This window comes from Hyla sarda, chromosome 7, assembly GCF_029499605.1.
Source record: "Hyla sarda isolate aHylSar1 chromosome 7, aHylSar1.hap1, whole genome shotgun sequence".
Lineage (NCBI taxonomy): Eukaryota > Metazoa > Chordata > Amphibia > Anura > Hylidae > Hyla > Hyla sarda.
The window spans coordinates 88,834,268-88,978,446 of NC_079195.1; the positions used below are offsets into that span (position 1 = coordinate 88,834,268).

The window sequence follows — 144,179 nt, forward strand, 5'->3', positions numbered from 1 at the left end:
CGGGGCTGCACGCACGCTACACTGAAGGGACCAGCGTGTGTCTGTCTTTCACCTACGCGATAGGGATCAGGGATTGCAATTATTTGCCAGGAAAGAAGAATCACAACTAAGCGCCGGTCATAAGCTCGGGTTCATTAAGTCCCTGCACTTTGTACACACCGCAAGTTTCTACTACTGATTGAATGGTTTAGTGAGGTCCTCAAATCGGCCCCGGCGAGGTAGGAGAAGACCCTAGCAGAGCGCCGAGAATTTAAAGATCATTGTTGAAATTAGCATTAAGCATGTATTAGCTACTGCTAAACTTCCAAAAATGTAAGGCCCAAGGCCTGAGGCATCAGGGAGGCAATTATTTCCTGAAAGACACAGAATGAGTCAGGAGCAGTCAGGAGCAGTACCCAAGAGGGTTTCATAACCAACCCCTTACATTCAAAGATGAATGTTGAAATGTGCATTAAGCATGTATTTAGCTACTGTAAAACATCCAAAAATTGAAGGCCCAAGGCCTGAGGGCAGAGAGGCAAGTAGTTCCTGAAAGACACAGAATGAGTATGGAGCAGGCATTCGCAGTACCCAAGAGGGTTTCATAACCCCTTACATTTAAAGATCAATGTTGACATTTGCATTAAGCATATATTTAGCTACTGCTAAACATCCAAAAATTAAAGGCCCAAGGTCAGAAGCATCAGTGAGGCAAGTAGTTCCTGAAAGACACAGGATGAGCCAGGAGCAGGCACTCGCAGTACCAAAGAGGATTTCATAACCCTAATTGATAACCCAAGAGGGTTTCATAACCAATCATAATTGGGAAATGTTGGTGTAGCAGCATGGTCAATCTACTCTAAGGCATCTGGCATTGGTGGCTGGAAATCATGGCTGATCCATCCCTGATTCATCTTTACAAACGTCAGTCTCTCCACAATTTTGGTGGACAGACGAGTTCGCCTTGGGGTGACTATGGCCACGGCCGCACTAAACACCCGCTCTGATGGCACACTACTGGCCAGGCAGAACAGCTTTTCCAGGGCAAACTCTGTTAGTTGTGGCCATAAATCAAGTTTGGCTGCCGAGAAGTCCAGCGGATCTTCGATGGTTGTTGGCATGGCCCTGTCAAGGTATGCCACCACCTGCTGGTTCAGGTCCTGCTCCATGTCTACCTGCTGCTGATGAGTTGCTTCACTGTGCGGGTGAAGAAAGCTACTCATCAGTGACTGTGGACTCAGGCTGCTGCTGATTGAGCTGGTACTGCTCCTGCCACCCCTCCCCTCCCCAGCAGCCATGGCAGTGGAAGGTGAGCGCAGAGGGCCCCCCAAGTCAGACCTGCGAGTTAATGGACCATGTGGCCAATAGGCATCAGCCAACTGACTACGCAGAATCTCTCTGTAGTAGGTCAGTTTGTCCTGCCTCTCAGTGGGTGTATAAAAGGCCCCCATTTTGGGACGGTAGCAAGGGTCTAATAAGGTGGAGATCCAGAAGTCATCCCGCTGCCGAATTTTGACAATTCGGGGGTCACTACGCAAGCAACTGAGCATGCATCGTGCCATTTGCGCCAGTGACTCGGAGGGACTACCTGCCTCCATCTCCACTGCATACTGCCACGGTGTGTCTGGGTCCTCTGTCTCAACTTCTTCATCACCCTCCAGCTACTCTGGCTGCTCCTGCTCCTCCTCTCCTGTCCGAATACTAGAAACACCGGCCATCTCATCCAACCTAAACTGTGCTCCGCTCTGCCCCTCATCATCCTCCTCCTCCAGTTTAGCCCCCACAGGGCTCATGTAGCCTTGAGATGTAGGCGCAACATCTCCATTGCGGTGACCAGCCATGGTTTCAATAATTTGTTGTAGGAAATGTAGGAGTGGAATTACGTTGTTCATGGCGTAATCCAGGCGACTCACAAATAATGTGGCTTCCTCAAAGGGCCTCAACAAACGGCAGGTGTCACGTATGAGCTGCCACTGGTTCACATTGAAGTTACACAGGGGAGTACTCCTATCTGCTTGGATCATCAAGAAATCGGTGATGGCTTTTCTTTGTTCGTATAGTCTGTCCAAATTATGGAAGGTGGAATTCCAACGTGTGGCAACGTCACAAATAAGACTATGTTGTGGGATATCGTTGTGACGCTGCCGCTCAAGGAAGGTGTGCTTGGCAATGTACAAGGGGCTGAAGTGCATGCACAGTTTCCTTGCCATTTTCAGGATGTTTTGCAAATGGGGTGAAGACTTGAGGAAGTGCTTGACAACCAGATTCAACACGTGTGCCATGCAAGGCGCATGTTTCACACTTCCTTGTCGCAGCGGGGACACGATGTTCTTCCCGTTGTCGGTCACTATGGTTCCCATTTCCAGATTTCGTGGAGTAGGCCATACTCGGATTTCTTTACGAATGAACTTTAGCAGTTCCTCCCCTGTGTGACTCCATTCGCCAAGGCAAACCATGTGAAGAACAGCTTGACACCGCCGTGCCCTACACACATGGTACGATGAAGGGCCACCGAGATTTGGACGTGCAGTGGAGGCCGAGGACACGGTGGAGGATGAGGAGGCGACGTCGCACACTGTAACAGGACCAACTGCCTGTGAGCGAGAGCGTGAAGGAGGAAGCTGTGTGACCTTTCCAAGTTGCTGTTGTGGCTTTGCAGGAACCACATTTACCCAGTGGGCTGTAAAAGACAGTGGGCTGCCCGTAGTTACAGCTCCACACGTCGGCACTGCTGTGCACTTTTGAACAGACCGACAGGCTCAAGGACTGGCCCACCTTCTCTTGTACAAACTTATGCAGGGCTGGTACTGCCTTCTTCGCAAAGAAATTACGGCTTGGGACTCTCCACCTTGGCTAGGCACAAGACATCAATTCTCTGAAAGGTGCAGAGTCCACCACTTGAAAAGGGAGGGACTGAAACAGCAGCAACTTGGACAGGAGCACATTCAACTTCTGCGCCATTGGATGAGTGGGCGCATACTGTTGTCTCCTTGACATGGCTTTGCCGACGGATTGTTGGCGGAATGGCTGACTAAAAGCGGGAGAAGCAGGAGCGACAGAAGGAGGGTTTGACACACAGCTCCCTTCGGCTGAGGTGGTGTAGCCTTGGCTGGATGAAGGAGGGATCGGATGGCCACTGAGTGATGCAGCAGGCTGGACCACTACATCGGAGCCACGGTTCTCCCAGGCCTCTTTATGGTGGCGAAGCATGTGTTGACGCAGGGCCGTGGTGCCGACATTGCGACCCTGGCCACGCTTCACCTTCTGCCGACAGATCTTGCATGTGGCTACGTGAACCTCCTCCGGATGCCTTATGAAAAACTCCCACACCGCCGAGTAGCTGATTTTCCCACCCGCAGTCTGCACTAATTGACTGCTACTGGCGCCGTCTCCAGGAACCCCTCTTCCACTACCTCCCGGAAAGGTAGGCTGCGGCGAAGCAGGTGGTCTCCCCCGGGCACGTTTGGCTCCTGAATTTCCACTTCTGCCACCACGCTGACTGCCAACCGTGCTACCACCTTGCTGCCTCAAGGGCAACCTGCAACTCTCTTCTCCTGATGATGATGAAGCCTTTCTGCACCCGACTCCCAATTGCGATCGGCTTCATCATCATCAACAGTTGTGTGCACATCACTGATGTCCTCCTCAGGTTCCCCAACAGTGTCTGCTCCAGGACCCTGAACACTTGCAACACCGCCTCCCACGTCATTCTCCGCATCATTACTTGGCCACCTAGCGGAGCAAGCGGTGCATGTCTCCTCCCCTTCTTGGCTGTCCAGTAGCTGCTGAATTTTCTATATTAGATCGTCCTCAGTAAATAGTGGAGCTGAACCCACAGCATAAGATACTTCTTTAGGAGAGGGAACAGCATAGGATAAACGCAATGGGAGGACACAGACTGCTCCCGGGCCATGCCAACTGAGGGTTGAGAATGAGGAACCCACCGACTGTTGACTGGGGGTGTCAGATGTCACTTGTGATGATGTGGATGAGCGTGTTAACCAATTCACAATGGCAGATGGGTTGCTGGTGGAGACACGACAGCGGGCTGATAACGGGAGCTCAGGCCTCTCGCTGCGACTCCTGCTGCCACTCGCCCCAAGTCTGCTGCCAACTCTGCCTGAAGTATTTAGACCTCTGCCACTCCTCTGTGCATGTCCTGGCACTTCTCTGCCTGACATACTTAGTGTGTTTATGAGGGTATTACAATACGCTACACTACTCTTTAAACAGTATTTGTCTAGAACAGCAGCAGGTGATTGCTTACGGCTGTCCTTTCACAGTATGTAGGCCCTTGACAGATTAACAGGTACTAGATGGTACAATTCTTGGATGTACCTATGCGGTATGCACTGAGGAGGGCAGTAATATGCCTAACTATTAGCAGAAAAAACTCTGTATTTTTGTAAAACACCAGCCGGTGGATACTATTATTTGGACTTTGACGATATGGAGCACCTTGACAGCTTAACAGGTACTAAATGGTACAATACTTGGATGTAACTATGCAGTATGCACTGATGAGGGCAGTTATATATGCGTAACTATACGCAGAAAAAAACTATTTAAAAAAAATAAAAAAAACTGTTGGTGAATAGTATTGTTTGGACTTGCACAGTATGTAGCCAGCCCCTTGACAGATTAACAGGTACAAAACGGTACAAATGCACTACAGTCCACTGAACAATCACATATTTCTGAACAGCAGCAGGACCCAACAGTGCAGCACCACAAAAAAAAAAAAAAAATCCAGGGATTAAACCCTAAATTGCACTCTGTCACACAATTCTGAGCAGCAGAAGATTTGTGGAGCAAATAAAAATAAACTCAATTGGGCTGAAAAATGAGGAGATAAGATGCTTCAGAAAGTTCAGGCAGCTTGGAGATCTGTATGAGGCAGCTGACAGCTATCTGCCCCTCTCTGCTGCAATGCTCAATAACGTGAATAGGAGGTTTAGCAATCAATGATCCTTCTCAGTGTAACAGCACAGCACTATGCACTCCTGTCTTTCCCTAATGCTGATGTGACTAGCAGTTGCAGTGTAACGCTGTGGTATGAGCTATTCACACACACACGCAGTCCCATCCTCTCCATCTGAGTGCATAGATGAAATGAAGAGAGGCAAGATGGCCACCGATTATATAGGGCCTGTGACATCACAGGGGTCAGTGAACACTGATAGGCTGCATCTCACATGTGATTCAGGGTCAGTCCGCCTACCTTCATTCCTGCTTCTGTTTCCCGCCCTCCCATAATCCCCATGTACTCACACGTGGATCCGCCATCTTAGGTCTCCAATAGCCTGGAACGCTGTAAAATGGAGTTTAATGAAGCGATTTGCGCGATATTCGTATTCGTTGCAAATCAAATTTTTCATGAAATTCGTAACGAATTCGGGTTCGTCAACTTCGATTTGCTCATCTCTAGTCAGAATGCCAAGCCAAGAAGTCAAAAATACCAAATGATCAAGATTACAGATACAAATGCTATCTACTGGAGAAACTCTTACGCAGGCGAGGAATGAGAGCACACTGCAGGCTTGTATAGCCAGCCAGACAGGTGCTCTCATCAAGGGTGAGCTGACCAGCCGAGAAAGCAAGGTGTAGCTTAGCAACAAAAATAAACAAGAGAAACCTCAGAACCAATTAATCCTTCAAATTCTGACACAGTCTCATTGGAGAAAGACCATGAGGACTAGATAATAAAAAAAAGAGGGAAAAAAAGTGGAAAAAGTGTCTCTTGTAGAACAGAAAAAGAGAAAGCCAGAGTCAGCTAGAAGAAAAATAAAAACGTGTTGCTCAGAGTTTTTTTTTCCTATAATTTTTATTTTACATAGAAAAAAATTACAAAACTTCTTTGTTACAATATAAACATACAATTATAACCCTACCCCTACCCAACCCTATCCCATCAGCCTGGCAGTCTAAATACATCCTCCATTCCTGACCAATCCTCATCTATTTTCTTACTCTTTTTTGAATTTTTATAATAGATTTTTTCATACATTCTTACTTTCCTAGAGAGCTCAAACCACTCTTGTTTATTTGGAGCTTTGGGGGAAATCCACTTTCTGAGAATTATGATTTTTGCTAGTCCGAACAGTTTTAATATAATTTTTTTGTATTTACATCCATCCAAATTTAAACCTAGCATCACTGTTCTCAGTTCATACCCTATCTTTGCTTGGAATCTATCATTAACAGTGTCTACCACCTCTCGCCAAAATTCTCGAACTTTACAGCAGTTCCATGCCATATGGAGCCAATAAGCGTTGTCACTATTACATTTGGGACAATTTGAATCTTCCCTAAATTTTATCCTGTGCATATGTCTTGGAGTATATTGTGTACGATGTAACATCATAAAATGTGATATTCTATGATTCCCACTAATTGAAGCTAACTTTCAATTATTAAAAATGATTCCCCACTCTTCTTCATTAATATCCCCTGTGTCTTTTTCTCATTTTTTTCTACAGTGTGCTATCTCATGTTTACCATTAACCAGGTGATTATAAATTTTACTCATTACATTTTTTTCACTACCACTTGAAATTCTCATTAATTCAATCAGTGCGTGAACCTGTATTATAAATCTCCCTTTATCTACCTCTTTCCTAAAAGATTCTCTAACTTGAATATACCGTATATACTCGAGTATAAGCCGAGTTTTTCAGCACGATTTTTCGTGCTGAAAAAACCCCCCTCGGCTTATACTCGAGTGAACTCTCCGCCCTCAGTGGTCTTCAACCTGCGGACCTCCAGATGTTTCAAAACTATAACTCCCAGCAAGCCCGGGCAGCCATCGGCTGTCCGGGCTTGCTGGGAGTTGTAGTTTTGAAACCTCTACAGGTCCGCAGGTTGAAGACCACTGCGTCCTTCGACATCATCCAGACCCCCCACCCCATTTAGTTTTGTACTCACCTCCGCTCGGTGGAACGTTAGGGTGCGCTGGTGGGATGATGACAAGGGGATGATGAAGGGGGGGTGTGGGATGATGACAAGTGGATGATGACAGGCGGTGATGATGAAGGGGGGATGATGACAGGCGGTGATGATGAAGGGGGGATGATGACAGGGTGATGATGATGAGGGTGATGATGATGAGGGTGTTAATGACGGGGGTCTGGATGATGACAGAGGGGATGATGTATTTCCCACCCTAGGCTTATACTCGAGTCAATACATTTTCCTGGGATTTTGGGGTGAAATTAGGGGCCTCGGCTTATATTCGGGTCTGCTTATACTTGAGTATATATTACCTAAAAATATTATTAGAGTCTAACTTTAATATTTTTCCATTATCTCAACCCAATCTAATAGTTTACCCTGTGCAAAGATGTGATTTAGTACAGATATCCCTTTAATTTCCCAATCTGTGAAACTAGACATTTTTTTTTGTTCGGGAAAGTGTTCATTATGCCACAAAGGCGTACACCAGATACTTCCATTTATCCCAATTATCTTCTTAATTATTCCCATACCTTACTAATTTTAATAGAAAGAGCATAAGTTCTTTCCTCTAACCATTTTAATCTGCCACTTTCTAATAACTCCCATATTGATTTACTTTTAATCCCCAGTTTCAAAAAGAACTTCTTTATTACTTCCTGTTCCTGTATCAAAAACAATGTTTGTGACGCTAAAAAATAATTAAAAAAAATTGTGAATTTTAAGTCCTCCACTTTTCAAAGGGGGAGTCAAAAATTTTAATTTAATTCTCACACGTTTCCGTCCCCAAATTAATTAATTTAACTTTTTCCCTAGTAAGCCAAAAATACTTTCTTTAATCCATATAGGGGAGACTCTCAAAAAATGAAGGGTCATGGGAAACAGTACCATCTTAATTAAAGTTATCCTATCTGCCATATTTAATCGCAATTTTATCCATATATTAATTTTTATTTTTTCCAACAAAGGTACTAGATTAAGTTTATAAAACTCCTCTACATTTTTTGAGATTTTTATACCCAGGTATTCCAAGTTATCTGTTGTTTTTAATATTTTTATATTTCCTATAGGCAAACTAATTTCCTCATCCAGCAGAAGCAGCCCTGATCTTCTCTTTACCCCCTTGAGAACAAAACCCATTAAAAGCTTCTGATTCCCGAATGTTAATAGCTAATGGTTCCATAATGGTTCCATAAACAGTGTGAAAAGCAATGGCGAGAGGGGGCAGCCCTGCCTTGTTCCTCTTTCCAAGTGTATCCTTTCAGAGAGTACACCGTTAATATTTATTCTTGCCGTAGGCGATGAATAAATTGTCCTAATTACTTTTGGGAACACTTCTCCCATATCAAAGTAATCCAGTACCTTTAAAAGAAAACCCCACTCCACCCTGTCAAATGCTTTATTTGCATCAAGCGACAGGATGGAGCGGGGTTCACCCCCCCCCCCCTTAAACTGAATGTTCGAAAAAACTCTATGTAAATTTATTGCCATGTACCTTCCTGCTACGAATCCTCTCTGTTCTTCACCTATAATTTTAAATAATATTTTATTAAGTCTATTAGCCCATAGCTTCGTGAGTAATTTGTAATCTGTACTGAGCAATGAAATCGGGCGAAAATTTTCTATTTGGTCACTAATCCCACCTTTCTTTGGAATTAAAATAATTATTGCTTCCAGCATTGTGGGAGTTGAACTCCCCATTCTCAAGGATTCATAATAGACTTCCATTAAGCAGGGTAGTAAAACCTTACCAAACTTCCTATATATTTCAAAGCATAGGTCTGAGTCTTTAGTTAAATGGGATTCAATAATACAAATAATAGCAGTAAGATAATTACTAATTCTATCAAAGATGGCTAATCTTTTTTTCCTGTCTTTCATGCCCCTAATATTCCAAACAATTAATTTACTGGTTTTCATACCACTCATACTAAACCAAAAAATGTCCTCCTCTCTATACTCTCCTTTCCAATCTTATTGTGCACGACACCAGATGATGGTTTCAGTGTTGGGTTGTAAGGTCCCTCCTAGCAGAGACATGAAAATTTCTACTCTCTGAACTTCAGTGCTAGCTGACTGGGGTCTTAAGCAAAAATACAGTTTACAACTCTCCCAGAACACAACAAATTTCTTTCTGTCACAGAAATGCGGTCAGGAAGATTTATTTTTGGTTCACTAGAAACAGCTGGAGGACAAATCACTGCCTGAACATTAGCTGAATCCTGGGCTTGAACCCATAAGGCCAGAGATTGAACCACATGTTTGAGATCCTGCATTTGCTTCACTAGTGCCGTCATAGCCTCCATAATAGCAAATGCAGATATTTGGCCTGCAAAAATGTCACATATGGGCAGGGAAGGAGTTCAGCCCTGATCTCACCCACTCCCCCTGACCCTGCCTACTCTCCTATCTGCCCTAGCAGATAGGACAAGCATGGTGACGGCCCTTCCTAAGTAAGTGACAAAAACAGACACGGGTCAGGATACAGTCAGGAAGCACTCAAACTAACAGAAATAATACTAACAAACACACACAATTTGTCAAAGTCAACTAGCCGAGTCTGTACCAGGAAATGGTGCTAAGGTGCCATGTCGCAAAAACAGGAGAAAGGTCAGAATGCCAAGCCAAGAAGTCAAAAATACCAAATGATCAAGATTACAGATACAAATGCTATCTACTAGAGAAACTCTTACGCAGGCGAGGAATGAGAGCACACTGCAGGCTTGTATAGCCAGCCAGACAGGTGCTCTTATCAAGGGTCAGCTGACCAGCCCAGAGAGCAAGGCGTACCTTGGCAACAAAAATAAACAAGAGAAACCTCAGAACCAATTAATCCTTCAAATTCTGACACCGTCTCATTGGAGAAAGACCATGAGGACTAGAGAATAAAAAAGAGGGAAAAAAGTGGAAAAAGTGTCTCTTGTAGAACGGAAAAAGAAAAGAGATAGCCAGAGTCAGCTAGAAGAAAAATAAAAATGTGTTGCTCAGAGTTTAGGTAAAGAGAAAACAAGACAAAGAACGTAACATTTAAAACCAAAGCTTAAAATTGCCATCTTGGGATGGCAGCAAAAAAAGCACTGTGCCTGGGGGTCTTTAGGGCACACAATATAGTATCATAGGCAAAACCTGTAAGGGAAAAAAAGAACAGCATGGACATCACCAACTAGTTAAGTCTGTTCAGTCCCATAATTATCAGCTGTAGTGTTTTTGTTGGTACATCTTCTTTTTTGCTGAGCTCTGGTAGAAACCTCCGTATCTTCCATTGAATAAAGAATGACTGCTGCAGCCTCTGGAGTCACCATCCAGGTGGAAGATGCGCAAGGTCACTGGGTATGGAGCGCAGAACAAACCTGCTTAATGACAAGTGTTATGCATACAGTGGCAATTGATTGTAGAGACCTCAATGGAGAAATCTCCAAAATGTAGAACTTTATAGCCTTGAGAGATCCCCGGTAAGCAGAAGGAGCTCCTTATCAGCAATATTTAGATAATGCACAATGACAGTGTACTTTAGTGGCTTGATTGGGTCACTGATTATCTTTTTGGGGTGGTGGTCCTAACCTGTGGACATGCTCCACTGCATATCTCCCATTCTAACCTAGCACTTTCAATATTTCTGAGGAGCACAATGCTGTCAATTGTGAGTGTGTGTAAGAGTGTAATTCTGCACTATCCTTTTTAAATTGTCCTGTACTATTTTTACCTATTATAAATTATTATTTAGACTGAATGTAAATATGTGTAATATACTGGCAGAATAAATATAGGTTACAATCTACTAGGTACTAGTTCACATATACAGTATATATATATATATATATATATATATATATATATATATATATATATATATATTTAGTATAATTTCTGAATTTAAGGGTCTGACAATGAATTGTACTTTTTAAGAGATTTCAACTATGTAGCATTTTTACATATGAATATAAAGAATAGTTGGTCTTTACTTTACATAGTTATAGTCTTTAATAATAAAATATGAAGAGAGTCACAGTTTCAGAGCTGTTCAGAAATGGATTAGAATTCAATGTAACAAAAGGCTATGATTTATGCAGACCTTCTATCTTCACAATGCAGGGTTCTTAGCATTGGCAATGGCCATTATCCATTCAGAAGAGGCACAACATACTTTTAGGCTGCCCAGAAAAATGATGCTCATTGTTTTGAGGTGTTATGGTATTTAAAGCTTGAAGTGAATAATAAATCAAGTACATTACTTTGCTGTGAATCATAGAACATGGTAACTGTTAAGTATACAATCCTTTCCAATGCAGTTTTCACTTTGGCTGAAAGCACTTTACATCAGATGTAATCCAAATTGACAAGGGTACATGTTCTTAGTTGACAAGTTTAGATTCAGCTTAAAATTCTGAATTGTTTATGTGTAATGGTGACATGGTGTTTATTCATAAGGTATTTTATCTGCATTTGCACTACCATGTCACTGGTGATGCCATATATTATTGGGTTGCATTTTTATTTTTTTCCCCTGTTACTCCTATAGCAGCTTAAGTGACAAACAATCCCTTGGGCAAATTTTTTCCCAGTGTAAAATATTTATTTACATAGTATACTACATCAAGTAAGACAATGCTTCCCTCACAGTTTCTAAGGCTATGTAAAATTACACATTTCTAAGATGTTAAAAACAGTTCCCATTTTAAGTTTTGAAATGTATTGCTTTAAGTTTCTTTTTATTACTGTGACTGATAATTAAAATGATTGAAAAATTAAGAAAAATGTCAAGTTTGTGGATGAAATCTCCCAACCAACATTTGGTAGGTAAATCATTTTGACTAATAAAAATGTGTTTTATGGTGAAACTGATTCTTTCTTTAGGCACAGTCAATTGTTCATTAAGGATTTGTGCTTGCCTAAGCCTAACTAAACTCATGCACCACCATAATCCAAATTTGCCCAACTTTCCTTTCTCTTTTAGTCCCAACTTCCCTCTTCATGTTCCAGCCTTTAATCTTTGGGTTCTATCCTTATTTGTGCATTAAACATGCATATGGAGTGTCTATTTGTATATTTTGATGTTTGTATACCGTTTCAGATGTATTATCTATTTTAAGATATAATGAGCTTTACATAAAATAAAAAGTATAAGGTTAAACATATTTAGCAAGATCAGTGATGCATGTCAGGGTTAGTGATGAGTCAGATTTGGGACATGCCTGTCTACTCATTGGATCACTACCCTTTCCAATCTTGATGACTACCGTATTTATCGGCGTATAACACGCACTTTTTAGGCTAACATTTTTTGCCTAAAGTCTATGTGCGTGTTATACGCCGATCCACCCCCAGGAAAGGCAGGGGGAGAGAGGCCGTCGCTGCCGGCCCTTCTCTCCCCCTGGCTATCGGCGCCACTGCCCGTTCTGTCCCCCGACAGCCAGGGGGAGAGAAGAGGCGTTGCTATGCTCTGCACGGCGTGGCGCATGACGTCAGTGCACCGTGCAGTGCATAGCAACAACGCAGGAGGCCAGAAGCAGCGCGGACCCGACCCCGGCAACAGGTAATTATGCAACTGGGGATGGGGGGAGGCAACGGGGCAGCGGCGCCGGCAATGGGTGCTGCTGCCCCTTCTCTCCCCCTGGCTGTCGGCGCTGCTTCTCTCCCCCTGGTAGCCAGGGGGAGAGAAGGGCCGGCAGCAGGGCTCTATACCCCAGGCAAGGCAGGGGGAGAGAAGCGGGCAGCGACGGCCTCTCTCCCCCTGCCTTTCCTGGGGGTGTATCGGGGTATACACGCGCACACACGCACCCTCATTTTACCATGGATATTTGGGTAAAAACATTTTTTTACCCAAATATCCTTGGTAAAATGAGGGTGCGTGTTATAGGCCGGTGCGTGGTATACCCAGATAAATACGGTATATAGAACAATAGGTTAGTTAAAAAAAATTCACAAAAGAAATCTCTAACACCAATAAACAAAAATGCCTACTGATTTGCTAAGTGTTTCAAATATTAATGTATTTTTTTTATTAATTAATGATCAGTAGACAATACATTTTTGACAAAAGTAATGTTCTGAAGTTTAGTTATCATCCCATCATGTATAATGTGTAAGTTGATTTACTATGTACTTTTTACCATTGTGATCATCTTAACCCCTTAAGGACCCAGCCCGTTTATACCTTAAAGGGGTACTCCGCCCCTGGCATCTTATCCACTATCCAAATGATAGGGGATAAGATGTCAGATCGCCGCGGTCTCGCTGCTGGGGACCCCGGGGATCGCCGCTGCGGCATCCTGCCATCATTACTGCACAGAGCGAGTTCGCTCTGTGCGTAATGATGGGCGATACAGGGGACAGAGCAGCATGACGTCATGGCTACGCCCCTCATGACATCACTGCGCATCCCCTTAATGCAAGTCTATGGCAGGGGGCGTGACGCCCCCTCCCATAGACTTGTATTGACGGGGGCGGGCCGTGACGTCACGAGGGGCGTAGCCATGATGTAACGATGCTCCGGCCCCTGTATTGCCCGTCATTATGTGCAGAGCGATCTCGCTCTGCACAGTAATGATAGCAGGGTGCTGCAGCGGCGATCCCCGGGGTCCCCAGCAGCGGGACCCCGGCGATCTGACATCTTATCCCCTATCCTTTGGATAGGGGATAAGATGTCTAGGGGCGGAGTACCCCTTTAAGGACCCGGCCATTTTTTGAACATCCGACCACTGTCACTTTAAGCATTAATAACTGTGATGCTTTTACCTTTCATTCTGATTCCAAGATTTTTTTTTGCGTGACATATTCTACTCTATGTTAATGGTAAATTTTCGCCAATACTTGAATAATTTCTTGGGGAAAAATTCCAAAATGTTATGAAAAAATTGAAAATTAGCATTTTTCTAAATTTGAAGCTCTCTGCTTGAAAGGAAAACAGACATTCCAAATAAATGATATTTTGATTCACGTATACAATATATCTACTTTATATTTTCATCATAAAGTTGACATGTTTTTACTTTTGGAAGACATCAGAGGGCTTCAAAGTTCAGCAGCAATTTTCCAATTTTTCACAAAATTTTCAAACTCACTATTTTTCAGGGACCAGTTCAGGTTTGAAGTGGATTTGAAGGGCTTTCTTATAAAAAAAAATACCCCATAAATAACCCCATTATAAAAACTGCACCCCTCAAAGTATTCAAAATGACTTTCAGAAAGTTGTTAACCCTTTAGGTGTTTCACAGGAATAGCAGCAAAGTGAAGGAGAAAATAAATCTTCATTTTTTACAGACGCATGTTCTTGTAGACCCAGTTTTTGAATTTTTACAAGGGGTAATAGAAGAATAAGCCCCCCAAAATGTGTAACCCAATTTCTCTTGAGTAAGGAAATACCTCATATGTGGATGTCAAGTGTTCGGCAGGCATAGTAGAGGGCTCAGAAGGGAAGGAGCGACAATGGGATTTTGGAGAGTGAATTTTGCGGAAATAGTTTTTTGGGGTGTGTGTCCCATTTAGGAAACCCCTATGGTGCCAGAAAGAGCAGGAAACCCCCACATTGGACACCATTTTGGAAACTACACCCCTCAAGACACGTAACAAGGGGTCCAGTGAACCTTAACACCCCACAGGTGTTTGACGACTTTTCGTTAAAGTCGGATGTGTAGATGAAAAAAAAATGTCACTAAAGTGCAGATTTTTCCCCAAATTTCCCCCCCAAAATTTTACATTTTTACAAGGGGTAGTAGGAGAAATGACCCCCAAAATTTGTAAGAGTATGGAGATACCCCATGTGTGGACGTCAAGTGCTCTGCTGGCACACTACAATGCTCAGAAGAATTTGTTTGGAATGGAAGTTGGAGGCCATGTGCATTTACAAAGCCCCCATGCTGCCAGAACAGTGGACCCCCCCCACATGTGACGCCATTTTGGAAACTACACCTCGATCAGAAATTAATAAGGGGTGCAGTGAGATCTTTGGAACAGTGGGCTGTGCAAATGAAAAATAAAATTTTTGGGGCGTAAATGTTCATTGTACCCCTTATTACATTCTGTGAGGGTTGTAGTTTCCAAAATTGGGTCACATGTGGGGGGGTCCATTGGGGTGTTACAAATTTTGGGGGGGCTTTTTTCCTATTTTCCCTTGTGAAAATGAAAAATTTAGGGTAACACCAGCATTTTAGTGAAAACATTTTTTTTTTTTCATTTTCCCATCCAACTTTAATGAAAATTCGTCAAACACCTTGTGGGGTGTTAAGGTTCACTATACCCCTTGTTATGTTCCGAGAGGGGTGTAGTTTCCAAAATGGGGGTCACATGTGGATATTAATTTTTTTGCGTTTATGTCATAACCGCTGGAAAATCAGCCACAAATGTACAATTTATGCCTCAAATGTACATAGTGCTCTCACTCCTGAACCTTGTTGTGCGTCCGCAGAACATTTTACGCCCACATATGGGGTATTTCTGTACTCAGGAGAAATTGCGTTACAAATTTTCTTTTTTTTTGTTTTCTTTTACCGCTTGTGAAAATAAAAAGTATGGGGCAACATCAGCATGTTAGTGTAAAAAAATTAAAAAAATTTACACTAACAGGCTGTGTAGCCCCAACTTTTCCATTTCATAAGGGTTAAAAGAAAAAAAAGCACCCAAAATTTGAAGTGCAATTTCTCCCGAGTACGGAAATACCCCATATGTGGCCCTAAACTGTTTCCTTTAAATACGACAGGGCTCCGTAGTGAGAGAGCGCCATGCGCATTTGAGGACTAAATTAGGGATTGCATAGGGGTGGACATAGGAGTATTCTATGCCAGTGATTCCCAAACAGGATGCCTCCAGCTGTTGCTAAACTCCCAGCATGCCTGGACAGTCAGTGGTTGTCCGGAAATGCTGGGAGTTGTTGTTTTGCAACAGCTGGAGACTCTCTTTAGGAAACACTGCTGTACAATACGTTTTTCATTTTTATTGGGGGGGACAGTGTAAGGGGGTGTATATGTAGTGTTTTACCCTTTATTATGTGTTAGTGTAGTGTAGTCTTTTTAGGGTACATTCACACTGGTGGGCGTTTACAGTGATTTTCCCGCTAGAAGTTTGCGCTGCAGCAAAAAATTTGCCGCAGCCCAAACTTGAAGCAGAAAATTTATTGTAAACCCGCTAGTGTGAATGTACCCTGTACATGCACATGGGGGGGCAAACCTCCAGCTGTTTCAAAACTACAACTTGCGGCATTACTGACAGACCATGCATGCTGGGAGTTGTACTTTTGCAATAGCTGGAGGCACACTGGTTGGAAAATCTTCAGTTATCTAACTCAGTATTTTCCAACCAGTGTGCCTCCAGCCGTTGCAAAGCTTCAACTTCCAGCATGTACTGATCGCCGAATGGCATGCTGGGATTTGCAGTTATGCAAAATCCGGAGGGCTACAGTTAGAGACCACCGAACAGTGATCTCTAAACTGTGGTCCTCCAGATGTTGCACAACTACAAATCCCAGCATGCCCACACAGCAATCTATGTGATCTACAAACTGTGACCCTCCAGCTGTTGCAAAACTACAACTCCCAGCATGCCCAAACAGCTGTCTGGGCATGCTGGGAGTTGTAGTTTTGCCACATCTGGAGGGCTACAGTATAGATGACGTCTGTATAGTATTCTCAGACTGTAGCCCTCCAGATGTTGCTAGGCAACTCACCGGCTTCCATAGGATCCAGGGAGTCGCATCGCCGTCCTCCTCTTCCGACGATCCCCGTCCCGATCGCAGCCCGCAGCCGTCGCCGATGGGTAAGTGGACTTTGGCACCCGGTCCTCTGTCTTTTCCCCATCCTGCCCCGCCTATTGTCGGTGGGCAGAATGGGGAAAACGAAAGTTAAGCCCCCGCCCCCCGATCTGCTATTGGTTGTCGCTTTTGACAACCAATAGCAGGCATAGGAGGGGTGGCATCCCTGCCACCTCACTCCTATCCCTTCAGGGGGATCATAGGTGTCTTGGACAACCGCAATCCCACTTATATTCCGGGTCACCGGGTCACCATAGACCCATAGGACCTGAAATAGGCGCAAATCGCAAGTGTGAATTTACTTGCAATTTGCGCCGATCGCCAACATGGGGGGGGGGTCTGATGAACCCCTGGGCATTTGCGTGAGGTGCCTGCTGATCGATATCAGCAGTCACCCCATTCCGGTCCCCACCCGGCGCGCAGCGGGGACCAAAATTCCCACGGGCATACAGGTACACCCTGGGTCCTTAAGTACCAGGGACTGAAGGCGTACCTGTATGCCCTGGGTCCCTATGTGGTTAAAGGGGTACTCCGGTGGAAAATTTTTATTTTTTTTAATCAACTGGTGCCAGAAAGTTAATCAGTTTTGTAAATTACTTCCATTAAAAAATCTTAATCCTTCTAGTACTTATTAGCTGCTGAATACTACAGAGGAAATTCTTTTATTTTTGGAACACATAGCTCTCTTCTATCATCATGACTACAGTGCCCTCTGCTGACATCTCTGTCCATTTTAAGAAATGTCCAGAGTAGAAGAAAATCCCCATAGCAAACATAAGCTATTCTGGACAGTTCCTAAAATGGACAGAGATGTCAGCAGATAGCACAGTGGTCATGATGTCAGCAGAGAGCTCTGTGTTTCAAAAAGAAAATAATTTCCTCTGTATTATTCAGCAGCTAATAAGTACTAGAAGGATCAAGATTTTTTAATTGAAGTAATTCACAAATCTGTTTAACTTTCTGGCACCAGTTGATAAAAAAAAAAAGTTTTCCACAGAAGTACCCCTTTAACCTCTTCAGGACATGGGGCATATACATATGCCCTGCATCCCGAGTCCTTAAGGACGTAGGGCGTATGCATACGCCCGTGGGAATTCCGGTCGCCGCCACTAGCCGGTTGGGGAACGGAATGCCTGCTGAAATCATTCAGCAGTTATCCCAGCACATCGCCGAGGGGGGTCCTGAGACCCCACCATGTCGGCGATCACAGAAAATCGCAAGTCAATTCAGACATGAGATTTTCTGCTATTCCGGGCTGATCGGGTCTCTGTTGACCCGATCGCACGAAAAATAGAGATGATCGGAGCTGTCAGTGAAAGCCCTGATCATCCTGAGTGATAGGAGCGAAATTGCAGAGCTGTGATCTCCTCCTATCCCCTCCCCTTGGTCAGAAATGAATTCTGACCAATGGCAGCGCATGACAGGGGGTTGCCATGGAAACCCCCCGCTCTGTCCACCCCTGGATATCGAGCAGAACGGAGGAAGAAGATGGAGGCCGGTACCTGAAAAGAAGATGGCGTGGGGAACGGCGACCATCGGAGACATCCAGCAGAGATCACGGCGCAAGTAGGGAAGAGACTTGGGGGGGGGGGGGGAGTTAGGTGGCAGTAAAGCGATCTTTACTGCTGCATTCCTAATGGTTGCCAAACTACAACTCCCAGCATGCCCAGACAGCCAAAGGCTGTCTGGGCATGCTGGGAGTTGTAGTTTGGCAACATCTGTAGGGTCACAGTTTGGTGACCACTGTTACAGTGGTGCCCAAACAGTAGCCCTCCAGATGTTGCCAAACTACAACTCTCAGCATGCCTAGACTGCCCAGGCATGCTGGGAGTTGTAGTTCTGTAACATCCGTCCCTTCAGATTTTGCAATTTTCATGAAAATTTTGAAAATTGCTGCTCTACTTTGAAGCCCTCTAATTTGGTGGACATATTGTATTTGTGAATCAATATAAAATGTATTTGGAATATCCATTTTCCTTACAAGCAGAGAGCTTCAAAGCTATAAAAATCCAAAATTATCTACATTTTCATGAAATTTTGGGATTTTTCACCAAGAAAGGACGCAAGTAACGACGAAAATTTTCCACTAAAATAAAGTAGATATGTCACGAAAAAACAGTCTCACAATCAGAATATTCGGTAAAAGCATCTTAGAGTTATTAATGCGTAAAGTGATGGTGGTCAGAATTGCGAAAAAGGGCTCAGTTCTTAAGGTGAAAAAGGGCTGCGTCCTTAAGGGGTTAAGTTACAAGCAACCAAACAATGCATTTTTAAATTAGTTATAAATCAAACATGTTTGAAGCTTTTACTCTGTTTTAAAAAGAAGTGTGTGGAGGTGATATAGTCGACTTTCCTAAAATTCCTAGGATGAGTTTAGTTACTCTTTCCTTTAGCATGCACAGGCACTTACAATGTAATGGGTTCTTTCTCCTCAGAAGTGAGAAAACTCATTTTGTCTCAGGACTGAATAGACAACGTAGTAATCTAAATGTAATAGAAATATTATGCTCTACCTTTTTCTAATTTGAAGGTCATCTGGAAGGTCATCATGTTCCAGTAAGTGACCTTCATTCATTTTTAAAGAAGACCGGTATTTGTTCAGCTGGAATATGCAATAATGGGACCATCTGCAAAGTGCTAAATAAGAAACTGAATGCAATCTCTTGTTTTTATTACCTGTTATAAAAAGTAGTTTTGCAAGTACATTTGTGATTTTCAAGTAAGTTAAAATCTATTTTATCATGTGCAAAATCGTGGAGAAATTGCGTCTGCATTTTTACAATTAGTATGCTTCTATGTAAGTCTATGGGAAAGTGGTTATCTGTATACACAATGGGGTTTATTTTCTAACGTGATCCCAACTCTTTTTCTCCCTGGTTTTGCGCCAAAATTGGGTTGCACGTTCGACACAATTTGCAACCAAAAAAAACATAACCCTCCAAAAAGGGGGCATGACCATGGGGGAAAGGGGCGTGTCCCTAATAGTTTTGAAAGAGGTGTGTCCCAGACAGTTTGAAAAAATCCCAACATATTTACTAAGGTTTCCACAGAAAATGTGGTGGATTTGAGCTGAGGAAAACCAGACAGATCACAACAGCTATAAAGAAAAAAAAGAAAAAGGTAGGGAAACATTAGTAAATACCTTGGGAAAATACCTGTCGGCAATCAAAACCCACAAAGAAAACTATACTCCAATATGTAAAAATATGGACACATTTTCATGCAATTTTTACAAGTAAAATACATCTGAAAAGATACTGTGTGAACTTAGTCTTTGGTTGAAACAATAAATGCAAAAATTTACAGAAGTAATATTAAAATTATGTATATCTGTATTAGAATTTCAATAGAAATATATGATGTGAGGCTTAATCATAGGACTAAAAAATTTGGTATATTAGAATATTATTGGATTCCTCCATATTGAATTTCCTTGCTCTGACAAGTGTTTCAAAGCTAGAAGATTCTAGTTTGTGTTGTAATGTTGACATAACTCTTCTGCGCTCTTCAAAGTTAGACAGATACTAAAATTTGTTTACAGGGAAGTAAAATACAATGGAAGTGTATTAAAGGGGTACTCCCATGGAAAACTTTTTTTTTTTTTTTTTTAATCAACTGGTGCCAGAAAGTTAAACAGATTTGTAAATCACTTCTATATAAAAAAAAATATATATGTTAATCCTTCCAGTACTTTTTAGGGGCTGTATACTAAAGAGAAATCCAAAAAAGAAATGCATTTCCTCTGATGTCATGACCACAGTGCTCTCTGCTGACCTCTGCTGTCCATTTTAGGAACTGTCCAGAGCAGCATATGTTTGCTATGGGGATTTTCTTCTGCTCTGGACAGTTCCTAAAATGGACAGCAGAGGTCAGCAGATAGCACTGTGGTCATGACATCAGAGGAAATGCATTTCTTTTTTGGATTTCTCTATAGTATACAGCCCCTAAAAAGTACTGGAAGGATTAACATTTTTTAATAGAAGTGATTTACAAATCTGTTTAACTTTCTTGCACCAGTTGATTTAAAAAAAATAAAAAGTTTTCCACGAGAGTACCCCTTTAAGTCCAAAACCCAAATTTGAGACAATGGTCTATCCAGTGTTTTTACCAAACAATGACAGTCTTGAGATAATGAAATACTAGTGGATCTCTCAATCTCAACACAATAGCCCTGAATTTACCAACCATGAGATACAAGGAAGTTTATATGATCCCATTGTCCCTGAAAGTGTTAACACCAATCTAATGTGCAAATGTGGCAGAGGGGAAATACATGTTCATACAAGTATTTCTATAAAACCATTCCCATATATGATCATATAATATGATGTCTGCAGCATTAATATGCTACTTTGCCCTATTCTAATGATGTTGATGTATATATATATATATATATATATATATATATATCAGGAACAAAGTGTGAGGCGCTCACCACATGCACTCCCTCCTCACCACCTGTGCCGTGGACTGGCTGGTGCCGCCTCCAGCCTATTATTAGACGAGAAAAATGACGTCCAGCACCAGGAAGGTGGCAGATAAAAGCTTGCGTTACTTTATTGAAGATATCGTAGTACAAGGCAGGACATCTGACGCGTTTTGCACATAATCGTAGACTCTACCATAATCGTAGACTCTACGATTAAGCACCATTACGTGCAAAACGCGTCAGACGTCCTGCCTTGTACTACGATATCTTCAATAAAGTAACACAAGCTTTTATCTGCAACCTTCCTGGTGCCGGACCTCGTTTTTCTCATACATATATATATATATATATATATATATATATATATATCTATATATATATATATATATATATATATATATATATATATATATATAAAACTAGATAACAAGGAAGGCTGCAGCACACCAAAATGGACGGTGAAGAAACAAGGTGTTTATTCCATCACAACAGATGCGACGTTTCGGTCGCCCAATGCAGCCATTTTCAAGCATGAAAATGGCCGCATTGGGGACCGAAACGTTGCATCTGTTGTAATGGAATAAACACCTTGTTTCTTCACTGTCCATTTTGGTGTGCTGCAGCCTTCCTTGTTATCAAGTTCCCTGATGCCTGGGACCCGGCTACACTACTGCGTGCACCCACCACAAATTTTTCTGAGGAGTGCTGCCCTATTTCTACTTTCTATATATATATATATATATATATATATCTGACAGATTGTTATGGCATTATAAGGATTATTCTTGTTATGTATAGCTATGTAGCTAAACGCTGTGTTAAATTGTCTAAATAATGTTTGGTGTGTCCAATAAGGAATAATATTATCTTAGGTTAGATGGGCAAGGACATCATATTATAATATGTATAGTAAATTTGAGTAGCCGTATTAGACCAGTGATGCAGGTGCAAATTTTTTTGATCGAAGAGTGGCAAAAACCACGAAACAGCTGTCTGCAGATGGGTAGAAACTTCACTTTTGGGGAGTAGTCTGGCTTGGCATAAAATCCCGATCAGCTTTTTCTATTCCTTAACAGGAACTAAGCTGATACCAGGGAACATTGCCTGAAAAGGTGATGTAATGAGCTGCTTTGCATAATCCTATATATATATATATATATATATATATATATATATATATATATTCATCTCTTTCCAGTCATCTATTATTTGATATTTAGATCTCTGGATATTATTCTGATCTAATGGGACAGGAACATCAAATAGTTATATTAAATAGATTAATAAATATTATGGTCACATGACATACCTATACCACAATTATAGAAATATGGCTGTTCTTAAAGTCAATACCTTGTTACAGACTGCCCCATATAGTTAACCCTAGAAATAGCATAAGTGAAACTCTAAGGTTAATTAAAGAGATAAGCGAATCGAAGCAGACAAACCCAATTTCATTACGAATTTCAGGATTTATTCGATTCGCAATGAATGCGAATATCACCGGGATTCTATCACGCAAATCGCTTCATTAAACTCCATTTTAAAGCGTTCCAGGCTCCAGGACACCTAAAATGGTGGATCCACATGTCAGTGCATGGGGCAGGGGATGCTTGGAAGGCGAGAAGGCAAGGTGGGATTACCCTGAATCACATGCAGGATGCAGCCTATCAGAATTCATTGACCCCTGTGATGTCACAGCCCTCTATAATCGGCAGCCATCTTGTGGCTGCTCATTTCATGCTATACATTGCAGAGATAGGACGGCTGCATGTCTGTGTGTGTTACACAGAGACGCTGAATTGATCATAACGCAGCATTCCACTGCCAATTGCAAGTTACATCAGCGTTGTGGACAGAGAGAAGTTCAGTGTTTGTTCTCACTGGGGAGGATTTTGACGCCAGACATTAACCTCCCAGTCACTTTATTAAGCATTTTATCAGAGAGGGGCAGATAGCTTTTCGTTGCCTCATACATTTCAACAAGCTGCCTTAACTTCAGGAACCTTATCACAGGAGGCAGGAATGATTTTTCAGCGCAATTCTGTGTATTTTTTACACAAGAAATCATCTGCTGCTTATACTAGTCTGTAGACGGTGTAACAACCAGCAGTTCACACACATTCTTAATACTTTGTGACAGAGTGCAATTTTGGGTTTAATACACTTTTTTTTTTTGTGTGGTGCTGCACTGTTGTGTCCTGCTGCTGGGCAAAAATAAGATTTTTTAGCGGACTGTAGTGCATTTTTCTGCCGTCATACGTGCATATCACACACCTACATCAAAGCAGTATACTATTTTGTATCAGTAAATCTGTAACAAGTCTAGATACTGGGTAAGTACAGGCAAAAGTAATCATTGGCTGCTGTTTTATGAAAATATGTTTTACAAATGTATTGTAGCGCATTTTTTTTTACCCTCATACGTGCATACCACATACCTACATCTAAGTAGTGTACCATTTTTGTCACGATTCGGCTAGCTGGATGTGGATCCTCTGTGTCAGCGAGGGATTAGTGTGGACCGTGTCGGTGGACCGGTTCTAAGATGCTACTGGTATTCACCAGAGCCCGCCGCAAAGCGGGATGGTCTTGCTGCGGCGGTAGCAACCAGGTCGTATCCACTGGCAACGGCTCAACCTCGCTGACTGCTGAGAAGGCGTGGGACAGAAGGATTAGGCAGAGGCAAGGTCAGACGTAGCAGAAGGTCGGGGCAGGCGGCAAGGTTCGTAGTCAATGTGGATAGCAGAAGATCTGGAACACAGGCTTTGGACAACACTAAACGCTTTCACTGGCACAAGGCAACAAGATCCAGCAAGGGAGTGCAGGGGAAGTGAGGTAATATAGCCAGGGAGCAGGTGGAAGCTAATTAGGCTGATTGGGTCAGGTACCAATCATTGGTGCACTGGCCCTTTAATTTTAGAGAGCTGGCACGCGCGTGCCCTAAGGAGCGGAGCCGCGCGCGCCAGGAAATGGCAGCCGGGGGCCGGGACAGGTGAGTGACTTGGGATGCGATTCGCGAGCGGGCGCGTCCCGCTATGCGAATCGCATCCCCGCCGGCAGTGTCAGTGCAGCGCTCCCGGTCAGCGGGTCTGACCGGGGCGCTGCAGAGAGAGAGACGCCGCGAGCGCTCCGGGGAGGAGCAGGGACCCGGAGCGCTCGGCGTAACAATTTTGTACCTGTTAATCTGTCAAGGGCCTACATACTGTGAAAGTCCAAGCAAAATGTAATCACCAGCTGGTGTTTTATGAAGATACGTTTTTCAAGTGTTCTTTTTTTGCCCTCATACGTGCATAACACATACCTACATCAATGTAGAGCACTTTTTTGTACCTGATAATCTGCAACAAGCCTACAGAGAGTGAAAGGCCTGGTAAAACTAATCAGTGGCTGCTGTTTCATGAAAATATGTTTTCAAAGTGTACTGTAGCGCTTTTTTCCCCCTCATATATGCAAACCACGTACCTACATTTAAGTAGTGCACTTTTTTGTACCTGTTAATCTGTAACAAGTAGAGATGAGCGAACTTTCACAATCCCTAAGATTAAAAGATGAATTTAGAAATTTTAACCGAAGAAAATTTGAAATTCCCTGACCCAGGCCCAGCAACGCCATCAGTAAAACCATATATGGCCTGAATGACACAGCCTGGAGTTGGCTGATGCATGAGTACACTCCAGGACTTCACAATCCCCCCATAAAAACACAACAATTTTTGACATTTTTTAAAAAGATTTTGGACAGCGGGTGCTACTTATGAGAAAATTTTAAATTCCCAGACCCAGGCCCTGCAGCAGCATCAGTAAACCATATATTGCCTGGATAACACATCCTGGAGTTGGCTGATGCATGAGGAGACCATTGAAATATCAGATTTTTTTATTTTTTATTTAAATCAAACTTTGAGTGTCCCCCCAGGGTATGACGGACCAAATATAACAAGCCCCCACAGCAGCATCAGTAAACCATATATTGCCTGAATGACACAGCCTGGAGTTGGCTGATGCACGAGTGCACACCAGGGCTTCACAATGCCCCCAAAAAACACAACAATTTTTGAAATTGCTGAAGAAGATTTTGGATAGCGGTTGCTATTAGAGATGAACGAATCGAAGTTAATGAACCCGAATTCGTTACGAATTTCATGAAAAATTTGATTCGCAACGAATATCGCTGCAATTCTATTGCACGATTCGCTTCATTAAATTCCATTTTACAGCGTTCCAGGCTATTGGGGACCTAAGATGACGGATCCACATGTGAGTACATGTGGCAGGGGATTATGGGAGGGCGGGAAACAGTCGCGGGAATGAAGGTAGGCCGGCTGACCCTGAATCACATGTGAGATGCAGCCTATCAGTGTTCACTGACCCCTGTGATGTCACAGCCCCTATATAATCGTCAGCCATCTTGCCTCTCTTCATTTCATCTATGCACTCAGATAGAGAGGACGGGACTGCGTGTGTGTGAATAGCTCATACCACAGCGTTACACTGCAACTGCTAGTCACATCAGCATTAGGGAAAGGCAGGAGTGCAGAGTGCTTTTCTGTTACACTGAAAAGGATCATTGATTGCTAAAACTCCTATTCACGTTATTGAGCATTGCAGCAGAGAGGGGCAGATAGCTGTCAGCTGCCTCATACAGATCTCCAAGCTGCCTGAACTTTCTGAAGCATCTTATCTCCTCATTGTTCAGCCCAATTTAGTTTATTTTTATATGCTCCACAAAACTTCTGCTGCTCAGAATTGTGTGACAGAGTGCAATTTAGGGTTTAATCCCTGGATTTTTTTTTTTGCGGTGCTGCACTGTTGGGTCCTGCTGCTGTTCAGAAATACGTGATTGTTCAGTTGGCTGTAGTGCATTTGCACCATTTTGTACCTGTTAATCTGTAAAGGGGCTGGCTACATACTGTGCAAGTCCAAACAATACTATTCACCGGCTGTTTTTTTTTTTTCAAACTGTTTTTTCTGCGTATAGTTACGCATATCTAACTGCCCTCGTCAGTGCATACTGCATAGGTACATGCAAGTATTGTACCATTTAGTACCTGTTAAGCTGTCAAGGTGCTCCATACCGTCAAAGTCCAAACAATAGTATCCACCGGCTGGTGTTTTACAAAAATATAGAGTTTTTTCTGCAAATAGGCCCTCATCAGTGCATACCGCATAGGTACATCCAAGTATTGTACCATTTAGTACCTGTTAAGCTGTCAAGGTGCTCCATACTGTCAAAGTCCAAACAATAGTATCCACCGGCTGGTGTTTTACAAAAATACAGAGTTTTTTCTGCTAATAGGCCCTCCTCAGTGCATATCGCATAGGTACATCCAAGTATTGTACCATTTTGTACCTGTTAAGCTGTCATGGTGCTTCATACCGTCAAAGTCCAAACAATAGTATTCTCCGGCTGGTGTTTTACAAAAATATAGAGTTTTTTCTGCTAATAGGCATATTACTGCCCTCATCAGTGCATACCGTATAGGTACATCCAAGTATTGTACCATTTAGTACCTGTTAAGCTGTCAAGGTGCTCCATACTGTCAAAGTCCAAACAATAGTATCCACCGGCTGGTGTATTACAAAAACACTGATTTTTTTTCTGCTAATAGTTAGGCATATTACTGCCCTCATCAGTGCATACCGCATAGGTACATCCAAGTATTGGACCATTTAGTACCTGTTAAGCTGTCAAGGTGCTCCATATCGTCAAAGTCCAAACAATAGTATCCACCAGCTGGTGTTTTACAAAAATACAGAGTTTTTTCTGCTAATAGGCATATTACTGCCCTCATCAGTGCCTACCGTATAGGTACATGCAAGTATTGTACCATTTAGTACCTGTTAAGCTGTCAAGGTGATCCATACCGTCAAAGTCCAAACAATAGTATCCACCGGCTGGTGTATTACAAAAATACTGAGTTTTTTCTGCTAATAGGCCCTCATCAGTGCATACCGCATAGGTACATCCAAGTATTGTACCATTTAGTACCTGTTAAGCTGTCAAGGTGCTCCATATCATCAAAGTCCAAACAATAGTATCCACCGGCTGGTGTTTTACAAAAAGACAGATTTTTTTTCTGCTAATAGTTAGGCATATTACTGCCCTCATCAGTGCATACCGCATAGGTATATCCAAGTATTGTACCATTTAGTACCTGTTAAGCTGTCAAGGTGCTCCATACCATCAAAGTCCAAAAAATAGAATCCACCGGCTGTTGTATTACAAAAATACTGAGATTTTTCTGCTAATAGGCCCTCATCAGTGCATATCGCATAGGTACATCCAAGTATTGTACCATTAAGTACCTGTTAAGCTGTCAAGGTGCTCCATACCTTCAAAGTCCAAACAATAGTATCCACCGGCTGGTGTTTTACAAAAATACTGAGTTTTTTCGGCTAATAGTTAGGCATATTACTGCCCTCATCAGTGCATACCGAATTCGTACATCCAAGTATTGTACCATTTAGTACCTGCTAATCTGTCAAGGTGCTCCAAACCGTTAAAGTCCAAACAATAGTATCCACCGGCTGGTGTTTTACAAAAATACAGAGTATTTTATGCTGATAGTTAGGCATATTACTGCCCTCATCAGTGCATACCGCATAAGTACATCCAAGTATTGTACCATTTAGTACCTGTTAATCTGTCAAGGGCCTACATACTGTTCAAGGACAGCCGTAAGTAATCACCTGCTGCTGTTCTAGACAAATACTGTTTAAAGAGTAGTGTAGCGTATTGTAATACCCTCATAAACACACTAAGTATGTCAGGCAGAGACATACCCTCATAAACACACTAAGTATGCCAGGACATTCACAGAGGAGTGGCAGAGGCCTAAATACTTCAGGTTGAGTTGGCAGCAGACTTGGGGCGAGTGGCAGCAGGAGTTGCAGTTAGAGGCCTGAGCTCCCGTTATCAGCCAGTGGTCGTGTCTCCGCCAGCAACCTATCTGCCGTCGTAGATTGGTTAACACGCTCATCCACATCATCACAAGTGACATCTGACACCCCCAGTCAACATTCCGTGGGTTCCTCAGACACAACCCTCAGTTGGCATGGCCCGGGAGCAGTCCGTGTCCTCCCATTGCCTTTGCTGTTCCCTCTCTTAAAGAAGTATCTTATGCTGTGGGCTCAGCTCCACTATTTACTGAGGACGATCCAATAGAGGACAGTCAGCAGCTACTGGACAGCAGAGAAGGGGAGTAGATATGCGCAGCTTGCTCCGCTAGGCGGCCATGTAGTGATGCGGAGAGTGACGTGGGAGGCGGTGTTGCAAGTGTTCAGGGTCCAGAAGCAGACACTGTTGGGGAACCTGAGGAGGACATTAGTGACGTGCACACAACTGTTGATGACGATGAAGCCGATCGCAATTGGGAGCCGGGTGCAGAAGGGGCTTCATCATCATCATCATCATCAGGAGAAGAGAGTTGCAGGTTGCCCTTGAGGCAGAAAGGCAGTAGCACGGTTGACAGTAAGCCTGGTGGCAGTAGTGGAAATTCAGGATCCAAACTTGCCCGTGGGAGACCACCTGCTTTGCGGCAGCCTACCTTTCCGGGAGGTATAGGAACAGGGGTTCCTGGAGACGGCGCCAGTAGCAGTCAATTAGTGCGGACTGCGGGTGGGAAAATCAGCTACTCGGCGGTGTGGAAGTTTTTCATAAGGCATCCGGAGGAGGTTCACGTAGCCACATGCAAGATCTGTCGGCAGAAGGTGAAGCGTGGCCATGGTCCCAATGTCGGCACCACGGCCCTGCCTCAACACATGCTTCCCACCATAAAGCGGCCTGGGAGAACCGTGGCTCCGATGTAGTGGTCCAGCCTGCTGCATCACCCAGTGGCCATCCACTCCTTCCTTCATCCAGCCAAGGCTCCACCACCTCAGCCGAAGGGAGCTGTGTGTCAAACCCCCCTTTTGTCGCTCCTGCTTCTCCCCCTTTTAGTCAGTCATTCCGCCAACAATCCATCGGCGAAGCCTTGTCCAAGAGATAACAGTATGCGCCCACTCATCCAACGGCGCAGAAGTTGAATGTGCTCCTGTCCAAGTTGCTGCTGTTTCAGTCCCTCCCTTTTCAAATGGTGGACTCTGCACCTTTCAGAGAATTGATGGCTTGTGGCTAGCCGTGGTGGAGATTCCCAAGCCGTAATTTTTTCGCGAAGAAGGCAGTACCAGCCCTGCATAAATTTGTACAAGAGAAGGTGGGCCAGTCCTTGACCCTGTCGGTGTGTTCAAAATTGCACGGCAGCGCCGACGTGTGGAGCTGTAACTACGGGCAGGGACAATACTTGTCTTTTACGGCTCACTGGGTAAATGTGGTTCCTGCACAGCCACAACAGCAACTTGGACTGGTCACACCGCTTCCTCCTCCACGCTCTTGCTCCCAGGCAGTTGGTCCTGTTACAGTGTGCGACGCCGCCTCCTCATGCTCCACCATGTCCTCGGCCTCCACTGCATGTCCAAATCTCGGTGGCCCTTCATCGTACCATGTGTGTAGGGCACGGCGGTGTCAAGCTGTTCTTCACATGGTTTGCCTTGGCGAACGGAGTCACACAGGGGAGGAACTGCTAAAGTTCATTCGTAAAGAAATCCGAGTATGGCTTACTCCACAAAATCTGGAAATGGGAACCATGGTGACAGGCAACGGGAAGAACATCGTGTCCGCGCTGCAACAAGGAAGTGTGAAACATGCGCCCTGCATGGCACACGTGTTGAATCTGGTTGTCAAGCACTTCCTCAAGTCTTCACCCCATTTGCAAAACATCCTGAAAATGGCAAGGAAACTGTGCATGCACTTCAGCCACTCGTACACCACCAAGCAAACCTTCCTTGAGCTGCAGCGTCAGAACGGTATCCCACAACATAGTCTTATTTGTGACGTTGCCACACGTTGGAAATCCACCCTCCATATGTTGGACAGACTATACGAACAAAGAAAAGCCATCACTGTTTTCTTGATGATCCAAGCAGATAGGAGTACTCCCCTGTGTAACTTCAATGTGAACCAGTGGCAGCTCATACGTGACACCTGCCGTTTGCTGAGGCCCTTTGAAGCCACATTATTTGTGAGTCATCTGGATTACGCCATGAACGACGTAATTCCACTCCTACATTTCCTACAACAAATGATTGAAACCATGGCTGGTCACGTCAATGGAGACGTTGCGCCTACATCTCAAGGCTACATGAGCCCTGTGGGGGCTGAACTGGAGGAGGAGGATGATGAGGGGCAGAGCAGAGCACAGTTTAGGTTTGATGAGATGGCCGGTGTTTCTAGTCTTTCGGACAGGAAAGGAGGAGCAGGAGCAGCCAGAGGAGCTGGAGGGTCATGAGGAAGTTGAGACAGAGGACCCAGACACACCGTGGCAGTATGCAGTGGAGATGGAGGCAGGTAGTCCCTCCGAGTCACTGGCGCAAATGGCACGATGCATGCTCAGTTGCTTGCATAGTGACCCCCGAATTGTCAAAATTCGTCAGCGGGATGACTTCTGGATCTCCACCTTATTAGACCCTCGCTACCGTCCCAAAATGGGGGCCTTTTTTACACCCACTGAGAGGGAGGACAAACTGACCTACTACAGAGAGATTCTACGTAGTCAGTTGGCTGATGCCTATCGGCCACAGGGTCCATCCACTCTCAGGTCTGACTCGGGGGGCCCTCTGCGCTCACCTTCCACTGCCATGGCTGCTGGGGAGGGGAGGGGTGGCAGGAGCAGTACCAGCTCAATCAGCAGCAGCCTGAGTCTTCAGTCGCTGATGAGTAGCTTTCTTCACCCGCATAGTGAAGCAACTCATCAGCAGCAGGTAGACATGGAGCAGGACCTGAACCAGCAGGTGGTGGCATACCTTGACATGACCATGCCAACAACCTTTGAAGATCCGCTGGACTTCTGGGCAGCCAAACTTGATTTATGGCCACAACTAGCAGATTTTGCCCTGGAAAAGCTGTCCTGCCCGGCCAGTGGTTTGCCATCAGAGCGGGTGTTTAGTGCGGCGGGGGCCATAGTCACCCCAAGGCGAACTCGTCTGTCCACTAAAAATGCTGAGAGACTGACGTTTGTCAAGAGGAATCAGGGATGGATCAGCCAGGATTTCCAGCCACCAATGCCAGATGCCTCAGAGTAGATTGACCAAGCTGCTACACCAACATTTCCCAATTATGGTTGGTTATGAAACCCTCTTGGGTTATCAATTAGGGTTATGGAACCCTCTTTGGTACTGCGATTGCCTGCTCCTGGCTCATCCTGTGTCTTTCAGGAACTACTTGCCTCACTGATGCTTCTGGCCTTGGGCCTTTAATTTTTGGATGTTTAGCAGTAGCTAAATACATGCTTAATGCAAATTTCAACATTCATCTTTAAATGTAAGAGGTTGGTTATGAAACCCTCTTGGGTACTGCTATTGCCTGCTCCTGGCTCATCCTGTGTCTTTCAGGAACTACTTGCCTCACTGATGCTTCTGGCCTTGGGCCTTTAATTTTTGAATGTTTAGCAGTAGCTAAATATATGCTTAATGCATATGTCAACATTGATCTTTGAATGTAAGGGGTTATGAAACCCTCTTGGGTACTGGGAATGCCTGCTCCATACTCATTCTGTGTCTTTCAGGAACTACTTGCTTCCCTGCCCTCAGGCCTTGGGCCTTCAATTTTTGGATGTTTAGCAGTAGCTAAATACATGCTTAATGCAAATTTCAACATTGACTTTTAAATGTAAGGGGATGGTTATGAAACCCTCTTGGGTACTGCGAATTACTGCTCCTGAATCGTTCTGTGTCTTTCGGGAACTACTTGCCTTCCTGATGCCTCAGGCCTTGGGCCTTCAATTTTTGGATGTTTTGCAGTAGCTAAATACATGCTTAATGCAAATTTCAACATTGATCTTTAAATGTAAGGGGTTGGTTATGAAACCCTCTTGGGTACTGCGAATGACTGCTCCTGACTCATTCTGTGTCTTTCAGGAAATAATTGCCTCCTTGATGCCTCAGGCCTTGGGCCTTAAATTTTTTGGAAGTTTAGCAGTAGCTAATACATGCTTAATTCTAATTTCAACAATGATCTTTAAATTCTCGGCGCTCTGCTAGGGCCTTCTCCTACTTCTCCTAACCATCCAATTGGTAGTAGAGACATGCGGTGTGTACAAAGGGCAGGTACTTAATGAACCCGAGCTTATGAACGGCGCTTAGTTGTGATTCTTCTTTCCTGGCAAATAATTGCAATCCCTGATCCCTATCGTGAAGGGGGTTCAGCGGGTTACTCGCACCTGTTGGTGAAAGATAGACACACGCTGGTCCGTTCAGTGTAGCGCGCGTGCAGCCCCGGACATCTGAGGGCATAACACACCTGTTATTGCTCGATCTCGCGAGTGATCGTGCAATGTAAGGGGTTATTAAAGCCTCTTGGGTACTGCTGATGCCTACTCCTGACTGCTGTGTCTTTCAGGAACTACTTGACTTCATGATGCTTCTGGGCTTGGGCCTTTCATTTTAGGATTTTTGAAATACATACATACATGCTTAATTTAAATTTCAACATTTATGGTGCAATGTATGGGTTTATTAAACACTCTTGGGTAGTGTTTTTTTTTTTCCCTGATAATTATCACAGTAATAAACTTGAATTTTCCACAATAATAACCATTACACCATTGAACAATTGTTGCGTGTGATTTTTTAAGTAAAATTTTCAAAAAGGGATGAACTCTGCTTTTTTATTTCATAAAAAATTCTTTTACAGAAGAATGTCTTTTAGTGGTCCACCGTCCTGCATTATAGAGTCTTCTGGACTCTTGGATATGCGCTTGTTCTTAAACAAAGGTACAAAAACCAAAAATGGCCGGTCAGGGCTATGGAGACGTTGCGCCTACATCTTATGGCCACATGAGCCCTGTGGGTGCTTGTGAGATCAGGTCCTTTGTACCCACACGGCTGGGTCCGGGACACAAATTTTGATTTAAATTTAAATTAATGAATCACACATTTCAATTGGCTACTCATGCTGCAGCCAACTCCAGGCTGCGTCATTCTGGTAATAGATAGAGAGCACTCGCTGTCCTAAATTTTTGGTAAAATTTTTCGTCAAAAATGTTTGTCTTTTTTATTAGGGATTGTGAAGCTTTGGTGCATACTCATGCATCAGTCAACTCCAGCCTGTGTCATTCAGGCAATATATGGTTTACTGATGGCACTGCTGGGCCTGGGTCTGGGAATTTCAAATTTTCTCATAGGTAGCACCCGCTATCCATAAGTCTTCTTCATAAATTTCTACAATTGTGGTTTTATTGAGGGATTGTGAAGCCCTAGTGTGTACTCATGCATCAGCCAACTATAGGGTGTGTCATTCATGTAACATATAGGTAGCACCCGCTGTCCTAAATATTCTTAAAATTATTTTAAAAATTGTTGTTTTTTCTTTGGGATTCTGAAGCCCTGGTGTGTACTCAATGCTGCTTCCTGCTACACTCTGTCAGCCCGTTGGTCCTGCGACAGTGTGCTACTCCGCCTCCACATCCTCCTCTGTGTCTTAAGCCTCCACTGCCCGGACAAGTCTCAGTGGCCCTTCCATGTGTGCAGGTCACGGCGGTGTCACGCTGTTCTTCACATGGTTTGCCTTGGCTAGAAGTCTTGGAAACAATGGTCAGGGCAAGGGAGACGTTTCACCTAAATCTCACAGCCACATGAGCCCTGTGGGGGCTTGTTGGATTTGGTCCTTCGTACCCACACGCTGGGGTCCGGCACACGCAAAGGTTGTTTTAAATTTCAAATAAAAAAATGATGGCGCTGCTGGGCCTGGGTCTGTTAATTTCAAATTTTCTCATGGGTAGCACCCGCTATCCAAAATCTTTTTCAAAAATTTCTAAAATTGTGGTGTTTTTTGGGATGGATTGTGAAGCCCTGATGTGAACTTGTGCCTCAGCCAACTCCAGGATGTGTCATTTAGGCAATATATGGGTTACTGATGCCGCTGTGGGGCCTGGATCTGTTCATTTCAAATGTTCTCATAGGTAGCACCCGCTATCCAAAATCTTTTCCAAAAATTTCTAAAATTGTGGTGTTTTTGGGGGGGGATTGTGAAGCCCTGGTGTGAACTCTTGCATCAGCCAACTCCAGGTGGTGTCATTCAGGCAATATATGGGTTGCTGATGCGGCTGTGGGGCCTGGGTCTGGTAAAAATGTTCTCATAGGTAGCACCCGCTATCCAAAATCTTTGGTTTAAATTTCTTAATTCATCTTTTAATCTTAGGGATTGTAAAGGCCTAGTGCCATTCATCCACTATATGGTCTCCTCATGCTGCCAACACCTCCATGCTGTGTCATTCAGCCACTATATGGTGTCCTCATGCTGCCAACATGTCCATGCTGTGTCATTAAGCCACTATATGGTCTCCTCATGCGGACAACATCTCCATGCTGTGTCAATCAGCCACTATATGGTGTCCTCATGCTGCCAACACCTCCACGCTGTGCCATTCAGCCACAATATGGTGTCCTCATGCTGCCAACACCTCCACACTGTGCCATTCAGCCACTATATGGTGTCCTCATGCTGCCAACACCTCCATTCTGTGTCATTGAGCCACTATATGGTGTCCTCATGCTGCCAACACCTCCACACTGTGCCATTCAGCCACTATATGGTGTCCTCATGCCGCCAACTCCTCCATTCTGTGTCATTGAGCCACTATATGGTGTCCTCATGCTTCAGCCTCATCCAAGCTGTGTCATTCAGCCACTATAGGGTGTCCTCATGCTGCCAACACCTCAACGCTGTGCCATTCAGCCACTAAATGGTCTCCTCATGCTGCCAACTCCTCCACGCTGTCATTCAGTCACTATATGGTCTCCTGACACTGATGCCACCACCAGGCTCTGTCATTGTGCTGCTGTGCGGCAGTGATTCTAAAAGCGATGTCGGTAATCTGCACGTTATTCTGAATAATAGTATTATTTCACTAACCCAGCACACTCCATATGCGTTTTAGAACACAGCAAAGTGTTCTATACCCCTATAGAGGCTGTATGTAGGCTAGAAATAGCCTTTTTTAATATAGATTAGCCCCGAAAAAATTCTGATCAAAGCGAACTTTTCCGGAAAATTCGGCGAATCGGCCGAGTAGAATTTTTGAAAAGTTCGCTCATCTCTAGTTGCTACCTAAGAGAAAATGTGAAATTCCCAAACCCAGGCCCAGCAGCGACATCAGTAAACCATTTATTGTTTGAATGACACAGCCTGGATTTGTCTGATGCACAAGTACACAGCAGGGCTTCACAATCCCCCCATAAAAACACTGAAATTTTAGGAATTTTTGAAAAAGATTTTGGATAGCGGGTGCTACCTATGAGAAAATTTGAAATTCCCAGACTCAGGCCAGCAGCGCCATCAGTAAACCATATATTGCCTGAATGACACAGCCTGGAGTTGGCTGATGCATGAGGAGACCATTGAAATGTCTGATTCTTTCATTTGAAATTTAAACCAAACTTTGAGTGTCCAGGACCACAGTGTGTGGGTACAAAGATCCAAATTTAACAAGCCCCCACAGGGCTCATGTGGCCGTGAGATGTAGGCGCAACATCTCCATTGCCCTGACCGGCCATTGTTTCCAAGACTTTTTGCCAAGGCAAACCATGTGAAGAACCACGTGACACCGCCGTGCCCTGCACACATGGTATGCTGAAGGGCCACTGAGACTTGTCCGGGCATTTGAGGCTTAGGACACAGTGGAGGAAGTGGAGGCGGAGTAGCACACTGTCACAGGACCAACGGGCTGACAGAGTGTAAGAAGAAGCTGCATGAGTACACTCCAGGGCTTCACAATCCCTAAGAAAAAACAATGATTTTCTAAATTTTTGAAGAAGATTTAGGACAGCGGGTGGTACCTATAAATTGCCTGAATGAATGACACAGCCTGGATTTGTCTGATGCATGAGTACACACCAGGGCTTCACAATCCCTAAGAAAAAAACAACCATTTTTGAAATTTTTGAAGAAGATTTTGGATAGCGGGTGCTACCTATGAGAAAATGTGAAATTCCCAGACCCAGTCCCAGCAGCGGCATCAGTAAACCATATATTGCCTGAATGACACAGCCTGGAGTTGGCTGATGCACGAGTACACAGCAAGGCTTCACAATCCCTCAAAAAAAATCACAACAATTTTAGAAATTTTGGAAAAAGATTTTGGATAGCGGGTGCCACCTATCAGAAAATTTTCAATTCCCAGACCCAGTCCCAGCAGCACCATCAGTAAACCATATATTGACTGAATGACACAGCCTGGAGTTGGCTGAGGAGACTATTGAAATGTCTGATTTTTTACTATGAGATTTAAATCAAAGTTTGAGTGACCCAGACCCCAGCGTGTGGGTAAAAAGTACCAAATCCAACAAGCCCCCACAGGGCTCATGTGGCCGTGAGATGTAGGCGCAACGTCTCAATTGCCCTGACTTGCCTTTTTTTTTTTTTTTTTAACCTTTGTTTAAGAACAAGCACATATCCAAGAGTCCAGAAGACTCTATAATGCAGGACGGTGGACCACAAAAAGACATTCTTCTCTAAAGTAATGTTTTCTGAAATAAATAAGCAGAGTTCATCCATGTAATGTAATGGTTATTGGAAAATTCAAGTTTATTACTGAGAAAATTATCAGAAAACTTGAAAAAAACTGTACCCAAGAGGGTTTAATAACCCCATCCATTGCACCATAAATGTTGAAATTAAATTAAGCATGGATGTGTCTATTTAAAAATCCTAAAATTAAAGGCCCAAGCTCAGAAGCGTCATAAAGGCAAGTAGTTCCTGAAAGACACAGGATGAGTCAGGATCAGACATTGGCAGTACCCAAGAGGGTTTCATAACCCCTTACATTTAAAGGGGTATTCCAGGCCCAAACTTTTTTTTATATATCAACTGGCTCCGAAAAGTTAAACAGATTTTTAAATTACTTCTATTAAAAAATCTTAATCCTTCCAATAGTTATTAGCTTCTGAAGTTTTCTGTCTAACTGCTCAAGGATGATGTCACGTCCCTGGAGCTGTGCATGATGGGAAAATATCCCCATAGGAGCTGCACAGCTCCTGGGACATCAGTCATCAGAAAGCAGTTAGACAGAAAACAGCAACTCAACTTCAGAAGCTAATAACTATTGGAAGGATTAAGAGTTTTTAATAGAAGTAATTTACAAATCTGTTTAACTTTCCGGAGCCAGTTGATATATAAAAAAAATGTTTTGGCCTGGTATACCCCTTTAAAGATCAATGTTGAAATTTGCATTAAGCTTGTATTTAGCTACTGCTAAACATGCAAAAATGAAAGGCCCAAGGCCAGAAGCTTCTGTGAGGCAAGTAGTTCCTGAAAGAAACATGATGAGTCAGGAGCAGACATTGGCAGTACCCAAGAGGGTTTCATAACCCCTTACATTTAAAGATCAATGTTGAAATTTGCATTACGCTTGTATTTAGCTACTGCTAAACATCCAAAAATTAAAGGCCCAAGGCCAGAAGCGTTGGTGAGGCAAGTAGTTCCTGAAAGACACAGGATGAGTCAGGAGCAGGCATTCGCAGTACCAAAGAGGGTTTCATAACCCTAATTGATAACTCAAGAGGGTTTCATAACCATAATTGGGAAATGTTGGTGTAGCAGCATTTTCAATCTTCTTTGAGGTATCTGGCATTGGTGGCTGGAAATCCTGGCTGATCCATCCCTGATTCATCTTAACAAATGTCAGCCTCTCCACATTTTTCGTGGATAGACGAGTTCGCCTTGGGGTGACTATGGCCCCGGCCGCACTAAACACCCGCTCTGATGGCACACTACTGGCCGGGCAGGACAGCTTTTCCAGGACAAACTCTGCTAATTGTGGCCATATATCAAATTTGTCTGCCAGAAGTCCAGCGGATCATCAATGTTTGTTGGCATAGACATGTGAAGGTATGCCACCACCTGCTGGTTCAGGTCCTGCTCCATGTCTACCTGCTGCTTCACTATGCGGGTGAAGAAAGCTACTCATCAGCGACTGTAGCCTCAGGCTACTGCTGATTGAGCTGGTACTACTTCTGTCACCCCTCCCACCCAGCAGCCATGGCAGTGGAAGGTGAGCGCAGAGTGCCCCCCGAGTCAGACCTGCGAGTGGATAGATCATGTTGCCGATAGGCATCGGCTAACTGACTACATAGGATCTCTCTGTAGTAGGTCAGTTTGTCCTCCCTCTCAGTGGGTGTAAAAAAGGCCCCCATTTTGGGACGGTAGCGAGGGTCTAATAAGGTGGAGATCCAGAAGTCATCCCGCTGACGAATTTTGGCAATTCGGGGGTCACTACGCAAGCAACTGAGCATGCATCGTGCCATTTGCGCCAGTGACTCGGAGGGACTACCTTCCTCCATCTCCACTGCATACTGCCACGGTGTGTCTTGGTCCTCTGTCTCAACTTCCTCATAACCCTCCAGCTCCTCTGGCTGCTCCTGCTCCTCCTCTCCTGTCCGAAGACTAGAAACACCAGCCATCTCATCCAACCTAAACTGTGCTCCGCTCTGCCCCTCATCATCCTCCTCCTCCAGTTCAGCCCCCACAGGGCTCATGTAGCCTTGAGATGTAGACGCAATGTCTCCATTGCTGTGACCAGCCATGGTTTCAATCATTTGTTGTAGGAAATGTAGGAGTGGAATTACGTCGTTCATGGCGTAATCCAGGCGACTCACAAATAATGTGGCTTCCTCTCAGGGCCTCAGCAAACGGCAGGTGTCAAGTATGAGCTGCCACTGCTTCACATTGAAGTTACACAGGGGAGTACTCGTATCTGCTTGGATCATCAAGAAATCGGTGATGGCTTTTCTTTGTTCGTATAGTCTGTCCAACATATGGAGGGTGGATTTCCAACGTGTGGCAACGTCACAAATAAGACTATGTTGTGGGATACCGTTCTGACGCTGCAGCTCAAGGAAGGTTTGCTTGGCGGTGTACGAGTGGCTGAAGTGCATGCACAGTTTCCTTGCCATTTTCAGGATGTTTTGCAAATGGGGTGAAGACTTGAGGAAGTGCTTGACAACCAGATTCAACACGTGTGCCATGCAGGGCTCATGTTTCACACTTCCTTGTTGCAGCGCGGACACGATGTTCTTCCCGTTGTCGGTCACCATGTTTCCCATTTCCAGATTTTGTGGAGTAAGCCATACTTGGATTTCTTTACGAATGAACTTTAGCAGTTCCTCCCCTGTGTGACTCCGTTCGCCAAGGCAAACCATGTGAAGAACAGCTTGACACCGCCGTGCCCTACACACATGGTACGATGAAGGGCCACCGAGATTTGGACATGCAGTGGAGGCCGAGGACATGGTGGAGCATGAGGAGGCGGCGTCGCACACTGTAACAGGACCAACTGCCTGGGAGCGAGAGCGTGGAGGAGGAAGCGGTGTGACCAGTCCAAGTTGCTGTTGTGGCTGTGCAGGAACCACATTTACCCAGTGAGCCGTAAAAGACAAGTATTGTCCCTGCCCGTAGTTACAGCTCCGCACGTCGGCGCTGCCATGCAATTTTGAACACACTGACAGGCTCAAGGACTGGCCCACCTTCTCTTGTACAAACTTATGCAGGGCTGGTACTGCATTCTTCGCAAAGAAATTACCGCTTGGGACTCTCCACCTCGGCTAGGCACAAGCCATCAATTCTCTGAAAGGTGCAGAGTCCACCATTTGAAAAGGGAGGGACTGAAACAGCAGCAACTTGGACAGGAGCCGTTGGATGAGTGGGCGCATACTGTTGTCTCTTGGACATGGCTTCGCCGATGGATTGTTGGCGGAATGACTGACTAAAAGGGGGAGAAGCAGGAGCGACAAAAGGGGGGTTTGACACACAGCTGAGGTGGTGGAGCCTTGGCTGGATGAAGGAAGGAGTGGATGGCCACTGGGTGATGCAGCAGGCTGGACCACTACATCGGAGCCACGGTTCTCCCAGGCCGCTTTATGGTGGGAAGCATGTGTTGACGCAGGGCCGTGGTGCCGACATTGGGACCATGGCCACGCTTCACCTTCTGCCGACAGATCTTGCATGTGGCTACGTGAACCTCCTCCGGATGCCTTATGAAAAACTTCCACACCGCCGAGTAGCTGATTTTCCCACCCGCAGTCCGCACTAATTGACTGCTACTGGCGCCGTCTCCAGGAACCCCTGTTCCTATACCTCCCGGAAAGGTAGGCTGCTGCAAAGCAGGTGGTCTCCCCCGGGCAAGTTTGGATCCTGAATTTCCACTACTGCCACCAGGCTTACTGCCAACCGTGCTACTGCCTTTCTGCCTCAAGGGCAACCTGCAACTCTCTTCTCCTGATGATGATGATGAAGCCCCTTCTGCACCCGGCTCCCAATTGCGATCGGCTTCATCATCATCAACAGTTGTGTGCACGTCATTGATGTCCTCCTCAGGTTCCCCAACAGTGTCTGTTTCAGGGCCCTGAACACTTGCAACACCGCCTCCCACGTCACACTCTGCATCACTACTTGGCCGCCTAGCGGAGCAAGCGGCACATGTCTCCTCCCCTTCTTGGCTGTCCATTAGCTGCTGACTGTCCTCTATTAGATCGTCCTCAGTAAATAGTGGAGCTGAACCCACAGCACAATATACTTCTTTAGGAGAGGGAACAGCATAGGACAAAGGCAATAGGAGGACAAGGACTGCTCCCGGGCCTTGCCAACTGAGGGTTGTGTCTGAGGAACCCTCCGACTGGTGGTGTCAGATGTCACCTGTGATGATGTGGATTAGCGTGTTAACCAATCGACGACGGCAGATGGTTTGCTGGTGGAGACATGACCGCTGGCTGATAACGGGAGCTCAGGCCTCTCGCTGCAACTCCTGCTGCCGCTCGTCCCAAGTCTGCTGCCAACTTTGCCTGAAGTATTTAGGCCTCTGCCACTCCTCTGTGCACGTCCTGGCACTTCTCTGCCTGACATACTTAGTGCGTTTATGAGGGTATTACAATACGCTACACTACTCTTTAAACAGTATTTGTCTAGAACAGCAGCAGGTGATTACTTACGGCTGTCCTTTCACATTATGTAGGCCCTTGACAGATTAACAGGTACTAGATGGTACAATACTTGGGTGTACTTATGCGGTATGCACTGATGAGGGCAGTAATATGCCTAACTATACGAAGAAAAAAACCTGTATTTTTGTAAAACACCAGCCGGTGAATGCTATTGTTTGGACTTTGATGGTTTGGAGCACCTTGACAGCTTAACAGGTACTAAATGCTACAATACTTGGATGTACCTATGCGGTATGCACTGATGAGGGCAGTAATATGCCTAACTATTAGCAGAAACAAATCTGTATTTTTGTAAAACACATGCCGGTGGATGCTATTGTTTGGACTTTGACGGTATGGAGCACCTTGACAACTTAACAGGTACTAAATGGTACAATACTTGGATGTACCTATGCGGTATGCACTGATGAGGGCAGTAATATGCCTAACAATACGCAGAAAAAAATTTGTATTTTTGTAAAACACCAGCTGGTGGATACTATTGTTTTGATTTTGACGGTTTGGAGCACCTTGACAGTTTAACAGTTACTAAATGGTACAATACTTGGATGTACGTATGTGGTATGCACTGATGAGGGCAGTAATATGCCTAACTATTAGCAGAAAAAAATCTGTACTTTTGTAAAACACCAGCCGGTGGATACTATTGTTTGGACTTTGACGGTATGGAGCACCTTGACAGCTTAACAGGTACTAAATGCTACAATACTTGGATGTACCTATGCGGTATGCACTGATGAGGGCAGTAATATGCCTAACTATTAGCAGAAAAATATCTGTATTTTTGTAAAACATCAGCCGGTGGATACTATTGTTTGGACTTTGACGATATGGAGCACCTTGGCAGCTTAACAGGTACTAAATGTTACAATACTTGGATGTAACTATGCAGTATGCACTGATGAGGGCAGTAATATGCCTAACTATGCGCTAAAAAATAAATCTGTATTTTTGTAAAACACCAGCCAGTGAATACTATTGTTTGGACTTTTACGGCATGGAGCACCTTGACAGATTAACAGGTAGTTAATGGTACAATACTTGGATGTACCTATGCGGTATGCACTGATGAGGGCAGTAATATGCCTAACAATACGCAGAAAAAAATCTGTATTTTTGTAAAACACCAGCTGGTGGATACTATTGTTTGGACTTTGACGGTATGGAGCACCTTGACAGCTTAACAGGTACTAAATGGTACAATACTTGGATGTAACTATGCGGTATGCACTGATGAGGGCAGTAATATGCCTAACTATACGCTGAAAAAAATCTGTATTTTTGTAAAACACCAGCTGGTGGATACTATTGTTTGGACTTTGACGGCATGGAGCACCTTGACAGATTAACAGGTAGTAAATGGTACAATACTTGGATGTACATATGCTGTATGCACTGATGAGGGCAGTAATATGCCTAACTATACGCAGAAAAAAATCTGTATTTTTGTAAAACACCAGCCGGTGGATACTATTGTTTGGACTTTGACGGTACTGAGCACCTTGATAACGTAACAGGTACTAAATGGTACAATACTTTGATGTACCTATGCGGTATGCACTGATGAGGGCAGTAATATGCCTAACTATACGCAGAAAAAACTCTGTATTTTTGTAAAACACCAGCCGGTGAATACTATTGTTTGGACTTTGACGGTTTGGAGCACCTTGACAGATTAACAGGTACTAAATGTTACAATACTTGGATGTACCTATGCGGTATGCACGGATGAGGGCAGTAATATGCCTAACTATACGCAGAAAAAAATCTATATTTTTGTAAAACACCAGCCAGTGAATGCTGTTGTTTGGACTTTGACGGTATGGAGCACATTGACAGCTTAACAGGTACTAAATGGTACAATACTTGGATGTACCTATGTGGTATGCACTGATGAGGGCAGTAATATAAAAAAAAACATTAAAAAAAAAACAGCCTGTGAATACTATTGTTTGGACTTGCACAGTATGTACCCCTTGACTGATTAACAGGTACAAAATGGTGCAAATGCACTACAGTCCACTGAACAATCACGTATTTCTGAACAGCAGCAGGACCCAACAGTGCAGCACCACAAAAATAAATAAATAAAAAAATACAGGGATTAAACCCTAAATTGCATTCTGTCACACAATTCTGAGCAGCAGAAGATTTGTGGAGCAAAAAAAATAAACTCAATTGGGCTGAACAATGAGGAGATAAGATGCTTCAGAAAGTTCAGGCAGCTTGGAGATCTGTATGAGGCAGCTGACAGCTATCTGCCCCTCTCTGCTGCAATGCTCAATAACATGAATAGGAGATTTAGCTATCAATAATTCTTCTCAGTGTAACAGCAAAGCACTCTGCACTCCTGTCTTTCCCTAATGCTGATGTGACTAGCAGTTGCAGTGTAACGCTGTGGTATGAGCTAATCACACACACGCAGTCCCATCCTCTCCATCTGAGTGCATAGATTAAATGAAGAGAGGCAAGATGGCCACCGATTATATAGGGCCTGTGACATCACAGGGGTCAGTGAACACTGGCAGGCTGCATCTCACATGTGATTCAGGGTCAGCCCGCCTACCTTCATTCCCGCCGCTGTTTAGTGCCCTCCCATAATCCCCTGCCCCATGTACTCACATGTGGATCCACCATCTTAGTTCTCCAATAGACTGGAACGCTGTAAAATGGAGTTTAATTAAGTGATTCGCGCTATCGAATCGTGGCAATATTCAAATTCATTGCAAATTGAATTTTTCATGAAATTCGTAGCAAATTCGGGTTCGTCAACTTCGATTCGCTCATCTCTACTCTTCACATCACTACTTGGCCGCCTAGCGGAGCAAGCGGCTCATGTCTCCTCCCCTTCTTGGCTGGGCAGTAGCTGCTGACTGTCCTCTATTAAATCGTCCTCAGTGAATAGTGGAGCTGAACCCACAGCATATGATACTTCTCTATTAGAGGGAACAGCATAGGAGAAAGGCAATGGGAGGACAGGGACTGCTCCCGGGCCATGCCAATTGAGGGTTGTGTCTGAGGTACCCACCGACTGTTGACTGGGGGGTGTCAGATGTCACTTGTGATGATGTGGATGAGCATGTTAACCAATTGATGATGGCAGATGGGTTGCTGGTCGAGACACGACCGCTGTCTGATTGCGGGAGCTCAGGCCTCTCGCTGCGACTCCTGCTGCCACTCCCCCTAGTCTGCTGCCAACTCTGCTTGAATTATTTAGGTCTCTGCCACTCCTCTGTGTATGTCCTGGCACTTCTCTGCCTGACATACTTAGTGCGTATATGAGGGTATTACAATACGCTACACTACTCTTTAAACAGTATTTGTCTAGAACAGCAGCAGGTGATTAAATATGGCTGTCCTTTCACAGTATGTAGGCCCTTGACAGATTAACAGGTACAAAATGGTACACTACTTGGATGTATGTATGCGGTAGGCACTGATGAGGGCAGAAATATGCGCAACAATACGCAGGAAAAAAATCTGTAATTTTGTAAAACACCAGACGGTGAATACTATTGTTTGGACTTTCACAGTATGTAGGCCCTTGACAGATTAACAGGTACAAAATGGTACAATACTTGGATGTACGTATCCGGTATGCACCGATGAGGGCAGAAATATACGCAACAATACGCAGTAAAAAAATCTGTAATTTTGTAAAACACCAGCCGGTGAATACTATTGTTTGGAATTTCACAGTATGTAGGCCCTTGACAGATTAACAGGTACAAAATGTTACACTACTAGGAGGTACGTATGCGGTATGCACTGATGAGGGCAGAAATATGCGCAACAATACGCAGAAAAAAAATCAGTATTTTTGTAAAACACCAGACGGTGAATACTATTGCTTGGGCTTTCACAGTATGTAGTCCCTTGACAGATTAACAGGTACAAAATGGTACACTACTTGGATGTACGCATGCGGTATGCACTGATGAGGCCAGAAATATGCGCTACAATACGCAGTAAAAAAAATCTGTATTTGTAAAACACAAGCTCACGAAGTTCTTCTCTGTGCAGCGCCCCGGTCAGACCCGCTGACCTGGAGCTCTGCACTGGTGTCATCGGCGGGGATGTGATCCGCGCCCGCCCGCGGGTCACATCCCAATCTGCTCACCTGCCCCGTCCTCTTGCTGTTCTGTCCTGGCGCACGCGGCCCACTCTCTAGGGCGCGGGCGCGCAGGCTCTCTGAAATTTAAAGGGCCAGTGCACCATTAATTGGTGCCTGGCCCAATCAGTACCTGCACCTGCGCTATGTGTATATAAACCCACTTCCCCTTCCTGTCCATGCCGGATCTTGTTGCCTTGTGCCCTGTGAAAGAGTTTAGTGTGTTCCCAAGCCTGTGTACCCAGACCTTCTGCTGTTGCCCCTGACTACGACTCTTGCTGCCTGCCCTGACCTTCTCTAACGTCCGACCTTGCTCTTGCCTTGTCCCTGTGTACCGCGCCTGTCTCAGCTGTCAGCTGGGGTTGAGTCGCTATCGGGTGGAATGACCTGGGGGTTACCTGCCGCTGCAAGTCCATCCTGCTCTGCGGCGGGCTCTGGTGAAAACCAGTAACCCCTTAGACTCCGTTCCCCTGGTACGGCCCACGCCATCACCCCACTGACACAGAGGATCCACCACCAGTGTCCTCGCTGCATACCAGTCCGGATCCTGACAGTAGATCCGGCCATGGATCCCACTGAGGTCCCGCTGCCTATTGTCGCTGACCTAACCACGGTGGTCGCCCAGCAATCACAACAGATCGCGCAACAAGGACAGCAGCTGACTCAACTGACCGTCATGCTGCAACAGCTTCTGCCGCAACTTCAGCAATCATCTCCTTCGCCAGCTCCTGCATCTCCTCCGCAGCGAGTGGCTGCTCCCAGCTTCCGCCTGTCTCTACCGAACAAGTTTGATGGGGACTCTAAACAATGCCGTGGATTCCTGTCACAGTGTTCCCTACACTTGGAGATGATGTCGGACCAATTCCCCACTGAACAGTCAAAGGTGGCTTTCGTGGTCAGTCTCCTGTCTGGAAAGGCCTTGTCATGGGCCACACCGATCTGGGACCGCAACGATCCCGCCACCGCTACAATCCAGTCCTTCTTCTCTGAAGTACGTAGTGTCTTTGAGGAGCCAGCCCGGGCCTCCTCAGCCGAGACTGCTTTGATGAACCTCGTCCAAGGGAGTTCTTCTGTAGGCAAATACGCCTTCCAGTTTCGTACCCTCGCCTCTGAGCTATCCTGGAACAATGAGGCCCTCTGCGCGACCTTCAAGAAAGGCTTATCCAGTAACATCAAAGATGTCCTGGACGCACGAGAAATTCCTGCAAATTTGTCTGAACTTATCCATTTGGCCACCCGCATTGACATGCGTTTCTCTGAAAGACGCAAGGAACTTCGACAGGAAAATGATCTTGTTCGCACCAGGCGATTTCTCTCCCCGGCTTCTCTCTTCCAAAGTCCATTGCAATCTGTTCCTGTGCCTTCCGCCGAGGAGGCTATGCAAGTGGATCGGTCCCGCCTGATCTTACAAGAGAGGACTCGCCGCCGTAACGAGAATCTGTGCCTGTACTGTGCTAGTACCGAACATTTTCTAAAAGACTCTCCTATCCGCCCTCCGCGTCAGGAGAGACGCACTCTATTACCTCAAAAAGGTGAGATGACTCTCGGTGTGAATTCTGCTTCTCCACGTCTGACTGTACCTGTGCTGTTTTCTCCTTCCGACAGTCTTCCTTTCCTAGGTTACCTCGTCTCTGGCCAAGGGCTTCAAATGGATCCAGATAAACTGTCAGCGGTTTTGGATTGGCCACGCCCTTCCGGACTCCGCGCTATCCAACGCTTCCTGGGATTTGCCAACTATTACCGACAGTTTATTCCCCACTTCTCCACCACTGTGGCCCCTATTGTGGCCCTGACCAGGAAGAATGCTAATCCTAAATCATGGCCTCCTCAAGCAGATGAGGCCTTCAATCATCTCAAAACTGCCTTTGCTTCTGCACCAGTGCTGTCCAGACCTGATCCATTGAAGCCATTCTTCCTGGAAGTTGACGCTTCCTCAGTCGGAGCCGGAGCAAGACTTCTTCAAAAAAACGCTACCGGACGTAACATTACTTGCGTTCTTTTCTCTAAAACTTTCTCTCTGGCAAAAAAGTATTACTCCATTGGAGATCGTGAACTTCTGGCCATCAAGTTAGCACTCAAGGAGTGGAGGCATCTATTGGAGGGTTCCAAACACCCCATTGTCTTTTACACTAGAGATGAGCAAACTTACAATAAATTTGATTTGTTACGAACTTCTCGGCTCGGCAGTTGATGTCTTTTCCTGCATAAATTAGTTCAGCTTTCAGGTGCTCCCGTGGGCTGGAAAAGGTGGATACAGTCCTAGGAGACTCTTTCCTAGGACTGTATCCACCTTTTCCAGCCCACCGGAGCACCGGAAAGCTGAACTAATTTATGCAGGAAAAGTCAGCAACTGCCGAGCCGAGAAGTTCATGACGAATCGATTTTACTGTAAGTTCGCTCATCTCTAATTTACACTGACCACAAGAATCTCTCGTACCTCCAGTCTGCTCAGCGTCTGAATCCTCGCCAGGCTAGATGGTCGTTGTTTTTTGCCTGCTTTAACTGCGAGATACACTTCCGTCCCTCAGACAAAAATGTCAGAGCTGACGCCCTTTCTCGTTCCTCTGATGCCACCAAATCTGAAACTCCTCTGCAGCATATCGTACCGCCTGAGTGCCTGGTCTCCTCTGCTCCAGCCTCACTGGGTCAAACCCCCCCATGAAAGACTTTTGTTCCTCCACGCCTTCGCCTCAAGATCCCCAAATGGGGGCATTCCTCTCACCTAGCTGGCCATGCTGGCATTAAAAAGTCCATCCAGCTCATTTCTATTTGTGCCTGTACTATTTGTGCCCGGGATAAAACACCTCGCCAGAAGCCTGCTGGACTCCTCCTTCCTTTGCCCGTCCCTGAGCAACCATGGTCCCAAATTGCCATGGATTTCATTACTGATCTGCCCGTATCCCATGGCAACACCGTCATCTGGGTGGTCATTGATTGTTTTTCCAAAATGGCTCACTTCATTCCGCTTCCAGGTCTTCCTTCTGCGCCACAGTTGGCGAACCAAATTTTTTTTGCATATTTTGCGCCCTCACGGGCTTCCCACGCATATCATCTCAGATAGAGGGGTTCAATTTGTGTCAAAATTTTGGAGAGCTCTCTGTAACCAATTAAAAATCAAATTAAATTTCTTGTCCTCCTATCACCCCCAATCCAATGTACAAGTAAAGAGAGTAAACAAGATTCTTGGTGACTACTTGCAACATTTTGTCTCCTCCCGCCAAGATGATTGGGTCGACCTTCTGCCCTGGGCTGAATTCTTGTACAATTTAAAAAATTCGGAATCCTCTGCCAAATCCCCATTCTTTGTGGTGTACGGCCGTCACCCTCTGCCCCCCCTCCCCATTCCCACTTCTTCTGGACTTCCTGCTGTAGATGAAGTAACCCGGGATTTCTCTGTTATCTGGAAGGAGACTCAAAAGTCGCTCCTACTGGCCTCGTCCCGTATGAAGAGACATGCAGATAAGAGAAGAACTCCTCCTGTCAAATATATCCGGTCTCGTGTTCCTAGCTACAAGCTGGGTCCACGTTACCTTGGTCCATTTAAAGTCAAAAGTCAAATCAATTCTGTCTCCTACAAACTTCATCTTCCTCCTTCTCTTTGTATTCCTAACTTCTTTCATGTTTCCCTTCTCAAACCTCTCGTTCTTAACCTCTTTTCCCCCAAGGTCATCGCTCCTGCTCCTGTCTCTGGCTCCTCTGATGTCTTCACGATAAAAGAAATCCGCTGTGGCCCCGAAGAGAGGTCTTGGGAGCCCGAGGACAATATCCTTGACAAGGAACTCATCCATAGGTTCCTGGGCTCCAAAAAGAGGGGGAGACCAAAGGGGGGGGGGGTACTGTTACGCCAAGCGCTCCAGGTCCCTGCTCCTCCCCGGAGCGCTCGCGGCGTTCTTCTCTGTGCAGCGCCCCGGTCAGACCCGCTGACCGGGAGCGCTGCACTGGTGTCACCGGCGGGGATGCGATCTGCGTAGCTGGACGCGCCCGCCCGCGGGTCACATCCCAATCTCCTCACCTGCCCCGTCCTCTTGATGTTATGTCGCCGCGCGCACGGCCCGCTCTCTAAGGCGCATGCTCGCCGGCTCTCTCAAATTTAAAGGGCCAGTGCACCATTAATTGGTGCCTGGCCCAATCAGTACCTGCACTTGCGCTATGTGTATATAAACCCACTTCCCCTTCCTGTCATTGCCGGGTCTTGTTGCCTTGTGCCCTGTGAAAGCGTTTAGTGTGTTCCCAAGCCTGTGTACCCAGACCTTCTTCTGTTGCCCCTGACTACGACTCTTATGCATGTATGAGGGCAGACAAATGCACTACAGTCCGCTGAAAAATAACTTATTTGTGAACAGCAGCAGGACCCAACAGTGCAGCAACCACAAAAAGAAAACAGGGATTAAACCCTAAATTGCACTCTGTCACACAATTCTGAGCCGTAGATAATTTGTGGAGCAAAAAAAAAAACACTGAATTGCGCTAAAAAATGAGGAGAAAAGATGGTTCATAAAGTTCAGGCAGCTTGTTGATCTGTATGAGGCAGCTGACAGCTATCTGCCCCTCTCTGATGCAATGCTCAATAACGTGAATAGGAGGTTTATATATCAAAGATCCTTCTCTGTGAGAACACCAAAGCACTGCACTCCTGTCTTTCCCCAATGCTTATGTGACTAGCAATTGCAGTGGTATGCTGTGGTATAAGCAATTCACACACACACGCAGTCCCGTCCACTCTATCTCTGAGTGCATGGATGAAATGAAGAGAGGCAAGATGGCTGCCGATTATATAGGGCTGTGACATCACAGGGGTCAATTAATGCTAATTGGCTGCATGTCACATCTGATTCAGGGTCATCCCGCCTACCTTCTTTCCCACCGCAGTTTCCTGGCCTCCCATAATCCCCTGCCCCATGTACTGACATGTGAATCTGCCATTTTCGGTCTCCAATAGCCTGGAACGCTGTAAAATGGAGTTTAATGAAGCGATTTACGCGATAGAATCGCGGCAATATTAGCATTCGTTGCAAATCGAATTTTTCATGAAATTCGTAGCGAATTCGGGTTCGTCAGCTTTGATTCGCTCATCTCTAGTAACAAGCCTACATACAGTGAAAGGGTCCCGTCACTCCAAGTTTTATTGAATCTTATTGATTTATTTGCAATTTAGCATACTATACAGACAGTACGCGTTACGGCTCAGCAGCCTTTTTCAACTGTGTGTGGGTATCAGTTTAGATACATTTTATACATTGCATCCGAATCACTGACACCGCGTCATCCCAATTAGCATAGTCATTAGGAACACATGTACTGGGAAAGAATCATGATAGAAAGCTATACAACAACAATTTACTTAATATAGTTATAACAGGAAAATCTTCTGCCGGTGAATCTTGATGTGCAATGATTCCTTTCCCCCTCTGTAAAAAATCAGCATAGAATCTAATTTAACCCATGCATTGTCAGAAAGTACAGATAAATTAATATAACAACTGTGATAATTCATAATCGCGGTTCATGCCGCGCGGTTCCAGGGTACCCAAATGGTGAATCCAATAAGCCTCTTTCTGAATGAGAAGTTTTTTAATGTCACCTCCCCTCCATGGCTGTGTCACTTCGTCTATCACCTGATATTGTAATTGTGCTACAGTGTGATTTTTATTTTTGAAATGTGACAGAATGGGAAGGAGAATTCTACCGCATACCGCATACATACATCTAAGTAGTGTACCATTTTGTACCACCTGTCAATCTGTCAAGGGCCTACATTCTGTGAAAGTCCAAGCAATAGTACTCACCGGCTGGTGTTTTACAAAAATGCAGAGTTTTTTGGCAGTATTGTAGTGCATTTTTCTGTCCTAATCAGTGCATACCACATTCCTACATCTAAGTAGTGTACCATCTTGTACCTGTTAATCTGTCAAGGGCCTACATACTGTGAAAGACCAAGCAATAGTACTCACCAGCTGGTGTTTTAAGAAAATACGTTTTCCAAGTGTACTGTAGCGCATTTTTTTGCCCTCATACGTGCATACCACATACCTACATCTAAGTAGTGTACCGTATTGTACCTGATTATCTGTCAAGTGCCTACATACTGTGAAAGTCCAAGCAAAAGTATTCACCGGCATGTGTTTTACAAAAATATTGAGTTTTTTGGCAGTATTGTAGTGCATTTTTCTGCCCTCATCAGTGCATACCGCATACGTACATCTAAGTAGTGTATCATTTTGTACCTGTTAATCTGTCAAGGGCCTACATTCTGTGAAAGTCCAAGCAATAGTACTCACCGGCTGGTGTTTTACAAATATAAAGAGTTTTTGGGCAGTATTGTAGTGCATTTTTCAGTCCTCATCAGTGCATACCGCATACGTACATCTAAGTAGTGTACCATTTTGTACCTGGTAATCTGTCAAGAGCATACATTCGGTGAAAGTCAAAGCAAAAGTACACATCAGCTGGTGTTCTAGACAAATACTGTTTTAAGAGTAGTGAAGCATATTGTACTCCCCTCATATACACATTAAGTATGGCATGCCGAGAAGTGCTAGAACGTGCTCAGAGGAGTGGCAGAGGCCTAAATCCTTCAGGCAAAGGTCGCATCAGACTAGGGGCGAGTGGCAGCGAGAGGCCTGAGATCCCGTTATCAGCTAGCGGTCATGTCTTGACCAGCAACCCATCTGCCGTCGTCAATTGGTTAACATGGTCCTCCACTTCATCACAAGTGACATCTGACACCCCCAGTCACCAGTCGGTGGGTTCCTCAGAAACAACCCTCAGTTGACATGGCCCGAAAGCAGTCTCTGTCCTCCCATTGCCTCTGTTGTATGCTGTTCCCTCTCCTACAGAAGTATCTTATGCTGTGGGTTCAGCTCCACTATTCACTGAGGACGATCTAATAGAGGACAGCTACTGCCCAGCCAAGAAGTGGAGGAGAATTGCGCTGCTTCCTCCGCTAGGTGGGCAAGTAATGATTAGGAGAGTGACATGGGAGGAGGTGTTGCCAGGTTTCAGAGTCGTGAAGCAGACACTGTTGAGGAACCTGAGGAGGACACCAGTGACGTGCAGACACAACTCAATGATGATGAAGCCGATCGCATCTTGGAGCCGGGTGCAGAAGGGGCTTCATCATCATCAGAAGAGAGTTGCAGGTTTGCCTTGAGGCAGCAGCTGAGCCAGCAAGGCGGTAGCATGGTTGGCAGTCAGCGTGGTGGCAGAAGTGGAAATTCTGGAGCCAAACGTGCCCGGGGGAGATGACCTGCTTCGCGGCAGCCTACCTTACCGGGAGGTACTGGAACAGGGGTTCCTGGAGACGGCGGCAGTTGCAGTCAATTAGTGTGGACTGTTGGTGGGAAAATCAGCTACTCGGTGGTGTGGCAGTTTTTCATCAAGCATCCGGAGGAGGTTCACATAGCCGCATGCAAGATATGTCAGCAGAAGGTAAAGCGTGGCAAGGGTCCCAATGTTGGCAATACGGCCCTGCATCAACACATGCTTCGCCACCATAAAGCGGCCTGGGAGAACCGTGACATCACCCAGTGCCCAGCTACTCCATCCTTCAGCCAGCCAAGGCTCCACCACCTCAGCCGAAGGGAGCTGTGTGTCATACCCTCCTTCTGTCTTCAGATGCTCCTGCTACTCCCACTTATAGTCAGCCATTCTGCCAAAAATCCATCGGAAAAGCCATGTCCAAGAGACAACAGTATGCGCCCACTCATCCAACGGCGCAGAAGCTGAATGTGCTCTTGTCTAAGTTGCTGGTGCTGCAGTCCCTCCCTTTTCAAGTGGTGGACTCTGCACCTTTCGGAGAACTGATGGCTTGTGCCAACCCGAGGTGTGGAGTTCCAAGCTGTCATTTCTTTGCGAAAAAGGCAGCACCAGCCCTGCACAATTTTGTGGAAGACAAGGTGGGCCAGTCCTTGAGCCTGTCAGTATGTACCAAAGTGCACGGCAGCGACGACATCTGGAGCTGTAACTACGGTCAGGGACAATACATGTCCTTTATGGCTCACTGGGTGAATGTGGTTCCTGCACAGCCACAACCCCAACTTGGACAAGTCACAATGCTGTCAGCCCGTTGGTCCTGTGACAGTGTGCGACTCTGCCTCCTCATCCTCCACCGTGTCCTCAGACTCCACTGCCCAGAAAAGTCTCAGTGGCCCTACAGCATACCATGTGTGCGGGGCACGGCAGTGTCACGCTGTTCTTCACATGCTTTGCCTTGGCGAAAAGAGTCACACAGGGGATGAACTGCTAAAAGTAATTAGTAAAGAAATCGGAGCATGGCTTACTCCACAAAAACTGGAAATGGGAACCATGGTGACCGACAACGGGAAGAACATCTTGGTCGTGCTACGACAAGGAAGGGTGACCCATGCGCCCTGCATGGCACAAGTGTTAAATCTGGTTGTCAAGCAGTTCCTGAAGTGTTCCCCCCCATTTGCAAGACATCCTAAGAATGGTAAGGGAACTTTGCAAGCCCTTCAGCCACTCGTACACCGCAAAGCACACCCTCCTTGAGCTGCAGCATCAGAATGGTATCCCTCAACATATTCTGATTTGTGACGTTGCCACACGTTGGAATTCCACCCTGCATATGTTGGACCAACTGTACAAACAGAGAAAAGCCATCACCGATTTCTTGAAGATCCAAGTGGATAGGGGTAATCTTGTGTGTAACTTCAATGTGAACCAGTGGTAGCTCATACGTGACACCTGCCGTTTGCTCAGGCCCTTTGAGGAACCCACATTATACGTAAGTGGCCAGGAATATGGGATGAACAACGTCATTCCACTGCTTCATATCCTACAACAAGAGTTGGAAACGATGGCTGGTCAGGGCAATGGAGATGTTGCGCCTACATCTCATGTTCACATGAGCCCTGTGGGAGCTGAACTGGAGGAGGAGGAGGAGAGGCACAGTGGAGCACAGTTTAGGTTTGATGAGATGGGCAATGTTTCTAGTCTTCTGACAGGAGAGGAGGAGCATGATGAACTAGAGAAGCTAGAGGATTATGAGGAAGGCGAGACAAACGACTCAGACACACAGTGGCAGTATGCAGTGGAGATGGAGGCAGGGAGTCCCTCCGAGTCACTGGCACAAATGGCACGATGCATGCTCACTTGCTTGCGTAGTGACAGACGGATTGTCACCATTCGGCAGCAGGATGACTTCTGGGTCTCCACCTTATTCGACCCTCGTTACCGGCACAAAATGGGTGCCTTTTTTACACCCACTGAGAGGGAGGACAAACTGACCTACTACAGAGAGATCCTACGTAGTCAGTTGGCTAATGCCTATCGGCGCCATCCTCCATCTACATGCAGATTTTACTCGGGGGGCCCTCTGTGCTCACCTTCCACTGCCATGGCTGCTGGCAAGGTTTGGGGTGGCAGGAGCAGTACTAGCTCCATCAGCAGCAGCCTGAGTCTACAGTCTTTGATGAGTAGCTTTCTTCACCTGCATAGTGAAGCAACTCATCATCAGCAGGTACACATGGAGCAGGACCTGAACCCACTGGTGGTGGCATACCTTGATATGCCCATGCCAACACACCTTGAAGATCCACAGGACTTCTGAGCAGCCAAACGTGATTTGTGGCCGCAAATTGCAGAGTTTGCCCTGGAAAAGCTGTCCTGCCCAGACATTAGTGTGGCATCAGAATGGGTGTTTAGTGTGGTGGGGGCCATAGTCACCCCAAGGAGAACTCGTCTGTCCACGAAAAATGTGGAGAGACTGACCTTTGTGAAGATGAATCAGGCATGGATCACCAAGGATTTCCACCCACCAATGCCAGATGCATCCATACTATATGGATAGTGCCAAACAGATTTAAGGCACTGCTCCAAAGTTACAAACATTCCAGCCACCTTCATCACCGGGTACTGGTATTGCCACCCACCGCATCACTCTGTCACCTTGTCACTTTCAGGACTCCTGATGCTGCTGCTGCCACCTCCAGGCTGTTTCATTCAGCCACTATTTTGTCTCCTTAAGCTTCTGCCAACTCCAGGCTGTGCCATTCAGCCACTATATGGTCTCCTCATGCTTCAGCCAACTACAGGCTGTATCATTCAGACACTATATGGGCTCCTTATGATTTCCCCACCACCAGGCTGTGTCATTCAGCCGATATATTGTTTTCTGATGCTGCTGGGACTGTCTTGAATATTAATTTTTTTTTTATGTTAGCTCTAGCAAGCATACATGCTCAATCGAGATTTCAACATTGATCTTTTAATGTTTGGGGTTGTGAAGCCCTTTTATGTACGCATCATGCTGCCTGCTCCAGGCTGTGTGTTTCAGCAACTATATGTTTTTGTGATGCTGCTGGTCTTGTGCCTAAAATTTTTGAGGTTAGCACTTGTTAACATACATCTTGTATACAGATTTCAACATTAACATTTTAATGTAAGGGGTTATGAAGCCCTCTTGTAAACTCATGCTGATGCCACCTCCAGGCTCTGTCATTGTGCTTCCATTTGACTCCTTGTTAGATTTGGCCCTTTGTACCCACACGCCGGGGCTGGGGACACTAAAACTTGGGAGTTAAAAGTTCAATTTCAAAATCCTTAATTTAAATTTCAAAATCTTAAATTTAAATTAAAAAAAATCACACATTTCAATGGTCTCCTCATGCTTCTGCAAACTCCCAGCTGTGCAATTCAGACACCATATGGTCTCCTCATACATCAGCCACCTACAGGCTGTGCCATTCAGCCACTATATGGTCTCTTCTCAGGCTTTAGCCAACTCCAGGTTGTGCCATTCAGCCACTATATGGTCTCCTCCTACTGATGCCATCTCCAGGCTCTGTAATTGTACTTCCAGGTAACTTGTGACTCCTTGTTAGCTTTGGCCATTTGTATCCACACGCCGGGGCCCGGGACACTAAAACTTGGGAGTTAAAAGTTCAACTTCAAAATCCTTAATTTAAATTTCAAAATCTTACATAAAAAAAAAAATAAATCATACATTTCAATGGTCTCCTCGTGCTTATGCCAACCCCAGGCTGTGTCATTCAGGCAATAAATGGTTTATTGATACTGCTGCTGGGCCTGGATCGAGGAATACAAATTTTGTTATGATAGCACTAGCTATCCAAAATCTCTATTTAAATTTCAAAAATGTTTCAGTTTTTTCTTTGGGATTGTGAAGCCCTGGTGTGTACATTTCATACAAATCATACATTTCAATGGTCTCCTCGTGCTTCAGACAACTCCAGGCTGTGTCATTCAGGCAGTATATGGTTTACTGATACTGTTGCTGGTCCTGGGTCTGGGAATAAACATTTTGTTATGGTAGCAATAGCTACCCAAAATCTTTGGTTTACATTTCTGAATTCATCTTTTAATCTTAGGGATTGTGAAGGCCTAGTTTCTACTCATGCTGCTGCCAACTCCTGGCTGTGCTGTTCAGCCACTATATGGTCTCCTCATGCTGCCAACACCTTCACGCTGTGTCATTCAGCCACTATATGGTCTCCTCATGCTTCAGCCACCTTCAGGCTGTACCATTCAGAGCACCTTATACTTTCCCCACATCCAAGCTGTGTCATTAAGCCAATATATAATTTTCTGATGCTGCTGGGACTGGGATATTAACTCCAAATTTGTTATGGTAGCACTAGCTAACACAAATGCTTAATTGAGATTTCAACATTGATCATTTAATGTAAGGGGTTATGAAACCCTCTTGGGTACTACTGATGCCTGCTAATTACTGTGTTTCAGGAACTACTTGGCTTACTGATGTTTCTGGCCTTAGGCCTCAAATTTTTGGATGTTTAGCACTAGCTAAATACATGCTTAATAGAAATTTCAGCATTGATCTTTCAATGTAAGGGGTTATGAAACCCACGGGTGTACTGATGATGCCTGCGCCCGACTGCTCCTGTTTCTTTCAGGAACTACTTGGCTTACTGATGCTTTTGGGCTTGGACCTTAAATTAATGGATGGTAACACTAGCTAACATGCATCTTCAATAGAGATTTCAACATTCACCTTTTAATGTTAAGGGTTGTGAATCTGCTCCACTCTGTGTGTTTAAGGAACTACTTGGCATACTGTTGCTGCTGGGCCTGGGCTAAAATAAATTTGACGGTAGCACTAGCTAACATACATCTTCAATAAAGATTTCAACACTCATCTTTTAATTTATGGGATTGTAATTTTTTCAAGACTGAGGCCCTTTGGCCTTCGACGTCATATTACACGTGGAATTTTCACAAGAAACATGAAACATGTTGGAGCAATAGCAATGAACCATAACTGATTAAATGAAACATTCATACTTTCATAATCAGGGGGGCACTGAGAGGCAGGGGTTGGAACAGGTGGTATCTCGCCTGGCGGAGGACTGCCAGCTCGATGCTTGCCAGAATGGGTAATGTAAAAAATGTATTTTCACATCAAATTACATTAAAGGGGTTATCCAGGAAAAACCTTTTATATATATATATATATATATATATATATATATATATATATCAACTGACTCCAGAAAGTTAAACAGATTTGTAAATTACTTCTATGAAAAAATCTTAATCCTTTCAGTACTTATGAGCTTCTGAAGTTAAGGTTGTTCTTTTCTGTCTAAGTCCTCTCTGATGACACCTGTCTCGGGAATAGCGCAGTTTAGAAGAGGTTTGCTATGGGAATTTGCTTCTAAACTGGGCTTTTCCCGAGACAGGTGTCATCAGAGAGGACTTAGACAGAAAAGAACAACCTTAACTTCAGGAGCTCATAAGTACTGAAAGGATTAAGATTTTTTCATAGAAGTAATTTACAAATCTGTTTAACTTTCTGGAGTCAGTTGATATATATATATATATATATATATATATAATATATATACATATATATATATATATATATATATATATATATATATATAAAAGGTTTTTCCTGGATAACCCCTTTAATATAATTTGATGTGAAAATACATTTTTTACATTACCCATTCTGGCAAGCATCGAGCTGGCAGTCCTCCGCCAGGCGAGATACCACCTGTTCCAACCCCTGCCTCTCAGTGCCCCCTGATTATGAAAGTATGAATGTTTCATTTAATCAGTTATGGTTCATTGCTATTGCTCCAACATGTTTCATGTTTCTTGTGAAAATTCCACAGGTAATATGACGTCGAAGGCCAAAGGGCCTCAGTCTTGAAAAAATTACAATCCCATAAATTAAAAGATGAGTGTTGAAATCTTTATTGAAGATGTATGTTAGCTAGTGCTACCGTCAAATTTATTTTAGCCCAGGCCCAGCAGCAACAGTATGCCAAGTAGTTCCTTAAACACACAGAGTGGAGCAGATTCACAACCCTTAACATTAAAAGGTGAATGTTGAAATCTCTATTGAAGATGCATGTTAGCTAGTGTTACCATCCATTAATTTAAGGTCCAAGCCCAAAAGCATCAGTAAGCCAAGTAGTTCCTGAAAGAAACAGGAGCAGTCGGGCGCAGGCATCATCAGTACACCCGTGGGTTTCATAACCCCTTACATTGAAAGATCAATGCTGAAATTTCTATTAAGCATGTATTTAGCTAGTGCTAAACATCCAAAAATTTGAGGCCTAAGGCCAGAAACATCAGTAAGCCAAGTAGTTCCTGAAACACAGTAATTAGCAGGCATCAGTAGTACCCAAGAGGGTTTCATAACCCCTTACATTAAATGATCAATGTTGAAATCTCAATTAAGCATTTGTGTTAGCTAGTGCTACCATAACAAATTTGGAGTTAATATCCCAGTCCCAGCAGCATCAGAAAATTATATATTGGCTTAATGACACAGCTTGGATGTGGGGAAAGTATAAGGTGCTCTGAATGGTACAGCCTGAAGGTGGCTGAAGCATGAGGAGACCATATAGTGGCTGAATGACACAGCGTGAAGGTGTTGGCAGCATGAGGAGACCATATAGTGGCCTCTCTGATGACACCTGTCTCGGGAAACGCCCAGTTTAGAAGCAAATTCCCATAGCAAACCTCTTCTAAACTGCGCTATTCCCGAGACAGGTGTCATCAGAGAGGACTTAGACAGAAAAGAACAACCTTAACTTCAGAAGCTCATAAGTACTGAAAGGATTAAGATTTTTTAATAGAAGTAATTTACAAATCTGTTTAACTTTCTGGAGCCAGGTGATATATAAAAAAAAGTTTTTTCCTGGAATACCCCTTTAAGTATGACATAAAAGATCTCTTCATCCTCTTCATTTTTGACACTTATGGTCTCCCTGCTGCCACATAGATGCTCTGCAGCAGTGATTCTAATGGCAATGCCTGTAATCTGCATGTCATAATGAATAACAGTATGATTTCAGTAACCCAGCACACTCCCTATGCGTGTTACAGCAAGGCTAAGTGTTCTACACTCCTAATGGGGCTCTCTGTAGGCCAGAAATAGCCATTTTTAATACAGTTTTACCCCAAATTTATTTGACCCGAAACAAACTTTTTCAAAAAATTAGGCGAATCGGCCGAACCAAATTTTTTAAAAGTTCGCTCATCTCTAGTTAATTACATAGTCACAGCCACTAGATGAGTCACACCCATATTTGATGAGGGTGGGCTTTAGATAAAGAAAGGTGTAAAAACCTGTGGAGGAGAATAGGCAGATCAGCCTATCAATCAGACACCACATCAGAGAGACTAAACTTGATTCAAAGAGCTGACCATCCTAAAAACTGTAGTAAGTCAACTGTAGTAAGGGTTATAATTAACTGGCTTGATATTTAGTCATTCCTGCCTTATTGTGGAGGTTTAGTGTTAAAGGTGCTATGTCATTATTAAGTGCTATTCGGTAAAGATGCATATTATTGAATATTGTTTCTAAATTGACTCAGAGGAAAATCTCTGCCCTGGAATCCATATTCTGGGGTGTTAATATCAAGCTAGGTTATTTAGGATACTATACTACCAGATCTGTATACAACATATCTGAGATTGGTTATAGTCTGAGCAGAGCAAATAGTTGTGTTTATAATATTGTTATTGTTTCCTTGGGTGTAATTGATTGCCATTATGTACTTACTGCCGTATTCGGGGTGGCTCTGCTGCCCCCTTGTGTTTTAAAGTGATAGAGACAGTTTTGTTGTGGTAGAGCCATCTTGTGGCCAAATTAGTGTACTACATGCTATATTGCGTATATTTTGCACAAATATTTGTACACTGTTTTACTAATTGCACAACATAATTACCTATCCTTGAACTCTTTTTTAGGTGTTTTTATATCTACCTCATAGGATCAATCATATTTATAATTTTTCTTTGATCCTTATGTTTTGTAAAAAAAAAACACTTCTAAATGCCTCTAATTATTTACATATAATGTTGCTTCTGTAGGATTCCATATGAGTCCCGCAAAAAACAAACCATAACATGATTTTTACGCATACCTTTGTAGACATGGGATCTTACAGTGTCTCTGTGGCAATACAGTTTTACATATCAGTGTGCATGAACAGAGACTGATTATGGCACCAAACATCAGTCCTAACACAGCTCTATAGACAATTTAAAGATTACAATTTTTAGAAGGATTGAAACATAATGGAAACTATACGAATTGGGTATCACTGAAAACTTACTGACCTGACCAGACATTAACCCTGATATCGGGCATTAATGCTTTAATCCTTTAACTCCAATTGAAGAATCTAAAGTCAAAGTTTCTTGTGCCGATGGGTTAAACAGGGCTGACAAGGACAACTGCAGGGGTAATCACACCTATGTGCCTTTGTGCCATCCAGTGGGTGATCCAAGTATACAGGAAGCCTCAGCAACCTGTAAAACTGGAGCATTGATAACACTGAATAATGCTTTCCCTACTGTACATGGACTAAAAATATTGTGAAAAAAATGTAATAAACATTGTGAATAAGCCTCCTCTATTAAAAGTTTAAAACAACCCCCTTATCTCATTTTTTAAAATAAAATTATGTAAATAAAACAAGAAACCTTTTAAAAGGTGCAAAATTGCCCCCTTTTTTTTCAATTTTGCCTCACAGATATATATTTTTGGCTTCTCCATAGATTTTGTGGTAAAATGAGTCACGTCATCACAAGAGGAAAATTGGTCTTGCATAAGCTCGCATGCCACCCTGTAGATGAAAAAAAGTGAAAGAGTTATAGATTTTAAAAGGCAGGAAGGAACGCAAAAATGAAAATTGGGTGCATCCTCTGGGTCAAAACAAGACTGTATCATTAACCCCTCAAGGACACATGACGTTCTCATACGTCTCCATTTCCGAGTCCTTAAGGACACATGACGTATGAGAACGTCATGTGCTTTCCCAGCCCCCCGCAGCCATCTGGAGCGAAGCCGGTGCACGATGCCTGCTGAAATCGTTCAGCAGGCATCGGGGCATATTGCCCAGGGGAGTCATGATGACCCCCCATGTCGGCGATGGCCGCAGATCGCTGGACAATTCAGTCCAGAGATCTGCGGCGGATTCCGGGTCAATCGGGTCTCCGGTGACCCGGAATTACTGGCTGATCAGAGACGGCCCCGAACGGCCATAGCCAGCAGGGGTGAGGTGGCACTGGTGCCACCTCACGATCGCCCTGATTCGCCGGCCGGTTTCCCGGCCAACCAATCAGGGCGCCTGCTGCGGGTGTCACTCCCGCAACCCGCTCCGCCCCTATTCGGGAGGACGTGAGCGGGTGCGGGAAGAAGACCCCGGGTGCTGGGTACCCTGATCCCAGGCATCCCTGTTGGGATCGGGGCCCCAGGAGTGACGGCGGCGGCGAGGGACTGACCTGCAGTGGAGCAGCAGCAGTAGGAGGTGAGTGACAGCCTCCTGCTGTTGCTTAGCAACAGCTCTCAGCATACAAAAAGGGCATGCTGGGAGCTGTAGTTATGCAACAGGAGGAGGCAGACCACCACAACTCCCAGCATTCCCTTATGGGCATGCTGGGACTTAGAGTTTTGCAACAGCTGGAGGCACATTTTTTCTATGGAACAGTGTACCTTCAGCTGTTGTATAACTACAACTCCCAGCATGCCCGTTGGCTGTCGGTGACTGCTGAGAGTTGTAGTTTTGCAACAGCTGAAGGCACACTGAGTTAAGTAGCAAACCAGTGTGTCTCCAGCTGTTGCATAACTACAATCCCCAGCATCCCCAGCCAAAGTAGTATGCCTCCAGCTGTTTACATAACTACAAGACCCAGCATGCCCTTCTGCTGTCCGTACATGCTAGGGGTTGTAGCTTTTGCAACAGCTGAAGGCACACTGGTTGCAAAACACTGAGTTTGTAACCAAACTCGGTGTTTCACGACCAGTGTGCCTCCAGCTGTTTAAAAACTACAACTCCCAGCATGCACTGATAGACTGTACATGCTGGGAGTTGTAGTTTTGTAACAGCTGGATGTTTCTTCCCCCCCCCCCCCAATGTGAATGTACAGGGTACACTCACATGGGCGGAGGTTTACAGTAAGTATACGGCTGCAAGTTTGAGCTGCGGCAAATTTTTTGCCGCAGCTCAAACTGCCAGCGAGAAACTACTGTGAACCCCCGCCCGTGTGACTGTACCCTAAAAACATTACACTACACTAACAAACAATAAAATAAAAAGTAAAAAACACTACATATACACATACCCCTACACAGCCCCCTCCCCAATAAAAATGAAAAACGTCTGGTACGCCACTGTTTCCAAAACAGAGCCTCCAGCGATTGCAAAACTACAACTCCCAGCATGCACTGATAGACCGTACATGCTGGGAGTTGTAGTTTTGCAACAGCTGGATGTTTCTCCCCCCCAATGTGAACGTACAGGGTACACTCACATGGGCGGAGGTTTACAGTAAGTCTCCGGCTGCTAGTTTGAGCTGCGGTAAATTTTCTGCCGCAGCTCAAACTACCAGCAAGAAACTACTGTGAACCCCCGCCCCCTCCGACTGTACCCTAAAAACAGTACACTACACTAACACAACATAAAATAAAAAGTAAAAAACACTACATATACACATACCCCTACAAAGCCCCCCTCCCCTCCCCAATAAAAATGAAAAACGTCTGGTACACCACTGTTTCTAAAACGGAGCCTCCAGCAGTTGCAAAACAACTACTCCCAGTATTGCCAGATAGCCACTGACTGTCTAGGCATACTGGGAGTTTTACAACAGCTGGAGGCACCCTGTTTGGGAATCACTGGCGTAGAATACCCCTATGTCCACCCCTATGCAAGTCCCTAATTTAGGCCTCAAATGCGCATGGCACTCTCACTTTGGAGCCCTGTCGTATTTCAAGGTCACAGTTTAGGGTCACATAGGGGGTATCGCCGTACTCGGGAGAAATTGTGTTACAAATTTTGGGGGGTATTTTCTGCGATTACCCTTTTTAAAAATGTAAAATTTTTGGGAAAACAAGCAATTTAGGTAAAAAAAAAAATAAAAATTACATATACAAAAGTCGTGAAACACCTGTGGGGTATAAAGGTTCACATTACCCCTTGTTACATTCCCCGAGGGGTCTAGTTTCCAAAATGGTATGCCATGTGTTTTTTTTTTTTGCTGTTCTGGCACCATAGGGGCTTCCTAAATGCGGCATGCCCCCAGAGCAAAATTTGCTTTCAAAAAGCCAAATGTGACTCCTTCTCTTCTGAGACCTGTAGTGCCCCAGCAGAGCAATTTTCACGCCCCTATGGGATGTTTTCTGTATCGGGAGAAATTGGGCTTCAAATTTTGGGGGGTATATTTTGCTATTACCCTTTTTAAAAATGTAACATTTTTGTGAAACCAAGCATTTTAGGTAAATTTTTTTTTTTTTTTTTTTTTTTACATATGCAAAAGTCGTGAATCACCTGTGGGGTATTAAGGTTCACTTTACCCCTTGTTACGTTCCTCAAGGTGTCTAGTTTCCAAAATGGTATGCCATGTGTTTTTTTTGCTGTCCTGACACCATAGGGGCTTCCTAAAGGTGACATGCCCCCCAAAAACCATTTGTCGCTCCTTCCCTTCTGAGCCCTCTTCTGCGCCCACCGAACACTTTACATAGACATATGAGGTAAGTGCTTACTCGAGAGAAATTGGGTTTCAAATACAAGTAAAAATGTTCTCCTTTTTACCCCTTGCAAAAATTCAAAAATTGGGTCAACAAGAACATGCGAGTGTAAAAAGTGAAGATTTTGAATTTTCTCCTTCACTTTGCTGCTATTCCTGTGAAACACCTAAAGGCTTAATACACTTACTGAATGTCATTTTAATTACTTTGGGGGGTGTAATTTTTATAATGTGAGTTTGAAAATGTTGTGAAAAATTTCAAAATTGCTGCTGAACTTTGAAGCCCTCTGGTGTCTTCCAAAAGTTAAAACTAATAAATGTTATGATGCAAACATAAAGTAGACATATTGTATATGTGAACCCAAAAAAAATATATTTTGAATACCCATTTTCCTTACAAGCAGAGAGCTTCAAAGTTAGAAAAATGCAAAATTTTCATTTTTTCCATCAAATTTGGGGATTTTTCACCAAGAAAGGATGCAAGTTACCATAAAATTTTACCACTATATTAAAGTAGAATATGTCACGAAAAAACTATATCGGAATAAGAATGATAACTAAAAGCATTCCAGAGTTATTAATGTTTAAAGTGACAGTGGTCAGATTTGCAAAAAACGCTCTGGTCCTTAAGGTGTGAAATGGTCTGGTCCTTAAGGGGTTAAAGGATTAAAGAAGTTGTCTACTTTACAAAATCCTTCTGTTTCTAATCTGTTAAATTCTGTTAAAAGAAAAACCTGTCAGTTGATCTGAGGTTGTCTGATCAACTGCAATCTGTTGGAGAATGCCCCAGTAGTGTTGAGATATGAAACATTATACAGTGCTCCCTTTAATCAGTGAGCTACCCATGTAATTTACAGACAGCATGGTTCTTCAAAGTGGGAGGCAGTAGCTTTCCTGCTTTTTGGGTGATGAATGAAAGTTATGATAACCTTTTTAAAAGGAATAGTGCAGTGAAAAATAACTTATCCCCTATCTAAAGGATAGGACCCCTCGAGATCTCCTGAATGGTACCTGGCAGTCTGCAGGAAGCAACCGTTCAAACACCTGCAGGAAGTCACGGCCGACACGCCCCCTCCGTGTATCTCTATGGGATACATGGAGGGGCGAGTAAGCCGTTGCTCCGTGCTGGTCGGCACGCCCCATTCCAGCAGACTGCCAGAGCCCCATTCAAGAGATTGCGGGGAGTCCCGGCGGTCTGACCCCCCGCAATCTATAACTTATCCCCTATCCTTTGGATAGGGAATAAGTTAACTTTTACTCCACTATTCCTTTAAACATATTAAAGGAGTACTCCACTAAAATGTTTTCTCTGTCCAATATGCCCAGGCTCCAAAAATAAAAATAACAAACTTTATCTCCTCTTCCGCTGCTTCCGGGTGCACAAATATCGCTGTACCAATCTATGGCCTCAGCGCCTTCTGTGATGAGCTTCCTGCCGGGACCTTTTCATCACTTTGCTGCTCAGCATAGGTGGGACATTGCTGGGACCTGTGATAAGCAATATTTACACTGTAAAAGTTGAGTGCAAAGATTTTTTTAAGTAACATAAAAACAGACTTCTGATTCCTATTTGTGTTTCAAGTTATATTCTGAGCAGCTTTGGGCAATTATTTTGAATAAAGCTCATGTGAAAAGATAAAAAGGTCTGAAAGCCAAATTGTTATGTTATCCAAAGTAAAACATTTTTTTATATAGATTATAGACCATAAATCATACACAAAACAGTAGGAAAGAAAATCTGTCATTTCCAAAAACTTTTTGTACAATGTAGATAACATTAAATGTATTGTTGTAATATACATTGGTTAAAAAATGTGTATATTTCTGTTGAAAAATGGGAAGTGTGAGTGAACAAGCAGGGCACTGCGTACTGAGGAAAAGCAGGGCTCTGTGCACCAAGGACAAGCAGGGCTCTGTGTACTGAGAACAAGCAGGGCTTTGTACACTGAGGACAAGCAGGGCTCTGTGCACTGAGGACAAACAGGGTTCTGTACACTGAGGACAAGCAGGGTTCTGTACACTGAGGACAAGCAGGGCTCCTTACACTGAGGACAAGCATGGCTCTGTACACTGAGGACAAGCAGGTCTCTGTACACTGAGGACAAGCAGGGCTCTGTACACCGAGGACAAGCAGGGTTCTGTGCACTGAGGACAAGCAGGGCTCTGTACACTGAGTTGTACAGTTTACAGATATATATATATATATATATATATATATATATATATATATATATCAAAACTTTAAGAAGATTTACTAAAACATTTTTCAAAAATTCTTATAAGCCTTTTTCTAACTGCTTATCAGGATAGACCAGATGTTAAATAAGTCACTAACTCCTGCTATAGGGATAGCAAGAATTTGATAAGTAGGATGGGAAGTCAAACTGAGAAGATTTAGCAAACAAGAACCCCTGTGAGCTACATCATTAATACTCATCTGGTAGATAGCTGGTTATCTTATATATTCTACAGGTAGTGAAACCTTTATAGTATAAATCTTTAATGAGTTTTCTAGCTTCCACGTAAATGTTAGATAATTCAATCTATATTAAAGTATTTGAAAACCACTTATAGATGATAACCACAGTATGCCTATAACTGGACACAGTGTGTAACAGAACCACAATATTATGAGAAAAATTTAATATTTAATAATACAAATCTGTAGTCAGAATGTGGAGGTAAGCGGATTTGTAGTTTTATGGTAAAATAATGAAGAAGACTGAAGATTAAAGATTACAGTGCTAACAGTTTGTAGCCTATTTCAATGTTGCAGAAAAATAATACAAAACTGTTTACTTTGTTTAAAGTGTAACTTTTAACACCATTTGTATTTGAGTTTGAAATTTACTATCATCACTCTCGTGGGGTAAGCACCAGTGCCAGATAACAACACTTTAATAGATATCACTATGTAGATGAAATAGTTAAAGTACTGTCTTACATTAACCCTTGGGATACTGATCAACAATGTTCATGGCATCTAATGATTGTACTCTCTGTGAAAATAATCTGCCATTTGCAGACTGTACTAGCAGAGTGCCGATATCACTGATCATTGCTATGCTAAAATACCAAATGCAAATGGTATTGTGTTTTTTTTTCACATCAAATCCCATAAGCAGTGAAAGAATAAGTGATAACAATGGACAATCAATGCCAAAATGATACAGAATAGAACTATAGATTATGGTGCAAGAAATGGGCAAAAAAAAAGTAAAAAACAAGCCCACATTATGTCTCTCTAAAAGAAAAATTATAAAAGAATTATGGCTCTTAAAAGGAGATGAGAAAAAAATAAAGACCCTAAAATTTCAATTTCCTGAGCATCTAAGGGGTTAATGGATAGCTGTTATACAGTGGCATTAAAGGAATCCCTTTACTCACATGAAAAACTCAACAAAACTGCCATTGATGTGTTAAAATATGTAGTCACGTGTAAAATTTCCATCAACAAGTGCTTGTAGGGATATAGTGTGCATGGAATTTGAAATCAAAGTAGACATTATTCACCAGTATCGATGATGTGAAGCTGACATATGTTTGTATTTACAATGTGTTATCTAGTGCATTACAAGATTCGTACTAAGGTAAATGTATTCAGTAACTGTACACAAGACACATTCAAGCATCATCTCAAATGATTATCAACATATGCTTAGGTAATAGAGGCTGGCGGACCCTGAGCCAAGAGTCTTATTGGTGTTTTTTCGGAAAAATGAGCATATCACAGCTCGCAGCTAGGCATTCAGTAATAGCTAGAGGAGGGGGATTCCTGGCACTGAGCATAGTGCATGTACAATATAAAAGGCAGGTGCCATCAAGACACTGACAAATGATTTATTATTTTTGTATCTTGGGGTTTCTATATTAATAGTGTATTTGTCAGTTCTTCTAACTCTTAAACCATAATACCATATTATTTGCTTCTATGATTATCTTTATTATTTAACTGTTATGCTAGATAGCTAGATAGCCACATAAGGCTAGGTTTCCACTATATAATTTTTTTTCAAAAATGCCAATAAAAACGCCTATTCTGTCACATGGCTTTTTTTGTGAAAAAACGCTGCGGCCAGATGTTAGCTGCAAGTCAATATGGGATTGCAAAATGCCATATCCACTTGGCATTTTTCAGTTTGGCGTTCTTTTTAATCCATTTGGCGTTTTTCTGCTATTTTGGGCATGCCCAGACATCCGAAGGCCTTGATCCTTGCCCACCCTGGTAACTTCAGGCTTTTGCTACTTGGTTGGTATCTGGCTGAGGATAAAAATAAGGGGAACCCTATGTGTTTTTTATTTATTAATAAAAAAGGCATAGGGTTCCCCGTATTTTTATTCTCAGCCAGATACCAACCAAGCAGCAATAGTCTGACGTTACCAGGGTGGGTGAGGACCATTGTTACTGGCCCTCCCAAGCCTAAATAATGCCAGCTTTTTACTGCCTAGGCCCAGGTGCGCCATTTTTGATGCTCCGTTCCTGTTTGTACAGGCTCTTCCCTACACCCCTGTGGCGGTGGGTACCGGGGTAATAATTGGGGGATAGCACTAGCTGTTTTTGGGGCTAATGCTAAACCCCAGCTTAGTAATGGATTCCGTCTATTAGACAGCTTCCACTACTAAGCCTGAAAATTCAATAAAAAAAAAACACACATTGGGAAATGTTTTTTATTTTAAAAAACACTCCCCCACAGCCCTCATTAACTATTTTATTAAAAGGAAAAAAAATCCAGTTCATCCGCCGTTATCCTTTGCATACACGGATCTGAAACGAGAAGAAAAAAGAAACACAAATTATTATTTAGGACATTTTTGGTGCTCACCGCTGGGGAGAGCGCCCAAAATGCAATGTCTTCCCAAACAGAGAGCCTACAACTTTTGCAAGACTACAACTCCCAGCATGCCCAGAACGCCAGAAAAAATTTCAAAAAGCAGGAAAAAACTGTGGCAGTTTTTCTGGCGTTTTTGCTGGCGCTTTTTAGTTGTAAAAAGAAAACCAAGTGGAAACCTATCCTAAGGCTGTATTGCAATTCAGGTCTGTTGCGCTTCACTATTCACCTTCCCTTTCTCTGGTCATGACCACTGTCCTGCTGGTAGCTGTGAATGTCTCCCTTTCCCTCAGAGGTGAACTCACAATATTATTGTCCACTGAACAACAAAGGACATAGGTGCCTTAAAGGGGTACTCCACTGGCCAGCCTTCCAGCTATGTTTGGAACATTTAGTTTCATATGCTGTGTTCATGCTGTGGGGGTCGGCCACGCCCCCTCATTATGTCAGGTCATGCCCCCTCAATGCAAGTCTCTGGGAGGGGGTGAGATGGCCGTCACACCCCTTCCCATAGACTTGAATTGAGGGGGTAAGGCCTGATGTCACGAGGGGGCGTGGCCGACCCCCTCAGCATGAGCACTAAATGTTCCGAATGCAGCCAGAAGGCTGGCCAGTGGAGTACCCCTTTAAAGCATTTCTTAAGTACCTTCAGTTTCTAGTGCCTACAGATGTGAGCAACCTTACTTCTCTGCAAATTCTATTTAATATTCAGTTTTATTCTGATACAAATTATACAGTTCATTATTGTAATATGCTAGTAAGACCCTTGTTTTCTCAGGATATGACAATCCAAGCGAAAAGGCAAAGAATGACACATCTGTAGTTGCCATATGACATTCAATTTCCATATATATCTAGCATTAGGTTACAGTTCCTGATGTCCAGTGCATGGCGGAGGTTATAGTAAACCCTGGTTTGCTGCCAAGGGAGGAAAGGCGTAGTTTAGTGTTTACTGATTTCCAGTTGGACAGAAGGTTTTCATCGCCCCGTCTTAGTTCTTTCCAATGTGACACATTGCTTCCTACCATCACCTCTATTCAATTCCGGAACTGTCCAGAGCAGGAAAGGTTTGCTCTTGGTTGTCCCCCCCCCCCCCCCCCCCTCCCTGGACAGTTCAACTCTATGGAGAAGATTCATCAAAACCTGTGTAGAGGAAAAGTTGACCAGTTGCCTGTAGCAACCAATTAGATTGCTTCTTTCATTTTTCAAAGGGCCTCTGAAAAATAAAAGAATCAATCTAATTGGTTGCTAGAGGAAACTGGTCAACATTTCCTCTACACAGGTTTTGATAAGTCTCCCCCAAATTTTGTGTACGCATGTATGAATGTTCCAGCATCACTTCCAAAAGTCTGGAGAAATTTCGATGAAAATTGGTACACATGTTACTTATATGTCAACTAAAAATACAATTGAGTTTAATTATCCCTAACCCATGGCCATTTGCAAAGGTTAAGTTTTTCATTTAAAGTCCAATGCAAGTCTATGGGACTTGCTTCAGGCTACTTACTCCCCATGTTCCACACTGCATCTCCTGAGGAGTTTGTTGATCCAGCTTGCAAGCTACCTCTACCCCATAAGCCACCCAACCTACAAGCCATGCCCCTTCTACTATTTTGGGCCCTTTTTTTGTTTCGGCTCATGGTTGAAACCACCATTTTCCCCCAGTACACAAACATCACAGGTCCTTGAACTACATCTTTTCATTACAAGGGTTAGGTAGAAAGACCGGGCTATGCTGGGTACTCTGGTAGTATTTCTATAAATTTTTGGCATGTGTTGGCTTCAAAATAATGATTTGTTTTAAATTTTTAATGTCAAAGGTAGGTTTTTCATATCAAAGGAAGGTTGCCTTGATGTAAAAGGTAGGTCAATGAAGATGCATAGGTAACTAATATATCATATTGACAATTTTGAGATGAGGGCTAGGTCATATTTTCTGTCATAAGTGGCTAATATTTCCTGTTGCTCATTGTGCAGGGTATCCACAATATTTAAAGCTGTCAACTGCAATGTTCTGTTTTATAGCAAACAGCTTGTCATTTAGTTATAACCTATGTTTTGGGATCCATAAGTATTCTGAACATCAGGCAGACGTCTACTTTTTGGAATGCTGTTTCCTGGCTACTTTATAGTACATTGTGCCGTAGGGGTTGTTTATAAACATTGCTATAATTGTCCTAAATTGGTCATGTTGATTAAGCACCTGCAACGCAATTTAGTGTGCCTAATCTGAAAGGTCTGTGCATTTTTATGGTCAGCCAAAATTATGTTTTGCTTTGGAACTATTTACTTTTCATTTCAAAAGCTTATTTAGAATAAAAAAGAATTTGATAATTGTGTTTTTATAAATCACTAACATATAACATGTGAAATATAAATCTAAAAGGACAGTTACTAAAACAAATATTTTCCGACACTAAACTGTTACTACATCAGCCTAGTCCAAAGAAAATTAAGTCATCACACACTGGGGATAACATGGTTGGTCAACAGATTTACTAACACTGTATGAATATATCTCTATCAATAATATATCTCCATTTACTTTGTAAGAAAGTATACATTCTTCATGATGCATATGTATCTTTTCATGTTTCAGATTTTCCAAGGCATCATTTGGGACACATGCAATGAATGCAAAGGAATGTAAAATCCCCAACTGTGTCTTTTTTTATTTTTATTTTTTTTTAAATATATTTGCATAAGGAAACATTTTTTTTACTGCATTCTTAGAGTCATGATTTTTTTTTTAATCTTCACACAAATGCATGTTTTTTGCTGAATAAGTTGTAGATTTTATTGGTACGATATGGGGTACATAAAAATACTAACTAAATTGTTATACTAACAGCAGGTTGTTGGTATACATTATACTTTATTATTATCATGGGTAGAAAGTCCTTAATGTCCCCAACATAAAATTGCTTTACATCGGGCGTCAGCAAACACCGCCACAATGCCCATTAGTGGAACAGTCCAGTGGTAGAGCAGCCCCAATTCTGCCTGACCAAGGCCTGGGCTAAACAGATGGGGCACAGTGCAAGTGTGAGTTCTATCCCCCCCTTTTTTTTTTTTTACTTAGTCATCACTCTGCTCCACCCAGACAGCATTGGGGCTGCTCTGCCACTGGGCCTTCCCCCTATGGCCACTGGTGTTGTGGCCATGGTGGTCACTGCCCAGCGCTGCATGATTTTATGTAAGGGACATAATTAACCTGCTACACAAAGGTGACAGTGATGAGGCCAGCAAGCTTGCACATTATGATCATAACGGACAGTAATGACCTGCTAGTTGCATATGGTCAGAAGCACAGAATCTTTGTGCAATATGTAGATGTGCACCCTTGTCTGTTTTTCTTCAAAGATGTTTTATTTATATTTTTTTACCATGCATTTTGCCCTTAAATGTATTTTATTTAAAGAGCACATTCAACAATAGTCCGGCAGCAGGATATCTTTTTAAAATTCCCAGGGAACTTCTGAGCCCAAGACTTGCCCCAAAACTATGATGATCTGGAATTGTATTTGCTAAAAGTCCCATGCAAGTCTGTGGGATGTCCATCTCCCCATTGCTGGATGTACACTTTAACTTTATTATTTATTTATTGATTATTATTGTTTTTTCTTTTTAGTCCTGAGGGAACTTCACAAATTGACCACTCATGTAATTCTTTGGCATTCTTAGTATACTAAAGTATTATTTCCATGTCAGTGTAATGCTGACAGGAAATCTATCTGGTACGGCCTTATAAGCATACATTTTAGAGTCAACTGACTTCCTGTGAACTACAGGATGACATCATCACTTATTGCTCCTGCTAGCTCCCAAAGCACACAACTAATTCTTACATCTAGTGGGGATAAATCTATAGGAAGGTAAAACTTATTTAATGGGGTTTTCTGGCCAAACGTATGGATGACCTATCCACAGGCCATCAATAGTTGATAAACATCCAGCACTCCCACTGATGAGATGATCAGCCCAACCGTGGCTCTGGCATCAGATCTTCCTTTATTGGTATACAGGGCCCTGTATGTCAGTCAAGCAGGCATTGTAAGGTTAGGATAAGTGATAGGCTGTTGCACTTGAGCACCTTGGTTGTACCTCCTTAAAACTTGTCGGAGAAATAAAAAAGACATATTTTAAACAAGTTGAACAAGAACCTCAATGTACAAGAGGTATTAACCCCTTAAGGACCCAGCCCAAATATACCTTAAGGACCCGGCCATTTTTTGAACATCTGACCACTGTCACTTCAAGCATTAATAACTCTGGGATGCTTTTACCTTTCATTCTGATTCCGAGATTGTTTTTTCGTGACATATTCTACTTTATGTTAGTGGTAAAATTTTGTCGATACTTGCATCATTTCTTGGTGAAAAATTCCAAAATTTGATGAAAAAATTTAAAATTTTGAATTTTTTTAACTTTGAAGCTCACTGCTTGTAAGGAAAATGGATATTCCAAATAAATTATACATTTATTCACATATACAATATGTCTACTTTATGTTTGCATCATAAAATTGACGTGTTTTTACTTTTGGAAGACATCAGAGGGCTTCAAAGTTCAGCAGCAATTTTCCAATTTTTCACAAAATTTTCAAAATCGGAATTTTTCAGGGACCAGTTCAGTTTTGAAGTGGATTTGAAGGGCCTTCATATTAGAAATACCCCACAAATGACCCCATTATAAAAACTGCACCCCTCAAAGTATTCAAAATGACATTCAGTAAGTGTGTTAACCCTTTAGGTGTTTCACAGGAATAGCAGCAAAGTGAAGGAGAAAATTCAAAATCTTCATTTTTTACACTCGCATGTTCTTGTAGACCCAGTTTTTGAATTTTTACAAGGGGTAATAGATGAAAAATCCCCCCAAAATTTGTAACCCAATTTCTCTCGAGTAAGGAAATACCTCATATGTGTATGTCAAGTGTTCGGCGGGTGCACTAGAGGGCTCAGAAGGGAAGGAGCGACAATAGGATTTTGGAGAGGGAATTTTGCTGAAATGGTTTTTGGGGGGCATTTCACATTTAGGAAGCCCCTATGGTGCCAGAACAGCAGAAAACTCCAACATGGCATACCATTTTGGAAACTAGACCCCTCAAGGCACGTAACAAGGGGTCCAGTGAGCCTTAACACCCTACAGGTGTTTGACGACTTTTCGTTAAAGTCGGATGTGTAAATGAAAAAAAAAAATTTTCACTAAAGTGCAGTTTTTCCCCCAAATTTACCATTTTTACAAAGGGTAATGGGAGAAAATGCCCCTCCCCCCAAATTTGTAACCCCATCTCTTCTGAGTAAGGAAATACCACATGTTAGGACATAAAATGCTTTGCGGGCGAACTACAATGCTCAGAAGAGAAGGAGTCACATTTGGCTTTTTGAAAGCAACTTTTGCTGAAATAGTTTTTTGGGGGCATGTCGCATTTAGGAAGCCCCTGTGGTGCCAGAACAGCAAAAAATACCCACATGGCATACTATTTTGGAAACTACACCCCTCAAGGAACGTAACAAGGGGTCCGCTGAGCCTTAACACCCCAAAGGTGTTTGACGACTTTTCGTTAAATTTGGATATGTAAATGAAAAAAACATTTTTTTTTACTAAAATGCAGTTTTTCCCCTAAATTTTACATGTTTACAAGGGGTAATAGGAGAAAATGACCCCCAAAATGTGTAACCCCATTTCTTCTGAGTATGGAAATACCCCATGTTAGGACGTAAAATGCTCTGCTGGCGAACTACAATGCTCAGAAGAGGAGGAGCGCCATTGAGCTTTTGGAAAGAGAATTCGTTTGGAATGGTAGTCAGGGGCCATGTGCGTTTACAAAGCCCCCCGTGGTGCCAGAACAGTGGAACCCCCCACATGTGACCCCATTTTGGAAACTACACCCCTCACAGAATTTAATAAGGGGTGCAGTGAGTATTTACACCCCACAGATCTTTGGAACAGTGGGCTGTGCAAATGAAACATTTTATTTTTCATTTTTACGGACCACTGTTCCAAAAATCTGTCAGACACCTGTGGGGCGTAAATTCTCAATGTACCCCTTATTACATTACGTGAGGGGTGTAGTTTCCAAAATGGGGTCACATGTGTCGGGGGTCCATTGTTCTGGCACTATGGGGGCTTTGTAAACACATGTGGCCTTCATGTGGCCGGACAAATTTTCTCTACAAAATCCCAATGGCGCTCCTTCTCTTCTGAGCATTGTAGTTCGCCCGCAGAGCACTTTAAATTCGCATATGGGGTATGTTCTTACTCAGAAGAGATGGGGTTACAAATTTGGGGGGGCTTTTTTCCTATTTCCCGATGTGAAAATGAAAAATTTAGGGTAACACCAGCATTTTAGTGAAAAAATATAATTTTTTTCATTTTCCCATCCAACTTTAATGAAAATTCGTCAAACTTTTGTGGGGTGTTCAGGCTCACTATACCCCTTGTCACGTTCGGTGAGGGGTGTAGTTTCCAAAATGGGGTCACATGTGGATATTTTTTTTTTTTTGCGTTTGTCAGAACCGCTGTAAAATCAGCCACCCCTGTGCAAATCACCAATTTAGGCCTCAAATGTACATGGTGCGCCCTCACTCCTGAGCCTTGTTGTGTGCCCGCAGAGCATTTTACGCCCACATCTGGGGTATTTCTGTACTCAGGAGAATAAAAGTATGGTGCAACACCAGCATGTTAGTGTAAAATGTTTTATATTTTTACACTAACAGGCTGGTGTAGCCCCCAACTTTTCCTTTTCACAAGCGGTAAAAGGAGAAAAAGCTCCCCAAAATTTGTAGTGTAATTTCTCCCGAGTACGAAGATACCCCATATGTGACCCTTAACTGTTTCCTTGAAATACGACAGGGCTCCGAAGTAAGAGAGCACCATGCGCATTTGAGGACTAAATTAGGGATTGCATAGGGGTGGACATAGGGGTATTCTACACCAGTGATTCCCAAACAGGGTGCCTCCAGCTGTTGCTAAACTCCCAGCATGCCTGGACAGTCAGTGGCTGTCCAGAAAAGCTGGGAGTTGTTGTTTTGCAACAGCTGGAGGCTCCGTTTTGGAAACCCTGCCATACAAGACGTTTTAAATTGTTTATTGGGGGGGGGGGGGACAGTGTAAGGGGTGTATATGTAGTGTTTTACCCTTTATTAGGTGTTAGTGTAGTGTAGTGTTTTTAGGGTACATTCACACTGGCGGGTTACGGTGAATTTCCCGCTAGGAGTTTGCACTGCGGCGAAAAATTTGCCGCAGACCAAACTTGAAGCAGGAAATTTACTGTAAACCCGCCTATGTGAATGTACCCTGTACGTTCACATGGGGGGGGGGGGGGGGGGCAAACCTCCAGCTGTTTCAAAACTACAACTCCCAGCATGTACTGACAGACCTTGCATGCTGGGAGTTGTAGTTTTGCAACAGCTGGAGGCACACTGGTTGGAAAACCTTCAGTTAGGTTCTGTTACCCAACTCAATATTTTCCAACCAGTGTGCCTCCAGCTGTTGCAAAACTACAACTCCCAGCATGTACTAATCACCGAAGGGCATGCTGGGAGATGTAGTTATGCAACAGCTGGAGGTACCCAACTACAACTCCCAGCATGCTGAGACAGCTGTTTGCTTTCTGGGCATGCTGGGAATTGCAGTTTTGCAACATCTGGAGAGCTACAGTTTTTAGACCACTGCACAGTGATCTCCAAACTGTGGACCTCCAGATGTTGCAAAACTACAACTCCCAGCATGCCCAGACAACAAACAGCTATGTGGGCATGCTAGGAGTTGTAGTTTTGCAACATCTGGAGGGATATAGTTTAGAGACCACTGTATAGTGGTCTCAAACTGCAGCCCTCCAGCTGTTGCAAAACTACATATTCCAGATTGCCCAAACAGCTGTCTGGGCATGCTGGGAGTTGTAGTTTTGCAACATCTGGAGGGCTACAGTTAGAGACCACGGTCTCAGACTGTAGTCCTCCAGATCTACTTACCGGCTTCCTAGGATCCCGGGAGCCGTCCTCTTCAGACGCACGTGACGCCACCCGCCGATCAACGTCGCCGCAGCCTCCGGACGGGTAAGTGGACGTCGTCGCCCGGTCCCCTTCGGTTCCCCGTTCTGCCCCGCCTATTGTGGGTGGGCAGGACGGGGAAAACGAAAGTTAACCCCCCCGCCCCCGGTCTGCTATTGGTCGTCGTGTGAATTCACTTGCGATTTGCGCCGATCGCCGACGGGGGGGGGGGGGGGCGGGGACTCTGATGACCCCCCTTGGCATTTGCACGGGGTGCCTGCTGATTGATATCAGCAGGCACCCCGGCCCGGTCCCCGCGCGGCACGCGGCGGGGACCGAAATTCCCACGGGCGTATGGATACGCCCTGGGTCCTTAAGTACCAGGACGTCAAGGCGTATCCATACGCCCTAGGTCCTTAAGTGGTTAAAGGGGAATTCCAGGAAAAAACTTTTTTTATATATATCAACTGGCTCCAGAAAGTTAAACAGATATGTAAATTACTTCTATTAAAAAATCTTAATCCTTTCAGTACTTATGAGCTTCTGAAGTTAAGGTTGTTCTTTTCTGTCTAAGTGATCTCTGATGACACGTGTCTCGGGAAACGCCCAGTTTAAAAGATATTTGCTATGGGGATTTGCTTCTAATCTGGGCGTTTCCCGAGACAGGTGTCATCAGAGATCACTTAGACAAAAAAGAACAACCTTAACTTCAGAAGCTCATAAGTACTCAAAGGATTAAGATTTTTTAATAGAAGTAATTTACAAATCTGTTTAACTTTCTGAAGCCAGTTGATATAAAAAAAGTTTTTTCCTGGATAACCCCTTTAATCCAGTCACAATTCTTCCACCTCTTTCCAACTCTCCTAGATCCTTTTTACAGTCTAAAACCAAAAACTAAATCCCATTTTGTGGAAGGGCAATATTACTATATTTGCACTGTGAGTGTAGTACATGAAGACACAATACATCGCAAATGCCCAGTTTGTTTAATATCCAGAGAGGACAGTTTTTGGTATAAAAAATTATTGGTAAATGTTATCTAACTCTAGTTACAATTACTGTGTCCAGAAGAATACTGGTGTCCTGACTGCCTGGGACATCTGCCTAGTCATCATATATTAAAAAATGAAACTTACTGAAAGAGCTCATTATGGTACTTTGTTACACAGCATTTTCATGTTTCTAAAGTGCATCTTGAAGGAGCAAGGCTTTCGTGATATACGGCATCTTAATCTGCTTTTGACAATTTGCAACTATTGTTCCTTGAGGAATTGCTGAGGATGAATCTGCTGTTCTATGATATTTCCTTCATTTCCTTTGTTTGTGAAAACTGTTCAGTTACTACACATCAATAAATCACAGGCTTCTTATCTGCAAGGGCATTTCTCTAACATTCCATTGTGGGATTCTACTTGCTCAGAGCAGAAACGTACAGTCATAAAAATCATATTGAGTAAAAGATAGCATCCAGATCCGTGCCGAAGATAAGTGTTGTTCACAAAAACAGATGCATCTATGCTTTGTTTACAACATCTACTAAAATGTCCATTAATTTCAGATTGAGCTATGCTTACTATTATTCATGTTTTATTGCTCATTATTTTTATTTCAAAGGGATTTTTTTTGTTTCCCACTGCTTATAGCACCAACATATACTGCGACACTGTATAAAGGTTGTTTCCTTTTACGCGTGTCCCTGTACCCAATATGGCTTACATATTAATTTCCCTCAGAAACATGAACATGCTTGGAGAATTTTCATAGGAAGACATTTCAAGGATGTGCACATCATGTTTTGGATATATGCAACAAGTATACCTGGCAATACTGTTAAAAGAGACAACATTTTTGTGTAGTACAAGTCAGAAATATACCAGCATAAAACTGATCATTGGAAGTACTGTCATATCTGGCATAGGGATAAGTGTGGATCTGAACTTGCGCCAAACCACTGTCTCTACCTACAATTTGCCCTAACTGGTGGTCCCCAAATGGGCGATGGTACTTACATTGGACTAAGTTCATCAGAAAAGTCAGACAGGCAAGATCAGCAACAAACAGGCAGCTAGGTCCCAAATCAGCAGACAAATGTCAGGACTGTCAGGGTATAACCTAGCAGCAGCATTGTACAAAATAAGCAGGTAAAAGGCTAGATGAGGTCACAGGCAGAGGTCAGGTCAGATCACATTATGGCACTGAAAAGAATGCAAGTAATGCTAGTAAAGGAAAACTTCCACAATTACAGAAACAGGCTGAAAACACAGAACATTTTAAATATCCCTCCTGGAATATGTGAGCGCCAGTGGCTAGGCTGGCCACATCACACAATCACAAAAAACCTTGCAATGTGTAGGGCCATCACCAGAACAACAAGGAATGCTACCGACCACATGAGAGAGAATCAGAGGTGTTGCTAGATGCTAGATGAGGTAAATTCATTACAAGTATGCTATCTTTGGTATGATGAACCCTATGGACACACAGTAGTATACGTCTGAATATCTTTTTGACAGTATCCCTTCATATATTTATGTTTATAGCCAATACTTGATGTAAAAAGAGCTTTATACTATTAATAATTTTATTGAGGGTGGGAGGAAACAAGAATATTGTGGGAGAAAACAAGAATATTGTCGGAGAAAACCCACGCTAAGGGGAGAGAAATGTATATAGTTCATACTGATGTTGCTCTTGGTTAAATTCGAACCCAAGACACCTATGCTGCAATATGACAGCCCTAACCATGTTTGTTATACATTTAACCCCTTAAAGACTCGGCCCATTTCCTCCTCACCTTCAAAAAATCATAACTCTTTCATATTTTCATCCACAGACTAGTATGAGGGCTTGTTTTGCGTGACCAGTTGTCTGTTGTAATGCAATCACTTACTTTACCATAAAATGTAAGGCACAACAAAAATAAATACTATTTGTGTGGGGAAATTAAAAAGAAAACCGCAATTTTGCACATTTTGGAAGGTTTCGTTTTCACACCGTACAATTTACGGTAAAAATTAGATATGTTATTTATTCTTTGTGTCAATATGATTAAAATGATACCCATGATAACATACTTTTCTATTACTGTTGCGCGTAAAAAAAATCGCAAACTGTTTTCTCCAAATAAGTACGTTTAAAATACCCCTATTTTGAAGACCTATAACGTTTTCATTTTTCCGTATAAGCGGCGGTAAGAGGGCTATTTTTTGCACCGTGATCTTTACTTTTTATTGATACCATATTTGCTTATATAAATCTTTTAATACGTTTTTATTAATTTTTTGGGGAATTAAATGTTATAAAAAAAAGCAACTATTTCGGACTTTTTTTTTTTTTTTTACGTTCACGCCGTTCACCGTACAGTATCATTAACATTTTATTTTAATAGTTGGGATATTTATGCACGCGTGATACCAAACATGTATATAAACATTTTTTTTACACTTTTAGGGGGTGAAATAGGGAAATGGGACAATGTATGTTTTTATTGGGGAGGGGGTGTCAGCCCCAAGGCCTGATTATTAAAATCCTATATGTGTATTATAATTATATCTGTGTGATGTATTATCCAAGACATGGGTGAGAGGTAATTCAGATGGTGTATCCTTCTTGTGTATTGCATTTTATTGGGGGTCTGGCTGTTTGTATAAATCTCCTTTGAAGTCAGAGACTCTTCTGAAGCAGCAGGATGTAAGGGGCACTCTGGTCCCATCATATAATCAACCAGATAAGAGGGCCAGGGGCAGAGGTGCCCCCCTGGTGGGATCAGAGGGGAGGGGGGAATGGAGTCTGCCTCCAAAAAGGCAGATATATATAATATTTAACAATGCTAGACTCAGGTTGTTGAAGGCTGTGCAACAAGCTGACAAGACCATCCTAAGAACAGCTGGAACTCACTGAAGGACTGCTATATCATCATGCTGTAAGGACTTCATCTTTTGTTTTCTGAACTTGTCTTGCTAAACTCTTTTATATATTGTTATACCTGTATGTCATTTGTTCCTGTATTTTTATATATTTAGCACTGTGATACCTTTTATCAGATTAAATGTCTAATTAATCAGCTCTGGTCTTTGATCTCTAAATATATGAGCTCACCTTTCTGAAGGCAGCTCTGGTGGAAACACGTTTATCTAAGGGTTAATTTGGTGACTTGCTGGGACTAGTAGTGTGTACCCAGAGGTCTGGTGGCCTTAACCCTTGCACCATCACACTCTCTCTAATGTCTTGGCTGGACCTATAGGGTGTGATCGTGACAGGGTGACAGTGGGTTTGCAAGATTCTGGAGCCTCCTTTACCTTGGTGCTGCCTGAAGTGGTGGATACAGAGGACATCATCCCTGGAAGAACCACGGCTTTAAAAGGAATTGGAGGTGTGCGGCCTGCTGTGCCCATGGCCCATGTGTACCTGGATTGGGGTACAGGCAAGGTTAGCGGGAGGTGGGGGTCTTTGAGGACATCCCTGTTAATGTTCTGCTGGGGAATGATTTGGGTCGGATGCTCTGTCATTATGCTCCAGAGGACACTACCTGCACACCGGAAGGGGTAGGAGAGAGCCCTGTTCATTCTGAGGTACTGTGCGAGACTTTGGGAGACACTGCGAAATGTGGTAACTGGGAGAGGGTGCAGGGGATTGATAATTGTTTACCTGGGACTGAACCAGTAATGTTTTCCAAAAGTGGAATGGGGTGTATTGTAAAATGCGGTGACAATGCATTGCCAATGCCAAAACCTAGTGGAGATGGGCTAGGGGCAGAGTTGGTGTGCCCCTGGTGACATGTAAGGATGAGGGACCAGCAGTGAGTGATATATCCCAATCCTGTGAGCCTAAGGAGGAGGAGGGAAGGAGTGATAGCCCTGTGTATGATGCCTTTATTGTTATGTCTAGAACTGAGGGGGAGGAAAGTAAACCCCAGGGAGGCATACCAATGGTGGCAGTGGTAACGCGTCAGCAGCATACCAGGGCTGCAGCTTTAAATAGAAGGGAGGATGGTGATGCAAGGGGCAAGCCATGTGACTTGCAAGCCCCAGCAGAGGAAGGTGGAGATGCTAGTTCACCTGGGGGAAATGTGCTCCCTGATACCACGAGATGGGGGAGGGAAATGAGCATTTCCGGGATGCTCTGCGCAGTGCCCCTTCCCTTGAAGGGCTGAAACAACGTGCTGAGCATACAAATGTTGACACAGAGGGGCATCGGGTATATTGGGAAAATGATATCTTGTAGTGGGAGTCCCTTTCCAAAGGCATGCTAGGGGCCCAGGAGAGAGAAAGGCAGTTAGTGGTTCCTAGGCAGTACAGGAAAGACCTGCTGAGGTTGGCCCATGAGACCCCCCTGGCAGGACATTTGGGAGTGGCCTATGCGGTCATAGAGAAGGAATGTCTAGCTGTGGGCTGGGCTTTGCAAAAATTACAGCCATACCTGTATGGCAGGGATTTTACTGTCATAACTGATCACAACCCTCTACATTGGTTGGACAGAGTGTCCGGTAACGATGGCACCTTGAAACAAATGCTAAAAACATTTGTAGAATCAGAGGGCAGAGACTGGGAAAATTATTTACCCCATCTGTTATTCGCTTACAGGGAGGTACCCCAAGAATCTACAGGTTTCTCGCCCTTTGAATTATTATATGGTCACAAAGTGCGGGGACCCCGAGATTTAGTTAGGGAAGAATGGGAAGGGGGGCTACCTGCCCCTGAGACTTCTGTGGTGGAGTATGTTCTGAGATTCAGGGACAGGATACAGGCACTGGTACATGACAACCTCACAGCAGCACAGTCCAGGCAGAAGTACTGGTATGATCACAATGCAAGGGACCGGGTCTATAAAGTGGGACAGAACGTAATGTTTCTGAACCCCATCAGGCAGAATAAGTTGCAGGCCGCCTGGGAGGGTCCCTTCCACATTCTGCGGCGCCTAGAACCCACCAGATATGTAGTTGCTCTTGATGAGAAAAGTCAGAGGCAGAGACAGTACCACATTAATATGCTAAAGGCATACTACGACCCTGAGGAGGTGGTACTCAGTGTATGTAGTGCACCAGAGGAAGGGATGGGTAGTGATCCCCTATTGGACCTAGTGGAGGAAGCTAAGAGCCAGGGATCCCTTCAGGATGTGGAGATCAATCCACAGCTCTCAGATGAAAGGAGGAGGCAGCTTAATCAGGTACTAGGCACCTTCAGTGCCATCTTTGCCTGGGAATGGAGGGCCTGTGGTGTCAAGAAAAGAAATAGATGGTTAAGGGAGACAGATCTATCAACCTGGCAAGGCAAGATCTCTCTGTCCCATCTTAAGGGGGAGGTGTCAGAACCAAGGCCTGATTATTAAAATCCTATATGTATATTATAATTATATCTGTGTGATGTATTATCCAAGACATGGGTGAGAGGTCATTCAGATGGTGTATCCTTCTTGTGTATTGCATTTTATTGGGGGTCTGGCTGTTTGTTTACATCTCCTTTGAAGTCAGAGGCTCTTCTGAAGCAGCAGGATATAAGGGGCACTCTGGTCCCATCATATAATCAACCAGATAAGAGGGCCAGGGACAGAGGTGCCCCCCAGGTGGGTTCAGAGGGAGGGGAGAATGGAGTCTCCCTCCAAAAAGGCAGATATATAATATTTAACAATGCTAGACTCAGGTTGTTGAAGGCTGTGCAACAAGCTGACAAGACCATCCTAAGAAGAGCTGGAACTCACTGAAGGACTGCTATATCATCGTGCTGTAAGGACTTCATCTTTTGTTTTCTGAACTTGTCTTGCTAAACTCTTTTATATTTTGTTATACCTGTATGTCATTTGTTCCTGTATTTTTATATATTTAGCACTGTGATACCTTTTATCAGATTAAATGTCTAATTAATCAGCTCTGGTCTTTGATCTCTAAATATATGAGCTCACCTTTCTGAAGGCAGCTCTGGTGGAAACACGTTTATCTAAGGGTTAATTTGGTGACTTGCTGGGTCTAGTAGTGTATACCCAGAGGTCTGATGGCCTTAACCCTTACACCATCACACTCTCTCTAATGTCTTGGCTGGACTGATAGGGTGTGATCGTGACAGGGGGGTTTTCACATTTTTTTAACTTTCTTTTTTATTTTTTTTACTTTTATTTTTACACTTTAATAGTCCCCATAGGGGAATATTTATAGCAATCATTTGATTGCTAATACTGTTCAGTGCTATGCATAGGACATAGCACTGATCAGTGTTTTCAGTGATCTTCTGTTCTGGTCTGCTCAATCTCAGACCAGAGCAGAAGACCCCGGGAGACAGCCGGAGCCAGGTGAAGGGACCTCCGGATGCCATGCTGGAGGATCGAATCGCCACAGCAGCGCTGCGGGCGATCCGATCATCCATTCAAAGTACCGCACTGCCGCAGATGTCGTGATCTGTATTGATCACGGCATATGAGGGGTTAATGGCGGACATCCGCTCGTGGTCATGCATAGGACGTAAATGTACGTCCTGGTGCGTTAAGTACCAGCTCACAAAGACGAACATTTACGTCCTGCGTTGTTAAGGGGTTAAAATTGGCAACTATCAACAATAAGTAACTATTAACCTTAACCTCTTAAGGACGCAGGGCGTATGGATACGCCCTGCATCCCGAGTCCTTAAGGACGCAGGGCGTATCCATACGCCCGTGGGAATTCCGGCCCCCACCGCTAGCCGGTTGGGGACCGGAGCCGGATGCCTGCTGAAATCGTTCAGCAGGCATCCCGGCATATCGCCCAGGGGGGTCATTATGCCCCCCCATGTCGGCGATCGCCGCAGATCGCTGGACAATTCAGTCCAGCGATCTGCGGCGATTCCGGGTCAATCGGGTCTCCAGTGACCCGGTGACCCGGAATTACTGGCTGTTCGCCAGAGCCTGCAGGGCCTGCAGGGGTGAGGTGGCACTGGTGCCACCTCACGATCGCCCTGATTCGTCGGCCGGATTACCGGCCGACCAATCAGGGCGCCTGCTGCGGGCGTCACTCCCGCACCCGCTCCGCCCCTCTTCCGGAGGGCGTGAGCGGGTGCGGGAAGACGACCCCGGGTGCTGGGGACCCCGATCCCCGGCGTCCATGTTGGGATCGGGGCCCCAGGAGCGACGGCGGCGGCGAGGGACAGTCCAGTGATGGAGCAGCAGCAGGAGGTGAGTTACAGCCTCCTGCTGTTGCTTAGCAACAGCTCCCAGCATGCAAAAAGGGCATGCTGGGAGCTGTAGTTATGCAACAGCAGGAGGCAGACCACCACAACTCCCAGCATTCCCTTATGGGCATGCTGGGACTTATGGTTTTGCAACAGCTGGAGGCACATTATTTCTATGGAAAAGTGTACCTTCAGCTGTTGTATAACTACAACTCCCAGCTTGCACAAACAGCTAAAGTGCATGCTGGGAGTTGTAGTGGTGCATCTGCTGGTTGCATAACTACAACTCCCAGCATGCCCGTTGGCTGTCGGTGACTGCTGAGAGTTGTAGTTTTGCAACAGCTGAAGGCACACTGGTTGTGAAACTTAGAGTTTTTTTTTTTTACCTAACTCAGTGTTTCACGACCGGTGTGCCTCCAGCTGTTGCAAACTACAACTCCCAGCAGTAACCTTACACCATGCACCGTACATGCTGGGAGTTGTAGTTTTGCAACAGCTGGAGGCACACTGGTTTTGAAACACTGAGTAAGGTCACAAACTCCGTGATACATAACCAGTGTGCCTACAGCTGTTGCAAAACTAAAACTCTCAGCATGTACAGTCTGTCAGCGCATGCTGGGAGTTGTAGTTATGCAACAGCTGGATGTCCCCCCCAATGTGAATGTACAGGGTACACTCACATGGGCGGAGGCTTACAGTAGGTATCGGGCTGCAAGTTTGAGCTGCAGCTAATTTTCTGCAACAGCTCAAACTGCCAGCGAGAAACTACTGTGAACCCCCGCCCGTGCGACTGTACCCTAAAAACACTACACTACACTACCACAAAAAATAAAATAAAAAGTAAAAAACACTACATATACACATACCCCTACACAGCCCCCCTCCCCTCCCCAATAAAAATGAAAAACATCTGGTACGCCATGGTTTCCAAAACGGAGCCTCCAGCTGTTGCAAAACAACAACTCCCAGTATTGTCGGACAGCCGTTGACTGTCCAGGCATGCTGGGAGTTTTGCAACAGCTGGAGGCACCCTGTTTGGGAATCACTGGCGTAGAATACCCCTATGTCCACCCCTATGCAATCCCTAATTTAGGCCTCAAATGCGCATGGCGCTCTCACTTTGGAGCCCTGTCGTATTTCAAGGAAACAGTTAAGGGTCACATATGGGGTATCGCCGTACTCGGGAGAAATTGGGCTTCAAATTTTGGGGGGTATTTTCTGCTTTTACCCTTTTTAAAAATGTAAAGTTTTTGGGGAAAGAAGCATTTTAGGTAAAATTTTTTATTTTTTTTTTACATATGCAATAGTCGTGAAACGCCTGTGGGGTATTAAGGTTCACTTAACCCCTTGTTACATTCCCCGAGGGCTCTAGTTTCCAAAATGGTATGCCATGTGGGTATTTTTTGCGGTCCTGGCACCATAGGGGCATCCTAAATGCGGCATGCCCCCAGAGCAAAATTTGCTTTCAAAAAGCCAAATGTGACTCCTTCTCTTCTGAGACCTGTAGTGCGCCAACAGAGCACTTTTCACCCCCATATGGGGTGTTTTCTGAATCGGGAGAAATTGGGCTTCAAATTTTGGGGGGTATTTTCTGCTTTAACCCTTTGTATAAATGTAAATTTTTTGGGAAACCAAGCATTTTAGGTAAATTTTTTTATTTTTTTTTACATATGCAAAAGTCGTGAAACACCTGTAGGGTATTAAGGTTCACTTTACCCCTTGTTACGTTCCCGGAGGGGTCTAGTTTCCAAAATGGTATGCCATGTGTTTTTTTTTTGCTGTCCTGGCACCATAGAGGCTTCCTAAATGCGGCATGCCCCCAGAGCAAAATTTCCTTCAAAAAAGCCAAATGTGACTCCTTCTCTTCTGAGACCTGTAGTGCGCCAGCAGAGCACTTTTCACCCCCATATGGGGTGTTTTCTGAATCGGGAGAAATTGGGCTTCAAATTTTGGGGTGTATTTTCTGCTATTACCCTTTTTAAAAATGTAAAACTTTAGGGAAACCAAGCATTTTAGGTAAAAATTTTTTTTTTTTTTTTACATATGCAAAAGTCGTGAATCACCTGTGGGGTTTTAAGGTTCACATTACCCCTTGATACGTTCCCCGAGGGGTCTAGTTTCCAAAATGGTATGCCATGTGGGGTTTTTTGCAGTTCTGGCACCATAGGGGCTTCCTAAAGGTGACATGCCCCCCAAAAACCATTTGACGCTCCTTCCCTTCTGAGCCCTCTACTGCGCCCGCTGAACAATTAACATGGACATATGAGGTATGTGCTTACTCGAGAGAAATTGGGTTTCAAATACAAGTAAAAATTTTCTCCTTTTTACCCCTTGCAAAAATTCAAAAATTGGGTCTACAAGAACAAGCGAGTGTAAAAAATGAAGATTGTGTATTTTCTCCTTCACTTTGCTGCTATTCCTGTGAAACCCGTAAAGGGTTAAAACGCTTACTGAATGTCATTTTGAATACTTTCGGGGGTGCAGTTTTTATAATGGGGTCATTTATGGGGTATTTCTAATATGAAGACCCTTCAAATCCACTTCAAACCTGAACTGGTCCCTGAAAAAAAGCGAGTTTCAAAATTTTGTGAAAAATTGGAAAATTGCTGCTGAACTTTGAAGCCCTCTGGTGTCTTCCAAAAGTAAAAACTCATCAATTTTATGATGCAAATATAAAGTAGACATATTGTATATGTGAATAAAAATTTTTTTTATTTTGAATATCCATTTTCCTTACAAGCAGAGAGCTTCAAAGTTAGAAAAATGCAAAATTTTCAAATTTTTCATCAAATTTTGGGATTTTTCACCAAGAAAGGATGCAAGTTACCAAAAATTTTTACCACTACGTTAAAGTAGAATATGTCACGAAAAAACAATCTCGGATTCAGAATGATAACTAAAAGCATTCCAGAGTTATTAATGTTTAAAGTGACAGTGGTGAGATTTGCAAAAAATGCCGAGTCCTTAAGGTGAAAAAGGGCTCAGTCCTTAAGGGGTTAAAGCAAAATGAAACCTTGTTCACCTACACTTAACACAATAAACTCGGATATAGTGTGGGTGAACCTGGTTAAAAAGAGGTATAACTCAGATTTATTGTTCGATTCCGGAGATCCAGGCTATTCTGGAGGTCCTACTGCAGGACAGAACAGTATAGGTTATTGTTCCCTTCCCCTAGATATAACCAGAAGAGACAATCAGCAATTGATCTTAATTAATCAAACATCCTATAAAAGGATCCAATAAACACACACACTGAGTTTTTTCTTCTAACATAACATTAATAGACATCTTTATGCTCCTTTCATTTGAGACACAGGTTGTGTCCTTTTGTCCTATCAGCATGGTGACCTCTGAAAAAGGACTTGGTTTAGGCTCCAGGGCATCTAAAATGGCGGATCCACATGTGAGGACATGGGGCAAGGAACTCTGGGAAGACGGAAACAAGGGTAGGCGGGATGATCCTGAATCACATGCAGGATGCAGCCTATCAGCAGCCAGTTAACCCTGGGATGTCACAGCCCTATATAATTGGCAGCCATATTCCGGCTCGTCACTTCATCCTTTCACTGTAGAGAGATAGGACTTTCAGGCTTTGTGTGTTACAAAGAAAAGCTTTTTCCAGCAGCGCTTCACCTACTAGTCACGCCAGCGTTCTGGTGGACAGAGAGCAGTGTATTTTAAACTGAAAATAATTCTTACTGCAGCCACCAACCTCCCAGTCACTTTCTACAGCATTGTATTACAGAGAGGGGCAGAGAGCTGTGTGTTGCCTCATAAATTTCAACAAGCTGGCTCAGCTTGAGAAGCTAGCAGAGGATGGAGGAATAATTTTTCAGCGCAACTCTGTGCCTTTGTTCCACAACAAATGGTCAGCTGGTTATACTGGTCAGTAGATAGTAGTATAATACCCAGCAGTCCATTCCTAAAAGTCTTTAAGTGAGTGCAATTTTGGGTTTAGTACACAGCGACTGTGTGCTGCAGCACTGTTGTGTACTGTTGGTGTTGTGCAAAAATATGTTTTTTAAGTGTACTGTAGCACATTTTTCTGCCCTCATAAGTGCATACCACATACCTACATCTAAGTAGTGTACTATTTTGTACCTGTTAATCTGTCAAGGGCCTAGTTAATGTGAAACGCCATCCAAAAGTAAAGAGATCCAGGCATGAGCAGTCAATCAGCAGAATCACTGATCAGTGGTTTCCTATGAGAAACTACTGATCAATGTAAAAGATCAGTGTGTGCAGAGTTATAGCTCCCTATGGGAGCTATAATATTGCAAAGAAAAGAAGTGGGAAAAAAAGTGAATAAAGATCATTTAACACCTTCCCTAATAAAAGTTTGAATCACCCCCCTTTTCCCATTTAAAAAAAAAAACTATGTAAATAAAAATAAACATATGTGGTATCGCCGCATGCAGAAATGTCCGAATTATTAAAATATATCATTAATTAAACCACACGGTCAATGGCGTACGCGCAAAAAATTCCAAAGTCCAAATTAGTGCATTTTTGGTCACTTTTTATATAATCAAAAAATGATCAATAAGTCCTATCAATGCAAGCAATGAGCACTCATACTGCCCCGTACACGGAAAAATGTAAAAGTTATAGGGATCAGAAGAGGACAATTTTAAACGTATACATTTTCCTGTATGTAGTTATGATTTTTTCCAGAAGTACGACAAAATCAAACCTACATAAGTAGGGTATCATTTTAATCGTAAGGACTTACAGAATAAGGTTAAGGTGTAATTTTTACCGATAAATGTATTGTGTAGAAACGGAAGCCCCCAAAATTGACAAAATGTTTTTTTGTTTTTTTTTTTCAATTTTGTCTCACAATAATTTTTTTCCCATTTCGCCGTAGATTTTTGGGTAAAATGACTGACATCATTACAAAGTAGAATTGGTGATGCAAAAAATAAGCCATCATGGGGATTTTTAGGTGCAAAATTGAAAGAGTTATGATTTTTTAAAGGTAAGGAGGAAAAAACGAAAATGCAAAAGCAGAAAAACCTTAAGGGGTTAAAAAGATTAAAGACATTTTGTTAAATTGCATGTGGCCATATTAACATACTACGGAGAGATGATGAAACAATTCGACACCGTAGAGTAGTTGACTATTCCCTCAACAGTCCGCACTGACAAACTGCTACTGCCGCCGACTCCAGGAACCCCTGCTCCACTACCTCCCAGGCAGTTAGGCTGCCCCAAAGAAGGTGGTCTACCCCGGGCACGTTTGGCTCCAGACTTCACACTGCTACTACCAAGCTGACTCCCAACCATGCTGCCACCTTATTACACTATATAGCTCCAACCAATTATGCCTACCAATGTCTCCATACTTATGCATAATGCTGAGGCTAGTACTAGGACTCACATTGTCTACAAAAAGTAGAACAACTTAATATAGTAACTATTGTATACTACCAAAAAGAATCAAGTTGATGCTAATATATTAAAATATAGCTTTTATTAAACACAATTATGTGGTGTCCCGGTACCGTATTACATACATTATCTTGTGGCGAGGTCCCCAAAGTCAGAATCCCTAGGAACAGTGGGGGTCCTCTTTCTTTCTTAACCCCTCATCACCCCTCAGTTAGCAATAATTAAGGTAAATATAAATGTAAAGATGTATATTTAATATTCTTACCTTGTTTGCGTCGCAGGACCTACGGGTCATGTGACTGGGTTGCAGAACTCTATGGTTTTTGCTAAAGGACCTTTGATGGTTTTGGACATGTGATCACCCACAATCCATTGTAACGGTGAGTGACAGCTGATATGGAGCAATCCACAATGGCCAGCCCCTGCCTCTTGTCGCTCTCTTGGGTTGCTGATTCTGGACGAGGTAGGACCTCCACAGCTTACAAGACAATTACTAGGCCAAAGCCTTGCGGCCTAAGCCTACGCTAGAGATGGATAGTTCTTACAATTCCCCGCTATCTCCGCAAGATCTCTGGACCTAATCCAACCCCTAAATCCAGCGGATCTATGCAAATCTAATCCTCCTATTCTAAAGAGAACTTTCCGGTCCTAAGCAACAGTCAGTCACTGCTGTGCTGTCTATAGAGACTCTGTTATCTGGACTGTTACCGATACTGCATGTACAGTAAAGTTCCTGCAAGTTTTAAGTTCAGCACTGCTGTGGACAATCCATTTATTTTACACTCATCTATCACTCTTGGGAAGGGTGGCGATAGGCCCAGCATCACTACAGGGTTTTAACCCGCACCCTGGCGTCACGAGTGACAAGGGTTAACAGTGCTCTTTATAATACTGAACAGCAACACCCCAACTACCCTACACCCCCACAAGGCTTTATTCCCCAAGTCTACCACAAAGCCTTTTTGGTGTCACGAACAGGATTCGGGTGTGTGCCTGCTGCTGTTGCCACTAGGGAAGTTGTACTCCCCCCAATATAACGGAATTTATTCATGTGCTGTAAACCGCTTTATTGTGTACAAGAGCGGTGCGTGTGGTGCACGTTACAAGGGGGCCACGCGAAAAGTAAGGGGGAGGCAAAAATTTATGTGCAGCAAGAATGTGTAAACTACAAAATGAATAAATGCTACGAACCTCTGGTCTGGTCGGTACAGAAAGAGTTCCTGCTACCAGAGAAGCGCGCAAAAAAGGCAGCGCTGTGCCACGTCCTGCCCAAGGGGCATGGCTATCAAGTTGCTGTATCGCAGCCGAAAGGGAACTTGGAAACAGAGGAGTCATTTCTGGGAGGACAGGACGTCGGGGCTGCACCGATGACGTCCTTCCTGCCTGCCGCCATTTTGGGGAAGCCCAATATAAAAGACACCATGCACAGCGACCTCTTCAGTCTGCACAAGGAGCCAGAGAGTACAGACATGGAGGAGAGCAGTGTTCTACGTGGTGAGAACAGCAAAATGGCGCAGGAACAGCGGAAAGTTGTGGCAGTCGCAGCCCAACTATTCCAAGATATTGCTGACCGTCTGCAGCGGTTGTCACTGGACGAAGAGGGGGCATGCAATCTTCCCCCACTGCCAAATGACGACTATGACTGGCCGGACACACCTCCAGCAGAGAGCGCAGGGACACCTGGAGGTGCATCACCGGTGAGATTGTCCCCTCACCACAGAACTTGGGGCTCGTGGGCCGAGATCCCATCGGAGGAGGACGCCTTTTCTTCCTCCTCCAGCCCTGAAGCTGAAATACCCCTATCCAGCTTGCCACGTGCACGACTGTGCTCACCAGATTTGCCCCAGTGGATTTTTGGGGACGAGCCGGGACTCATCGAGTATATGCAAGCGGTTCTACAACCTATGCCTGGGAAGCCACTCCCACCAATTCCAACCGCACAAAGAGAAAGGGCCCATCAGGAAGCCGAGCTGGCTGAGTTGATGGACAAATTAAAGGCCCGACACAGAGAACTGTACACCCCAAAGCATGTGCATTTGCCTCCTGAGGAAAGAATTCGTTATCAGGAGAACACTAAAGAGATGGAGGCACTCTACATACGCAAGTGGGATCACCCCCGAGAAGGGGTGGAGCCTTTAGAGCGACGAAGAGCAACTGTGGCCAGGTTCGACAAGGTCATAGGTTATGGGACACTTCTAGATTGTCACACAGGGCAAACCATCCTCGTAAACCGGCGAGCAGTACAGAGGCCACATTTTCATAAAAAGTTCTACTCTCCGGAGGTGGGCGAAATAGTGGAGTACACCCCCGTCCAGAGCCTACGTGGAGAAGGGGCTGCTGCGGTCACAAGACCAACAGCTCCAACACAGCTTCCCTTCAAATACTTTCCGTCTACAGATTGGGAATCGGATCCCTTCAACCTGAGGCCAAAATGGTCTGCTCCTGATGCCTCCACCACCGTACTCAAGGAGGAGGAGCCTATACAGCATCAGTCATCTTCTTCATACAGCAAAGTGTCAAGACCTGCTCAAGACCAAGAAAGTTGTCCCATACATGCATCGTATGTCTTAGGGGGGATTAAACTGGCAGAGTCACTGGTAGAGAAGGATCTGGGTGTACTTGTAGATCACAGACTACAGAATAGCATGCAATGTCAGGCTGCTGCATCCAAGGCCGGCAGGATATTGTCATGTATAAAAAGAGGCATGGACTCGAGGGACAGGGACATAATACTCCCCTTTTATAAAGCATTGGTACGGCCTCACCTGGAATATGCTGTTCAGTTTTGGGCACCTGTCCATAAAAGGGACACTGCGGAGTTGGAAAGGGTGCAGAGACGGGCGACTAAACTAATATAGGGCATGGATCATCTTAGCTATGAGGAGCGATTAAAGGAGTTACAATTGTTTAGTCTTGAGAAGAGACGTTTAAGGGGGGATATGATAAACGTATATAAGTATATTAATGGCCCATACAAAAAATATGGAGAAAAACTGTTCCAGGTTAAACCCCCCCAAAGGACGAGGGGGCACTCCCTCCGTCTGGAGAAGAAAAAGTTTAGTCTAAAGGGGCGACACGCCTTCTTTACCGTGAGGACTGTGAATTTATGGAACGGTCTACCTCAGGAACTGGTCACAGCAGGAACAATTAACAGCTTTAAAACAGGATTAGATGCATTCATGGAACAAAATAAAATTAATGCTTATGAAGAAATATAAAATCCCATCCCTTCCCCAATATCGCGCCACACCCCTACCCCTTAATTCCCTGGTTGAACTTGATGGACATATGTCTTTTTTCGACCGTACTAACTATGTAACTATGTAACTATGTGCACCAAAGACCGTACCTAGACCTTCTCGGAGCAATGAGAGTTTGTCTGTTCCAGAGGTACCAACATACATACCTAGGCCCTCTCTGAGCAATGAGAGTTTGCCTCCTGCACAGGTACCAACCTATGTACCAAGGCCCTCTTCCGACGTGGAGAGTTTGCCTGCTTCCAGGGTACCGACGAAAGTGCTTTGGTCCACTCCTGATATGGAGATGAGGCTAAAACCTTATGCACCAACCTTGATCCTGACCAGTAAACCTCTGGTCACTTTGAATCTTACTGTTTCCCATTCTACTCTCACCAATGTGGTGTGGGAGAGTTACATTAACTCTTCGCCTGCTCCAGATGTTGGAAGGTATAGAGGAACTACAAGAGGTACAAGAAGAGTTTGGAGGAATATTTTCTGAAGGACTGTAAAGTAATGCCTGTTGTTTTCTTGCTAACCACTTTTGTTTTTCAGTAACCAAGTTCAAGAAACTGTGCCTAGCAGGACTATGCTAAGACTCTTCCAGTTCAAAGTTCAGCAACGTAACCACTAAGCTTTGTGCCTGACCATCAGGTCAAGAGGCTCCTAGCCAGTAGGAGATTTTTTAGTTTTGTGCCCCGTTGATTTTTGGCAGGCGTGAAACATAGACTCCTAGTGTAGGTGGACTGCAGATCCTTACACGCCAGTTTGTGTATATACCTCTATATTTATGAGACTTTCTTGCTAAAAATTGCACTTATCAGGTGTATGCGCCTGAACATTGTTGGAGTGTTAATAAATATGTAAGCTTGTATAATAAAAATTTATATGGTTCTTGTACACAGAAAAGATAGCTTTGTGTCTGTGTACATAAAAAGTAAGTGTTGTACACGTAAAAAAAATGTCCGCTAGATGCACGTGTACACTAAAAAGAAAAAACGTAAATAATTTTTGTATACATATACATACAAATGTATAAAAATACTAAAAGGGTGTTTTAGTAGTTGCTAAATAGGTGACTCTCCTGACTCCTCCGAGAGTAGCATTCCAGTCGCCAATCGCCAGCACCTTTCATCAAACAAAACTACCCTTAAGATATCAAAACTGACTTTTTAGCAGTATTTGCACACATAGTACCTAAATAGCTCACTTAAATGTACTACTTCAGTCTTCTTCAGTACATACACAGAAACAAAAATATATCTCACATTCAAGAAACACTTAGGAATTGTAGCCTATTGATATCCAATTCCTGCCACTGTTAGGTAAACTAATTTTCTCTTCTCTTTAATACGTGTGTGAGATGCTCTACCTGGCCAGTAGATGCTCTTGCAAGCTTAAAATTAAACACGTATTTCTAAAGGTAACCTAGGTAAGGTTATACTGTTGTGCTCTAGGGGTAACTTACGTGTAGCCAATAGACCCTAGTAGCTAACCTTATTGGTAGAGATCCTCAGGCAAGCCAACATACCCTTTTTGTGTACTAACAGGTGACTCATCGTGGCAAAACAAAAATAAATGTGGTGAGATTTCAAAAATGTTTTAGTCGGCTTGAAACTAAAGGTATAGAGAGCTGTACTAATGTCTAGTTAGCCTCATAAATGTATAGAGAGCTATTAAAATGTCTAAGGAGCTAGAAACTAAAGGTTAGATAGCTTCATCAATGTCTGGCAAGCTTCTAAATGTATAGTAAGCTTCATAATGTCTAGATAGCTTTATAATGCCTAGATAGCTTCATAATTGTCTAGTCAAAATGCTAGTCAGAGTATCAAGAGGATTTAAAGGTGTCTAATATGTACTCAGATTTTTGTCAGGATGTGTATTTTGGTTAGCAATCCTGTCCTAGTCCTAGTCCCTCTGCCTTAGGGGACAGGCGTCGGGGTCGACTTGTTTTAAGTAAGGGGGTTAATGGTGTCCCAGTACCGTATTACATACATTACCTTGTGGTGAGGTCCCCAATGTCCCAGTCCTTAGGAACAGTGGGGGTCCTCTTCCTTAGTTAACCCCTCGTCGCCCCTCAGTTAGCTATAATTATTGTAAATATAAATGTAAAGATGTATATTTAATATTCTTACCTTGTTTGCGTCGCAGGACCTGCGGGTCCTGTGACCTGGTTGCAGAACTCTATGGTTTTTGCTAAAGGACCTTTGGTGGTTTTGGACATGTGATCACCCACAATCCATTGTAACGGTGACTGACAGCTGATATGGACCAATACAAAACGGCCAGCCCCTGCCCATATAAGGGAGCTGCGCCATCTTGTCGCTCTATTGGGTTGCTGATTCTGGGTGAGGTAGGACCTCCACAGCTTACAAGACAATTACTAGGCCAAAGCCTTGCGGCCTAAGCCTACGCTAGAGATGGATAGTTCTTACAATTCCCCGCTATCTCCGCAAGATCTCTGGACCTAATCCAACCCCTAAATCCAGCAGATCTATGCAAATCTAATCCTCCTAATCTAAAGAGAACTTTCCCATCCTAAGCAACTGTCAGTCACTGCTGTGCTGTCTATAGAGACTCTGTTATCTGGACTGTTACCGACACTGCCTGTACAGTAAAGTTCCTGCACGTTTTAAGTTCACCACTGCTGTGGACAATCCATTTATTTTTTCACTCACATATCGCTCTTGGGAAGGGTGGCAATAGGCCCAGCATCACTACAAAGTTTTAACCCTCACCCTGGTGTCACGAGTGACAAGGGTTAACAGCGCCCTTTATAATACTGAACAGCAACACCCCAACTACCCTACACCCCAACAAGTTTTTATTCCCCAAGTCTACCACAATTATAAAAACAATTATATTTTTGTACATAATGATTTTCACAGAGTTACAGTCATAAAAACTACCAAAGCCAGCACTACTTGCCGAAATCTACCAAATTATCTATATCACAATTACAAATCACACTCATTATATAGCATAATATCGTAAGTATAAATCATGCACTGTCACAGGGTGCAATTAGGAGCACAGTATAGCACTAAAAGGTCTCCTTATAACAATTTATACATGCATGGCAGCTTACCCATGTGCGCTGCTGGTGCTGTGCCTGGAACCTGAATGCGCTTTTGCTCCTTCCTCAGGGTACTACTGTTACTGTGTATGTGTGTTTTATAGGGAGTGCACGTGAATCACGCTTCCGGCACTGTTTGCTAACTTCCTGTCGCTCTGCCTACATCTCCGGTGCATGCACTCCGTCCCAGACGTCATCCCGTAGACCAGCATAACCATGTCATAATGACGCGGGACGCAGGTATGCGTTCCACTGACACAGGGGAGCGGCATGCGCACCTTGGAATCAAGCATCCAGCTATTGTACATAAGGGGTAAGTAAACAATAAACCACAGGGGTCCACAAATAATATGAAGAATCCCACGCATAAGATGAATGTAAGAAACCACAGAGAAACAGCGTGTATAGATAAACAATTAATAAAGCTTTATTGAGAAAAAATTCATAAAAAATATGCATATTAAAAATGAACACCATGGTTCACCAAATATGGAAAACACAAAAGGAGACACAGACAGGACACTGAAGATATGGCGGTGTGCGCTCAATCAGCTGCGGTATTGTATTAGTATAACAGTACATAAATAATAAAGTGCATAGCAAAGATGTGAATAATTAAGGTGCTGCTATGTTGCAAGTGATACAACAAATAAACAACATAAAATCAAGACAAAGTGCATTTCATAATTACCAAGTGGTACAGAAGAGCGAAACCACACCGCCAAAACCCGACGTTTCGCCACGGAGGCTTCTTCCGGGGTGTGGTCAATGATAGTCCGTCCCTTCTTAAATATACATTGCGATCCAATCACAACCCAAGCCATTTACCTTGTGACTACAGCGTCACCAATAGATAATATGTGTATACCGGAAGTCTTGCAGAGACTCATGGAGGCGTGCACCTACGGGGAGGAGCCCTGGGTACGCCCAGTAGGAGGAACCCAGCAGGGCTGAACAATAGTGGGCGTAATAAAGATGCACCTTCATGTCGGACTCACACATCGCATATCCATTAGTAGGCGCGACGTGTGAGCCCGCAAATTAACAACAGATCGGACCCAATTCTAAGACAGTAAGGCCAATCAGAAAACCCCCAATCAACGGTCATGAGTGTGCCCACGTGGTATCGGCGTTCCACGTGTGTGGAGGCTGATATAAACAAAACCCACGTGGTGCAGGGACGAGAAGCCCGGCACCACGTAGGCTTCCATAACTCAGCGGCCAAGATGCGGGGGGGGGGGGGGGGTTGGGAGAATGGTGCCCGCCCCGGGGGCGTGGTCATAGCCTGAGCATCCTATCGGAGTCACCTAGTGTTTGAAGGGTAAGTAATACTCGAAAGGGCTAAAGGATACCAGGTTGTCATGAGAAATAATACCTGCATCACGGACATACCAATATAATATATGATATCACAGGGTGCAGTTATGTGTATCTAAGAGCCATATCCACGGTGCGAACAATCGGCGGTGGGATGAAATCCCATCACCGACAGTCGCACCATAGAATACAGCGAAAACGCATTGTGTGTATAGGGCTGTAAAAAAAAAAAAAAAAGAAAAAAATTATTGGAAGAATAATGTGTGAAAGAAGGTGAATGAGATGTAAATGAGGAGTGGCCAACAATGTGGAAATGTGAATTAACCTGTGTGCGGTCTGGAACAAGGTAACATTGGAGAAATATCTAGCTAGAGGAATGATCCCAAGGGGACTTCGGGTACAGGTGTTCCCATCCTTCCCAATCGAAGATGAGGAATTCATCAAGCAATGGGAAAATGCATGCAGTGCATGCTCTAAAATCTTTTTGGAATTACTAGTTGGTCTGAACACCAAGACATTGACTGTGGTGGAGACAGAAATAGAGTCCATTCTAACAAAGATACGGAATGACTGTACCCCTGACACGCTGGGTGTATTTAACTCAGAGTTGGATTCCTGGTTTAAGGAATGGGAGGGGAAGATTGAAGCCACCAAAACAAGGAAGTTCCAGCGAGATCTTAATGATTTTCAGTCCAATAGGGTCTATCGGTGGCGTCAAAATCAGCCTACCCTTACACGGTCATCATCTATGTCATCAATCTCATCAATAGGGGGCGCATCAGTCGCTTCCTCCAATATATCGAACCACCAACGCAATAGAGGTGGTAGACGAAGGAATGATCATCACCAAGAACCTACAGTAAGGAGGAATACTCAACAACAAACCAATGGAGGAGCTGGACAAAATACCCGAAAGGTAATTAATTTATCTGACATTGCACTAACTCCAGCTCAACAACAGGTTTTGGAACTGAGTTTATCTATCTGTCCTGAGGCAAACTTTGATTTGTTTTCCACAGTGAAGGACATGCAACTTTTCTTTTTTTTTTTTTTTTTTTACAGCCCTATACACACAATGCGTTTTCGCTGTATTCTATGGTGCGACTGTCGGTGATGGGATTTTATCCCACCGCCGATTGTTCGCACCGTGGATATGGCTCTTAGATACACATAACTGCACCCTGTGATATCTTTTTATATTGGTATGTCCGTGATGCAGGTATTATTTCTCATGACAACCTGGTGTCCTTTAGCCCTTTCGAGTAATACTTACCCTTCAAACACTAGGTGACTCCGATAGGATGCTCAGCCTATGACCACGCCCCTGGGGCGGGCACCATCCCCCCCCCCCCCGCATCTTGGCCCCTGAGTTATGGAAGCCTACGTAGTGCCGGGCTTCTCGTCCCTGCACCACGTGGGTTTTGTTTATATCAGCCTCCACACACGTGGAACGCCGATACCACGTGGACACACTCATGACCGTTGATTGGGGGTTTTCTGATTGGCCTTACTGTCTTAGAATTGGGTCCGATCTGTTGTTAATTTTCGGGCTCACACGTCGTGCCTACTAATGGATATGCTATGTGCGAGTCCGACATGAAGGTGTATCTTTATTACGCCCACTATTGTTCAGCCCTGCTGGGTTCCTCCTACTGGGCGTATGCAGGGCTCCTCCCCGCAGGTGCACGCCTCCATGAGTCTCTGTAAGACTTCCGGTATACACATATTATCTATTGGTGACGCTGTAGTCACAAGGTAAATGGCTTGGGTTGTGATTGGATCGCAATGTATATTTAAGAAGGGTCGGACTATCACTGACCACACCCCGGAAGAAGCCTCCGTGGCGAAACGTCGGGTTTTGGCGGTGTGGTTTCACTCCTCTGTACCACTTGGTAATTATGAAATGCACTTTGTCTTGATTTTATGTTGTTTATTTGTTGTATCACTTGTAACATAGCAGCACCTTAATTATTCACATCTTTGCTATGCACTTTATTATTTATATATTGTTATACTAATACAATACCACAGCTGACTGAGCGCCCACCACCATATCTTCAGTGTCCTGTCTGTGTCTCCTTTTATGTTTTCCATATTTGGTGAACCATGGTGTTCATTTTCAATATGCATATTTTTATGAATTTTTTCTCAATAAAGCTTTATTAATTGTTTATCTATACACGCTGTTTCTCTGTGGTTTTTATAAGGGGTAAGTAGTAGGAAAAGTGCCATACTGTGCTTCTTATTGCAACCATCCCTAAAAGTGCCTGAGTATTAAAGTTCTGCTTGTGCTATATTTCAATCATAATTATGTGTACAAAATACCTTGCAATAATAATTTCTACTGTGACAAAGTGCAATTAAAAATTTTATATAAAATTCATGATTATTTGTACTACGTTACAATGCAATTTCAGTTGTTCAGTATAACAAAAAAATATAAATAAAGCAACTGTGCATAATTCATAGTTGTATACATAACAGTACAGTGTCATTACTATGCCTTTAACCTAGTGCAATTTCATCAATTAACATTATCCAATAACTATTCCAAAGAATAATAAAAATTATATTAAGAAAGTATGTGTACGCACACACACACACACACACACACACACATATATATATATATATATATATATATATATATATATATATATGTAAATATATGTATATATATATATATATATATATATATATATGTGTGTATATATACATATACTTAGGTACATGGACATTCATACATATATAATATATGTGTAGATATGTGCTACCCATCACAACAACCAAAATAAAAATAAAAACACCCTAAATTCCATAATCCCCCCATACAGTGAAGAAAGTTGTGTGGTGAACAGGAAGGATGGAAAGAACGTGTATGTAGTAAAGGATGGGGGAAGGGGAGGGCAACCTGCCACCCTCTTCTCCTGATGATGCCCTTTCTGCATTCGGCTCCCAACTGCGATCGGCTTCATCATCATCGAGGTGTGCTTGCATGTCACTGATATCCTACTCAGGTTCCTCAACAGTGTATATGATTCAGTAGCCTGAACGCTCCCAACACCACCTACCACACCACTCTACTCATCACTACTTGCCTGCTGAGCGAAGGAAGCAGGGGATGTCTAAACCTCCTCTTTGCTGGGATGTAGCTGCTGACTGTCCAGTAGTAGATCATCTTGACTAAAAAGTGTAGCTGAACCCACAGCATAGGATACTTCAATGGGGGAGGGAACAGCATAGGACAGAGGCAATTGGAGAACAGGGACTGCTCCCGGGCCATGCCAACTGATGGTTGTGTCACCGACTGTTGACTGGGGGTGTCAGATGTCACTTGTGAGGAAGTGGATGACCAAATTAAGCAGTCAATGACAGCAGATGGGTTGCTGGTCGAGAAATGACCACTAGCTGATACCAGGAGATCAGGCCTCTTGCTGTGACTCCTGCAGCCACTCACCCCTAGTCTGCTGCGACCTCTACCTGCATCTGATGAATTTAGGCATCTGCCACTCCTCTGTGTATGTCCTTGCACTTCTCTGCCTGACATACTTAGTGCGTATATGAGGGGAGTACAATATGCTCCTCTACGCTTAGAACAGTATTTGTCTAGAACAGAAGCGGGTATGTACTTTTGGCTGGCCTTTCACAGTAACTAGGCCCTTAGGATTTTAACAGAAACAAAATTGTACACCATGTAAATGTACTTATGTTGTATGCACTTATGAGGGGAGTGCAATACGCTCAACTATGCATAAAACTGTATTTGTCTAGAACAGCAGCAGGTGTGTACTTTTGGCTGGCCTTTCACAGTAACTATGCCCTTAGGACTATAACAGGAACAAAAAGGTACACCACTGAGATGTACGTACATGGTATGCACTTATGAGGAGAGTACAACACGCTCCATTACACTTAAAACAGTATTTATCTACAACAGCAGCAGGTGTGTACTTTTAGATGGCCTTTCACAGTAACTAGGCTCTTAGGACTATAACAGGAACAAAATGGTACACCACTTAGATGTACATACATTGTATGCATGTATGAGGGGAGTACAATGTGTTCCACTATGCTTAAAACAGTATTTGTCTACAACAACAGCAGGTGTGTACTTTTGGCTGGCCTTTCACAGTAACTAGGCCATTTAGACATTAACAGGAACAAAATGATACACCACTTAGATGTACGTACGTGGTATGCACTTATGAGGGGAGTATACTGCACTCCACTATGCTTAAAACAGTATTGGTCTGTAACAGCAGCAGGTGTGTACTTTTGGCTGGCCTTTCACAGTAACTAGGCCCTTAAGACTTTAACAGGAACAAAATGGTACACCACCTATGTACGTACAGGTTAAAATTAATAGACGACAATACACTCCGCTACTCAACCAGTATTAGGCACTAGTAGCAGGTGATTATAACTTTTAGTGCCCTGCTCACCCTAACTGGCTGGCTACTATTAGCTTTTCAGTTGTTGTACACACCAGTGCTGCAGCACACAGTCGCTGTGTACTACACCCAAAATTGAACTTTCTCTCTCAATCTCTCTCCCTTCCCTATCAGTGCTTCTAGGTTGGATTTGGGCTTGAGGTGAATCGCTGATGTAATACACCCACAATTGCACTTTCTCTCTCAATCTCTCTCCCTTCCCTATCAGTGCTTCTATGCTGGATTTGGGCTTGGGGAGAATTGCAGCTGTAAAAATGCTTTTCTGTGCAAGACACACAATGCTCGCTGTCCCTCTCTCTCTGCAATAGAATGCTGATGTGACTGGCCACAAGATGGCTGCCGATTATAAAGGGCTGTGATATCACAGGTGTGGCTGGCTGCTGATAGGCTGCACGCTGCATGTGATTCAGGGTCATCCCGCCTACCTGCCTTGCCGCCTTCCCAGCGTTCCCTGCACCATGTCCTGACATGTGGAGCTGCCATTTTTGGTGCGGTAACTTATGAGAGCTCTACAATATGCCCCGCTTAAAACTTTATAAGGATACAGAAACAAGTATGTAGCTTTGGCTGGCCTCTCACAGTAACTAGGCCAAAATTAGTTTTTCAGGAAAAAAAACGTACACCACCTATGTACGCACAGGTTACACTTATAAGAGGACAATAAGCTCTGCTACACATCCTGCATTAGGCACTGTAATCAGGTGACTATGGATTTTCGTGCTCACCCTAATTGGCGTCTGTAAGCTTTACAGTTGTTGTACAACCAACTGCAGCAGTACAGAATCGCTGTGTAGCAGAGCCCAGTACAGTACTATTAGGCCCTAATAGCAGGTGACAATGGCTTTTACTGTTCTGCCTGACTGGCCTCTTTAATATTTTGAGTTGCTGTTCACCTCACTGCAGCAGTGGAGTATCTGTGTATTACACCCAAAAGTGTACTTTCTCTCTCTCTGTGTCAGTGCTTTTATGCAGTGATTTGGACTTTTGGTAAATCACTGCTGTAAAGCTGTTTTTCTGTGCAATGCACACAGTGCTCTATCTCTCCCTGCAATGAAACACTCTCTCTGAAATAAAAGGCTGAAGTGACTGGCCACAAGATTGCTGCTGATTATATAGGGCTGTGACATCACAGGGATGGCTGGCTGCTGATAGGCTGCATGTGATATGGGGTCATCCCGCCAACCCGCCTTGCCACCTTCCCAAAGTTCCTTGCCCCATATCCTCAAATGTGGATGAGCCATTTTAGATGCCCTGGAGCCTGCACCACACTAAATGGAGTTTAATTAAGCGATTTATACAATCGAATTGCGACGATATTCGGATTTGTTGCAAAGCAAATTTCTCCTGAAATTCGTAACAAATTCGCATTTGTGAGATTCCATTTGCTCATCCCTAGATTTGAGTGATTTGCCTATATTTGCACAGCCTCACCAGGTAAGCATGTTTCTTGACTTTTTATCCATCACCTCTCCCGTTGCTAGTGGATTCCACACACCTATGTTTCTTTTTAAAAGGAAGATTCTGGAAACTTCCTTGTCACCAAGACCTACTGTCACAGAAGGGGGTATGACATCCTCATTTGACCAAATTGCAACTAACATTGTGGAAGATGAATTAATTTCTCTCTCCTGGAAAGTTCTCAGATGAAGTTTTGCTGGCTTTGTCTCAAACACTGAAGCCTTCTACCAGAAGAACCTATAACAAGGTTGGAAGGTTTTTCGCTCCTCCCTGTTTTTATTCTCAACATCCTTCTATAGCTGTAATCTTACAATTACTTCAAGAGGGCTTGAATAAAGGATTAAAATACAACACTCTTAAAGTGCATTTTTCAGCCATCAATACTTACCTGTCAGGAAAATTCTCCAATAAACAATTCGATTTGGCTGATTTGCCAAATTTTGTGAAAAAATTTCAGTTCGATCCCAAATTATTTGCAGTGAATTGCTATTAAAAACAGCTATTTCTGGCCTACAGAGAGCCTCAATAGGTGTGTAGAACATAATATATGTAAAAAAGGAATAAGTCCGGCAACTCCCCGTTCATATGCTGACTGCTGCGAGGCTCAAATCATATTCATGAGACGGAGATCTCTGTGGGAAACTCAGGAGGCGATTAACCGGTTGATTTTGTGCAAAAGCACTTCATCCATGAATATGATTTGAGCCTCGCAGCAGTCAGCGTATGAACGGTGAGTTGCCGGACTTATTCCTTTTTTACATATATTATGTGAACTACTTACCTGTGTCCAGGCACCACCGTAACGCATGGAGCCAGTTTTTATAATATATTGCCACTATCATGTGTATTAGAAACATTGACTATTTATGAATTCTCTTTGATATTTTCATATATATTTTTTGCACTCTATATACCGTTAGGTGCCACCCCTCTTTTCTTTGTGTATTAATTATATAGGTGTGTAGAACACTTTGCCTTGCTGTAACACGCATAGGTTGTGTGCACAGTTAGTAAAATAATACTGTTATTCAGTACGACATGCAGATAAGAGGTGTCGCTATTAGAATCAGTGTCACAGAGAAGCACAATGACAGAGCCTGGAGGTGGAATAATTATGAAGAGACCATATAGTGGCTGAATGACACAGCATGGAGGTGGTGACAGCATGGGAACTGAATGACACACCCTGGAGTTGGTGGCAGCATGAGGAGACCACATAGTGGCTGAATGACACAGCCTGGAGTTGGGGGCAGCATTTTGTGGCTTAATGACACAGCCTGGAGTTTGTGGCAGCATGAGGAGAACATATAGTGACTGAATTTCATAGCCTGGAGGTGGCGGAAGCATGAGGAGACCATATAGTGGCTGAATGACCCAGCGTGGAGATGGCGGCAGCATGAGGAGACCATATAGTGGCTGAATGAAACAGCCTGGAGGTGGCGGCTGCATCAAGAGAAAATATAGTGGCTGAATGACACAGCCTGGAGTTGTGGCAGCATGAGGATAACATATAGTGGCTGAATGACACAGCCTGAAGGTGGCAGAAGCATGAGGAGACCATATAGTGGCCGAATGACACAGCGTGGAGGTGGCGGCAGCATAAGGAGACCATATGGTGACTGAATGACACAGCCTGAAGTTGGTAGCAGCATGAGGAGACTACATAGTGGCTGAATGACAATGTGAAGGTGGTGGCAGCATGAGAACATGCAGTCAGGTCCATAAATATTGGGACATAGACACAATTCTAAAATTTTTTGCTTTATACACCACCACAATGGATTTGAAATGAAACTAACAAGATGTGCTTTAACTCCAGACTGTCAGCTTTAATTTGAGGGTATTTACATTAAATTAGGTGAACGGTGTAGGAGTTACAACCGTTTGCATATGTGCATCCCACTTGCTAAGGGACCAAAAGTAATGGGACAATTGGCTTCTCAGCTGTTCCATGTCCAGGTGTGTGTTATTCCCTCATTATCCCAATTACAATGAGCAGATAAAAGGTCCAGAGTTAATTTCAAGTGTGCTATTTGCATTTGGAATATTTTGCTGTCAACTCTCAAGATGAGATCCAAGGAGCTGTCACTATCAGTGAAGCAAGCCATCATCAGGCTGAAAAAACAAAATAAAGCCATCAGAGAGATAGCGGAAACATTAAGAGTGGCCAAAACAACTTTTTGGAACATTCTTTAAAAAGAGGAACAAATGAGGGAATAATACACACCTGGACATGGAACAGCTGAGAAGCCAATTGTCCCATTACTTTTGGTCCCTTACAGTCTTGAGTTAAAGGGGTATTCCAGGATTTTTTTTATTTGACTATGCTACAGGGGCTGTGAAGTTAGTGTCGTTCATAATATAGTGTCTGTACCTGTGTGTGTCTGTACCTGTGTTTTCTCACAATTCTTCTGTGATTTTAACCCCAATATTTATTTTTACCAGCATACAAAATGACTTTTGTCTCAGATTTTTCCCAGGTTGCAATGCAACTGAGACCTAACTCACTAGTCAGCTGTTGACAGGGAGCCTGTCTGCTTCAATCGGTGGAGGGATTAATCTGCAACTAATGCAACAGCTGTAGGCACCCTGATTGAAAACCACAGGTCTTTTGTTTCAATGGATGGGGTGGCTGATGTGTGAGAGGGAGGGAAATTGCATTTTGGGATTTGTAGTAAAAAAAAAAAACATAAGTTAAACAGGAAATACAAGTTCACAAAAAGTTAGCCACAGTGTTATGGTAATCTCACAGCATAGCCATTTAGCGCCAAGACAAGCGCAGATCCTTCCTAAGCATGTCCATTACTGCCAGGTATGTACTAAAATCCCCTTATGGTGGATAACCCCTTTAAAGCACATCTTGTTTGTTTCATTTCAAATCCATTGTGGTGGTGTATGGAGCTAAAAAAATTTGAATTGTGTCGATGTCCCAATATTTATGGACCTGACTGTCTGTTTAGCACTATCCATATTTATGAAGTGTTGGTGTGGCACCATGGTCAATCTACTCTAATGCATCAGGCATTGGTGGGTGGAAATCCTGGCTGATCCATGCCTGATTCATCTTCACAAAGGTCAGTCTCTCCACAATTTTCATGGACAGACGAGTTCTCCTTGGGGTTACTATGGCCCCTGTTGCACTAAACACCCACTCTGCCGGCACACTACTGGCTGGGGAGGACAGCTTTTCCAGGGCAAACTCTGCTAGTTGCAGCCCCAAATCAAGTTTGGCTGCCCATAAGTACAGCGGATCTTCAAGGTGTGTTGGCATGGTCATGTCAAGGTATGCCACCACCTGCTGGTTCAGGTCCTGTTCCAGGTCTACCTGCTGCTGATGAGTTGCTGCACTATGCAAGTGAAGAAAGCTACTCATCAACGACTGTAGACTCAGGCTGCTGGTGATGGAGATGGTACTGCTCCTGCCACCCCACCCCTCCTCAGCAGTCATGGCAGTGGAAGGTGAGTACAGAGGGCCCCCAGAGTAAGACCTGCGAGAGGATGGACAATGGTGCAGATAGGATTCAGTCAACTGACTACGTAGGATGTCTCTGTAGTAGGTCAGTTTGTCCTCCCTCTCAGTGGGTGTAAAAAAGGCCCCCATTTTGTGCCGGTAGCGAGGGTCCAAAGTGGAGAGCCAGAAGTCATCCCGCTGCTGAATGGTGACAATTGGGTGGTCACTACGCAAGCAAGTGAGCACGCATCGTGCCATTTGCACAAGTGACTCGGAAGGATTCCCTGCCTCCATCTCCACTGCCTACTTCCATGCTGTGTCTGGGTCTTCTGTCTCACCTTCCTCATAACCCTCTAGCTCCTCTAGCTGCTCCTTCTCCTCCTCTCCTGCCGGATGACTAGAAAATCCACCCTTCTTGCAAAACTTAGCTGTGCTCAACTGTGCCCCTCCCCTTCCTCCTCCTCCAATTCAGCCCCCACAGGGCTCATGTGGCCTTGAGATGTAGGCACCACATCTCTAGTGCCCTGACCAGCCATTGTTTCCCACACGTGTTGTTGTAGATGAAGCAGTGGAATAACATTGTTCATCCCATGATACTTCTGTGGGAACAGCATAGGACATAGGCAATGGGAGGTCGGGAATTGCTCCCGGGCCATGCCAACTGAAGGTTGTGTCTTAGGAACCCACCGACTGTTGACTGGGGGTGTCAGATGTCACTTGTGATGAAGTGGATGACTGTGTTAATGAATCGATGATGGCAGATGGGTTGCTGGTCTAGACACGACCGCTAGCTGATACTAGGAGCTCAGGCCTCTAGCTGCCACTCGCCCCTAGTCTGTGGCGAACTTTGCCTGATGAATTTCGGCCTCTGCCACTCCTCTGTGCACGTCCTGGCACTTCTCTGCCTGACATACTTAGTGCGTATATGAGAGGAGGACAGTGAGCTCCACTATGCTTAAAACAGTGTTTGTCAAGAACAGCAGCAGGTGTGTATTTTTGGCTTGCCACTCACAGTATCTAGGCCCTTAAGACTTTAACAGGAACAAGATAGTACACCACTTAGATGTACATGTGTGGTATGCACTTATGAGGGGAGGACAATGCACTCCACTACACTTAAAACAGTATATGTCTACAACACCAGCAGGTGTGTACTTTTGGCTGGCCTTTCACAGTATCTAATGTCATATATGTATTGGCCTGTGTTCAAACACAGCTATTGGATTGCTTGTGTGTGAACAGTTTTATGTTCCCTGGCCAGGGAATAGTTAATGCTTCTGGCTTTTTCAGCCAATAGCTCCTAGGGTGTGTCTAGATAAGGAATAGTTCAGCATAGCCTCAGGGCTGGTTATTGACTTCCTTATATCCTGACTTGCTAAGATGCTGGACATGCTGCATGGAGCTCTTGGTGAAACACTCTTTGAGCTTTTATCTACTATCTCTGTCTTAGCATTCACTTTGTATTTTCTGGTTTTAGACACGGTTAGGTGGCATGCTTATAGTAGATTTTCATCTGCATTTGTTTAGTCAGTTTTAGGATTTTGTATATCTTTTCTGCTATGTGTCTGTTCACACTGTGTTTTCTCTTTTATCCGTTCTTATGAAGTTCTGTGTTTTATATTTCTGTTTTCCTACTGGGCCAGCATCCTGTCAACACTGGTGAGTGTGCTGCTGGCCAGTAGACTATTTGGATTTATTATTATGGCTACTCCTTTAGTGGAGTGTCCAGTTTGTGTGTCCAGTGTGAACACTGTCCTATATTAGATCCCTGTTAACGCTCCATGGGGACTCCTTGTTTACTGGAGGTGTTTGGAGGGATTGCTTTTCATGTCTTGTGAACAGTGTTCTTTATTATATCCTGTGTATTTAGCTATAGACCCTGTTTACCTGTCCGCGGGGACTCAGAGGGTATTGTTATTCTTGCATGTACTGGAGGTGTTCTGAAGGGATTGCGATTATTCCTGTCTTGTGTTCAGTGTGAACAGTGTTCTATAAATATATCCTGTGTATCTAGGCATCCCTGTTACCTGTCCATGGGGAATCATGCTATATTACTGTCTGTTCCTAAAGTCTGTTGACTCATCCGTTTTCCTGTCTGGTGTTTTGAACTCTTTGTTTATTAGTTCTTGATTTCAGATCTTTGGAGTTCTGCTCATGACCGCTTATCTATAGTGTCCTCTGTTCATGACCACTCTGACCTCTGTTCATGTCTGCTGATATAGTGTCCTCTGTACTAACTCTCTGATCTGTATCCTCTGAACTTTATACTGTAGAGTTTTATGTTCCTGTTATGTTTCTGGTTTGTGACCGACTATCTTTTAGTATGTGTTTTTATTAGGCCCCTGCACTTTAGTTCAGGGATGGTCCGGCACCCAGTTGTCGATCCACCAGTTAGGGTGGATGGGCAAGTAGAAAGGCAAAGCGGTTTTAGGGTCAGTTTAGGGCTCACTCTCCCTATCCCCTGATCGGTCCCTGACATCTAGGCCCTTAAGACTTTAACAAGAACAAAATAGTACACTCCTTAGATGTACATATGTGGTATGCTCCACTACGCTTGAAACAGTATTTGTCTACAACACCATCAGGTGTGTACTTTTGGCTGGCCTAGGCCTTTAAGACTTTAACAGGAACAGCATTGTAACGCCTGCGCTCCGACTTGACACTCCGGGCCGTGAGCGCTCTTTGTTCATGTCTCCCTAGTCGGCAGGGCTGAAATTCACATTGCCCCCATGCGAATCCCAGCCCATCACTTACCTCCTGCCTCTCCATGTCCTCGCAGCCCAGGCGTGCATGCCCGCGCCCCGGAACTCTCACTCTTAAAGGGCCAGAACTCATTTAATCAAGTGTCTACATCTGCACCCTGGTCCTTAAATATCAGCTCCTCCCTTGGTTCCCTGATGGAATTTTAGTTGTCTATTGCCATAGTGACACAAGTCCTGTGTCTCTGTTACTGTGTTCCTGTTCCTTGCTACCTTACCTGACCCTGCACCTGTGCCACCTGCCCTGACCTACTGCCATCTTGTTACGTCCTGCCAGTCTCCTTCTGTGCCATGCCACCTCCCAGCTACCTGTGTTGATGAGTCTTTCCAGGGGTAGCAACCTGGGTTCTGCCTGCTGCAGCAAGACCTTTCCGCTTTGCGGTGGGCTCTGGTGAAAACCAGCATCGCCTTAGATTCTGCTCCCTGGCACAGCTCACATCATCATCCAGAGGATCCACCACCTGCCGTGTCCCATTACAAAAATAGTACACCATTGTGATGTACGTATGTGATATGCACTTATGAGGGGAGGACAATGCGCTCCACTATGCTTAAAACAGTATTTGTCTACAACACCAGCAGGTGTGTACTTTTACCTGGCCTTTCACAGTATCTAGGCTCTTAAGCCTTTAACAGGAACAAAATAGTACACCACTGAGATGTACATATGTGGTATGCACTTATGAAGGGAGGACAATGAGCTCCATCACGCTTAAAACAGTATTTGTGTACTACACCCAAAATTTCACTTTCTCTCTCAATCTCACTCCCTTCCATATCAGTGCTTCTAGGCTGGATTTGGGCTTGAGGTGAAAAAGCTTTTCTGTGCAACACACTGCTCTCTGTCCCTCTCTGTAATAGAACGCTGACGTGACTGGGAGGTGAATCGCTGCTGTAAAAATGCTTTTCGGTGCAACACACACTGCTCTCTGTCCCTCTCTCTGTACAACAGAACACTGATGCGACTGGGAGGTGAATCGCTGCTGGGAAAATGCTTTTCTGTGTAACACACACTGCTGTCTGTCCCTCTCTCTCTCTGCAATAAAAGGCTGAAGTGACTGGCCACAGGATGGATGCTGATTATATAGGGCTGTGACATCACAGAGGTGGCTGGCTGCTGATTCATGCTAACCATATGATTCAGGGTCATCCCACCTACCCTTGTTCCTGCCTTCCCAGGATTCCTTGCCCCATGTCCTCACATGTGGATCGGCCATTTTAGATGCCCTGGAGCCTGGACCGCACTAAATGGAGTTTAATGAAGCGAATTGTGGCAATATTCACATTCATTGCGAAACAAATTTTTCCTGAAATTGTAGCAAATTCGGATTCATCAGATTTGATTCGCTCATCCCTGATCCTCTTGTAAGAATTTTTTTTAGAACAGTCTGGAATATTTGCCCTGGGGTTCACCAGCCATTGCCTTCCTGGAATTTACAGTTCATCCTATCTCGGATCTCCATTTGAACCTTTGGATGACACAGACATCAAGTGGTTATCATAGAAAACTTTCTTTCTTGTTGCCATCTGCTTAGCTCGTAGTGTCTGTGAGCTACAGACCCTATCTGTGCGAGAACCATGCTTGAGAGACTTGGGGGACAGCTTGTTTCTTAGAACTATTAAGGGGTTTCTGCCAAAAATTGCATCTTCTGTTAACATCAATCAAGAGATCATTCTGCCAACCTTTCCTCTGGATCAGGGTCAGTCCCTGTCTACCGTAAATGTCTGCAGAGAAGTTCTTTTTTAATGTTGAACGTTCTGCTGTATTCAGAAAATCAGAGCATCTATTTCTCCAATTTCAAGGTCTTTGCAGAGTTCTGAAAGACACTAAAAATAGCTTTTCCAGATGGATTACTGGAGTAATATCTTTTTGCTATTAACTAGATGGTCTTCAGCCCCCTCTCAACATCAAAGCTTATTCAACCAGAGCCACGGCAACTTTGTGGGCAGAGTTCAGATAAGTACCTCTACAGGAGATCTGCAGGGCTGCAACATGGGCCACCTCATCTACCTTCATCAAGCACTATGGCTTGGACACTTCTGGTAGCTCAGCCTTTGGCAAGTGGGTCATGGAAAGAACTGTTTCTTCTACCCCCCCCCCCTTTAATTTGTATTGGTCCGAAGGCAGCACAGATTACCCTCCCATTAAAATCTGTTATTACTGCATACTAACTCAGTGTGTGTCTGTTTATTGGATCGTTTTATAGGATGTTTGATTGATTGATTAAGATCAATTGCTGATTGTCTCTTCTGGTTATATCTAGGGGAAGGGAACATTAACCCATACTGATCTGTGCTGCCTTCGGACCTCCAGGAAATGGAAATTTCAGGTAAGCTAATTTAAAGCTGTATACAGCCCCATTGCTAATTCCCCCTGTGTAATGAAGGTGGTGGCTGGTATACAGAGCTTCTCTGCCTCCCTACTCTCTGCTCCCATGTGCCTGTCCACTTTATCATCACATGAAAGAAGGGCAGGCATATCAAAGCAGAATGGGACAAAGACAGGGAAGCTCAAAATACCAGTCACGCCTTCATTGCGTATGTGGGATTACCAATGGTGCTGTATATAGCTTGAATCTCTAGAACTGGACCATACATCCAGGTGAGATATATATATATATATATATATATATATATATATATATATATATATATTATTTTTTTTTTCCCTAACAAATGTCACATTTACTTTAAGCCCTTAAGGACTTTTTCAGTTTTTTTTTCTGTTTTCTTGTTTTTATCTTTATTTTGTAGGTCCATACAATTAAAATGATACCCTACTTACATAGGTTTGAATTTGTCGCCATTGACCGTGCAGTTTAAAGGGTACCTCTCATCAAATAAACTTTTGATATATTTTAGATTAATGAATGTTGAATAACTTTCCAATAGCATGTTAATGAAAAATATGCTTCTTCTATTGTATTTTTCACGATCAGTCCTGTCAACAAGCATTTCTGACTCATGCTGGAGTCCTAAACACTTAGAGCTGCCAGCCTGCTTTGTTCACAGCCAAACAGGCTGTGAACAAAGCAGGCTGGCAGCTCTGAGTGTTCTCCTTTGTGAACAAAGCAGACTGGCAGCTCGTAGTGTTTAGGACTCCAGCATGAGTCTGAAATGCTTGTGGCCAGGACTGGTAGGGAGACCCCTAGTGGTCATTTCTTCAAAGTGGAAAATTAAATAGAAAGAAGCATATTTTTTAATAACATGCAATTGTAAAGTTATTCTGCATACATTAATCTATAATATATCAAAAGTTTTTTTGATGAGAGGTACCCTTTAATTAACCCCTTAACGCAAAACGACAGGTATACCCGTCGGCTGCTGAAGTGCGTTCGCACAGAGCGATGGGTATACCGGTCGTTCACATAATTGCAGCTGCTGCTGCATCCCGGGGGCTGAACTTTTCCCCTCCGGTTGTCTCCGGCAGGTGAGAAGTTCGGCTTAACCCCTTCACGTTGAACGCCGCATTTATACGGTGGATAACGGGATAACTTTGCGCATTCCGACGTATAAAGGCGGCGTTCATTAAGTGCACACTCCCGCGGCGCTGATCGGGTTAATTAGCTTAAGTCCCGGGGTGTCCGCGGGAGACCACTCCCGCCCGACACCTCGGGATCCCATTTGATTAACCCGATCAGCGATCGGGTGTGCAGATGCAGCAAAGGGGGGGGTGTGGCGGTTGCGCTGCAATCCGGAGGTCCAGCAGCAGCGATGCTGCCGGACCTCCGCCCACATGTGGAAGTCCGGGGAGAACGGGACACAGCAGGGTGAGAGGGAAGGGGAAGTCGTTGCTTACCCGGTGGCAGCTCCGGATGAGTGGGGATCCGGCAGGCTGCAGAGGGATCTGACTGGCCGGTGAGTGGTCGACGGTGGCCCTCAAGGCCATGCAAAACTGCAACTCCCAGCATGTCCAGACAGTCTGGGCATGCTGGGAGTTGTAGTTCTGAAAGATCTGGAGGACCCCTGTTGGGAGACCACTGTGTAGTGGTCGCCAAACTGTGATCCTCCAGATGTTGCAAAACTTCAACTTCCAGCATGCCCAGACAGCCAATGCCTGTCTGGGCTGGCGGGAGTTGTAGTTTGGTCTCCAAACTGTAGTCCTCCAGCTGTTGCAAAACTACAATTCACAGCATGCCCAGACAGCCAATTGCTGGTAGTTTTACAACATCTGAAGGGCCACAGTTTTGAGATCACTGTGCAGTGGTCTCTAAACTGTAGCCCTCCAGATGTTGCAAAACTGCAAATCCCAGCATGCCCAAACAGCTGTCTCGGCATGCTGGGAGTTGTAGTTGTGTACCTCCAGTTGTTGCATAACTACATCTGCCAGCATGCCCTTTGGCGATCAGTACATGCTGGGAGTTGTAGTTTTGCAACAGCTGGATGCACCCTGGTTGGAACATACTGAATTAGGTAACAGAACCTAATTGAAGGTTTTCCAACCAGTGTGCCTCCAGCTGTTGCAAAAGTACAACTCTCAGCATGCACGGTCTGTCAGTACATGCTGGGAGTTGTAGTTTTGCAACAGCTGGAGGTTTGCCCCCCATGTGAACGTACAGGGTACATTCCCACAGGCAGGTTTACAGTAAGTTTCCTGCTTCAAGTTTGAGCTGCGGCAAATTTTCTGCCGCAGCGCAAACTCCTAGCGGGAAACTCACTGTAAACCTGTCAGTGCGAACATACCCTAAAAACACCACACTGCACTACACTAACACATAATAAAGGGTAAAACACTATATATACATCCCCTTACACTGTCACCCCCCCTCAATAAAAAAAAAACGTATCATACGGCAGTGTTTCTAAAACAGAGCCTCCAGCTGTTGCAAAACAACAACTCCCAGCATTTCTGGACAACCACTGACTGTCCAGGCAAGCTGGGAGTTTAGCAGCAGCTGGAGGCACCCTGTTTGGGAATCACTGGCATAGAATACCCCTATGTCCACCCCTATGCAGTCCCTATTTTAGTCCTCAAATGTGCATGGTGCTCTCTCACTTCGGAGCCCTGTCGTATTTCAAGGAAACAGTTTAGGGCCACATATGGGGTATTTCTGTACTCAGGAGAAATCGCGTTCCAAATTTTGGGGTGATTTTTCTCCTTTTACCCCTTATGAAAAGGAAAAGTTGGGGTGTACATCAGCCGCTTAGTGTAAATTTTTTTTTTTTTTTACACTAACATGCTGGTGTTGCCCCATACATTTTATTTTCACAAGAGGTAAAAGGAAAAAAAAGACCCCTAAAATTTGTAACGCAATTTCTCCTGAGTATGGAAATACCCCATATGTGGATGTAAAATGCTCTGCGGACGCACAACAAGGCTCACTAGTGAGAGCGCACCATGTACATTTGATGTCTAAATTGGTGATTTGCACAGGGGTGGCTGATTTTACAGCGGTTCTGATATAAATGCAAAAAAATGAATACCCACATGTTACCCCATTTTGGAAACTACACCCCTCACGGAATGTAACAAGGGATATAGTGAGCCTGAACACCCCACAGGTGTCTGACGAATTTTCGTTAAAGTTGGATGGGAAAATGAAGAAAAAAATGTTTTCACTAAAATGCTGGTGTTACCCTAAATTTTTCATTTTCACAAGGGAAAATAGGAAAAAAGCCCCCCAAAATTTGTAATCCCATATGAGGATGTAAAGTGCTCTGCGGGTGCACTACAATGCTCAGAAGAGAAGGAGCGCCATTGGGCTTTTGGCGAAAATTTTGGTCCGGAATTGAAGGCCACGTGTGTTAACAAAGCCCCCATGGTGCCAGAACAATGGACATGTGACCCCATTTTGGAAACTACTCCCCTCACGTAATGTAATAAGGGGTGCAGTAAGCATTTATGCCCCAGAGGTGTCTGTCAGATTTTTGAAACAGTGGTCCGTGAAAATGAAAAATAACATTTTTCATTTGCACAGCCCACTGTTCCAAGGATCTGTCAAACGCCAGTGAGGTGTAAATGCTCACTGCACCCCTTATTAAATTCTTTGGGGGATGTAGTTTCCAAAATGGGGTCACATGTGGGGAGGTCCACTGTTCTGGCCCCACGGGGGGCTTTGTAAACGCACATGGCCCCCGACTTCTATTCCAACCAAATTCTCTCTCCTTAATCTCCATGGTGCTCCTTCTCTTCTGAGCATTGTAGTGCACCAGCAGAGCACTTGACGTCCACAAGGTGTATTTCCATACTCAGAAGAAATGGGGTTACAAATTTTGGGGGGCATTTTCTCCTATTATCCCTTGTAGAAATGTAAAATTGGGGAAAAAACAGCATTTTAGTGAGAAAAAGAAATTCATTTACACATCCAACTTTAACTAAAAGTCGTCAAACACCTCTGGGGTGTTAAGGCTCACTGGACCCCTTGTTACGTTCCCTGAGGGGTGTAGTTTCCAAAATAGTATGCCATGTGGGGTTTTTCTTGCTGTTCTGGCACCATAGTGGCTTCCTAAATGTGACATGCCCCCAAAAACCATTTCAGCAAAATTTTGCTTTCCAAAAGCCAAATGTGACTCCTTCTCTCCTGAGCATTTTAGCGCGCCAGCAGAGCACTTGACGTCCACACTTGGGGTATTTCCATACTCAGAAGAAATGGGGTTACAAATTTTGGGGGGCATTTTCTTCTAATACCCCTTGTAGATATGTAAAATTTGGGGAAAAACTGCATTTTAGTGAGAAAAAAATAATAATTTACACGTCCAACTTTAACAAAAAAGTCGTCAAACACCTGTGAGGTGTTAAGGCTCACTGTACCCCTTGTTAAGTTCCTTGAGGGGTGTAGTTTACAAAATAGTATGCCATGTGGGGGTTTTCTTGCTGTTCTGGCACCATAGGGGCTTCTTAAATGTGAAATGCCCCCCAAAAACCATTTCAGAAAAACTCACTCTCCAAAATCCTATTGTGGCTCCTTCCTTTCTGAGCCCTCTAGTGCACCCATAGAGCACATTACATCCACATATTAGGTATTTCCTTACTCAAGAGAAATTGGGTTACAAATTTTAGGAAGATTTTCTCCTTTTACCCCTTGTAAAAATTCAAAAACTGGGTCTACAAGAACATGCAAGTGTAAAAAATGAAGATTTTGAATTTTCTCCTTCACTTTGCTGCTATTCCTCTGAAACACCTAAAGGGTTAACACACTTACTAAACATCATTTGAATACTTTGAGGGGTGCAGTTTTTATTATGGGGTAATTTGTGGGGTATTTCTAATATGAAGGCCCCTCAAATCCACTTCAAAACTAAACTGGTCCCTGAAAAATTCTGATTTTGAAAATTTTGTGAAAAATTGGAAAATTGCTGGTATAGTTTGAAGCCCTCTGATGTCTTCCAAAAGTAAAAACATGTCAACTTTATGATGCGATCATAAAGTAGACATATTGTATATGTGAATCAATATATAATTTATTTGGGATGTCCATTTTCCTTATAAGCAGAGAGTTTCAAAGTAAAAAAAAACAACTAAATTTTAAATGTTTTCATCAAATTTTGGAATTTTTCACCAAGAAATGATGCAAGTATCGACATAATGTTACCACTAACATAAAGTAGAATATGTAATGAAAAACAATCTCGGAATCAGAATGAAAGGTAAAGCATCCCAGAGTTATTAATGCTTAAAGTGACAGTGGCCAGATTTATTAAAAAAAAAGGCCTGTGTCCTTAAGGTGAAAATGAGCTGTGTCCTTAAGGGGTTATAGATATATTTTTTAAAATTTGAACATTTCCACACGCGGTGGTACCACATATGTTTATTTTTATTTACACTGTTTGTTTTTTTTAAATGGGAAAAGGGGGGGGGGGGTGATTCAAACTTTTATTAGGGAAGGGGTTAAATGATCTATATTTACTTTTTTTTCACTTTTTTTTTTGCAATGTTATAGTTCCCATAGGGTGCTATAACACTGCGCACACTGATCTTTAACATTTATCAATGGTTTCTCATATGAAACCATTGATCAATGATTCTGCCGCTTGACTGCTCATGCCTAGATCTCAGGCACTGAGCAGTCATTCGGCAATCAGACAGCGAGGAGGAAGGAAGGGGACCCTTATGCTGTCATACAGCTGTTCGGGATTTCGCTGCGGCGATCCCGAACCGCCCCCTGAGCTAACCGGCAACATTTAAGTTTCACTTTAGACGCGGCGATCAACTTTGAACGCCACGTCTAAAGGAATGATAGTGCGCGGCACCGCGATCATTACCGCATGCTATTAGCCACGGGTCCCAGCCATTGTTAGAGGCCGATATGGCCCCGTGTTATAGAACGGGAGCGGACTCAGGTATGCCCTAAGTCCTTAAAGAGTTAAGGGTCTATTCACACGTACAGTATTCTGGGCAGATTTGATGTGCAGATTTGATGCGCAGGATTTGAAGCTGTGTTGTTATTTAGTTTACATTGAAATCTGCAGCAGAAAATCCTGCGCATCAAATCTGCAGATCAAATCTGCACAGAATACTGTACAGGTGAATAGGCCATAAGGGAACTCTTCTTGGTTACAAAAACTTTAGTTGAAGCTGCACATTCAATATCATGTCAATGGTATCTCTAAGCGATATATTCAGTAGGGAGTGAAACAGAGATTAGAAAGTAGCAGTATTTGAGGTTTCTTATAAGACAGCAATTTAAGTGTGTACTTCTACAAAATACTTCACTCTATATGGGATCTTTTCATTTGCTGACAGAACAAATCAAAATCAATGCAGATTTTGGAAACATTTTGTACTTGTGTTCTTGTGTCTCACTACATTGACTCAATGAACTTTAAAGAACAGCAGAAGACATTTATCATTGTTGAATTGGAAAAGTGAGTTTAGAAGTGATTTTTGTTGTGCTTTGGTTTTGCTTAAGTTTGACACATTCATCCTACTATCCGGGGGTTGATAAATTTGGCACACATAAGCAAAAAACAATAAATCATTTCAGAACACTGTTTTGTATGATCCTTCCTCTCCCCTGTGGCTTTTCTGCACAAAAAGTCACAGTTGCGACTTTTTGTGTGACTTTAAAAGTGCTCTCCAAAGTTTTGTGAGCCAGGTCTGACTTGACTTAGGTTTCCAACTTTTTATGCCTTTGTGCAACATTCGAACTTTGCGATCTCCTGAACGGGACCCCGGCTGCATGTGTCGTCTACCGGTAGATACCACATCCTCCATTCATTTCCATGGGAGTACCGGAGATGCCCGAGTGCTGTACTCAAGTTTTTTTGGTGCTCCTGTAGAAATTAATGGAGCTTGTGCCGTCTGCAGGACACGCTCCTCACTGAGCACCAGGTCCTGTTCTGGAGATCAGCTACTTATCCACTATACTGTGGATCTGGGATCAGTTAGTTTTAACTGGTGTTCTCCTTTAAGTCCCTGTTGGAAGGACAAGAAGAGGATGAGAAGGTTTAAGCAGAGCTCTTTTTTCCCTTTGTTTGGCAAGTCCAGCATGTCCTGAAACCTCTGACGCTGTGCCTGAGGACAGAGCAGTGGGGTTTAGGCAGTGGTATGTTCCATCATAAATGTAATAACCATTAGAATCAGCAATTAAGTTTTTCTAGGACCTAAATAATTGACTCTCATCTTCACTATTGTGTGTCTGCAGTATTTGAATGCATGGATGGTGAGAATTAAATGGTTTGTCAAAGTACACAGTTCCAGCAGCATGGAGATAGCTCCTTTGCTATTCAAGATAGTAATCAGAGCCCCACAGCAACCCATGTTTAAGTTGCGCTCAGTGTAAAAAGTTTAAACAAATGACAGATAAATCCAATAAAGCAGTAGATTCCTGGCACTCAAAGAACTTTATTAGCACTTCATAGCAAGTAACAGATACAAGACATTACGTGTGTTAAATACTGGCCCACGACCAATGACCATTGGATTTCACTTCAATTGACACTTTTTCAGGGCCACAACAAATGCTTGACAGCTTCATGCGATATCCAATGCACAATATTGCGGCAACATCAGCGCCTCAAAGGCGCAAGTGGAGCGCCTTTGAAGACAACACCTTCTAAATAACTGTGTACAAACTGTGAGCTTAGAGTAAATACAAGTAGATAACGGAATGGTTCTACTCCCCCACTGCCATATTTATTTAACAACCACACAATCATATATTTTGTTTTGTAATAGATTATTATTTCACTGTTCTTTATACTGAATTTTTATTATAGGTAATGCCAGATAAAGATACAAAAATGTGCTCAAGAAATGTGGATGGCATTTTATGAATTTGACAGCCTTATAAATAAAATATCTGGGAAAAAGTCTACTATCTACATACCATGAAGAATAAAAGAACTGAAATGAGTCTGCTATTTGTATCAATTGGAATCTCACAACATGTCTATTATCTTGCTGTAGATATCTACAGTAGTAGTAGTAGTAACAAAATTAGTTTGAGAGTTTGCTGTATGACATTTTTACAGCATTACTTTTCCAAGAGTTTGGCTTCCATCTTGTCACCAAAGATAACTAATGTAACAGATGTTTTAAAACAAAGTGACATTGCCCAGCCAGAGATATTATTGCTTCTTATAATTGTCCTGGGAATTGCTAAATTAATTTGGATATTAGATAGCGGTAATATTGAGATAATGATAACCAGTGAAACATAATAATACTCACTAAAATGTTACCTATTCATTTTCAAGTCTAGGATGCTTTTAGATATTATTTATGAAAAAAAAGATATGTTAATAATATAATGCCATAATATCTTCAATGCTGTACTGAGACAGCTATTGATAAAATAATGATACTTCTGGCCATTAACTGGTCCCAACACCTGGGGCATCAATATGTCCTTAAAGGGGTATTCTGCACCTAGACATCTTATCCCCTATTAAAAGGATAGGGAGTAAGATGTCAGATCGCAGCGGTTCCCCTGCTGGGGACCCCCGGGATACCCGCTGCGGCACCCAGCTCTCATTACAGCACAGAGCGAGTTCGCTCTGTGCGTAATGACGGGCGATACGGGGACGGAGCAGCGCGATGTCATGGCTCTGCCCCTCGTGACATCACGGCCCGTCCCCTTAATGCAAGTCTATGGGAGGGGGCGTGACGACCACCACGCCCCCTCCCATAGACTTGTATTGAAAGGGGTGGGCCGTGACATCACAAGGGGCGGAGCCGTGATGTAACAATGCTCCGGCCCCTGTACCGCCCATCATTACGTGCAGAGAGAACTCGCTCTGTGCTGTAATGATAGCGCGGTGCCGCAGCAGGGATCCCAGGGCTCCCCAGCAGCGGCACCGCGGTGATCTGACATCTTATCCCCTATCCTTTGGATAGGGGATAAGATGTCTAGGGGTGGAATACCCCTTTAATAATTTGAATACTGACCCCCAGTCAATATGTACAATATGTTTTGTAAGGAAATAATATAATATATAGAGAATACATTTCAATGATCCTAAATCATTTTGCAGTTAGGTTCACTATAATGTACAGCTTTTCATATATAAAGGGGTTATCCGCCATAAGGTGACTTTAGTACTTACCTGCCAGACAGTAATGGACATGCATAGGAAGGATCTGTGCATTTCTTGGAGCTAAATGGGTGTGTTGTGTGTCCACTATAACACTACTGCTTTATTTTTGTGAAAAGGCAATTTCCAGGTGGAGTTACCTCCCTACAACTACAAGTCCCAGGATCCCTTGTTTGTAAGTGTGAGTTCTTTTTTCTCCCTCCCAGACATTAGCCACCCGACGCTTTGCAGCACACCTGAGCTACAATTCCCTGAAGCCCTGTGGAGAATGATCTCCCTCCCACCCAGAAGTCCTTCCCCCCATTAAAGCAGACATGCTCCCCTCCAACACCTGACAAGTGATATAATGTCTCAGGTCACACTGCAACCTGGTAAAACCTGAGAAAACATTGGGGCAAAGATCACAGAAGAATTGTGAGAGCATCCAATAAAACAAAGGTACAGACACTATGTTATGAACTACACTAACTTTACAACCCCTGTAGCAAAGTAAAAAAAAAAAATCCTAGAATACCCCTTTAAATACAGTGACCCCCCGACCTACAATGGCCCCGACATACGATAATTTCAACATGCGATGGCCTCTCAGAGGCCATCGCATGTTGAAGGCAGCATCAACATACAATGCTTTTGTATGTCGGGGCCATCGCATAAACGGCTATCCGGCAGCGCTGACTGCTTCAGCTGCCGTCGAATAGCCGTTTACGGTGCCCTGCGTGCTCCGGTGCTGATGGTCTCCTACCTGTCTTCCGGGCTCCGGAGCATCCTCTTCGGGATCCCCTCCATCACCGGCATTCTCCATCGTCATCACGTCGCTGCGCACGCAGTACCATTATCCAATAGGAGCGGCGTGCCTAGTGATGTGATGACGGCGACGTGAGAGCCACGTACCTGGGCAGCAGAGACGTTCCGGAGTGGCGGGGACACCATGGGGACGCGGTGGACCAGGGCAGCTGTGACGGGTCCGTAGCGGCGGGGACAGGTGAGTACAACTTCCTATACTTTACCTTGCACGGATCCCTCAACATACGGTGGTTTCAACAAACGATGGTTCATTTGGAACGGATTACCATTGTATGTTGAGGGGCCACTGTACAGGCTGGAGTGACCAAACATAGAAATGTTACTATAAAGAACTAAGAACATCTATACCTACCCAGCCCAACCAGATTTCTTGGTTTACAGAAATGTTTCTTGGTGTGTACAGTCACACCTACCCACTTGCTGCTCAAATCCAGTGAATATTAACATAAGAGTCATTTATGATATATGCATAGGATAGATCATAAATATCTGCTGTGTAGAGGACCACCATTGGGATTGCAGACTTTGGAGCTCCAATAATTTTCAGTATTCCTGTAATGAACAGAGCAGACCCATGCACTGCAAATTCTACAGTTTTTTGTAACTTTTGCATTGCAAATTTTCCTTTTTTGTGACTTTTCCAGACATATGGGAACCATGAGTCTCTCTATTCTTTAGTTAAAATCTTCACTTGTCAGACATTTCTGACAATACCACAGGAAATAATCCTTTGTGTGCCACAGAATTTCTATGAAATTTGTTAAGAAAATAACTACTCTTGTATACAACTCCAATGGTAAGTGAATATAGTATTACAATGAATTAGATTTGTTCTGAAATGTACAAACATTTCTTTACTATAAAAATCCAAACTTTTTATGGTATACCTCAACAATTCTAATAAAAGATCACGGTCTCCTGATAATCTCTTAACTTCATGAATAAGGGTCTCCCTTCATGTAGATCCTTCTGGCTGCAGCAAAAAAGGAACCACATGGATGGAGCTCTTTATTTTGTACCCCTTAAATCTTGCTCTGGATGACCTGGAATAGGGAACACCTACCCAATATTCCGGATCTGAGGGTGTGATTTTCATGAGATCGTGGTATATCATTTTTATTTTGTCATCTTTATAATGTTTGCATAATCCTTTCCATGTCAGAATGCGTCGGGGCACCACAAGGGTATTAATAGGAGTTGTTGATGTACATTCAGGTTTTTGAAGGACCCTAACTGCAATATTTGGTCAGACTCGAGACCCCTTTTTTTTCATCATTACACCTAAGGGACAAAACTATATATTACTTGTATATAATTTGATTTTTTTTTTTTTTTGCACTGATGTGGCATTGTGGATTTGGTTTGCATGTACCCATTTGAACCTCTTTTCATGGTGCCTAATGCAGCTCTGATTTCTAGATCCCATAGAGGTCCTGAGTGGAGAACCCACTCTATGATGTCTAAATGCCACAATAGCCAGAAGTTGTCCTTATGAGGCAGCCCCTTTATTGAAAAATCACCAAACAGAATTATCTTCAATGTCTTTTTTTTATGAAAAGTTAGTGAAGATATTTGAGAAACAATCTGATTTCTTTTCATTCCTTCCGGCACAACAGCCTTTTTTTTTTGTATGTTTCAACCATTCTATTGGAAAAATTGCTGCCAGCTAGCATGAAGTGTATTCTTAGATCACGTCTTGTGGTCTGTAACATATAGTGTAAATTTGTTGTGGCAGAAAATGATCTCATTTCCATAGCCTTTGTAAGTACTGCAAAGCCAGGTGGTGTGAAAACATACCAGGGACTTAAAATGTGAATGTGTCTGAGACAATTATATTTTTGCTTCATTTAACAACTTAATGTTCTTCTAAAAGAATTTGCAAACTTTAAATGATGAAGAGGTTAAAAGGGGAAGATTAAGTGATATTGTTTCACTCCTACATGCGTTCTGAAATGCATCTCTTTTCATGTGTCAGTAATTCAAGAAGATTGCAGAGCATAAAAATTTTTATTGGCTTCAAATTACCAGGCCCGATTGAAAAACGGTAAAGCCTAAACAAACTCTATGAGAACATTACAACATTAGTTAACGTATTGTCAGTTTTCAATGTGCACTGGTGACAGTGTAATTGTTTGCATACAGGACTTCTAATATTATAAATCTGTATCAAGATTCTGGTTTCGGATGTGTCTATTCTATAGTGTAAGACACACACAAAAACCTCCTCTAGTATATCAATGAAAATTGTTCTTTTATTTGTTTGATTAATGAATACATTTTATTTTATGAACCTGTCTGTGCTACTTGGGGGCACGTAAAGGCATAGCAATTGGCACAGATGTGAAGAAGGACTGTACAAATCTGAGCTATACTGACCACAGTACCACTGTTCAGATAAGAGTGCAGCTTTACTTTGCGATTTCTGAAACCCCAAAAGAAATAATGAGTCTTGTCTTCAATATTCCCCCCTCGGAAGGAGTGAGATCAGACAACATTATACATAGTGTAGTTTTAAATAGAAACCACGGTTGTAAAGCTCTCGTATTCAAAGTATATATATATATATATATATATATATATATATATATATATATATATATATATACTTTGAATACGAGAGCTTTACAACCGTGGTTTCTATTTAAAACTACACTATGTATGATGTTGTCTGATCTCACTCCTTCCGAGGGGGGAATATTGAAGACAAGATACATATATATATATGTATATAGGGAAAAAAGGAAGATATATATATATATATATATATATATAGAGAGAGAGAGAGAGAGAGAGAGAGAGAGAGAGAGAGATTTTTTTTATTGAACAATTAAATATATATATATATATATATATAACAGCTGTATGTGTGTATGTGTGTATATATATATAAATATATATATATATACAAGGATTGGCGTGAGACAGCACCGGGGACCAACCTTCGTGCATGTGAATCACCCAGGCAGCCAGCCTGGTGTTAATGTGTGCAAAGTCCAGGAATCACAGCACCAATAGGTCAAGGATCTTCATAAGCTGGTATCTTTATTTACCCCAAAAATACAACGTTTCGGCAACAATAGCCTTTATCAAGCATAACATTATTATCAAAAGTGCACATATATATATACAGCAAGTGCATTTCATTGGATACAACTCATGTGTTGTGAATGTGTAATTAATCAACACCACACCTCCTTTCAAATCCCATTGGGAATCCATCATGTCAATCATAATAAGGACTCGGTTGTCATAGTAACATTACATATACAAAGCAATCAATGTGCAGGAATACTAATCTGTGTCATAAAACCTGTGTACATATGTGAGATTAGGAAGGTACCTTCGCTTTCAGCCATTTAGCCATCGTGGTCGCTTCGTCTGCCCGCCGATCGCAACCATCGCTGCCAGATTCAGTTTGTAAACAAAGCATCTGCACATGCGTCAAAGGGTTGTCATACTCGTGACTACGTCATGTCCGCCTCCGATCGCTCAACACATTGCGAGCTGATCAGGTGCGGGGCTGGCCTGAGCCATACACGTCACTGTCTACCCACTGCGGCTACACATGAGTTGTATCCAATGAAATGCACTTGCTGTATATATATATGTGCACTTTTGATAATAATGTTATGCTTGATAAAGGCTATTGTTGCCGAAACGTTGTATTTTTGGGGTAAATAAAGATACCAGCTTATGAAGATCCTTGACCTATTGGTGCTGTGATTCCTGGACTTTGCACACATTAACACCAGGCTGGCTGCCTGGGTGATTCACATGCACGAAGGTTGGTCCCCGGTGCTGTCTCACGCCAATCCTTGTATCTATTTGCCATTTGAGACTAGCACGGTGTGAATAGTGGATCAGCTGGAATGATGACAACACCGACCGGAACAGACGGGCCAGGTGATGGTACCCCCAGCACTTTTTCATATACTGAACAGGATGCTCATCGAATACTGAACACCATACAGAAAGAAGCAAGCTTCCTGAGTGCACCATCAGTGGAACTGCTACGTAAAAAGTGGGACACGGAATCGAGACGCTTAATAACTCTTGAGCTGCATCTCGTAACTCTAAGTGAATATTTCCGAGAGCAACGGATACCGCGAGGTATGCGGTCTCACTTGAGTCCGAATCTTTTCCCACATAATGATGCATTCCATGTAAAATTTATACAAATATCCAACAAATATGCATTTGATGTAATGCTGCTTAATATGGAGTTTCTCCAAACCGAAATTGACAAGACCAAACAGAAATGTCTGGAAGTGGAGGAGTCGCTCAAAGCCCTATTGCCTCCTCAGGAATACCAGGAGGCAAAGGAGAAATTGGCCTCTCGTCTACTTAAACATCAGCAAGATCTTGAAGAGACAAAGAGGAATAAATGGCATCGAGACCTGGAGGATTACAGTGAAGGCAAGATCTACATGTGGCAGTCATATGCGGATCCAGACAAGGGTCGACGACGTCGACGTCAACGTCCACGTAATCGGAACAAACCCATTACAGAAGGCTTCCTCTCTACTGCATTGGATACAGATTCATCTGATGGTTCAACACAAAGGTCTTTTTTGGCCGGGGGCCGGGACGCTCCCGCAAAACCAGGCGGGGAGGAAGGAAATTCAGGAAGAGGAGGAATATTGACCCGCCATCGGAACAACAACAACAGACCACCTCGGGGTCGTCCGCACACCAGGACTCATCCTCACTAGTGGTAAATATCTCTTCTGTACAATTATCCGAAGTAGAAGTTAAGGTATTACAAAAGGGATTGTCGTTTTGCCCTACAACGGACACAGACTGGTTTAAACTTACTGTTGACCTAGAGACATTCTTTAGGAGACTGAGGCTGAAAAGCCACTTTAGCGAGGACATTGGGTCTGACACTCCTGTACTAAGTGGGAGTGAACTGTCACTTAGAGCTGTGGGTCTTTACAACAAAAGTACATTTATGCCACCACGTAAACACTATGGGGTTGAGGCCTTTGTGGAGGTAGTCACACGTGAGATAGAGGAGCTACATAATCGCTCTGAACGTAATAATGGAGGGCGATGTAATTTGAGTAGACAGGAAACACAAATTTTGCGTCAGCTTCAAGATAACAAGAACATCACTATCAAGGCCGCCGACAAAGGTGGAGCCTTGGTAGTGATGGATACCTCACTCTATTTAAAAGAAATTATGAAACAGTTGTCAGACACCCAGGTCTATCAAAAATTACGTGGTAATCCCTTGGTAGATATACAGGAAGTGATTAAAGTGATTACAGAGAAGGCATTAACAGATGGGATCATTGATGAAGATTTACAAACTTTTCTCACGCAAAAACATCCAATAACTCCTGTACTGTATTGCTTACCCAAAATACATAAAGATCTGTGGAATCCTCCCGGTAGACCAATTGTCTCCGGGAGAGGATCCGTCTTTTCTCCATTAGCTATATACTTAGATAAGATGTTGAGAACACATGCGGTAACAGCTAAATCATACATACAGGACACGACGGATTTCATCAATAAACTTCGACAGATTGCATGCCCTAGTGATTGCCTATTGGTGTCCTTTGATGTGGTAAATCTCTACACATCCATTGAGCACTCCAAGGGATTACAAGCTGTCGAAAACTGTCTTCTTCATACAGACTTGAGTGAGCCAGCCCGTTGCTTTGTTCTGGACTTACTGGGAGTCATCCTCAGGCGGAATTATTTTCTGCTTGGGGATGACTTCTATGTGCAGAACAGAGGAACGGCTATGGGGTCCAATGTGGCCCCAACATACGCAAATGTGTATATGACAGACGTTGAGGAACGTTTCATTTACACCTCCCAATGGTTCCAATATGTCGAAACATGGTTTCGATATATTGACGATACATTTGTCTTATGGAAAGGTACACATACTCAATTGACTCTCTTTTTTGAGGAACTCAATGGAATTTACCCTGAATTACAATTCACGATGGTGGTCTCGGACCACAGTCTACAATTTTTAGACACACTGATAGAGTTGGATAATTCTACTTTGACAGTTGATTTATTTGTTAAAGAAACTGATAGGAACAGCATATTAATTTATGACAGTTTCCACCCACGTCCTACTGTGAAATCTCTACCCTGGAGTCAGCTTCTCAGGGTGAAACGTATTGTTTCTGACCCGGCGAGGGCTGAAACCCGGGTGGATGAGATGTGCAGAAAATTTCATAACAGAGGTTACCCACAACGCCTCCTTGATAGTCATAAAAACAAATTGGCCTCCCTAGATAGGGATGCACTTCTACAGCAACAGCCCAGAACACAATCAGACAGAATCCCTTTTGTCTCTACCTTTAATAGGAACAGTACGCACATAGCAAAAATTATACGTAAAAATTGGACACTAGTGAGCAGAACACTTAACATCAAGGAACCTCCAGTGATGGCATACAGGAGAGGAAGGACACTTAAAGATAGTCTAACAGCATCCGACATAGGCAGCCTTAAACAAAAAACGGGACAAACTTTGCTAAGTAAATTAAAAAACGGTAATTTTCCTTGTGGGTCATGTAGTCACTGTAATAACATGGTGAGAGGGGATACCTTCCATCATCCTTATACAGGACAACACTTTAAAATTAAAGATCACTACACATGCCGTTCGAGCTTTGTGGTGTATCTTATACAATGTCCTTGTGGACTCAATTATATTGGAGAAACGACTAATGAATGCAGAATACGTTTAAATGGACACAAATCGTCCATCCGTACTGGAAGGAGGGACTTGCCCATTCCCAAACATTATCTGGAAATGGGGCACAACATTAGTCAGATCAGGTTCCGTATAATTGATCATGTGTCCCCATTACGTCGAGGAGGAGATAGGGAGAAACTATTGCGGCAGAAAGAGCTAAAATGGATATATAGGTTGGAGACCATGCACCCAAAAGGTCTAAATGTTGATTTTAGCTTGAAACCCTTCATATAAATATGGTGTTCAGTTTTCTATTTATTCTCTATTCCTGCACTTTTTTTCTAACATAGTTTTTTTACATTGTTCTTCTTGTTTTTTTCCCCTTTTTTTTCCCCTTTTTTTTCTTTTAAATTTTTCCTTTTTGCCCTAAATAAGTACCTTTTGTTCCCTCTCATAACCTTTTTCCCTTTTCCCCTTTTCCTTTTTTTCCCCTGCCCCCCCCCCCCCCCCCGCCCCGCCCCGCCCCCAACCCCTACCTTTTTTTACCTCTTTCCCTTTGCCCCTCTTCTGTGCTCTCATACCCTTCCCCCCCCCCCCCCAACCCCCCCCCCCCCCTCCTTTCTCTCCTTCTCTTCTTTTTCTTTCTTTTCTTCTTTCCCCTCCCTTTTTCATTTCTTTTTTCTTTTTGTTTTTCTTTCTTCTTTTTTGTTCTCTTCCCCTCTTTTCTTTTACACTTTATCCTGTTCCGGATTTATTTGCACGCTTCGTTAATTTCTCATGTTTTTAAATAATTTGATGTGTACCTAACACTCATTTTATTATTCTTTAAATTTTAGACATATTGGGATCACATCAATTGTTTTTGTAAAAGGACCTTCACCGCAGCTATGATCGCAGAACGCCATCCCCGCAACCATCCTGCATTACAGTATCACTATTACAGTTTAATATTTGTTTTTGATACTTGGTATACAAGAATAAAGTAATTTCTGCACACTCTTTTTGATCATAATACTCTTTTGTGATTATAATACTTTTTGCCAATAGATGCACTATTGATATGCCAAGGGTATGTACCCGATACTCACTGCGCATGCGCGGACCGACAGGTTTGACCGCAATACGTCATACATGATGACGCGGTCACCGGGCCCACTGGCGCAGCCGCAGTGGGTAGACAGTGACGTGTATGGCTCAGGCCAGCCCCGCACCTGATCAGCTCGCAATGTGTTGAGCGATCGGAGGCGGACATGACGTAGTCACGAGTATGACAACCCTTTGACGCATGTGCAGATGCTTTGTTTACAAACTGAATCTGGCAGCGATGGTTGCGATCGGCGGGCAGACGAAGCGACCACGATGGCTAAATGGCTGAAAGCGAAGGTACCTTCCTAATCTCACATATGTACACAGGTTTTATGACACAGATTAGTATTCCTGCACATTGATTGCTTTGTATATGTAATGTTACTATGACAACCGAGTCCTTATTATGATTGACATGATGGATTCCCAATGGGATTTGAAAGGAGGTGTGGTGTTGATTAATTACACATTCACAACACATGAGTTGTATCCAATGAAATGCACTTGCTGTATATATATATGTGCACTTTTGATAATAATGTTATGCTTGATAAAGGCTATTGTTGCCGAAACGTTGTATTTTTGGGGTAAATAAAGATACCAGCTTATGAAGATCCTTGACCTATTGGTGCTGTGATTCCTGGACTTTGCACATATATATATATATATATATATATATATATATATATATATATATATATATACTGTATATACAGCTCATCACACCACCTTCACAGGTAACATTCCCTAAAATCATCTTAAGCTGCAATTACAGAGTCTCAGAAACTTATTGGGATTTTATGTCAAGCCAGAATTCTTCCCAGAAGGGAAGAGGACCCATCTGCAGACAGCTGTTTCGGGTGCTAATTGCCTTTTTTTAATCTCCCTAAACCAGAAGCGGTGCTCCTCCCTTAGGAGAGTACTTATCCCCTTTTCCTATGTATAGGTCTTGCACTCTACCAAAGGCCTATTTGGCCAATGAAAGACTTGTCCTGGATTCCTGGGCAGGCACCACATTTGACTGTGTCTGCATCCACAAGATGCAGAAGTAGTTGAAAACTAAAAGGAAGTACAGAGCCATTGGCTCCCTTCTCAATTACTTGTTCTTATCGGATGATTTAGGTTTTCTGCAAAAAAGAGGTGGAGACAAAGGGATTCAGTGTTCAAGCACAGCCAGAACATTACTTTATCATGCTGCATGCATCATGTCGAGTTCTGCATAAAGCCACTAAAGTTGGAACATGGAAAAGTGAGTTTTTGGAGATGGCTAAAATAATATATGGGAGAACAAAGGAGTCTATCTATTGTGTGAGGGCACAAAAGGAGACATTATTATGGTAGGGGTTCACAATAGAAAAGAGGGCGTTATTGCTGTTTGGGGGAAGTATTACTGTGTGGGTTACAAAAAGGAAGGTACTTTAACGGTGTGGGAATTCAAGGTTGGTATTATCACAGTTTTCAGCATTATAAATGGGTAGTTTGTATATGCATTCCCTGGGACCAGGTTAAAAATGTGACCAGTGGCCCACAGGACTGCAGTCATGCCTCTGATGGTCTAACATCCATATGGTCATCATCAAACTTAAGATGGGCCACAATGTACATTTACCACGATTGAGGCCGGATGAAGCGCAAATGCGCAAAATAACCGGTTGTAGCCTCTGAACGTTTCTGCAGTCCCGGTCTGGCGATGATATCCATTTAGGAGCAGCTATTATCGTATCTGGTGGTGAGTGCGGATAATATTATTTTTTTCTTGCTACATACATTTACTACAATTGATATACCAGAATTTAGTCTTTTTATGCACCAAAATTGTGACACACAGCAAAAGGTGACTTGCTTAACAAGGGAGTGTTGTCTACCAAGTAAAGCTGTGTGGCACTTTACCGTTGTCTAAAATAAGTAATCTTAAAATTGGTATAACCTAAAATTTGACAATGAAACTTAGAATAGATAGTCTACAGACCAAATGTTTTATTCAGTCTAGGCCACTGTCATAATTCTGGCACATTTATAGTCTGAGACAGCCTGGGCCAATGTCATAATTCTGAAGCATTTATAGTCTGTCTGTTTAAGTTTGCATTGTCCTAGAATAAGACAGTGTTTGTAAGTTTCCCCGCAATGTTTTTTTATGGACAGCATTAAGTTCCCGTGTAAGTTCCTTCTACAAACATCATTATTATTTTTTTGTTTTTTCAATAATAGTGGACACATGAACAGAGTTTATTTTTTTGCAGTTTGTAAAGATTTCTCTAGGTCTTTTCCTGTTACCCTTGCATTCTTTCTATGATCACTAGTAGTTTCTATGTGCAAAAACTTTACAACACACATATCCGGTTTCCGAAATCTGGCTTGATCATTAAGACCCAAACAGTCCTGGTCACTAAATGGTTCAATTAGGCATTTTCAAAATTAGATATTTAAATATTCACTGATAATCAAATGTGCACTTGAAAAAAAATGAAAGAAACCAAATAAATGCTACAAGCTTGCAATCAGGTCAGCAAAAATGAAATATATTATGTAGCTAAAATGTTGATTACTAATAATAGCAAGACAAACACAGAATGGATTAAAGTATATGAGCAGCAACATGATGATAGACTGCATCGTCTCTTTGAAGCATCACAATCATACTGTGAAAAGAATGAATGCAAACAAGACAGATACAATGAACAAATTAAGCAAAGAGAATGGCTGATAATACAGTCAATCAGAAAAAGAATTACTGAAAAATATTTGTCATATCCCACAAAAGAAATGTGATATGTTACTAGGAATGTTACGCCCGCTCGCGAATCGCATCCCAGGTCACTTACCTGTCCCGGTCCCCGGCTGTCATGCTCTGGCACGCGCGGCTCCGCTCTCTAGGGCGCGCGCGCGCCAGCTCTCTAGATTTAAAGGGCCAGTGCACCAATGATGGTGCCTGGCCCAATCTTCCCAATTAGCTTGATTAGTTTCCACCTGTGCACTCCCTACTTATACCTCACTTCCCCTGCACTCCCTGGCCGGATCTTGTTGCCCTTGTGCCTAGTGAAAGCGTTCCCTTGTGTGTTCCTAGCCTGTGTTCCAGACCTCCTGCCGTTGCCCCTGACTACGATCCTTGCTGCCTGCCCTGACCTTCTGCTATGTCCGACCTTGCTCTTGCCTTATCCCTTGTACCATGCCTATCTCAGCAGTCAGAGAGGTTGAGCCATTGCCGGTGGATACGACCTGGTTGCTACCGCCGCTGCAAGACCATCCCGCTTTGCGGCGGGCTCTGGTGAAAACCAGTAGCCACACCGCCCGGAGCACCTCTCTCACAGTATCCTTTGCAATCCACCCCTGTGCCTCCCACCGAGGAGGCTATGCAAATGGATCGGTCTCGCCTGACCCCTGAAGAGAGGACTCGCCGCAGAAAGAAAGAAGATTTACTTCTATACTGCACTGTGCGTTATCGCACAGAACCCCTGCTCTTGAGCATGGAACTTTTTGTTTTGCCCAAATGCTCCTCTGAACTCCTCCTCAGTCTGCCATGGCTCCAACGCCACTCCTCTACCATTGTCTGGACCACCGGGGAGATCGGGAGCTGGGGTGCTTCTTGCCACAGGAAGTGCCTCACGTCTGCTCCCAGTCCCGTCAGTCAAGCCTCTGTGTCTCCCCCTTTACCTGGCCTCCCCAAGGCCTGTCTGGACTATGCTGTGCCTCCTCCTCATGGCTCCCGTCCTGTTGACACTCTGCCGTGTGCCGGGCTTGACCCTCTTCCCTCCCTCCCCACCCCCACGCCTTCTTGTGTGCCCGCTGTTGATGTGGTTTCCCGGGGCTTCGCCACCATCTGGAGAAAGACTCTGAGATTCCTCATGCTGACCTCATCTCGGGTGAAGAAGCTTGCCGAGGAAAGGAGAAGAACTCCTCCTGTTTTTGTGTGGCTCTCCACCAAGTATATCCGCTTCCGTGTCCCCAGTTTTAATCTCGGACCACGTTATCTTGGACCCTTTGTACTTGAGTGCTCAGAGGAGAGATCTTGGGAACCTGAGGACAACGTCCTGGACAAAAGTCTTATCCTCAGGTTCTCGGGCTCCAAGAAGAGGGGGAGACCCAAGGGGGGGGGGTACTGTTACGCCGAGCGCTCCGGGTCCCCGCTCCTCCCCGGAGCGCTCACGGCGTCTCTCTCCCTGCAGCGCCCCGGTCAGTCCCGCTGACCGGGAGCGCTGCACTGTCATGGCCGTTGGGGATGCGATTCGCACAGCGGGACGCGCCCGCTCGCGAATCGCATCCCAGGTCACTTACCTGTCCCGGTCCCCGGCTGTCATGCTCTGGCGCGCGCGGCTCCGCTCTCTAGGGCGCGCGCCAGCTCTCTAGATTTAAAGGGCCAGTGCACCAATGATGGTGTCTGGCCCAATCTTCCCAATTAGCTTGATTAGTTTCCACCTGTGCACTCCCTACTTATACCTCACTTCCCCTGCACTCCCTGGCCGGATCTTGTTGCCCTTGTGCCTAGTGAAAGCGTTCCCTTGTGTGTTCCTAGCCTGTGTTCCAGACCTCCTGCCGTTGCCCCTGACTACGATCCTTGCTGCCTGCCCTGACCTTCTGCTACGTCCGACCTTGCTCTTGCCTTATCCCTTGTACCATGCCTATCTCAGCAGTCAGAGAGGTTGAGCCGTTGCCGGTGGATACGACCTGGTTGCTACCGCCGCTGCAAGACCATCCCGCTTTGCGGCGGGCTCTGGTGAAAACCAGTAGCTACTTAGAACCGGTCCACCGACACGGTCCTCGCCAAACCCTCTCTGACACAGAGGATCCACCCCCAGCCTGCCGATCCGTGACAAGGAACCTAATCCTGATAATGTACATATAATTTTATATGTCTAGCACCTATCCATCACAAATACCTTCTATCTGATGCTCACTTGATTTGTCATTCTGTACTTCGTATGGGGCGTGTTCTCACTCTGTATGACTCATCTTCCTCCCTGAGTGTTGGGTCTCTTCATCCAATCATTGCAGGCTGTTCTGTAACCCCCTCTTTTCTGTTTTTAAAAGGGAGTGAGAACAGTGAATGCTAGTCCCGCCCTCTATTACTGGATTTTGTCCATGCTTGTTCTTCAGCTGGGACAGATGATGCTGTATTCAGATTTTTTGAAGGCAAGTGATCAAAATTAGCAATTCTCATGCTTTAATATTTTTTTATTATTATTTTTATCATCATTATAGTTTTATAGTTCAAGTAGTAATGACACCTATGTTTGTTTTTTGTGGAAAGGGATAGCATAGGGCTTTATTGGGAAAGGGATATTTACTTATCTATTTTTTACACTTTATTTATTTATTAATTTATGTATTTTATTTATTGTAAAACATTTTATTTTAGCATTTCAATTGTTCTTTTTTTACCCCTTCGGCGATGTTTACATGCCAGAATTTTCTCGCGGAATTCTGCATTGGAATTCCGCAACAGCAGAGTCTGATTGAATTCAATGGGATTCTACTGCACTGTACACATGGTGGAATTTCAGTGCCAGATGTTTCTGACATGTTCATTCTTTCTGCGGACTTCCCAAGGAATGAATTGCCATCTATGAGACGGTGCATTTTCCTGCCAGGGCCCGTAGTCTGCAGAATGTGCACACAGAGATTTTCCGTGCGGTCATTCTGGAGTTTGAACTTAGGCTTAGGGGACTTGAAGTTGTGATCATCTGATTGTTGGTATAATATATAGCAGTAAATCTGTACTACTGTTGCAAATGTAGATGGCAGATCCAGTTCACCTATACCGGGAACACTGCAGCACGGACAGTGCAGGAAAACACCATCACAATAGAAGAAAAGGATATAAAGTCCAGCAAAACATGCTGCTTAAGAAATTTGGATTTATTCCATACGGCACACATATAGGAAAGTGGAACAGGAAATTACCTTAGTTGTACGAAGGGTGCAAGACACCTAAATCACATTTCTGTTCCACTTTCCTATGTATTTGCTGCATATGGAATAAATAAGCAACATGCTGCGCTAAACTACATATCTTTTTCTTCTATCTATACTACTGTATACTATACAGGTCAGTGCTGTAATGGGTGAATTTACTACACCACAGGAAGCAATTAAAATCTCATATCAGGAGCAATGTTATTTTCATGGACATAACATGCAATTTTGCAATGCAAAACCTACTGCATGGTTACTGCAGTTTACGATCAAAACTACTGGTGACAGATTCCCTTTCATTTATTTTTATTAAAATATTTTAAACAAAGTATATCAACACATAAAACACAAAGTACTGTATATTAATACATAAATTAAACATATGCAGAAGTTTTTAAAAATATACTTTAAATAAAAATAAAAATATATATATATATATATTTATATATATATATATATATATATATATATATATATATATATATATAAATTTTTTTTTTAAGTTAAAATTTACACAGTATAAAGATATCATTCCCAGAAAAGAGTACCTTATTGAATTTGATTTGTGTATCTTTACAATTTCCCCATTGGTAGTAATTTAATAAAGAAGGTAAGGGAGAGAATTAAATGGACTCTGTCCAAGTCAATCTAACCCATCCATATATGACTAATTAAAACTACTTATAAAACTAATCTATTAGATGGGGGGAAGCAAGAGCATTAAATAAATAAATAAATAAATAAATAAATAGAAAGAAAGTTAGATAACAGACTTAAATTGCAGGATACTACAAGCAATATTTAGTTGTATTGTAACTTTAAAGGAGTACTCTGGGGAAAAACAAAAAATGTTTAAATCAACTGGTGCCAGAAAGTTAAACAGGTTTGTAAATTACTTCTATTTAAAAATCTTAACCCTTCCAGTACTTATCAGCTGCTGTATGCTCCAGAGGAAGTTATTTTCTTTTTAAATTACTTTTCTGTCTGTCCACAGTGATCTTTGCTGACAGCTCAGTCTGTCTCAGGAACTGTCAAGAGCAGGATAGGTTTGCTATGGGGATTTGCTTCTGCTCTTGACAGTTCCTGAGACAGACAGAGGTGTCAGCAGAGAGCACTGTGTTCAGACAGAAATTAAATTTAAAAAGAAAATAACTTCTTTTGGAGCATACAGCAGATGATAAGTACTAGAAGGGTTAAGATTTTTAAATAGAAGTAATGTACAAATCTGTTTAACATTCTGGAGCCAGTTGATTTAAAAAAAAAAAAATATATATATATATATATATATATATATATATTTTTTTTTTTTTCACGGGAGTACCCCTTTAAGGGTTTTATTGTAGCTTTATAAGTTATCATTTCTAAACTGCTCTCTTGAATTCCTTTTTCCCAATATAATATGCTGCCTCATCTGTTTGCTGATACTAGATCATTATGTGCATTGTGGATACAGGACTAATCAAGAGGCTGAATCACAAGAGGTTAAATCTATCTCCTTGTGTACAAAAAAAACCTCTCTCATGTGAAACGATAGAAGATGCCCATAAAGAAGCCAAGCACTTAATAATGTACGTGTCCGCCTATTGATTTTGCTTTTCTTCTATGTAGCTGAAAGTGTTCTATGTGTCTTTCACGGTGAAAAAAATCCTTGCTCCAAGCATTATAATCAAACACATATTGTTTCAAATATATTGGAGATTTAACAGTGCTGTTTTTCACGCTTCATCTTCACAGCAGTCACCAAACCCCACAGCTGACTTCTTTTGTTGCAGACATTCAGCTTCCAGAGCAAAATACTGAAGCATCCTGTTAAATAAAAGTGTCCCAGGAGATTTCTGTTATCAATCACTTTACTGCTGAGCATTGTTTTTACAGCAGATCTAGGCCAGGTCACATGGCGAGATTCAGACATCATAACAATGCATTAATGCTGAAACGCCAAGAGGTGGGGATGATAATGTAATTATCTGTGTGCGGTGAGGTATTACTTCTCATAGGATTTGGAGGAAATTTAAGATTAAAAGCGAATAAAAAATTGAATTTTGAAATGATTTAGATGTGTCCATGAGACATATGGTATAATATTACCAGTCTATTACAACAAGATGATATCCAGGCTACATTTAACTAAGTATAAACATTAGAAAGAATTGATTAAACCTGTCTTATTCTTAGACAGTGCAAACTTAGACAGGCAGGGGGAGATTTATCGAAGCTGTCTATTTCCCATATCAATAGAGACTAAACTACAGAGGGTTAGGCCAGTCTATTGTGCGCCTAATTTATCAAAAGTCGCAAAGCTCTTGATAAATTCTGTGCACAAACTTCTGGATCTACGGTTTAGACTGTGTTTAAACCTGCTTCAGAATGGTCTGGCATTTCAGCGTAAATTCGCCCGATGCAAATTTTTGCTGAAAAGTCGCTATTGATAAATTCAGCGCCAATGCATTTTTCTATCTAAAATAGCCTAGAATGCACCATGGACTTAAAATCCTCTAAAGCAAAAGTCACACATATTTAGACTGCGACTTTCTGTGCGACAATTTTAGACAAGAAAAACAAGTCCAAATCCTTTGATAAATCTCCCCCACAGTCTTCAAATGTCCCAGGTACATCACAGTAGCTCAGACTAAATTATAAGTCTGGGTCATCTTTAGACTGTCTAGTCTAAGTTTGCACTGTTGTGTTTCAGTTTATACCAACTTCAGGCATAGGTCATGCACCAACATTTTTGTGTGTTGTTTTGGTGCATGGCATTTTAGACTACATCCCCTTTGTGCTTATGCCACACCCCTTTCATGGTAGACCACCTCCCCTTGTTGAGCGAGGCATATTTTACTTTTCTTAAAAAAATGTGTCTGAAATGCTATGTGCTTCAATTTTGGCATATGTGGAGCCAAAATACAGGTGCTTCGGGCTTAGTAAACATGAGCTAATGAATGATTTGCCCATAGCAACCAATCACAGCTCAGCTTTAAGTTTACAAGAACTTGTTTAGATATGAAAGCTGAGCTATGATTGGTTGGTATGGGAAAATCACAGTTGTTTTTGTCTAGGAGGATTGATAAATCTAGTCCAATGTGTTTATCCTTGTGTGGCACCTAATGTTTGACATGTAGGTATATCATTTTGAGTGTTCTGATTTCATGATATTTCATGAGATAAAGATTTCATGAGAAATTGTAATTGTTAAACAAGCTTAAGAAAAGGTACAGGTGGACATATTGGTATGAACTGAATAAAAATAAGAATAGAAAACTACAGTCAGCATTGGGAAAATGTCCAAGAATTGGTCCAGTAATAGTACTGGAGAACAGGCCAAGGAACAGAGCTTGGGGACTATTATTTGGCTCCAGTGTAAAGGTCATGATTATTTGGCTCATTGGTATGTTACTGTACATCTCTGACCAGCAGTAGACTTGGATTATTGAAAGGTCTAGGCCCTGCAATACACAAAGTAATACATTTATAGCACACCCATTCTTATAGTATAAATTATGGTTAAGGTCAAGGTAGCTGATTGCAGGACTTTCAGTATGCTCCCATAAATGGTCTGGTGGTTGAGTCCACGGATTCTGCCTGGAGTCAATGGAAACAAATACCATAGGAATAGTAGCAGGAACCTGTAATTAAACACACAAACATTAGACTACATATAGCTTGTATTATAATAGATAAAACTGAAAAAGGCGGCGCTCGGATCCCAAAAGCAATTGGAAGTAGAAGAGGTTTGTACTCACCCGGTGTATGTGGGAGGTCACAGGGCAGTGATCCCCCACTAACACCTAGAGTCCTCTTGTCACTTGTACACTGAAACAATCTCCGTCATATAGACATCCCTTAGGGAGGGCGCAGGGTGAGCCGGAATCACAGTGTCGTGGTCCGTGTATAAGAAAAGAACAAATAGAAAAACCAGCGCTCGGAGGCAGTACAAGACATGATAACAATCAAACCATAATATAGTAGATTGTCACTGAGATAAACTTACTTCACTAGGGGAGATGTGTAGGTACAGTTACCTTTCACATCATCCCCTTCAAGGAGAGTATGACAAAAAGGCCCGGAAGTCCGTGGATAGATAGGGTAGGATTTATTGCGACGCGTTTCGGAGGGCTTACAGGATCGCCTCCTTCCTCAGGCATATAACAAAACAAAGTAATAATAGCCCCCTTATATACATACCATGTCCGGGGTAGAGGCGTGTTGATTGGCTCTTTTGTTCTAATGAAATGATAGTTTGAGGACCTGCAGATCCGGTTCTGCAGGTCACGTGTTCCCGGGTCACGTGATCATAGATCACGTGATACCCAGAGGTATAATGGTTTCCTCCTAAGGGGAGGAAAGCCGGAAGTTCCGGCGATGGGACCCGCGACCACGTGATGAAAATCACCACGTTGTCGAGGATAATCCGCCGGCCTTCCGGAAAGATGCGTTCCACAATGGAGCTCACCAATGCGCAAGCGGAGATAGATAGAATATTCGACGCCTGCGCACCAGATGTATCGGTGACCCGATGCGCTCCAGAGTGGAACTTGTATTAAAATATACACTTTCATATTTTTTCCTTGAGTTAACTGTATACCCTGTTTTTGTTTTGATCAGACAATGTAATCACTATGTCCAGCTTTACACTTTGCTTACATACCAATTATACAAATTATTGTAATTGTAATATAGCAATTTTGATCAGACAATTTAACCTCTATGGCCAACTTCACCCTTTGCTCACACACCATTTAAAGCCATTTAAAGTCATGATTGTAATTAGTAGTTATTTGTGATAACCATCAGAAAAACAAAATTCCACTACAATGTCACTGCTCTGTTTGACTGGTATTAGCAACATGATGGTGAGAGAAAAAGGAGAGGGTTCTGGTCATTCAATCAGGGTACTCCAGAGGAATTTTTTTTTTATATATATTTAATGAACTGGTGCCAAAAAGTTAAACAGATTTGTAAATGACTTCTATTAAAATCTTTATCCTTCCAGCACTCATTAGCTGCTGTATGCTCCACAGGAAGTTCTTTTATTTTTGAATTTATTTTATGCCTGACCACAGTGCTCTCACTTGGCACATCTGTCCGTGTCAAGAACTGTTAGAGTAGGAGCAAATCCCCATAGCAAACCTATCCTGCTCTGGACATTTCCTGACATGGACAGAGATATCAGCAGAGAGCACTGTGGTCAGACATAAAAGAAATTCAAAAAGAAAAGAACTTCATGTGGAACATACAACAGCTGATAAATACTGGAAGGATTAAGATTTTTAAATAGAAGTAATTTACAAATCTGTTTAACTTTCTGGCATCAGTTGATTAAAAAAATAAAAAAAAATTAAAAGAAAAAGTGTTTGACACAAATAAATTTATGGGGGACAAATACTGTAGATCTATAGCTCTTCTTCTTGGAGATGTGGAGTTAAACTGTACATTTAATAAAAAAAAAAAATAATAATAATAATAATTTGATGTGTCACAGAGACATGTCAAAAGTATTGATCAGTTGAGGTCTTAGTTATTAGACTCTATTGATGAATAGAAAGAGTGGGGAGAAGTGCGGGATAGCATGCTTCACTCTCCATCTAACAGTGATCTCCATCCTGCTTTATTAAAGGGGTATTCCAGGAAAAAAAAATTTTTTATATCAACTGGCTCCAGAAAGTTAAACAGATTTGTAAATGACTTATTTTAAAACATTTTAATCCTTTCAATAATTATCAACTGCTGAAGTTGAGCTGTTGTTTTCTGTCTGGCAACAGTGCTTTCTGCTGACATCTCTGCTTGTCTCGGGAACTGCACAGAGTAGAAGAGGTTTGCTATGGGGATTTGCTTCTAAACTGGGCGGTTCCCGAGACATGTGTCATCAGAGAGCACTTAGACAGAAAAGAACAACTCAACTTCAGCAGCTCATAAGTATTAAAAGGATTAAGATTTTTTAATAGAAGTAATTTACGAATCGGTTTAACTTTCTGGAGCCAGTTGATTTATAAAACATCTTTTTCCCTGGATAACCCCTTTAAACTAGATAGCCCCATAGACTTATAATGGGGCCCCAGGATGGAGACTGATATGAGCTGGGAAGTGAAGCACACTAAAGCACACTTCTCCCCTCTCATTCTCCTGATCATTGGGGGGGGGGGGGGGGGGTCTCCTGATTGGTGGATGACCATCTTTATGACATTTCAAAGCTTATTTTAAATTACAAGTTCACTTAAAATTCTTGACTTCACCGTGAAATGTTTATTTTCTTTTTGGACTGAATACAATCACTGTCTTTTAAATGTATATACTGTCCAATCTTTCTTTGGATTATGCCCCCAATACACAAAAAATTATTTTATATTTTTATATTTCAAAAAATATGGTCTATTTTAAGCTTTTGTTATTCAACAAGATTCGAGCACTACACATTTGATTAAATGAGCAAGAAATAAAAAATGTATGTTATTCTGTTTCTAGAGGGAAAGTACAGTATGTTATTTGAAAAGAAAGGGAAAAAATATCAAGGATTTAAACTTAAGCAAAATTGGTAGAAAAGCAGGAGGCACTGCAGCAGAAAAGTAGGGAAAAATTATAAATATTTCAGAGCACATTTGATGCTCTAAACTGCCTTGAATGTTCATGTTTTATTGTATCTTTGAAAACACTTTAATTTACTATCCCTTTATGAAAAGAGAAAGAATAACATTTTGCAGATCCATTTTTGTAACAGTGTACAGTGGTCAAAAAGAAAAGAAATTCAAAAATAAAATAACTTTCTCTGTAGTATACAGTAGCTAATAAGTACTGGAAGGATTAAGATTTTTTAATGGAAGTCATTTACAAACTTGTTTAACTTTCTGGCACCAGTTGATTTGAAAAAAGAATATTTTCCACTGGAGTACCCTTTTAACGTGTTAACTCCTTAAGGACCACGGGGTTTTCTGGTTTTGCACTTTAGCTTTTTCCTCCTTACCTTTAAAAAATCATAGCCCTTTCAATTATGCACCTAAAAATCCATATCATGGCTTACTTTTTGCGGCACCAATTCTACTTTATAATGACATCAGTCATTTTACCCAAAAATCTACGGCGAAACGAAAAAAAAAAATAAATGAGAGACAAAATTGAAAAAAAAAAAACCATTTAGTAACTTTTGGGGGCTTCTGTTTCTACGCAGTACATTTTTCAGTAAAAATGATACATTCTCTTTATTATGTAGGTCCATACAATTAAAATGATACCCTACTTATGTAGGTTTGATTTTGTCGTACTTCTGAAAAAAATCATAACTACATGTAGGAAAATTTATACGTTTAAAATTGTCATCTTCTGACCCCTATATCTTTTTTATTTTACCGCGTATGGGGCGGTATGAGGGCTAATTTTTTTAGCGGTACCCTTTTTCTATTCATCGGACTTGTTGATCGCTTTTTATTCATTTTTTCATGATATAAAAAGTGACCAAAAATACACCATTGTGGACTTTGGAATTTTTTTTGGCGCATACGCCATTGACCGTGCGGTTTAATTAACAATAGATTTTTATAATTCAGAAATTTTGCGGCGATGCCATATATGTTTATTTGCATTTACACAGTTTTTTTTTTTTTTCATGAGAAAAAGGGGGATGATTCAAACTTTTATTAGGGAGGTGTAAAAGGGGTACTCCGGTGAAAAACTTTTTTTTTTTTTTAAATCAACTGGTGCCAGAAAGTTAAACAGATTTGTAAATTACTTCTATTAATCCTTATTATCTTAATCCTTCCTGTACATATTAGCTGCTGAATATTACAGTGGAAATTCTTTTCCGTTTGAAACACAAAGCTGTCTGCTGACATCATGAGCACAATGCTCTCTGCTGACATCTCTGTCCATTTTAGGAACTGTCCGGAGTAAAAGGAAATCCCCATAGCAAACATATGCTGCTCT

At 43.2% G+C, this 144,179-nt stretch overlaps 1 long non-coding RNA gene across 1 annotated transcript; it reads left to right on the forward strand.

Annotated features, from left to right (window-relative positions):
* The first annotated feature begins 18,132 nt into the window (after nucleotides 1–18,132).
* On the forward strand, nucleotides 18,133–120,607 carry LOC130282573 (uncharacterized). The gene is made up of 3 exons (XR_008846455.1): nucleotides 18,133–18,238; nucleotides 112,591–112,656; nucleotides 120,485–120,607. It is a non-coding gene; the product is annotated as an uncharacterized LOC130282573 (long non-coding RNA).
* Nucleotides 120,608–144,179: the final 23,572 nt, after the last annotated feature.